The sequence below is a fragment of the Saccoglossus kowalevskii genome, chromosome 14, assembly GCF_978046115.1.
Source record: "Saccoglossus kowalevskii chromosome 14, keSacKowa6.1, whole genome shotgun sequence".
Lineage (NCBI taxonomy): Eukaryota > Metazoa > Hemichordata > Enteropneusta > Harrimaniidae > Saccoglossus > Saccoglossus kowalevskii.
This window is the reverse complement of record NC_140654.1, coordinates 7,613,412-7,715,979: the sequence shown is the minus strand read 5'-3', so window position 1 is coordinate 7,715,979 and position 102,568 is coordinate 7,613,412. Positions and strand designations below refer to the sequence as shown.

Sequence of the window (102,568 nt, the reverse complement as noted above, 5' to 3'; positions counted from 1 at the left end):
GTCGAACGGACATCCGCTATACGTCAGTCGATACTTCCGTACTGTCTTCGTGAATACTTTGTGGTTTCTTCGTGATATTAAACTCATATTACACGCGTTTATTTTCTGGTGGGTTTAACGTACCAACTCTCAACATGATACAAATTCAAAACTGATGTGACGTATTATTGGATACAACGTGGCAAGTCTGTATTGGACGCGTGTTAAAAATGAAACTCACATGATGTTGTCGCATTATTCTGGCGTTGTGCTATTGTGTATGCCCAGGCAACAATGTTCACATTACTGCTGTTTTAATAACGTGTACTGTAGCCATAACATTAATATCACACACAATGGTTTGAAATCGAATTGCGTGTTCTTTCAGTGACCATGTAACTAATGTGTTTCGTACTTTTCACACCCCAGGGATATTAATAGGTTACATAAACATGAATTGTCAGAGTCGATGCATTACACAATCAATAACTTGAAATGAATATAAGACATAAATAATATTAAAGCATATCTATAAAACTGGTAATTAGAGCGCCAACATGTGCGCGCGAAATGAATGATTTATAGAAAGGATAACATTGTATAGTTATACAGATACTCATCTGGCAGTATTATAGTATGTACTAATTCGAAAAAAGGCAAAAATAGCGGTAGCTATAGCATTCGTTGTCAAGCAATGGAAAATTACAAACAATAACACATACTGTGAAACACATTCTTCAAAAATGGATAATCAATAATTAAACAAAACAAAAAAGACAATCGAATATTAGTACTCAGACAATCAATATTCATATATATTGCACCGTCAATCTGCCTTGTTAGGAATAGCTCATATTATGTAATACTTCAAAGAGTTATAATGGATAAGAAACAAGAAATTAAACGAATACGACGCACACGTAAATCCATTACTACTAAGAATGCCTAATATGAGATTCCTTTTAGTGAGATATATATTGGAACACACAAAGCATCTTCGTTGGGAAAACGGTGCCAAACTATGTGAGAATAATTGGCTTCTGTGTCGCGGAGATATTCACAATTTTAAGAGAGCCAGGGAATAAAAGTGTTATTTGATAACATTTGTATAATGGCAAAGTTAGAGAAATGCGATTAAATTGCACTGTTTTGAAAACAGTAGCCATGATATACACCCAAAAGCGGCATTGTGCATCAGAACATAATCCCGTCAATTTATTTGATGTTTGTATAGTATTCCGCCAGATACCTTCACTCATGCCCCTAAAATGCTTCATAATGGATATCATCTGGAAACCGTCAAACTAAAAGTTTGCGAAAGCTATGACATACATCTACTATCTTGTATTTTTACATCTATGAAACTATGTGTGACTTTTATGATTTAATCAATGTATGCTTTCATCGATTTTACATGAACGCAGATAAGACAGATAAGATATAAAAGATCTATGTCGCTCGTTTCTCACAGGGAAATGTATTGCAGTTCGTACAAAACATGCCGGCATGTAATCTACTTGGTTATTATTTGCAAAACCAATTCAATAATCTAATGTAAGTCAGATACATACTTCTAGGAAATATTATTAATTTCACACGTGAGCGATTTCATTTATAATGTTAGTTGACATTATTAAAATTACGAGGAATATCGAACATTACTTCATGAAGGAAGTTTTTCGTTTGTTTGTTTATTTAGCTCAAGAAGACAATAATTTGTGAAATGTTTGCATCAAATGCAAGCATAAAAGTCAATGTTATAAAAAGTGTGGAACCGAGAAATCTATAGCCAGATATGGTGGTTGGAAAACTAGCCGAAGCATCTCGAATTCCATGTGAAGTATTTGACGCAAAGTCTCGTACAGTGTAATCAAAATCGTCCTAAATTTCTTCTAGTATTTGTTATGACAACCGTATCCCCAAAGTGTGTGTGATTTACTGTAAAACTGTAAAACATTTTTTTTGACGCAGCTTGTCGGGAAACTTCTGTGATTTCGATTTTCCCGGAATATGAAGGGTAACAATTCGACTTGTGCATCACTATTTAGGCCGTGTTTATTGCACGTTTATTACATTTTCTGCTATCTTTTTGTAATGGTAAAAAAGGCTAACAATACGTAAAGTGGTTCCGAAACGTGTCTGTAATTTATATTAAATTAAAACGTGTAAGGTCACTGTATTTGCTAGCAGCCCGCGTACTTAAATATCAGTTTTATATTTTCGAATTAATTGTGCAGCCGCTAACTCTATGAAAAATAAGTAAAGTTATAAAGATGTTTGATATAAAATAATAACAAACAATTAAAAAACACACATAGAAAACACTATGAATATGCTTTATATATGAGTAGCCTTGGTCAGATTGTTGATAAATTCCATGTTCTCCCCATAATTCTGAATATCTGTGAAATAAGTGTTCGACAAAAACACTCAAATGTATCTCTGATACATAAATATGAAAAATACATTGTTTGTTTATGTGGTAACAGTGATTTGGATACATCGTAACTGATTTGGGTACATCGTAACTGATTTGGGTACATCGTAACTGATTTGGGTACATCGTAACTGATTTGGGACACGTGTAAACATTGATGTTGGGTACGCTGTAAGCGTGATTTAGGGTAAGTGGTAGCAGTGATTCCAGAAATCGTTCCAGAAATATTCGCCATTGCTTATACAACTGATTAGAATTGAAGACTAATCAGGCAGTAACTGTCCAATGTTTCTTTATTCTCAGAGCACCCTATGCTCCCGACAATAAACGTCGATTTATTAGTAGAAATCTATTAATTCCGATATGCTACATTAATTTTCAAGCTGCGTCTGGCGATAAAGATATTTGATTTACAATACTTGTGTCTAAACGTAATATATTAAGAAGAATCGTAATATTATCGATCCCTTATGTCTAGTATTCAATATATCATACTCAGATAACAAGTCAGACTAAAATCATTGTTACCACGAACCCTCATCATTATCCAAATCACTATTACCACATACCCAAATAACTTTTACTACATACCCAAGTTTTAGCTACCACGAACATAAATCACTGTTACCACGTACCTAAATTACTTACCACATATACAAAATCACTGTTTCCACGTATCCAAAATCACTGTTACCACGTACTCAAATCAGTTACGATGTACCGAAATAACTGTTACCGAATACCCGAATCATTGTTACCATGTACTCAAATCAGTTACGATGTACCTAAATAACTGTTGCCGAATACCCAAATCATTGTTACCACGTACTCAAATCACTGTTACCACGTACCCAAATCAGTTACGATGTACCTAAATAACTGTTACCAAATACCCAAATCATTGTTACCATGTACTCAAATCACTGTTACCACATACCCAAAACACAGTTACAGAATACCCAAATTATTGTTACATTTACATATGATGTAACCAAATCACTGCTACCACGTAACCAAAATCACTGTCACAGCGTACCCAAAATCAATGTTACCACTTACCCAAATCACTGTTACCGCGTACTCAAATCTTGGCTACCAGTAATAAATTCTTTACCACCTACCCAAATTACTTACCACGTATCCGAATCACTGTTATCACGTAACCAAAATCACTGTTATCACGTACACAAAACAGTTACGATGTAACGAAAGCCCTGTTACCACTAACCCAAATCCGTGTTACCATGTAACTAAATAACTGTTAACAAATACCAAAATCACTATTACCACATACCAAAATCACTGTTACAACGTACCCAAGTTTTAGCTACCATGAACGTAAACCACTGTTACTACGTACCTAAATCACTTACCACATATACACAACCACTGTTTCCACGTATCCAAAATCACTGTTACCACGTACCAAAAACACTGTTACAGAATACCCAAATCATTGTTACTGCGTACTCAAATCTTGGCTACCAGGAACATAAATCATTCAACAACTACCCAAATCATTTACCACGTATCCAAAATCACTGTTACCATATACACAAATCTATGTTATCACGTAACCAAATCAGTAATGATGTAATCAAATCAATGCCACCACGTAACCAAAATCACGGTTACAGCGTACCCAAAGTCAATGTTACCACGTACCCAAATCAGTTACGATGTACCCAAATCACTGTCACCACACACACACAAATCATTGTTACCATGTACCAAGCCATTGCTACGACGTACCGAAATCGTTGTCACCACATACCCTAATAACTTACCACGTATCCAAATCACTTTTACCACGTACCCAAATCATTGCTACCACGTAGACAAATTTGCCACGTCCCCATTTTTGTTACCACGTACACACATCAGTTTCCACGTACTAAAATTAGTAAACCTGAGCCAAAATCACAGTTACCACGTACCCGTATCATTACTACTTACCGTTACCATATATCTAAATTACTGTTACGCATAACCAATTTTTACTACGAGCCTAATTCATAGTTACAAAGAACCAAAATCACAGATACCATATGCCTAAATTACAATATACACTAACCAAAATTACAGTTACCACGTTCTCAAATATCAGCTACCACCTACCCAAATCACAGTTAAATAGTCAATCGATGTGCGAAATTAAAATATGTCACGTGTCTAGCAATTACATGAACGTAAAAGAGCTTTACAGTGAACTGCGAATCTTCAAAAATGTTTTGCCTTGTGATGTTCAAAAGCATTGTTCATAACTTTGTTTCTTCACGTCCGTTATTATAAAGTTGTCTGTGTAGAAAATGTCGCAGATATTGCAATTACCGCAATTATTACACCTCGGTCATAACATTGTTTATTTTACTAATAAGTTCGTGTAGTTACTATAGGGTTTGGTGATAGGAGACGATATATTCTTATTTGTCGATTCTTTTGTTTTTGTTTATAGTGTTTGACAATTATTATGAGGTTATTGCGAAGATACTGCAAACTATGCACGAAGACAGTACAGCGGAAGTATCGACCGACGCGCAGCCTACAGTCCGAGTGCATACGTTGCAGTATCCTCGCAATAACCTTATTATTATTATACATCTTTTCCTCCCAGGAATACATCATTGGAATGTCGAAATCCAAAACGTTTAGAACTGATTTAGCGAACTTCCTTGTGTGGGGTCCGCTCAAACCCTGGAGAAGCAATTTTTTTTATTAGAGAACGCGTAATCGTTCATACACGCGTAATCGTTCATATTTGGAATTCGCGTTTCCTAATATGGCAAGACGAAAATACCCCGTACAATACCGCAAAATTACGCCACGCTGTAACTTATGGCGTTACGGTGATAGATGTATAATAGTACATAGTATTTGATGGATATACTAATACAATACGTCGCTAAATGAGAGTAGAAATCGTTTAATGATATATTGACTATTGCGTAGTGATTTCCGATAAAGTTAAACTATACTGTTTGAAGAATAGTGTACCACAAATAATATGATAGAGTTATTTTTATTGCATGTATAATCTATGGATATACTACTTCGATAATCAAGTTTTAGTCAGAAAATGTGGCGTCTCATTAACAATATATAGAATTTAATTCCAAACAAATCACGTGACATAAGTTGAAACACTGCTAATTGCAAGTGTATGACCATTAACGTATTTCTCAATACAAATTAATAATGTTTAATTCGGATAAGCAACAATTCAATTCAATTTATTTTGACACATTTGTTTTATATATATATATATATATATATATATATATTGTATTATTGTATTAGTATATATATATATATCTATATATATATATATATATATATATATATATATATATATATATATATATATATATATATATATGATATATAAACGTGACTGGACAGATATGTTTCAAACAACCTTAATTGAAAAATATAATAAAACTCGTCATTAATTTGTGGATGCATATTTACCGATCCATCATGTATGTTATTGTATGTTATTGATTATTCTCATGGTGAGATCATTCACTGTAGTGATCTTTAGTGTGACATATCACTGCCGACACACTACCATGTTATGTGTCTTTCTATGGTATGCGGAGAAAAAACAAACCCCGCGCCTGGTACTTTTTTGCATCACACATGTTAATTTCAGTCCAGACATGACTTTATTTCGAGTGAGAAAGAAAATTGAAATCGGTCTCTGTTGCAAACGTTACTGCGCGGGGTCAGGCGCGTTTAAATCTTATACATATTTATTATAAATTAGCATATGATTCGTAAGAAGATTGTTACAATTGGAGTAGATCACATGATAAAAGATAATCATCCTGTATGATTTATCCACAGTAGAGCCAGCTCGTATTGACCATTTCACATAGGATTCCTAACATTACACGTCGTGCTTGCGATGAGCCGCTCACTTGTGATGCCGTTAGCAAGGCACTGCACCGGCTTACACAATTTAATTATACCACAGATGACACAGTCGCTCAAAGCTCCTTGTCAAATATCATAAATGTATAAACTGGATAAACACCATCTTACAATCCAATATAACCTTATCACGTCAGTAAAGACTACCTCTATACAACAGCCCTATTACGTCAAACTCGGCTTTGCCATGGAAGGTCCCGCCACCCTATTTATAAAACACAGGTTAATTGCCAGTTGCCTGAGGGGAGGAGGGTGATTCTTATAAAATGTGACAACTATACAGAGCTACTAATGAATAAATGATGATTTGAAACAAGGAAATAGGCTTAGCAGTTCCGAATAGGTTCACAGCGTACAGAGTTGACTATATTAGCCATTAATCCTACATTTGCATATTAGAGATGCGGTTAATCTCAAAAAGGGGTCTGTAAATATTGATTACCACTCCCTTGGTATAACTAAGCACAAGTATGGAAAAAATAACCCGTTTTACATGTATTTACAGCCGAGTTTCCATGACAACCCACATAAACAATCCAAATAATCACTCTGATTGGATGTTGATATCTTGGTAAATTCTGAAAAATAAAATTCATGATTTCAGTCGTGAATAAATGATATCGGCAGTCTATATCATCGTAATTAATAAAATATTGTAATTAGCTAATTTGCATAATTTTCAAATAATTGAGTTGTGTTCTGTAACTTAAATATCCTAAGTTTGTAATTATTCTGAAAAAGTATGTGGTCTACGTATGGTTAAATTATATGTATGTATTGTGTTGTATTATGTATCTACATGTTAGTAACATGACACGGCTGGCTGTTTTGTATCTAGATAAAACACAGTTTCCATAGCAACATCACTGAAAATAGTCCTCGATTAGTCTGATAGGCACATCCCAAGTATTGCCACAATGTAAAAAAAATGTCTTGCAGGTTAATTCGATTTGGTTTTGTGTTTCTAATTTTAAAACCCACAAGTCTTTGACCCGTATACGGCATAGTTTATTAACATAATATAGTATGTCACATATTATATACTGAACACTTTAATCTAAAGATAATCACTTCAAATGTGAAAGCAAAATTAAATCTGTACATGTCTAATTCATAATGTGTTTCAATTGTTACTCATATAACACATTCTTCATGAATTACGCATCTGTATTTGATAAAAAAGTTATGTGATATTTGTTGAAAAATCCCATGTATAAAATTATTCGAGATTATATCGTCACCGACTGATCATTTCCAAGGATGGGTATGCCTCAAATAACAAATGACAGCTGTTTATAAATATGTACGCTTTTTATAATATCTACATAACACTCAAATACTGTGGTTCGGCAAACTATTAATTTCCAGGGGGTATCGACCCGAGCAAAAAACACAAAAAAAGTATGAGAAAGTCTTCCGTTCCTAATAAACAGCCGAAACAATCTAAGCTTGCTGTTGTCATGGTTATGCAAATTAACTGTGATTTGAGTCAATGTAACAGTTTCTGTGACAGGACATGGGACCTCTTATAAGCGGATTCGAGTACAGCGGCGTTTTTTTTATCTATTTGACACACGGAAACACGTATGCCTGAGATCCAAATCACCACAGCCTATTCAACCGAGTGAGATTATTTTATATGGGAAACTACAAAAAAAATGGTCCTTTCTTTCTTCTAAAAGACAGGCTTGCGTTGAATTGAATTACTAAACCCGTCCACCTTTCTCACTACTGTACACTTTTAAAAAATCTTGCGAAATTAGCTTTTAACACACAACCCAATACAAAAATTACATTTCTACTTTTAATTAAATTAAGTTCCTTCATCCATTGACGGGATCGGCTCAGAGACTTCCTTTTTATTAGGTAATCAATTGGCGGCAAATCGAATTATTTTGTTAAGCACATTTATCACGTTATGTAGTTGTGTGACCTTTTACACTCATGAACAGTTTTGGTTAAATGTTAGCTTACGTTTAGTAGTGTTATGTTAGACTATCTGCAACACTGTGAAAAGCTATTACTGTAAACTACTTTATTTTAGGTGAAGTTAATTTTCGCTAAAAAGACATTTTGGGTGCTTTGTATGGAATTTATTTTCACACTGATTTTTGACAAGTTGAATGTAAAATACAAAAAAAGGTATATTCGCTGGATTTTACTTTCACTGAATCATTCCTTCATCGAAAATAGCGAAAATTAATTCCAAGGGAAAATAAAGTATTTTACAGCAGGTAACCTCAGTGCAAACATTCTGCACTGAAGAATCACTTACATGTGAGATGATAAAATACATAAATTATTTCATTGGTGGAATTTACAATACTATTATTCAATAATAAGTTATTATCCAATACTAAGTTCGATGGGAAAATAACTTTATCTTAACGGATACCTCTCCAACGCCTGTCAATACAGGCTTGGTTACAGCTTGGGATGCATCCGTTGCCCGTATATGCTTAAATCATGAATATTAATTAGTTTGCACGCACGTAGTGAATACCGCAATCTAATAGTGTACTAGCAGGATGTAAAGTGTGTCACTGATTTTAGAACCCGTCTTTAAATTTATTGAATTTACAAGTATTTTCTCGAAATAATTAAACTTGTTTTGTTAAAAGCAAACTGAAGATGAAATTGGTTAGATTCATATTCGCGCATCAACGATTTCTAAACGCCTCATCGCGTACATCTACCCATGTACGTTGAGAGAATTAATAACCGCTAGTCTTTATAAGCAAAACTACGTCTTCGACGCTTTTATGCAATCTACAAATCTATGGTCAAAACAATGTAGAACTCCTGTTGATAAAATCGACATCTAGTCACATTGTGCGACGATTTTCACCGTTAACGCCGAAAACAACGTGTGATATTTCAAGAAGCGGTACAGGTATTTTTTGTTGAGCGCGTAATATCGATTCACATTCTAGATAAAATAATACGATATCGCTGTGTTCAAATTGTACTTTCGGTTACTTGCAATAACGTGGTTACATGAATTCCACTAATGGCTTGATGGAAAGAACTACTTCGTACCAGATGTTTCAAATTGATGAATATTTAATACGGACTACATCACATGTTTTTGAGAAAGCTGTTTTACAAAACAATGGGTTATTTTGGGTAATTCTGAAAATAGTTTGATTTCTGCTTTCTTAACAACATTTTAGTCAAAATCAATAAAGTAATCTGTGTCGAAGCTACTTTCAATTGAACCAAGAAATAAATGACATATTTGCTAATTTGCATAATGATGCTTAGTCAGCAATTATATATTATTAGAGTATATATGAAGGCATTTATCATATCAATTGATACTTGTTATTCCTATGACATACACGTGAAACTACACAAACAGAAACTTTAGCTCTTTTTTATGACGCTAACATAACGGAGTTCACACGTTCTCAGAAAATAGAATTAATGTCTCCAAAACTCACCTTAAGTACTAGTACGTACAAGTCAGGAGCTGGGAACATAGATGCAATCAACGAACAATAATAATATTGTAATGATTATTTACGGTCTCATTGTATTTAACAAATGTTGGTGATTTACTATAGATCCCTAGTATGTATTGTAAATGCAAATTGTTTTTATATTAATTTGCATCTACTCAATAATTCAAAGAGAAGTAAGAGTAAGACCATCCCTGTCTGTATTTGATACTGCCTAAAATATCAAATATTTCCAATTTTTCAGAAATGATATTTGTAAAATATTAATATGGACATTCATCATTTTTTTAGTAGCGTATAATGATAGATACATTGGACTGTGCTATATCATCAACTGAAAACACATGCCAGTATTGATAAGCCACTGTGATAGTACACAATATAATTCGTGCAATAAAACAATGACATTCTATAGTACGCATGTGCACTGGCTGTGTCGTACGTACAATAGTAATTACTGCACATGCGTATTAGTGGTTTTGATTTTTCATCTGGCATATAATGTTGTGTGTCAAGAAAATGCAACATTTATAGTTTATGATAATTCATGATACGTACTCGTCTATACCGCATCTTTAACTATTTAATTATAATTATGGTACTAATCTGATTTAGAAATTAATCATTAAATAATATATATATATACTATGAGGTTATTACGAGGATACCTCAAACCTCAAAGTACAGTACAGCTGGAGTATTGACCGACGCGCGTCCTTGGAGATGTGGAATCATATTGCCATAACGGTGAAACAGTTCAATAAGATGAACAAAACATGGGTCAGTTTACATTTATATTCATATGGCTTCACCTATACCACTGTATTATGCGAGGCAATGAGGAAATTATGATGTTTCCCCCACGAACAATGGATAACGATTCTATCCTATATACACAAACTGTACGAAAGAGGTATGAAGTTTAACTTCTAAGCACCTCTACCATGGATTTATGACACACTATTTGATAAGCACTGTTTATAACCTTCTAAGATTTCGCAAACTTGAAAAATCACGTTCACCAGATCCCTCAAAGGAGTTCAAGTCATTGTCCATTGCTTACTAATGCATGATTGCTAGACAAAGCGTCAAACGCGTGGAACCTGAACTGACTCCTCAATCCTGTACTCTCGAAATTACTTTTTCACACTCCGATGGTCGGGATTATATTGTGCGTTATAAACCAGCCTTTCAGGGTCAGAGCTATTTAAACTCTTTCATTGCACAGAAGGCACGTAACATTTGATCGATCCTGCATTTATTTCAACATTTAAGCATGTATTATGCTCATAGTATCACAATAAGAGTGGAGTGAAATAATGTACACGGAAAACACATTAACTTGTGTGAAATCACGAGAAATACACGGTAGACTACTCCATTTCAGCTCGGAAAAATAAACACTATATGCAATCATGTGATAAGAATGGCATTATATGAAGCAAGGCCTATTTGGTTATTTTTGTAACATGGATTATTCGAAACTAGCATACAAGGCTTATAATATACCTCGGAACGGGAATTTGTTTATAATATCTAAATAAATGTTAATTTACTTATAATACTATGCGAATATATAAAAACAAAACAAAAGAACGTGTTTATGGAATATTGGCTGTAAATCGTATAATGTTGCATTATTCAGTGCAAACATGTAGTCAACGAACTCGGCAATTAAATGCTTTGGTATGGTCTTGCACTAATGGGTATGAGAATGAATACTAATTTTACAGTTAGTCGTTGTCGTGAGTGATCAATGCAATGTACGCTAATCACGAACACGATTAGCCATGACGCATACTAATACATGCAATTGCATAAATGTCAATATAAACATAAATATAAGTTGAAATTCATAACAAATTGAGTTTAGCGTTTGTTAATAATCGAAGTCATATTGATAAAGGTTACATATATAGAGAAATGTTCAAATATTATATATTTATTCTAATTTATTAGTGTGAAAATAAAAATAGGATAACATTAATAAAACGTTGGAGATTTGTTCGTACCATGTGTGTGTCGTATTTCACGTAATCCACAGTTTAATTTAATAATTGATGTTAATGGGGGCAATAGTGAGTGTGTTTCACGTGGTTCGTCTAATTCTATAATTGGTTATTAGAATGAGAGTGACACTGGGGTTGCATATTTTGAACATTTAACATCGTGGTGTCTACTACATGTCTTGTATATTAACATGAAACATATCATTTGTCAATGAATATTGTTAACACAAAAATAGAATAGCTTGTTTGTTCGAAACATCTAATGGCGCAGGGTTTAAAGTTGTGATTTTTAAAATTAGCATATGAAGTATAATGAGCCATGCAACAAAATCAGTAGTTACGACGTTCATGAGTCACGCGTGTCAAGACCTGAATGATTTATGTTTTAACTGAACAATCTAAAATTCTGTTATGCAACGAGGTTTCGAGTTTAGCTTTGGAACACACTCAACATAGCTAACTTAGGAAGTGCAATATATTTCATGATCGACGATCGCTTGAACGCAGCGACAACAAATGAGTTAAGAGTCTTCATATAATCATAAAAAGTGAAGAGCCTGAAGGCATAGGAACAGGGTTACGCATGAGACAGGTGTCCCTCGCAGACTATGGGTATGAGTCACATTCAATTTCGAATAATTAAGAAACCTTATTCGAATCGGCAATCAAAAAATCTACGTGCCATTCAATGGCTAAGATGCTGTTACCAACCAAATCTACAGAAATATTCAGTTGTTTTCAGCTATTTGAAAACAAATACTCCTGACCCTGATATTTTGCAAATATTGTAATTATTGCAGTTGACATGTGGCACATATGACGTCACACGTCAAATAATAAAAACAAAATATATGCGATAAACTGTAATATTAACTTAATACAAATACGATTTCCATATTGTTACGAATTTCTGAATTGTATGCAAATGAATTATAGTTCACATACATGAATATTAATTGAATTTTTCTGATGTTCTGAGGCCTACGAACTACGACCACAACACTTCGGGATTGAAGGTTAAAAAAAATCTTACAAATCACTTTACCGATCATTTACATTGATGGTACATAAGGATACGTAAGGACAACATCAAACCTTGTATAACAAATATGTAGAAGAAATGCAAAAGTAGCACTTGTGATTACATATCATCAATCAAACATATAAGTTAATGATCGTTAGCGGATAAGAGATCCGAATCCAATGACGTCATGTTTGAACTATGATATATCACATGGGAACACCTTTCGGTGTTGAGTTTCACTCCGCATTCCCGCTAATGTCTATTCCCTGTGTAATGTACATATTTTAGTAACGTGTCTAGTAGAATCGTGTACACCATTATTCAGTAATAGTCTACGGACATCTAAATAGGTCTTCGATTATCTCCCATAGTGTTCTAGTCTAATTAGTTACAAACCCCGCCTTTCATCCATAACCTTGCTACGACCTAGTGCTCTGTCAGTGTCATTGACCGTGCTACGCACAAAACTACCCAGGTCACAGTTTGGTCATGGATTCAACTAAAACTATATGAGCCTACGGTACGATTCGAACTGCGACATCTGACTAACCATCCGAACATACCAATTATTTGCATTTCACAAGTCACAAGCGTGGTCGTTATCTACCCATTCAAATGTAAATGCAAACTCCAGTATTAACGTCTGCCAATGGATTGAACGGACGTGCCAAGAATACTGGTAGTTTTCTCTTGTTAAAAGTGTGTACTGGCATCTATGATGTGTGCCGTTACTTTTATTTTTTTTTGAATTTATCACGAGTGTAGTTACACATACATATGACTGGTATGTTGTATTAGCTATAACATAGGTCAGTTAATACACACACATATTGCTTATGTCTATGAATGCGTATAACAGGGTTTATGTACACGTTAACGCGAACTGTCTACAGAGAAGAACACGTAACGCAGTGTTCGACTTACCATGACAAGTCGCACGTAATGGTTTCAAATCAAACGTTTTAACGGGAAAAACGTGTAAGCCATCCAGAACTCTTTCTCTCCATGGAAAGAAATTATTGCCTTCTGCGGTGAACAGAAAACCAATTAAGACAGTAATAATTATGTTTCATGTATTTTATACGAAAATATAATAAACACACTATGAAGAGAGCATTCTGTGATTGATTTGATGTCAGAAATAATGACAGCTGCATTAATGTAATAACAAATAACGTCAAATCTGCTCAGACTCCGATTATAGACATTGGTTGAATACAAATATTTACTTTCAATTTGAACAAAACCAAATAATTGTCATTCTTTACTCAAACACGTCTGTCGCAGCCCTTATAGAAAATCAGATTGTGAAAGTAGTAGTTGGTAATTGCAGTCCATTGTTTTTATTCAGAATAAAATTTCGGACAGTGCTTCAGAACCTTCATCCTTCAACAAATTGGCAGTAAAACATCGATTAATGGAATATTTCCGTATGCTTAAATATTACCGGAATTTACTGGATTGTGATTGTTAACTACCACTTTCAATACGACATATTTACCATTTGTCACTGTGTATTTATAACAATGGTTATAATTTTTCCTGGAAATCTGTACCAGCAAAGCAACAACAAGAAAAATCATCATTCATGGAAAATGTTACTGAACGACAATTTCATATATAGGAAAAAATCATGAAGTTCAGAATGATGTAATTTATTTATTTATTTATTTATTTATTTATTTATTTATTTATTTATTTATTTATTTATTTATTTATTTATTCCGTTTGCATTGCCGCAGTAACATTTCACTAGGTAAAACGTCATAAGGTTTTTTTTCGGACTACAACAGTATTTACATAATAATTTGAAAAATGTGCACTTTTATAATTATTACAATGTGAAGGCTTTGCGACTACAAAATCCACGACAGGAATTTAAAAAAATGAGGGGGCAAGGGGTAGCTAGTACGGTTTTTTTACAATTGACAAGGAAAAAAAACGTTTTTACAGTTTACAGTGAAAATTGAATGTTTACAGAGAAAATAAAGGTTATTTTACATTTTACGGAAAATTAAAAAAGAAAACTAAGAAAATTTATGTACGTACCGAAAAAAATGACACATTTTTACAGTGTACGAAAAAAAATATTTGATTGATTACGTTGTACGTCTAGCCTGTGATTACAGAATTACGGAATTTATTTTTTCAATTTACGTTGTACGAACAACAAAATATTCCAATTGACTTATTAATGGTTTTAAGGCTATTCGAAGCAGACGATGTTTTAGTCCACGAATCAAAATAGGCTGACTGATGCAGAATGGTGATGCTTGAGAAGATGAATTTCAAAGAATAATTAAACGCTTATGGTACAGTGCCTGGCATGACAATACGTATGTATATAATAAATGATCCATGTACGATGATGTAGCCTCAATAGTCCACCGTATATATTGTGTCAAACGCAGCGTATTGTACACATGCGCAGACACGCCTATAGCTACGTGTACTTGTTTCTTCATCGTTCATTACTCCCAGCAGCTGAGTAATTCGTTGAATTACACCTTCAAAATCTGCGCAGCAAGATTAATGGTAAATTAATCATTTAAATCCATCAGGACTAGTCACAGCACCAATCACATACCATAATTACCGTGATTTGGCTCCGAGCATTAATCGAAATCTCAAACATCAATACAGAAAGGATAGTTGGTCAAATGTCGACAATCAATGCCAACCCCTCTCACAGATAGCAAAGCTCAGAAACACGTTCTATGTTAAGGGTTAATATAAAGCACGATTGATTCGCTGCACTACGCGGTGATTCGTTGAATTTTACTCTCAGATTAATGTAATTATGGCTTTTGTAGTTATTATTGTAAAGAATATTATATCTACCTGCCCGTCTCTAACTTTCCAAACAGTTAATGAATGCGCCACATACTGCGTGTTTTGCTTGCAGTATTGTTACTGGCACAGCGGAATGAAATTGATTCACATGGCTGTGAATGAATTAGTGCCTTAAATTAGATTCGACTTAGTTGAGGAAAGCAGTATTAAATCAATATTTGGGCTCATTTGCACATGACAGTTTGGATGACTGGAAGACCCAGACGACTGGCGTCAAACCGATTTTCGATCATTTTTTCTGTCATTCATTCATTCATTCATTCATTCATTCATTCATTCATTCATTCATTCATTCATTCATTCATTCATTCACACATGTTGCTGAGGTCACAGCTTCAAACTACATAGAAATAACGCTAAATAAGTCATCGTGATATAAACCCAAACGTTGACGGGGCATAAACATCAATTGTTATTTTTTCTTTGGCTCGACTTAATGATAATTTAAATTGAATGTTCTTTATTCAGTCTCACAATAAATAGCAAGTCTAGTATAGACCAATGAGTTGGAAATCACGTATGCATCACACATGCAGCAAGTCAAACAGCAGAGTACACGGGTATTTACTTTAGACTTTAGACCACAAAACCAAGGAAGTCTTGATAATTGTCAATACAAACCCTTTTAACAAATATTGCGTAAAGTCATAGTAACACATTAGTCGCAATGTTACATTTCGAATACAAATCGGCGTGATGATGAACAAGAGGAAGTTGTGACAGCCTCCGCTAGACCAACTATGATGTCTTTAAAAAAACATCACATTAGTAGAAATATTTTGTTAAACTTTCTCGGAATAATTTTACTTGTGCTGGTTAATGCGTTCGATCTGTTACTAGGCAACACAATCTTAGATGCCACCTTAAGTTGTAATCTGTCCAGGAACGATGAAGTGATACCATCTGAACGAGTCTGTGTCAGTATGCAAACACACGGCCCACTGTGTTGTTATTTCATCAATATGCGATACAATCTACTAACAAGTACAAGTGATAATGAGGTCGATGAATGTAATCCGGACTACTAATCTGTCTGTATCTGTCAAAATTAGAATGTATGGACGAACCAATCTGTCTTGTTCCTATCAAAAGCATAATATATTTGAGAATTGCAAATACTGACCACATATAATTTTACAGTGTGTGTGTGGGGGGGTCACTTTCATTTTTTATTATTCCAAATGATGTAAATTACATCTAATCAGTGTCTTCACTAATGTATATACGCGTGTTCATTTAATCATGGTCGCCTACCAGGCATGCCACAGACGACACTTCAAAGGCAACAACTTCCATACGTCCATAGAAATACCCAAGTGGGTGTTCACTTATGCGTTATTACATTGTGTGGGATCCCCTAGAGTCAACTATCTAGGTACAACTCAACCTTTATTCTACATTATTTACAAGTTTATTTGGTACTTCAAATCAAATAATTAGCCCTTGTGTTATTGCTTCCACGGATTACGATACCCCTATAACTGTACACCAAACCTTGATAGTCTGTCTAAATTCACAATTTTTTGAAAGGGAGGTATCGTTAAAATTTACGTATTCCCCATGCCAATGCCAGACACTTCTCTCGATTACAAATTTTGTTTCACAGGGAATGTAACGTCGTCATCATACTGGACTTAGACAGCACAGCGCTTGAAGCATCAGTTATTACTACCAAGATTACGTGCGGATTTAGGAGGAGGCGCGCCAGGCGTTCCCGTCCCCCAGCCCGCAAAAAAAGACAAATCAATGGACAAATCCAGCCCACCGGAGGTGCACGGACGCGTGGGTTATATAACCTGGCTTTATATCGCTGATACATATTTACCATAAAGTTTTGAATCAGTACAATTTTTAACAATCCATCAAGAAATATGACTGTTATTGCACGATGTGAACATACTATTATGTCAAAGCTTTTTTGCACATAGAAATCATGATGTATGGATTTAAACATAGTTTACATTAACACGTCGAAGATATCTCATGAGTGACCCTACGATACCACATTTATTAAACTAGTTATGAATTTAATTTGTTTTTTCACAAAGCGTGTTCAAATTCGTAGAGCATTCTGACTCACTTACATAACCACACGCCGTGCACGATCTAGAAAATATAGATATTTTGTGAGTTATAACTTTATTTTTCATTTGGGGAGGAAGCATAATTACTAATTTTAAAGAAAAGTCAAATGTGGATGTTTCACAATCCGCGACGAATCATCACTAGACATTGCTAGAGTTGATACGACACACGCCAACATCTAAAAAATCAGGAATATCAGCATTGACAATGTGTAAAACCACAAACATCTCGGAATATTAGCTTACTTTGCGATAGACAGCTAATTCAAAATGTTAATCGGCATGGACCTATCAGAGTGCCAGGATTTTAGTAACGTACTATGGACACATAATTATTACACTGGGTTTCAACATTTATTTATTATATTGCTTTATTACACAGAATAGCCATAGTGTATGGGAGTTACAGCGTGCCATAATTTTGCGGTATTTTATGGTATATTAAGGAAATGCGAATTCCACACAAAGTTCGCTAATTCTGTTCTAAACATTTGGGATTTCGGCATTCCTCTGAAGGAAAAGCTGTATAATAATAACGTTACTACGAAGATACCGCGAAGTATGCATTCAGACAGTACGCCGTCGTTGCGCGTCGGTCGATACTGCCGCTGTACTGCCTTTGTGCACACGTTTCGGAATTCTCGTAATAACCTCATACTGTTATACATCTGTCACCGTAACAACATAAGTTACAGCGTGGCGTAATTTTGCGGTATTTTACGGGGTTTTCATCCTACCATATTAGGAAATGCGAATTCCAAATATGGAATGATTACGCGCGTAAGCGTCCTCGAAACAAACAAGGCTGCCACCAGGGTTTGACCGAACTCCACACAAAGAAGTTATAGCTAATTCTGTTCTAAAAAATTTGGATTTCAGAATTCCGATGGTGTATCCTCAGAAAGTACACAGTCGCATTGATCTCCGCTGCGCGTCGGTCGATATTCCCGTTGTACTGTCTTCGTGCATACTTTGAGGTATCCTCGTAATAACCTCATATTATCACATCGTCTTATTACACGGGACGCTACGATATATGATTATGAATAACTACGATCGACACTAGGTACGGATGGAACACATTTGATGCTGGAAGGATTTAAAATGAATACGCGGTTACAGCATTCACTCGTTATTTGAAACTACCAAAGTATATTGTGTACAACCAACAATATAACGAACTATTAGATACTTTTGAAATAGTCAGCTATGATAGAAGATTATTACAATGAACTGTTGTAATATATAAGATAAAGTGATATTTCACACGGGAAGAGCCATGGTATATGAAACAGCTTTGTGAACTCAAAGCCACCAAATGTTCTGCACAGGGATAAATATGGGAAACATGAATCGGTCGCCTGCCATGTAAATACAGTTACTGAGAGTAGACGATGTTTCTGATTGTCTGTTCTATTCAAAATGTCAGAAACACGTGACACGTTTTTCTAACTTTAACATATTAACATATCTAATGAGAATTTTACAACTTTGACACTAATTTGGGAAACGCGTCTGGTTAAGTTGGTAGAATTAGAAAGTCCATGCATGCCACTGCTATATTAAAGCGCCCCTTGGTCATTGTCTGAAATTACCGGTATATAGCGCAAACATTAATATTTGCTATATTTGTTGTTTAAAAACTAAAAGTCGTCAAATGGCTCCATATTTTCAATTTGCGTGAAGAAATCAATCATATTACCAATAGGGCGTTATATATCAGATATATCTGTCTCTTTGCTCTTTACCAGTCTGTTCGTCTGCCTGCATGTCAGTCTACAACAATACCTGTCTAGATGATGGTCTACAGATACGGACGAGGAATACAGCTTTCTTTCTGGCTTAACGCTACCTATACAGACTAGTTCTAGACATGTACAGGAAAGACGTTGTACAAACATAAACTGATTAAAGGAATCTACAAATCAATGACAATCTCCAATTACCATGGATAGTCTGGATTACAAATTCACTGAAGAAATGTGGTGCATGTACTGTTTTTTTGTGGAGATAGCATTTCAATTCAACTGAAAAGCCATTTTCCAATTTGAAAAAGCAAAATTGATTTTATTGAGAATGTCTTGTCTCTATCGGTACAGATCGTCGTCGCAGACAATACAAATCATGGCTAGACGTCAGCCTGAGAACGACATATTTGCTATTCTAGCATGTTGACAGATGTTTTACCACTTTCTAAATTAACCCGTACATACTGGCATTTCTTATATACCGTTGTATTATTTTCTAGCGATACGGGCTTTCTGTGGCGTAAATGACTGTAAATTGTTCATAGCGTTAATCTGTCGTCGTTCGCCATTAAAACAAACAATGCCGTAATGCAAATAACGACCGATAATTCAGAGTTTCCTTATTTGAACGACACTGCTAGCGTCACTGTGACGTCAAATACTGATGTATCGCCAGAGAGCGCGACTTAATCCAGAAGTTTATTGTTGACACTTCTCACGTAATAACGTTCTTTGTCTGCTTGTTTTCATGGACAATATTCTCGTATTTTAATATATATACAATGTCAAATCCAAGTAAAATTACAGAAAACGTTTAGACAAACATTTTGGCGGGAAAATGGAGATAGGTGTGTTAAACGAACGACCTATGCCGAGATGAAAAACAGTTAAAGAATTTAAAATCATTTTTGTGATGAACGTTAGTGTATTATTTTTGTGAATTCACCGATGGGCAATTTCTAAATTACACTTGACTATAAATAGCGCGGGACATGTTTACATAAACAGACTTGACACCATGGCCCACCTACGCTGTGTGTCAGTGTATAATATCACAATAACCTTGCGATGTCGTTGACGCTAATTTCAGGACATTTATGGCGCTCGACCGTTTCTTAGAATTGAGACAATGGCCGATTTTCAAAATATATATTAAATAAAATACCCAACACATCGTTACTTTCAACAATGAAAAAATATGGTCATATGTTCAAAATGTGTTTCAGCCTATTCCTATCCAGCCTTTCCTGCAATTGCTTGAGAGTATGTATGGTGTTATATTCTGTTGATATTTCTTGGTGTTATATTCTGTTGATATTTCTTGGTGTTATATTCTGTTGATATTTCTTGGTGTTATATTCTGTTGATATTTCTTGGTGTTATATTCTGTTGATATTTCTTGGTGTTATATTCTGTTGATATTTCTTGATGTTATATTCTGTTGATATTTCTTGGTGTTATATTCTGTTGATATTTCTTGGTGTTATATTCTGTTGATATTTCTTGATGTTATATTCTGTTGATATTTCTTGGTGTTATATTATGTTGATATTTCTTGGTGTTATATTCTGTTGATATTTTTTGATGTTATATTCTGTTGATATTTCTTGGTGTTATATTCTGTTGATATTTCTTGATGTTATATTCTGTTGATATTTCTTGGTATTATATTCTGTTGATATTTCTTGATGTTATATTCTGTTGATATTTCTTGATGTTATATTCTGTTGATATTTCTTGGTGTTATATTATGTTGATATTTCTTGGTGTTATATTATGTTGATATTTCTTGGTGTTATATTATGTTGATATTTCTTGGTGTTATATTATGTTGATATTTCTTGGTGTTATATTATGTTGGTATTTGTTGGTGTTATATTCTGTTGATAATTGTTGGTGTTATATTCTGTTGATATTTCTTGATGTTATATTCTGTCGATATTTCTTGATGTTATATTCTGTTGATATTTCTTGATGTTATATTCTGTTGATATTTCTTGGTTTTATGTTCTGTTGACATTTTTTATGTTATATTCTGTTGATATTTCTTGATGTTATATTCTGTTGATATCTTTTATCTTATATTCTGTTGATATTTTTTGATGTTATATTCTGTTGATATTTTTTGATGTTATATTCTGTTGATATTTCTTGAAGTTATATTCTGTTGATATTTCTTGGTGTTATATTATGTTGATATTTCTTGTTTCTTATTCAAAATAACATCTTCAATTCGTTAACAACCCGTAGAAACAACAATTTTCAAGATTTTCCTTTGTCTACTCTTTTTATCTAACGAAACAATGTTGATACAGATATGCCGAAATAAATAGCTCGCTATAATATGTCGAAGATAAGCAGTTTTGATTGTTCCATGTATTGTACATGCACGAGTGGAACCGTGAACTATCAATGAATTGAACCGCAAAGTGCGTTGGTTTTATCTTGATTACAACTAACGCATTTTCAAATCTTATTTGGCCAATTCTAACCGCAATCATGTTGTTGAAAAGACACTAAAATCACTAGTTCCTTGTAGAAATTCATCCATCTGTTTTGTTCACAACAAATAAAGCATATTTAAAGCGTTAATAACTCTTCTGCAAAATATTGTCATCATTTTTCGATAGTCTCTGACCAACGGTACATTATTGATTTTTTTAAAACACCATACTAATTAATATTAATGCTTAAAGGGCGGTGGCCGTCGCGCCGCGCCCTGTTTGATATGGGACTCATAGCGACGTATACAACGCGTGTAAAATACATTGTTTGTTCACATACAAATCGAACACGCGCTACGCGACGAATACCGCCCTTTAATGTTGAAATACGTAAAATGACGAGAATCAAGATTTGTGAATCAAGTGTTTGACGGCGTGTAAAAATAACTATGATACATTTTTCTTTTAGTATTTTCTTGTAATATTAGTAGACGTCAACATAATAATATAATTGGAGTGCAGAGGGGGCACAGATGTATAAACACTCGTAATATAGGTTTAAGAAAAACAATTGTCAGCACCAATTATCAGCAGCGCGCATGCGTAGTAGCTATTCGCAAACACAGTTCAGATAAGCCAGGATCATAGCGACGGGTTAGATTATTTTCCTCAGTCGTTCTAAACTAGGTTGCGTATCATAGCAACGCCAAAGACTGGCCAAGCTTTCAGATCATTTCGTGTGCCTTATTCTACTCCGTATGGAGCAGCACTGTGGACATCCTCTTCTCGTCGTCTTAAGAGAGGTAGCTGCGATAACATAACAATTGTTAATCCTCGCAAGTAATCGATTGAGTTGGAGCACAATTTTGCCATTACTAGTATGTAATATTTAATAAAACACTCGTACAAATACTGAGATTAACGTTATATTTTATAGACGTGTTGCACTTTTGTCGGCGGTACATTTTTATTAACCGTAAGTTGAACTCAATAATTTATTGTACTTAGGTATATTTAAAATTTCGTTAATGTATTTGTCATATGGTTTTACATCATACCCGTGGTAACCTAACAGACGTTTTTGTGGTTGTTCGATTTCCATCAGTTGTTCGGCTTTCTTCAGCAGTTCGGTAACTTGTGTTCGAAGACAGCCTCGTTTTTTGGTAGCATCTTGTACCGCTTCTCTGTTAACGGTTGGCACGGCTTCGTTATCAGGCATGATGAGTCGATATTAAGTAGTTATAGGTTTTAGTGCTATAACGTTTACAGTTGCAGATCCTGGTCTCGGCACCAGAAATATGAGTGATAGTAGAGAAGTCAGTCAAGACGATATTTACGCTTCTGAGGCTAGTGAACAACTAACTTTATTTCAGATACTACACACTTAAATACAATAAAAACAGATGTCAAAGTCAGTACTGTAAACTTGAAAGGGTGCCGCTAATGGACACTAAAACAGTAGTTGGTCCAACCCGTAGTTGGTCCGGAAGGCAATCAAGCAATGTAAATAACCTTGCATGTTACGTAACGTGATAACAGACATTGTGTCTGTCTATTCCCGACAGTTTTAATTGCCTGGATTTATACCACCCGTTGGGTGTTCTCATGACATCGTTATTTTCTTACTGAGATGTCACTTCATATTACTATTTGTATATAGTTCCCGGCTAATATTCTGACGGGAACATGCCATTAATTAGTTTTGGACAATACTATGACGACTACAAACCCTTTCTCTTACTTTTTATGAATATTTAAAAATGGCGGTTAAATACAACCACCCAATCAATGAGTGCAGTGTGCAATGGAGTTTTTTTCAATGATAACCTGTTAGAAATGAACCAATCCAATGAATGGTTTTAGGTCACGTGGACATCAAGAAAAGTTTTATTTCATCGGCCAATAGAAACCTTTCGTTTCGGTTTGAATAGAAAATTTATAAAAATTACAAAACAAGGAAATGTTTTTTTTGGGGGGGGATAACATATAGTGAATAGAATGATCTGGCGTTGAGCAGCCGCAGCAGTAATGTATTTTTTTTTTTTGAATTCACATTCAAACGTTGCCGCGATGAGTCGTGTTGAATATGGGCATGGGACGTACACAACAAATACAAATAACGTTTATTTGCATAAAATTCAAACACGCACTACGCGACTTTGACATGATGACGTTTTTGATGTTCATATCAGCTCAGTATTATTTTTTGTAAGAAATCAAAATCCCCCATAGTAAAATAAAAATATTTGTGTAGTATGAATCATACTAATACAACTTTCTAAAATTACATATTAACTCGGCATAAACCTCATAAATCAGACAGTCGTAATTCTGCGTTACTGCTAGTCGTGATGCAATATATTCAGCCAGGCTATTCATGGCATCAGTCTGAAATCACTGCATCGCATGAGTGATATATAGACAAGTGCCACGTGGTTGACATGGAGGTTAACCGTTTAAGGCAGTTCGAGTCGAATTAAATAGTTGCAATACTATGGGGGGGTAATCTCCCTTTGAATATAATGAAAAGCTACTACCCTGGAAACTCACTAAGTTACGTGTCATTTATTTTTGAATGTTTTCACAATATTATGGTTCATGTAAATATTATATGACTTTTTAATCCCCTTGTCACCGAGCAACATTTTGGGATATGAAAGAAATAGAAACCAGTCTAACAATGTCGGTTTATACATTTTTTCATGACATTTTAGACATTTGTTTCTCGCAAAAATCTTCAACTCGGCTCGAACCTTCTTAAGAAATAAATAAAGAAGTGAGAGCAAAATCCATTACTTAAGTGGTGTTCGATTTGCATGCTGGGATTGAGTTACAACTACAAACATTAAGAACAGCCACTATAATGTATGGTCCGAAAAACTACTAATGATGACCATATGCTCGCGCAATTTAAGTTTGTGCTACGTAACAGAAAATCAATGCGCATGTTCAGTTGCCTAGTAATGTATGTAATTACTAGTTTGAATATGGCAGAATATCTAATATGTAAAGAATATATAAACAAGCATGTAGATGGTTCCGTCTTGGAAGAGAACTAAGAAAAAAATGTGTGTTTAAAATTAATTCCCACAAAGTAAGTAATAATAATGTGCAGTCTATGTGACAAGGCTGTACGCAACGTTGTATATCATTCATATGAATATATGTATTGTCATAAATTAAAAACAAAACTCCTGATTTTGTATTATACCCAACAGTATAACGTCTTTGATTCATCATTCTTCACATTGTCTTTTTTCAATTAAAGCTTGTCTGGCAAATGTGAATGCCGTATACGACACACTCTTCACTTCTTTATAACCCAGTTAAATCCGATTTTAAACAAGGCACTCAAATTATCCATTAAATGTTTGTGGCGCGAGATATGCGTAAAAAATATTAAAATACAGTTTCATTGATTGCAATCTGAGTATAACAAACATCACGTCCATATTAAAAACGTTGGTTTCCAAGTAACTACTTGCACGATAACAATGTCCCTTTATAACTCATACTTGATGTATGTGTCTCTCGATGTATTTTGTAACTGACCGGGATAGGGGAGGGAGCAACACATCTCCTTATCTCGAAAGTGTCAGGACCTGTGGGACAGCGTGTACGTGACAGGGTCGTTACTCGATTTTAAAGACGTCCATTAACTTACAAAATTTATTACCCGGAAATGAGAGCAAGAACAGTTTGCCTTTTTCATCATTTCCCTGGCGACAGGCGGCTTGGTAGTAATGAGATCAATATAACACAAATGTATCAATCACTCTGTGTTGTCAAACCAAAATACAAGTTGATACGTCACAAAAGCCATGCCATCAGTAAGCGAAGACGACTACTTGTCACGGCAAATCAAATAAAAAATAACATGCGCTGAAAATAAAAGTACAGGGTCACCCAGAGTAGAAAAACATTAACTCCAACTGATATTGTTATAGTCGCTGTAGATAATAATAATTAGGTTTGTTATCTCTCGTTTTTTTCGATTACCGACTGGATGAGTGACGGACACGTGAGTTTAAATTGTTCACGTTGCCAATCTGATTGGACGAGGGGTCGTCACGTGGGGAGACAAATAACTTTGCTATTCTGATTCAAGGTTCAATGAGACATGTCACGACTTGATGGTCGGTGCGATAAAGGAATGAAATGAGGCGTAAAGATGAAAAGAGCAAACTGTCGATTACTTAATTAACGCGTTTAAAGTTCCTATTGTACGTGAACCCCGGAAAGCCTTCCGGTTTAAAAATCCGATTAGAGCTTTTTGCTGTCACATTATTTGAACTAATTTTGAATTATGGCCTGATATAGTTTGCTATTTGGGGCTCGCGCCAGCAGGCTTTTAACAAGTTCGCCTCCAATGAACCTTCGGGATGAAACTCCGATAGAGTTGGGCCCGACATGGCTCAGATCGTGTATACATACCGAGGCCCAACTATCAGGCCTAAATCTCGCCCTAAATCGTCTTCTTCAATTATGGCGGAGACAACATCGTTTGTAATTTCGCGTATTTGTTTGGCTTGGCCAAGAGGTACGTGCCCTAATATCTATTTGGCAGAGTAAAGAAATACTGCTATAGACTGATAGGTCAACGGAAAACAGAAAAATGGCGTTAGAAATTATGCGACAAAAACTTGAAAGGACGACTGAGCAGATCCGATGGAAATTAGAGAAACTTGTTAAAGACACCGAAGATAAAAATTGTAGAAGCGGTCGCGGTACAGCGACGTGTTCCTACTAGGTACACATATCACAACAGTTGAACAATTACAAGATGGTAATTTTGCAAGAAAATAACACGCGAATAGACTGTAATACATTTAGCTGCCCTGTATACTGAAATACCTGAATCATAACACCATAGAAAAACATCAACGCACGCACGACATTAAAATAGTTTTCCGCCATGTTGTTTTCATACTAATATAAGAGGGCGCTGTTCCGTCCGGTTCTGATCGAACTGAATTTAACTCGGGCCTCATTCGGCCCGACCGTGTAAACGCATTGGAGATATTCGCCTGTTAATCGGTGGGAGGAGCAGCAGTTCGGCTACGGTAGATGCTGCCGAGTAAAGTGAAGTTATGTAATTGGTAAAGACATTGGTGTTTGACATTAATTATTGAACTAGATATCGTACGTAGAGGTTTATTTCAAGCCACGAGTGATAAAGTTATGTTTTGTTGGCGATTAATTTGTCTTCACAATTATACTTTGACTTATTACATTGGGGGAAGATTTATTTTTTATTTTAACTGTTATTTTAATTTTATATGCGGTTTATTAATGTTCGTGTTACAGAAAAATCGCATTCGTTCTCATTTGTTTAATAAGTCACGCTGTAACCTTTAAGTTTTACAACTGTTAGCCAATGTATTAGGCACTCAGGGATAGAAACAGCTGTTGGTCAGTTGTCGGTTTTAATTAGCGTAGAAACACGGGCGGCCTCTTTGTTATTTTGTTTTTCTTTTCGCCGGGTTTCTATCCTATACCTAGAGTAATTAAAAATTACAATAAAATGTGTGTTTAATTTGATGGTTAAACCCATGGCATTTGTCACGGTGTCGGCTACCTTCAGTAATCAAATATTTCAAGGTGTGTTGCCATACCAACAGATTTTATCTTTTTTATCACGGTGATCATTATAATCAGTTGAACGGGTTCTGTAGTAATACAAAGTGAAAATGCAACTGCAATGAAGAATAATATTTGGATTAGTAGTAATTATTTAGACATATTATTGTTTCTTGTTTTATTTTTATATGATGTTATGGCTCTGTCAATCATATGATTTTTGCTTCTAATACGAAAATACGATACGATTGTAGCAATCAAATAGACTCCCTGTCATCAAGTATTGCCAATTTTCATTATAGTCGGCATGCATTTCGTCAACGGTATTAGAATGTTTTGTATAAATTGTATGTCCCTAATCACGACTAATAACAGGAACTAGTGACCTGTAAAATTTCTGTTTTCTTTCAAATTAGAGGTTGTATAGACTGTATTGCACTCAATGATGAGGACTTCAATGAATATTGTGACTACATTGTACGGAGGATCACAGATGATGAATAAAGTTATAAGTAGACGCAGTATTATAAGATCTAAACACTTCTCAATCAGGTTTCTTTAATACTAGAGCGAATACAGAATTTAGGTCGTCACTGTGTTGATTTCGTCACAATTCCATTCCTAATGTTATTTAAGTTACTGTAGTTAAGGTCATAGACACAATTTTAAAACTTTCGCCAGTAGATATACTATTCAATACAAAAGAAACTCACATTTTTTTCCGATTCCCGCATAATTCTGTCAATAAATTGTCCACACTTGTTTAATGAGTTCAACGTGTAGGACATTAACGGCTAATTAACTGATTCTTATATACACTCTAGTCCGACTAGTTTTAATTTAATTGAAAATTCAATTAAAACTTCCACTCCACAGTCGGACTAGAGTGTATATAAGAATAATGGAATTTTCAATTAAAAGGAAAGTATAAGGTCGATATTTCGAAGTGCTAAACTCATTGGGTACACTAATCGCACACGAGACAGGAACTGAACAGCTTACTGCGAGGTGACATCGTGTATAATCTGAATGCTCGGGGAAAAAAACTTAGGCAATTTATAACTACTTATCCGGGTAGGTGACCTATGGTCATTGGACACGTATTCACACTCACTTAGCTATAGACACGGACAAAAGATTCGTATTTCATACATTTTACTCCATTGTTCCGTATCTATAATCCACCACAGATATGCGAAAACTTGAAGGAACATCCTAAGAATGCATCCGGATTTCGCTAGACGGACTGATCATTTCTTACTCTTAAGAGGTCCCGATCTCATGGGACGGATTACATCTAGTTTACCCATGATACATCACGATTTCTAGGAGTATATTAACTGACGATCTTTCGGAAAGGTTATAGTTTATACATTACACACTTGAATCAAACCTCCAATGGAAGCACATGTAACTCGGCTTGCAAAAAAAAAAATGTCAAAATTGGGACATACGATACTCCTGAGGATTTCTGACGTCACAGAGACTCACTACGTCAATAGTCACAAATGTCAATTTCACCAAAGCAGTTACATAATATTAGTCAGTTATGAAAGCATTACTAGGAGGACGCACTTTACTCTCCGGAGCAGCGTTTGTTATTCGTCTATCTATTCAAGGCCACAAGGAAAAAAAATATTGCTATCCATGGTATTAATTTGCAAATAAAATAGAATCGGCGCTTTTTAAAAACGCGTAAGAATACAAGTTTGATTACAGGTGTGAAACTTTTAGTTCTAATACAACGCAATCGAATGTCACCTTGGTTACCTGCAATAAATTCACACGCACACACGATTGAATGACGAACGTTGACTCACAATAAAGTGACAACTGTGACAACTACGTTTAATACTCGTTATTTAGAGTCCTGTTAAAATACAGTCACGCAATCCTGCTTAGTTAGCGCCCTCATATCCCGGATGCATCGAACCTCCAAGTAAGTATTTTCAGATTAAAAAATGATTAACACATTGCCTTTCCCAATCAGCAATCAACACATTATATACTGCCAGAGGTACATTACTTGGGGTTTGCAACTCGCATAGTACTGTATGGTGACATCATGTCAAGATCCCATTGAAGTCTCATCTCGTAGATAGCGAGACTGAGGCTACGACCTTCTGACATGATATATATCAATGTTCAAGGTTTGTAATGAAAAAATAAAACTTTTCTTGCCACTATCGTAGTGAAAAAAGTAATACATCGAAAATGTACAGAAAATATAGTTCTCGTAATCCGTCATATCGTGGGCAGCTATTTTGATCCACCTGGACATCCCAGTATCCTAGTTACCTCGGGCATGCGCATTCGCATTTTTCTGAATTGGAACTCTTATGCGAGAGCGAGATTGTAACGGGATCTTGGTATCATGTCACCGTAGTTGCAAACCCCAAGTAATGTACCTCTGATACTGCTCAATAATCACCTCGAGCATATGTGTGTATTTCACAATGAGATACGATCTGAAACTTCATATAGTGACTTGAATTTAATACGAAAACTAATTGCGTTTTCCTGGTATGGTCTAATCCTTCCTTATTCTGAAGATAAACTTGGCATTAGTTTAATTGCTTTTGACACTGTCATAAGTGGCCGTGACAATGAACGTTTTACCAGTACCAATCTGATTAAAATCTGATGTAGTGTACAGGCTTTAATTATTTTGGCTATAAACTTATTTTAATTTTATTTTTTATTACTTTTGTTATTAATGCCCTTTTATTTTATTATTTTACTTTGATTTTGTGATTTTTTTTTAATTCTGCCCTACCTACATCTGATCCGACGCCTATGTAAGTCCCGTTCAAATCTCGCGTAAGTAACAGCCAATCACAGCCCCCCTTTTATACAGGCTGTCGGTTGCTTACTTTTCAGTGTAGCGATACTCTACGGGCAATCTTTCTGTACATTATATTTTGCCCATTTGAATAAACCATTAATAGAAAATTGCTAGTATATTTTTATTTGCAAAAGAAATTCCTCAGCATTTTACAATTTTTGTCATTACATTGAATATTTTTTTCACTTCCAACAAATGTGTACACTTCCAGATACATCTTCGCCAGCCAAGGTTCGTTCCTTCAGTCATCGCTTCAATTTTACATCACTGAGCATAATTATCTAGAATGGAAGCAAAAAATAAGTAAATCGTAATGATTAGAACACTGTAAACAGCTATAGTAAACAATGCAAACTGATTTTAAATTGTATAACGGTCACCGGCCCACGGCATCGACGCAGACAATTGGAGCAAACAAATATTTCCTGATCAATTGCGATGTGTTCCAAATAAAAAATATTTTATTCCAGTCCAAATCAGCTCAATTACTTTAATAAAGAGTTATTGTATAATGTACAAAATGTTGATACAATTTGATGAATATTTACAGCTACGGCTTCAATACCGTAGACGATGTTGGCCCGATCTTCAACAAAACATCACCCGTCTCCAGGGCAGGCGACTGGAAAAAGACACTGGTGTTCGGTCGAAACGGTGGAAACAAAATCGTCACTCCCAGAATAACTATGCAAAATAATGATCTAAAGTCGAACCATTCGAGCCACAATATTAACATAAAAATTACTTTAGTTGCATTTGACAATAATAAACTTACCGTAAAGCCGTGTTATTCTCAATCGCTAACGTCGGTATAATCCGCCATTTTATTTGAGTGTTTGCCACCCGACTCCGCCCGGTGACGTCATCATGTGAGCTATAGAAGGAGGTCTGTGATTCGTTGACTAAAATCGTCGATAGTGGGTCTCGTTGAAATCTCGTTACATAGGCATCGGCTCAGATGTAGGTAGGGCGGAATTAAAAAACTCACAAAATCAAAATCAAAGTAAAATAATAAAATAAAATAAAATAAAATAAAAGGGCATTAATAACAAAAGTAATAAAAAATAAAATTAAAATAAGTTTATAGCCAAAATAATTAAAGCCCGTACACTACATCAGATTTTAATCAGATTGTACCAGTACTAGTTTGGTCGAAGTTTGGTTTAATCGACAGAGGGCGCACTGTGTACACGTCATTGGCATATGTGGTAATAGATAGATAGCGCCTGGTGATACAGTGGCCCCTCGCTAAGTCGCAGGTGTCGGGATCCAAGCAAAAACCGCGACTTATCGAGGGCCGCGACTTACCGAGGGACCTCGTGAAAGAGGGGGTCATGCATTGAAAACATATAAACCCTTAGTTTAGTTAATTGAAAGATTAGAAACATATTTACAAATTGTATGATGTATCATCATATGTGTCAGGCAGTATTCGAATAAGATCATGATCATGTTTGCTGTAAACATTGCAGTGATGCGTTGTTTATTTTGTTTGCGTCCGATATTATGTGGGTCGTTTGCTGTTGCTTGCGACTTCGACGGTAACAGCTTCCAAAATAAAGCAGTTTCATCGCAATTATAAACTTGTTCGTCGGAATAACCACCTTCATATATTCATATGGGAACCTAATTAGCTCGGAGCATATAATCAGATGTATGTGACGTGCGAATCGTGAACGCGTTCCTAGCGTTTCTCTACACTGGAGTATAGAAGATGGCATATATTACAGAAAAATCATGTTGTTCAGGTGATGTTCACTTTAAGGGTACGTCGGTACACGCGATGCGTTTTATTCTATTGTTTATGTGGTGTACAATATTTTTTGTTTTTACACATTTGGAAAGAATATTTACACATTTATGAATGTAGCTTATGTAGTTTATTGAAACAAATAAAGTAATGCAAAACAATGTATCCCACAATGGCATTCATAAAATCAATAGCACCATGCGAATTCCATAGGTTCGACGCATTGCATTATGGGTCTGATGATTTCTGGTGAAATTTTTAATCCAGCAAATTTTTATCGGATGTGATGAGATGTGTTAACTCTGGATGGCGCTATAATGAGATATGAAGTTACGTTGGATTAGTGATCGTAGAACGCTCACGCTTCTCTAATTAGCGCCCTCACATTTCGATTCGCAACCATTTGTAGAAGTTTTCTCGCGGTATTGAAGCCGACAAATGTCGTTATACTGTCGAGTTTTTGTAAACAATTACAGTACAGGTTATGCTAAAAATGGTTTGTCCGTGCAGACGATCGTTCTGCTGGTGATCCACTTCCCGCCAAAGTCCGAAATTTCATTTATAGCCTTGTGGTTGCTGGGTGACCATGACGTTGACTGACTGACTGATTGATATAACATGATGCTAATCTGAATACATGTATGCGAATTTTTCGGAATCAGGGTGACAGTTACACGATAATTTGCATACCGACTGAAGAACTTGTTATATTATTTTACTCATTATTTATTCATTACATTACATTACATTATATTGCATTACATTACATTACATTTGCAATACATTTACATAGTTAATGCGCAAGAGATGAATAATACAAATTGAATGAACAAAATTCAGTTTTATTATCCGTTTCAAGCCTCGCTTTCGCATCTATGGAATGTATCGGCTGGCGGCGAATCGTATGTATCGTATCGTCGCACAAGGCCCAAAAGCTAGGCCAGGAACGCAACGTAGACAGCAATGGCCGCTGCATGATAAAAGTAACTTGAAATTAATCGCGTTTGATAGATTCAGTTGTCATATGATTGCTATATATGCTATGTGAAGGAATTCATAGGCGCAGTGGGTATTCCACCCATGTGATTGGTTAGTTGTAGCATTCATTAAGTGGTGTGATACCATACTAATACGGCATTTATTATATTTATATCATGTATTACGTACTCTCAAATGAGATAGATAAGCCAGGCTATTGTGGAGTATGGGTAAACCGCAAAAATATTCTAGATCGTCAGCCAGGTTAGTATGATAACAACTTTGTTCCACTAAGTTTGGTCTGTTCTTTGTATTGTCAATTTGTTGTTTCTTGTGGCATTATAGAAAAATACAATAGCCTCGTTAAGTGGCCCAAGTGACGTCGTATGTTTTTGTACACATACTAGTACAGTTGTATTCCAATTTATGAACACTGCCCTCAACGGTGTTATGTAATTGTTACTTCCCTTCCATCACGAACAGAACAATTACAATGAATGTAAACACATTTCTGTGTGCAATAATTTTTATTTTATTAAACAATTAATGAATTCGTTTTTAGAACTCCCTTACAGGTGGTAATTTGTAGCTGTAACGATCTAGCGTCTAAATAAATAAATAAATAAATAAATAAATAAATTTTAGTTATTGGTGGAGAATTAGTCACGTAAAAGGTGAGTCACGTGCCACAGATGCAGGTAGAATAGAAGTTAGAATCAATTCTACTGAGAAACATTAAAATGAGAAAGCAAATTCAGTGTCCCTTGATTATGATTCAAGGCCATTTTGTGAGTTTGTAATACAGATTAAAAAAACATTCGAATTTATTTACATTCGAGTTTGAAGCCACTAAAAAAAACATAATATGATTTGAGGATATAAACTTAGCAGTGGAAATCCTTTAATCTTATCGTACTTTTTGCAGCTAACCTGGGTTTGTTTATTTATTCTCAGCATTTTTGTTACTCTCCGTGTTAGTATGTTTTAGTACATGCGTCAATTTCGCAATTCTGTGCAAATTTCATGAAATTTAGGAAAGTTATGTTTAAGTTCTTTTTTCTGAACTACTGCCACTTGCAATGTGCCCCTTATAAGGAGTAACACCTATTTCTGTGCGTGCTGTTAAACGATGTTTTTGTAAATAGAATAAAGGGTATAGAACTAGAACCTGCGCTGTACAAAGCATATACTAGGACACATTTGCATTGTCCTGGATACTGTGTGCATAACAAAAGAAGCGTTCAATGGATTTACAAACAGAGTAACAACACAACGGACTAGATTGTCGCGAGTCCAACCAGAAGCCGATGCGGTGACCGAACAGACACGAAGTAACGTGACCAAATAACACATTCAGACGTCACGCCCGATGTGTCAGTGTGTTCCAATTGTAATGTGGAGGTTTTCTAATTTATGGATTACAAAAGACAACTACCATTGCAATGCATTGGATGCCAAAGTCACTTTAAATCAGTCAGGCAGAAAATGAGATCATTAATGTCCTTGGAGTAGTTGGCTGTAGTGGTCTGTGTACAAGACTCGCACGCATACAGCGATGCATTCCTGTGAGGGGAGAGGTTGTTGCTTAGCGGACGTATGACATGGTCCCAGGCCGGGTGTTGATGTAAACACGCATAGCCGTGTTTTTTTCTGAAACATGAATCAGGGATTACTGAGAATGTGAAACGAATACACGTATGCAAGCAGTTAATCGCTAAGATTCCTCTGTATCAAGAAATCATATTTAAGATAGAAGTTATGATTACAAAATGTGTCCATTTGAATAAATAAGCCAGACACTTCGCTGAATAGAAATTGATATCGAGAAATATTTCTTTTTTAATTAGGTGAATCATATTTTAAATCAATAACTCAGCCATCTCTATGGTTATTGTGGAGAATTATAATAATCATAAAATTATAATAACATAATATTAGTTGTAAATTTTCCTAAAACCAAACGGGATGTGGCGTTGACATAAGTGGAAAATAACCAGCGAGTTAGGGTACCCAACGGAAGTAGTCCTTTTAAGCAATTGTACTTGTTCTTATATGCGTGTGCGAGTATTGCCAACAGTTATTATTAAACTGGCAAATCACACCGCCTGAAATGAGAGAACATGAACTGGCTAGCTGCCTCCTCATTTGTGTTTTCCAGACCACAACACGTCGCCATGTATTATGTATCTTACGTACACGTCGTGTAACTCTCCACGATTAATATTACAGATATCTGGAAGAAATCAGCGTTATTTCGACACGGTTGCCAAGCGTCTAACACATGCTGAACCGGTGAAGCATACATATTTATACAGGTGAGTTTAGACGCATATTTGTTAACAATTTATTGTGCATACATGCTTTGAAAGTCAACCACACCCTAGGGTCATGCGTTTTAGATCTTGTTTTTTTTTTCTCGTTATGTAAATATCCAATCCGCATCTGTGCTCTTGTTCTAATTCATATTCTATCCAAGGGTGGCGCAATTTCGTGCGTTGGCTATTGCGTTGATTACATAATTGACGTGCCCGTGCGTAGAACGGTGATTCTGTTAATGATCATGTTATGTTTTAACGATTTGTGATGTATACATTGTTAGCTGCACGAGTGCCTGGAATTTGGCAACGTTTTGATGCATATAAAACCGGAGTTGATACATTGATTTAAAAGCTTTCGCTGAGCTACGGATATGGGGAGTCTAGACTACAATCGATAGCAACCATACTGATTTCTGAGCAGACATCATTCTTATATTGCTCTTCCAGCAGCATTTATCGCCTCATCAGGTGACTATGGATACGCAGGCTGAATTTGAATGCGGATATTGTTAATTTGCGATCAGGCGTAATACTATCCTGTTTCTTCATCAACTTGTAGCTTGATGTCGCCTAGTAACAGACTAGAGATTCGTTTCAAAAAAAATGCAACAATGCAAACAAACACACCGTTGGTGTATGATACTTATATTTTCAGCTGGATGTGTATCAACTACATTGGGAAACGTGTCGTTTTCTTACTGAAACAGGAAATATAGCCACATCTCTTAAATTCGGTGATATGTTGTAACGTAGTCCTAGGCTACAATTAATTTAATTTGTAACGTACATATTGTCATTACGTCAAATCCAAAAATACAACAAACCATCTATAACAATGATCTCACGCAACAGTAAAATTGTAAATGTAAACTTAGTTACATTATTTTACTAAATATATACAAAATCAATATCAAGGTTCTTACGCTAGGGATATGAATCCCAATCGCACAGATTCGCAATCTCGGTGTCCCCCTCTCGAAGTGGCCACGGTGAGGCGAGGGCGGAAAGTGGACATGAGCGAAAACTGAGCAGAGAAAGCGTTTTCTAAAAGTTGCTGAGACCTATATACAATATTTCTATTTGGGAATAACCCCGCTCCTCGAACCTGATAATTTGAACAGAATTGTTTGACACTATGATTATATTACCAATGCGCACCTTACGCACTTATTCAGGACTTGCAAATGTGTACACAATGTGTTTGTGAACGGATCCGACATCTGCTGCCAACTATGTCATATTTGGTTTTAAATCGACGACTTCCCGTCGGCAAACGTCATTTCAAACACCCTGTGTGCGTTAATTAGGTATTTCTTTTTTTATTAAAAGCGCTTTCAGTTAGAATGAAAATTAAAGTCACCTTCAATAAACACAAGTACTTTCTAGTTTAGTTGATTTTATCGCTCATAGTGATGACTGATAGTGCATAAAATTCACTAACACGACAGTAACATGGACCATTGTTGGCCATACTGTCCACACATCACGGCTACTTATAATTAGAAAATTTGACAAATCTCGGTCAACAAGGTAAACAAGAGGCTGAACTATTTGTAAGTGGCATGTTGGTAGCGAGATTAATACGTAGGTTACACGCCGCGTCACTCTACGAGGACCCGTTACCCTGTTCCCAACGACTCGTGGTCGACGTGGGTTGTGTGTGGTGTCGTGGCGGCCATCGCCGAACGGTACATCGTCAGGCAAAATCTACATGACCAAACTGTTGTTACGTGCAAATTAGAATTTTTTTGATCGTCGAATTGATCTTTTGTCAGTAGGTTGGTAGTTGTACGGAACGGAGGAAAGGTCGATTCAACGAATACATACACATGTTAAACTACCAAGAGATCAGTCGCCATGGTTACTATGACAACATCGTTCGTGTAAGCGACACGACGTCATACGTTTGTTCAATATTCATCATCCTCGGTTCAAAATCACTGTATACTGTAATTCAAGCAAGCAGATACATATTGTATTCAACCTGCATGGTTTATTGTGAAATAGAAGAACATTTGTGTCAGACAATCGTATCCCTGAATACAGGCGTCAATATAGACACGATGACGTGGATTTATTGAAGTACAAAAGATATGTCATGTGACAGACATGGTTCTGCGTTAATATGCCATATATATTAGTCTTTCAGTATATGTCATGAAAACATATTTACTGACATTAATAGGCTTGTAGATGACATATTTAATGATATGTATATATCGTAGAAATTATTTAATTATACATATATCAAGTATATATAGGTCATAGACCTTGTTTATCTACATAGATATTCCGTACAGGTAGATTACCTGGATTTTATTTAAAAAAACACGGATTTACTGGAATAGTTGTGTCATACTCGTTGTCCCGCGAAGACACATTCCCAAATTTTATATTAAAATTGGGGAAATAAATAAATAAATTCAGAAAATGTAGAGGTTGGTAATTCCAAAAAATAATCACAATGACAACGATACCTCTTGCCAATTACATCTTAAAATCAAACCGTGAATAATCTCAAGCTTAAAACGAGATTTATGAATATCCCTCCTGTGGCGCTTCTTACATTGGCCACATATAAAGATAATTTACATATTTGTGAAACCCCGCCATGTTGTGATTGTAAGCAGAAATATTTATTTGAAATCTCAGCAGTCGAATGTCGCTAACTCTTTTGAGTGATTTTCGATTAAAAAGCCGAACAACCATTGAAACACTAATTTGAATATTGACTTCAAGTATGGTGTGTTTTCCTGTTTTGATGTGAATATACTATACAACTTAATATTATAAATCTGTAATCGCGGCAAGTGCATAAGTGTTACCGACTTGGAGTTGTATGCAAAATTTGCGTGTAGCTCAACAAAATAAAACAAGAACAAAATGAAATTTACATGTTTACTGGCAAATCCAATTAGTGCGAAATGTGAAGCGGACTATAATGATAAGATGTCCATGAATAAGGATAGAAATGAGGTGTTGATTAATTTCATGACATATATTAGTCGATCTCTCATCCGTTTCATCTCTGGCTTACATATACAGATGCAGTATTTACCACATATGGAAATGACCCTAACATCTCAACATGCCTTTATAATAGATGGTTCTTGAACGTCGATGTTGGAAGCAACATAACATGCATTGCTTCTTTGGGTCGTTATATCATTAACTTCAAACTAAAAAAAATGTACAGTATATTTAATTCACGTGGATGAAAAAGGTGATCCCACAAATCATTCTCATTCTCGGGCCACTGTAAATTGTGTATGAACTTTGACATTTCCATGATAACACAACACTAAAGTTATCCAAAATTTGAAATAATAATGCATGATGCGCTCTAATACTTTGTTGTTTAAACTGAGCACTATAACGGGAATTAGGTCACTACGTCGAATAGTGTTCCTTTAGCCATGATGGCTTCTCCAGGAGTGAATGTATAGATGTTCCCATGGGAACGGGCTATGTTGCCGATTGTGTGTACTTAATTTGAGTCACAGCATGCGCTCTCCAATTTATTAGGCCGTTCTTTTTTGAATAATTTGAAAAGCAATGTCAGAGTCCCTCAGAAATGACTACCTGCATTAATGTGAACTATAGATATTCTAATGATGTTGTTCGTATTCAGACCACACATCGCGATCATCATTCTCATTTAATTAAAAATATGTTACCTCCACCATTTTAACTGGTATAAGTCTAGACGCAAATTAACGTGTAGATGAGGGGTATTAAATATAACTATGATTTAACATATCTAATTTGCATACGACAATAACGTGACACTGGCATTCAGTGAGTCCCACCTTTTCGTAATCGCCCTGTGTGTTTCATTGAGATGTTGAAGGGTACTCGAATCTCTATGGTTACGTAATTATTTAGTGCTCGTTGCACATTACTATATTTGTGGAAATGATGTTTTTAATCTTAAAACGTAATGCAAATATTTGACTACGGTCTCATATAGACTTTTTTTCAATATATATCACACTTCAAAACCTACAGTTAAAGTGTTCGAACTTCAATTTATGTCGTGATTTGTAACAATGTTTTTCACAACTTAAACATTTTTCATTTTAAAGTCCTTCATATAACTGAGTATTGTTGCTAAGTGCGAATGAGTCGTGGTGTGATGTTTGCATAATTATATATAGAGGAATACACCGGAATGGAACACTCTTTGAGTGGCAAAAGCAAATCACGTGACTTGTTGCTCTCAAAATGGTCTCGGCGACCATTTGTGTCTATTAATGTAATAAGAAATAATACCAGTGTGAAAAAAAAGATAAGTAGTTGTTTTTGAAGGTGTTGTTAAATCTATTGTTATAGTAAGTTTGTCGACTCCTCTAATGATGATTCAGTCTATAATTAAAGTGCGGTAGTCGTCGCGCTGCGCATGTGCGACATTTGTGTTGATAAACATTGATTTCCCACAATTCAATGCGTTTTTCAAATGGAAATCACAAATATGAGGTTTGACCTAGGCGCGACTTGCACTGATTACCGACGGTGACTCTTTCGATACCTTCCAATCACATGAAAATTGCCTAATTAAAGCTTGGAAACGTCTCAGTTCGAACTCGTTGATCTGCGCAACAGTCAAAGTCGCCATCTTTGTTTATATGAGACCTATATATCTCGCACATGCGCAGCGCGACGACTACCGCGCTTTAATAATAGGAGGTTATTACGAGAATGCGCGGCGTACTGGCTGAGTGCATACTTTGAGGTATCCTCGTAATAACCTTATTAGTATACATCTTTTCTTTCCAAGGATACATCACGGGAATGCCGAAATTCAAAAAGTTTAGAACAGAATCAGCAAACATCTTTGTGTGGAGACCGGGCCATGTTTGTTTTTATTATTAGAGGACGCTTACGCGCGTAATCATTCCATATTTGGAATTCGCATTTCCTTATATGGTAGAATGAAAATACCTCGTAAGATACCGCAAAATTACGACACGCTGTAACTTATAGCGTTACGGAGACAGATGTATAATAATAGAATATACATCAACTTGTCAATTCTGATAATCGGGAGATACCAATAGATAGCGACATTACTAGAGTAAAGGGCAGGTATGGAAATACCGTTTGTTTCTGTCATTCATATGAGTCTATAATTGACCATTAACAATGCAAAACGGGTGTCTTATAACAATAAAACAAATTGTATTGTGGGCAAGGAAAGAATGATTTGTTCGAAAACGTCACCGCGGAACGCTACTTTACCCTCTATAGAGAAACCCTCTAAATAGGTACTGTTTCAGAGCTATATCCGGGCGTGCTGAACCGGAGGTTCCAATATATCATCGAGCGAATGTCGGTATGTCCCTCAAAAATTTTATTTCATTATAAATCATAACAAATATTTTTTTTATCAAGAATCAACACCAAAAATTACCCAAACATGTATGTTTAATGAGTAGTAGATATATTTTAATATAAAAATATATCGTGTGCTTGTTTTTTCACACTACAAAAATATACATGAACCCTAAATGATGTTTTTGAATTTATTTTATCTTGTTCACTTGCTTCAACAATATTTACAATACACCAATTAATTAAATTATCTTGGAAGGCTATCTTTTAATGTACACTGTACGAATTCCGACGTTGCTCAGATCTCAGATATGTGAGGATAAGTGAGTGTTTCAACAAACAGGGGAGAGAACATGGGAGTGCCGCCGGAATAAAACATTGGATATTGTGATAAAATACCTCGATTTGAGGCGCGATATTTGTGCCGTTCGATTGGAACAAATTTGTTGGAGCAAGCATCGACAACGGGAGTAAAATTAAGCGTAGTGCGTCAATAAAATCATCGTCTTTATGTGTGTTAATTTACATTTGATTTGTCATCAACGCTGCTGGCGGCATACATGCTCCGAAGAATCAATTCGCGTAGAAGAAATTCAACAGGTGTTCCCGGTATTCTCGAGCCAATTTTACAAGCAGCAATGCGAGTACGGAAGGCAAGTTGGGTTGCACCGGTCGTGGTACGCTATGTTATGTTATCGCAAGAATTTGGCAAAGTATATTTGGTTTGAAAATCCTTCACAAATATAATTATCAGTGCCATTCCTACACGAGGCGATGAGTCGAATAACATGAGCTAATTGGTGTTGCCGCCACACGCATTTCATTCACTGCGATTTACACTTATGTTGAAAAAAAGTGTTCGCTCAAAGTTTGACCACTGTACAAAACACCGACAGTGGCAGCAAATGCGATAACAGTCTGCGATCACAAAGAAACAACTTTTCAAGTGTCATGTAGAATGGCGGAATAGTTTTCCCAGGGTAAAGGTCATGGACGGGTCGTGTGGCTATAAAACATGAGTTGTTTACTGTAATCTGTTGTTGGTCTTTTATTTATTCTTTATTGTAACTGACATGGTGATTGGATTTTACATAACAACTATTGATAAAATCCGTCTTGAACTAAATTCCGACATTTTATTGAGGGCATGGCGACCGTTTATATATGTGCGTGAGTTGTTCTTGTATTGTTACTGTACGTCACACGCAACAACTGTTTAACTTGTATAGACGCACATTTTAATTAGGCGCCACACATTCAACACACGATGGCAGTAAAGTGACAACAGTTTATCCCTAGGTGATTTGTGTTTGAATGATGGTACGTACTACCGGTATCTGTTTCTTAATCAAGTATGACATCATGGGATGTTTACTTTACCAGCTCTGGTGATAAAGCTAATGGAACAGCTGTATGACTGGAAATAAATGACCCGAACTGATGTATATGTCATGCAGTAAGCCATATCAAGACATCTAAAACAAAAAACAAAAAAACGTTGTTCCAGTCTTGCACACAATAGTTTAGAGAAAGCAAGGAATTACGCATGCGCTTACAATTATTCATACGTACAACTAATTCAACGAGTACGTGCATTTGCGTAGTTTTATGATGAATGAAATCTTACGTGTTTCAAAATCACAGTGATTTTAATTTAAGATCAATTGTAATTGATATAAAAGAGCGATAGCAAATCTCCATATTTCAAACGTAAGTTATTCAACATTGCACATCATACGACTATGGTCACAATGGGCGCCAATAACACTATCTAGTAACAAAGTGTACATTTTGAAAGTGCTAAAATTTTGTTATATTCGAAGTTACTAAGTGGAACGTTACATCAAATATATGGAAAGCAGCATACAAAATATGAGGGGACCCACATTTGTTTCCGTGAAGCTGTGCTAATTCTCTACATAATTTAGTTGCCATTTTGAATTGAAAATTCGTAATAATAGTTATAGGATTTTTATGGACGCAAGAGCAAGCCGGATTAATTGAGCAAAAGTTCGAAAAATCTGTCAAAAGCGCATTAGACGCACCCACACTTAAAATCAAAAATGCATTAAAGTGCTGAATAACATTCAATAATTGAAATTATAGCTTGATACCGTGGAGTCAGCAAGTTACTTTCTACCCACAATTCACTGCGGCGCCTTGCAGAAAAACTTCATATACTATTATAAGCAGACTCATAACTCATAACCAGACGATCCTTTTACTTTCAAACTCCGGTTTTAAATTAACAAATGCCATTGAAACAGTCACACGTTTTACCAGATTAACATAATACCCAATCTAAGCCCCAAATGTATTCAAACTCACGCGAGTATATTGATAGGAACCAAATAGAGTCCCAGTGTTAGCTACGATCGAATCAATCTTCCGCTGACTATAACTCTAGCAGTGATTACAAGACGCATAGATTAGTACAACAATAGTACAACTCGTTAAAAGAAACGCGGATTAGTTTTATTGGAATCTGTTGTGACCTGGGGTGGTGCATGTGCATGTACCCCGCATAAATAAGGGCGGTATCAAACACACCGCAGTCCGAACACTTATAATTCACAGGTATGAACGCGAACGATAGTTTGTCTGATTACTTTCTCCTGGGAGGCACAAACAATTGCATAGTGCTTGTTTGTTAATAGTTTTATTGCGTTATTCGTTCATACGTAAGATGTGAATTCTTATTCACAGGGTTGGGTCAATAATTGAGTAGTTGGGATTGTTCGCATTCCTGTACCCAAATACTTTCATCGCGGCGATGCGGCGTATTACTGCGTTCGCAAGATGTGGTGCTCGTCACGGTGCGTCCACGGAGAACTAGTTTTTTCTATATTGTTAACTTTATACAAAGGTCAATGGTATTTTGGACCACCAGTTCGGTATAATAATTTTAATTATGATCTGCCAAAAAGCTCACGATAACACAACTCCCGAGTCCGTATGTGAATGTAATATAAATTGATTTCCAGACGAGTTGTAATATTGGATTGCTCTGAGGTTTATATAAGCTTTATATGAGTTTATAAAATGAAACCAACAATGCAATTAAATCATGCTTACAAATAAGCAAAATCACTTGCCAATATGTGCATGCCGCTCATAATTCATGCCATGATTGGTCACTTTTGATTAAAATATCAGATATGTGGTGTTACACAAATAATGAATGAGAGGCGGAATGTATTAAGGAAACACATTTTTGTTGAAATAAAGTGAAATATAAAAACTCAGAATACATCTTTAACTTGAGAATTGGTGTTTTAGGTAATTTCTTGGCCTATTTATCAGACCGTTGAAATGGATAATGTTTGCACACTCGTCCCGCTCGATACAATGATATCTGTGCACGCAGCAATGCAATCCGATCACTAGCCACTATTGCTAGTCATATACCACGTCTCTAGCACTGTCTGCTTTGTGTCTATATTCTATTCAGATATGCGACCTTCGTGAGCCCTAGCAATCACAATAACACTCTTAACAATACAACTCGAAGAATAACTATAGGTACTTATGACAACGCATAAATGATTAGTTTAGTCTGGATACTGCTATACATATATAATATATACATCACATGTAACACCTTAATTTATTACTGCCACGTTTTACTGCCGCGATTCACCATGGCAACGAAATATTACAGGGGTGCATATAGTCGTAAGCAACAAAGTATGTCAAGTAAATACAGAAATTCAAGTCAGCGGTAAAATAGAATTCGATCGGACAGATTACGTAATAATACTTCAAGAAATGACTACGGTACAGTGCCACACACTAGCCAGAATTTAACAGCATCAACGTGTCAATGAACCAAAATAAATGAATTAAATATTTGGCTTAAATTATGTCATGAGTAAATTACTGACAGTATTCATGATATATTCACGCACACATGCCATAGAAACATCGCACTTGCCTGTATCTGTATAAGGTATATAATTTGACACCGTACTTTCTATTATCAAATTAAGATAAAACGTGTCATGATATATTACATTCATAATACGATGGTGCATTAAATTCACACTAAATAATTCGGAAAAACCGCTGACTTTCAACAAAGTGATTAAATATGACTTCCCATCGGTATCTGGGATGAATTTAGGAAAGGTGAGGGACGTTTTATGATTTATATAACTGTAGGTAGTCACTGACACGATGTATGCACGTGTTTGCAAGGTAATCCATGTAAATATTTCATCGCATTGTCTAAATCCTTCTCTTAACACTAAATCCACAAGTGCATAAAGAAACGTCGACCCAGTTATATAAAATACCGGATGTCTTTTAAACGACATATCTCTGTCTCCGTGGCGTTTCAAATAGATTGTAAAATAATTGATAATATTTACCACCCACAGGGCGCATGCACGTTTCCTGAACTGTCATATTTTTGGAGAAGACGCGGGCAGCGTTATTTTGTCCGCATTTTCTCCCCTCAAATAAAATGTTATATTGTACTTCAAATAAGTATGACATATGCTAGTAAACGGTCACGCTGAGTGTATTCTCACACTTTTCTGACATCAGTAGATTCATATACTGGTGGACGGAAGAATTTACAATATCTGTCACATGAAAACCTACCCACGAGTCAACTCAGTTCAAGTTCAGCAGGCGTGATTGGAGGGGAGGGGTACCCCACATTGTACGATGCCGTATCTATTGGATTTAACTGATTAAATATCAGGTAACGTTAAAATAGCAGTCACCAAACAGATTACTCGACGCCTCAGCAAATATATGCATTGCAAATGCCACAAAAACGATTGGTAACTTATTATTAAAATAGAAAACGCCCCCTGCCTCGATATAACTTAGATATGACAAAGTTAACGCGAAAATAAAACAAAAACTCTCTAAGGTCGAATTTTTGTTACTCAATTTACAAAAAAAACGACTGTTAAACAGATATATTTTAAGAAAATTGCATAAGTCGCATGGGACCTACACAGAACCACCTGCGGAACTTTAATTGCCAATGCTTAGAACAACTGACACTGGATATATTTATTCCGGAAATACAACTTTTTCCTTCAAGTCCAATACCGTGACGAGGAAGTTTGCTTTCATTGAAATAATAACTCCGCGATTGTCTGAGTGTTACCAATCCTCACATTTACGTTTCAAGTTTTCTAGCATGACGTCATAAAAAATACATTTATTTGCCTTAGCGGGTAACGACCATTGCTGTTTGTCTATTTTTTTCTTTGAAAACAATAGCCCTGAGTCTAAACTGTTTTGTATGTCTTGAGCATGAGCAAAAACTAACATATTATTTTCAGAATCGTGAAAAGACTGTAAGAGCCAAGAATAATGCATGTGTTTTCATTAGTGTGAACTGTTACACTTAATGAGTCAAACACTTTTTACAGTGTGCAGTTAACTTTGATTGTATTTTGGCTTTAATGACGGGATGTGGTTTCATTTCGGAAACTAGTTACAAGAGTGTGACTAGCATGTCCTTGGGGAGAAGTTGTTCTGGCGTAGATTGAATGTATACACTCACCTTTAATTGGAGTAGTTGACATAGAGCAAAGTTAAATGTCCAGTTAATAATTTTGCAAACTACATCGTGATGAAAGTCACCGTGGGTGAATGACATCGTAACCACTGGTAAGTTTTTAAATAAGTTTTGAATAACTTGTCAGTCATCACCAAGCAACATTCGCAAATCTAATTTTATTACGTATAAATATAAAATAACACCCTCAGCTTAAAGGTGCAATAATCTGACATGACAGACTATCAGTAGTGGACACACTGGGCTACTATGGGGATTCCACTTCAGCCTTATAAACTACGCTACTGAGGGCGATATATGTTCACCGTACCTATATACATATATTGAAATTAAATTCCACTATGATGTGTCTACACGGGAATAACCAATGCAGGGGAAAATGCCAGTTTCCAGTCGAGGCGAGAAAAGCTCAGGGAAAAGAGGAAGTGGTAGTCAATGGTTACTGACTCGTTAAAAAATTGGCATCGTTGCTAAACATTGACCTAAATCACACTTATGTTTACGGGCCGCGTTAGTCATTATCAATCATTTCGACATGTTTTTGCTTCTCTCACGTGGTTATGGATTCGGTTTATATCACGGTGCAATGTCAATCTTTTAACAAGGGAAGCAGTTGTTCGTGTTCGAATAAGAAAAGATTAGCCAGTACAGTACAGCTAGCACAGAGCGTGATTTGAATGTTCTAATTGTATATGATTTGCTCAAGCAGTATTAGTATTTCCACTGGCAGTTTTAAGACTACCGAAGCTCGACCAGCTCTTTATTCGACCTCAGTCAATACAACATATCCTCCAGCGTTCCGAGTCTGTCGCAATTTCTACTTACTCTATAAGGAAACAAAGAACGCCTGGAATATTATTTTGATCGTCTCTATTCAGTCCACCTACCATCGATCGTGGTGTATTCAACATAAATATTGGTATTCATAATACTTTTAATACGCGGCGTTTCCCCAATTACTGAAACTGACTCCCCAGTTTACTGATAATAAACGCCACATACAGAATTTCGTGTCAGGGCTTTAACATCCATTTATATAGTCTAAGGCAGGTTTGCTTCGATCCGAAGTCAGTTCTATAGTCTATAGCTATTGTCTGGCTAGACTCGTCATTCGTCAAGGGCACTGGTTAATTATTTACATTTCAGTATTCAAGTTGTTGATGATGACAGCATCGATCATGTTTATGAAACGTCTTTAAACTTCATCATCATCTTGTAATGGACCTTGTTTTTTTAAACCCCAAGGTAGTATGTTTCAGATGTTTGAATGTAAGAGGATAAGGTAGGCTATACTAAAGGATTATACGAACAGAGGTTAAATTCTAGTACTGTATATTCCCGAACACCGCAATTTTGTTTATATTGTTCTCAATACACGCATCCCTAAATTGACTGTTGATTTCCCTTAAAATCAGACTAACTTGAAAACATACAAGTTAAATTGGAGCACGTTTATAATCTTCATTTTAAAGAATGATATTAGGTAATCCACCGGGGGATGATTCTGATAATATCTTATATGAATATTTCATCTTACAGTTTATAAGAATAAATAAAAAAACTATCACCGTTTATTAGTTTGGGATTGAATGTGAGAGAACTGGGAGCGTGGCAACGGGTTTCTTTATATTTTACACTCGAGTTAGCCAGGCAGAATTCGTATTGAGCATGCGCAGATGTGTGATACAAAAGGTAGGGTTTCTACTCGTGACTGGCACTCACTGGAAACTACTACGATACATTTTACATGATGGTAGCACAACGACTGTGTCACGGAACACTGATTTTACTGACATCCATCTGACGATAAAAACATACGACGGTAAGTAAACGTATATGTTCGGTCATAGACCTTTTGTTAATAACAACTCGAGTTAGTTGTTGACACATGTACAGTCGCTTTAAGTCGGAACAACTACTGTTGAGCGATGAGGTACACGTTAGATGAATAACTATCCACTGCACAAACTAAAGGCTTTGCTCTTTAATGGAAACCGAGCACAGTAGTTGTCGTTATGTTTATATACCTAGGTCATATCGGATATCTACACAAATGTTCATTTCCGTTTATATACTACACTCAAACAATTGCCAAATTTTAGAATTATCAAACCAAGTACATTCAACATGTTTTAAAATAAGTTAAAACAAAAAAGGTAATACTTATTTTTTTTAATTTATAAACAACAACAACAACTACTACAGCATGACGCACGAGAACAAAAAAGCTAGACAGCTTGGCTACTTTTTCTCTCTCACAGTCTTAAAGAGTGAGATAGCAGAAGTACGATGACATAAGCCTCGCGCAACACGGTGATAAATTTCCCACAAGTGTCAATCCACTGTAGCATTTTGTGTTTGTCTTCTGGCTTTTCGTTGCCGGGCTCACATGCTTCACTTATCTCCAAGTACCAATCGTTCAGTCATCCGATCAGTACTTCATCGTGCCCTTTGAATGCTATCTCCATATTTGTGACTCTAGGCTGCGAAGAATTCCTCAAGTTTTAACGTACACACGAATATATGTTGTTTTCAAATATTATGTACGTTTTAAGTAGTTTCTCCTGATTCAATTTGTTGAATCTATTTTTTTTCACTATTTGAGGGAAAAGATATACTTGAATATATACTGGCTAGTGTGGCATGATGATATCTTCGGAAAATACTGTGATTTAAACCTCGAATCTAATAAGTACTACTTTGAAATCTGTTGTCCTGCAAAACAACTATGACACAGAGACTTGAAGAACCTTGGCACATTGAATAATTGTTGTTTTTTTCCTTTGTGCGTAAGTTGACTTGTGGCTTAAGCTCTTAAACAAACAGTGATACCACGTATTTTATCTCAGGTCCTGTATTGCATTCAACGCCAGATATTTTAGAAGACAATGCATGGATACATACAACTGACAGATATTTTCTACGGGGTAAGGGGGTGTTAAGTTTTAAAGCCTAAGGCCATGTACGACAATATGTGCATGTGTTAACATTTGTATCATGTAATTGCCTAACTGCGCTTGGGATTGTCATCAGTCTGCATCTGTCGCGATTCAATACGCTTAAACTTCAGACAACTAATATTAGTTGTCCGAGCCTAAACCGATTCATTTATTTTAACTAACTACTATCCTACGTGGACGTAGTATCGAAGCTACTAGGTGGTATTCAGATGTACAGACAATGTCAATAAAGACGGTGAACTACGTACGATTAATGATAAGCTATTCGGGACATTGATGATAGAGGGTTTATATCATCATGCTCACTGACGGGAATGGAATTTGGCCATTGTGTGACGTCACTGTCACAATATTCTTGATCACATGATGATTTTTTAGAAAGCGCTCATGTTTAATTATCAAATAAAAAAATACAGGTACATAACGAGCACGCGAACACACAGCGCGAGATTCAAGCTCAATGACTGAGGCAAGGAGCTTCGGCACTCTAAGCAGACGCGCACCTCAATGCGACAGACAAATCATTCAAAAGACGGTTCAGTAACGTGACAAATGACTAGACGAACACGTGCGAGTTAGATCTCTGACGTCACAAGCAGCGAAATGCATATAAGGCCAAGTATTCATGGTCTGTGTTGACAGTTCAGGTTCAGTTACAAACGGGGTAAAGTTCAATGCCATTTCTACCAGCACTGACAACACATTAAAGGAACGGAAATAATTACAGTTATATTACGAATAGAAATGAAAGAATGAAATATGAATTATTAGTATCTTACTTCATTGTGTATTTGCCGTATACTCGTACATCGCATTTACAGATCTAACTATTTACTGATTTTTATGTTAGCATTTTTTACAAAATCATTGTGGCTTTGAATCGATACATATAATTGCTTGTATTCGCTCTTTAATAGTTGTATGATATTCCGTGCTGATATGTCAATAAGGTCAAATGCATTCTATATTCACAGTGAGTTGATGTTGTTGCCAACCCAGCCTATTAACGTTTTGCGCCCGCGAAAAAAAATTGTGCCATTTCAAGCTTGTTGTGCCTTCGTTGCTATGGTTTTCCAAACGTCCATCCACGGTTGAATATAAAAACTAGTTTTCTCCTGTAAAGTATTGCGACGATGTTAGAGGTGGTGGTTGTAACGCCGCGTCTTGTTCGAAATGGGACTCATAGCGACGAATACAACGCGTGTAAAATAAATTATTTGTTTAGTACATGCGCATGCGCTACGCGACGACCACCGCCCTTTAATTGTCCACGAAAAGGATTGGTAGAGCAACTGTTTTCAGAGTGGTCCATACAGATTTTGTCAACTATTTAGTAACCGCGTTTATCTTAGGGGTCTCTCGGCGACAATTCGCTCTGCATTCGGGTCGCAGACATGTTCAAATAAAGTTTTGACATAAAGTCCTTGGGAAAAACAGAATAACCATATTGTAACGCATCTGATGCCACTAAGGCGTACTGAATCTAAGCTAGTCGTGTTTGATTTATTTCGATCGGTTGATGACACCTTTGATTATAAAGTTTTGCCTGGAACATTTAAACTTAGATTTATGCTCAAAATTAGTTCTTCGATATCATATCTATGCGATCTTTAAAAAATGTACAAACAAACATCGACAGAGTGTGTCCCTGACTCAGTGTCATGTTATATTTTAACCCCCACACACGAGAAGATTGTAGATAGTGGACGGCAAGTTTTAGACTAATTTTATTCAACATATTTACTAAAATATGACGTACTCACAGAATTATATTTGGAACTGAGTAATGAATATATATATTTGATCATCCATAATAATAATAATAATAATTTATTTACTTACATTGCGCTATTTACAGTAATAACTGATCAACAGCGCATGACATAAAACTACAAACTATACCAAAGAAAGAATAATTACAAATTATATGCTTTCTTCATCAATTTGTTTTTTATTTATTTTCTTAAATTCGTAGTTTCATTTTATTCCATTTATAGCGAAGCTTACTGAAAGATGCGCGTTGATACTATCAGATGACTGCGATTTAACGACAACATTTACGCCCAGACCAATTTATGCTTTCACATGTTGTCACGTACGTGATATGACATCAGATATTTAAAATATAACCTGCTCACGAATCTGGTGCACTCATATATTCACAAACAAGAATGAGCAAAATATAACCGATCAGCGGGAAAATGGTAAAATACTACAAGAGATAAAAAAGACAGACGTTTCGAGTTAAACTCTTCGTCACAATCAAGGCTGTATATTGAGGGTCGGATAGTGGAGTTTGTGACAAAGCTGAGAACACCGGACTGAGAGTCGCATTTGTCTTACATTATACTATGGACCTCGATCAAAACTCATCAAACTCGATGAAGTGGGCTGGTTCACCAAGATTGAAATGTTTGTCCACAGCCTGAGAACAAGAGGTCATGGCCTCATAGAGCTCGTTCAACAAACGCCGGCCATATCGACTATATCTGGTAACTAGGGGTGATTACATACCTAACAACGGTGGATCGTGTTGTCAACTCTCGTTCCTTGTGTTTGAACAGTTATCATATGTAATGTTACCTGACATGTTTTGTCCGATCGTCAGCTCAAACGCGATTTATTGAGCTCAAAAAACAAACGTGAGCCCAAAGTACCCGATTTCTTCGTTAGTAAATCTCACAGTACATGGAAACAGAGACACGTACAATGCACAACCGCTATTATACGCAACAAAGAGCCATTGCACAAAAAATAGTCTTAGGTTCTTGACAGTTTGTCCTGTATGAATTTTAATGCTTGATTATAATAATAATAATAATATTTATTGCATCTTTAGAAATACAGTATGTCTATCAGTACAGTAGCAATAAAAGTATAATAATAATGAAATAATAAAGAAAGAGAAAATATTATAATGTTAAGTATAAAAGTAAAATGTAATTTGTACGATTCTGATTAGTCGGACTCTTTTCCTGAGACTGGACGTGAAGAATTTCAGCCTATATCTCGCCAGTCCGGCTCATGTGGCGAATACAACTAGAAACAACGGCCAATCGTTTTACATCAATTTACAGGGCTGCATTTCACTGAAATATTGAGCAAAGCTTTATCTAGTTATTGCGTAAAACTCGATAACGTGCTCTGTGATTACTCAATATGTCCTTTTTATACAGCGCCCTCTTTCGGCAAACAATTCAAATATTCATGTTTCAGTTTACGTTTCAACTTTCCACTTTCAAGTATCTTATATGGCATTGCTTAATTCCACTGATAATATTTCACAACATATATTTTCCATAATTACTAACATTTATGTCTCTTTCCTCAACACCTAGCAACAATAATTTTAAATGGCGGCAGTCGCCGTTCGTGCCGCGTCCTGGTCGATATCGGACTCATAGCGACGTATACAATGCGTGTAAAATACATTGTTTATTTACATGAAATTCGAACACGCGCTGCGCGACGACCACCGCCCAATTTTTTAAAGAAATTTTTAACAGGCTTTAAACAATAAAAATCTACTTTCTAGTTTTGGTCACGAAGCCCATTGAAAGCAATAGCGCCCACGTCAAGCATCAAAACTGAACTGGAGAGTATTTGCTGGTTGTAATTTATCCACCACTTCTATCTAACGCTGACAAATTATTAATAACAAATTATTAATTATTGCCAGAAAACTCTATCATCTCTACAGAACAAATGAACTCAAATCCGGAACATTTTGCCATATTTATAACGTTGAGGGCGCGCTTACAATGATTTCACTGATTGGCGCGACTCAAACGTGACCTGTCAACAATAACTGGTTTTAGCCCTCCCTATAATGAACGAATAAAACAAGCTTTTACTCACGCTATTTCATTAAGTGACCTAATTATTTATCAATGCGCAATTCTGTTGTTCTTTCATTTTTCAGATTCCACATTTGGCAGGACCTCTTTGTGGATGACTTCAACAACGAATAACAATACCAGTGTTTAATACGTTCTACTTTATTGTCCACATCGACTTGGACAATTTCATAGAAATTTGTTTTCACTGATGTGCAGTTCTCATTTTGATTCGTCCGAATGGCTATTACTTCCGTGCGGGTGTTGAATACGATGTCATCGCCATCTGACTGGGCTAGGTCCTGGGCCAAAGCCAATGCCCAAGTTAAAAAAGTCAAAACACAATCAGACTTTCTCAATGACGTCCAGGAACGACTGTATCTGCCGCAGATTCAGGAATCGCCCAATGTTCACTTGTATAGCAAGACTTATCGATTGGCAGCCGCCAGGCGTCGACACGGGACCAAGCGTAAGCGATTACAGCGGGAAAACGTGAAAGACTCTCTTCCTAAATTACCAGACATTCGACAAACTTGGTCAATGTTTGAAGAAGTGAACGAAAACACAGAGAACGAAAGGCCCCGTTCTCGGAGCAACAGTGATTCTCACTTGCCACCCATCAATGACACTAAGCAACAAATACATCAGAAAAGGAAACCGTATCGTTACCATGACCACAATAATAATTATAGCAATTATAACAAGGAAACCAACTCACTGTCAGTTTCGTTAGTTGTCGATTACACAAACCAGGATTCGCTCAACCATCGAGCTGAGCAAACCACAAACCCACCTTTTCCACCTATCCCATCATACCCTGTGCGCAGGTCCTGGAAGAAGAACTCCCTCTATAGGCGCACTTTAGAGCCAATTGAAAGACGCGAGCACGACAAGAAGAAAAGGGAAAAACAAATTGTGCCAAAAATAATAAACAAAGAAAGTCTTGCGAGACTTCCGCAAATAAAGAAACATAATTCTGTAGTGTCCGATGCAAAACAAGTGGAAACCGTGGATAATTACCGATTAAAACTCACGGAGCAGAATATAGACGAATATCGGAAACAACAAGAGAGAAAGGCGTCTGCTGGCAGGCGAATGCTAGCGCCGCCGAATAGCGCGAAATCGGCAAAAAAAATGCGCCGAAAAAGTAAACTACAAAGCGACTCCTTGCGAAGAAAATCGAAAGAAGATCGAACAACAACGAAAATCAACGACGACTCAGGATTCTCCTGTAAGACGGTTACAGACATCAAACGAAAGAACTCGTACTTAGAACAGTGTGCGGACAACGAACAAGTTTATTCCGGGGAAGCAACAAATCAGAATATATATGAGCATGCGCTCTACACTCTATCAGAAGATAAACGACAAGAAATTGAAAACTGGCTTGATGAATGCGAAAGGGCCAAACCCAACTGGTTGCCGGTACCTGGGGATCCCAATGAAGAGGAATCGCAGCGATTGGACTCAGGATCACCGGAAGTGGACGGAGAAGTGGAAGAAGTGAAGATGCCATTTGACGATACCGCCAAAATAAGAAACTTAGTTTTTCAGGTTGAGGAAGAGTAACTCACAATTGAAGTTTTTTCCCAAACTTTGATCCACATTGGATTGTGAAAAAAAGAATAGTTAAGTTACTCTGTGTAGCTGCATGAAGGCGCCCGATATTCTGGTGAATAAATAATGCAAACCCGGGCGTTTTACATGGGGTAATTGCTTTCAAAATAATGCGTATTGAAATTTACAAAAGTGTTAAAAATCGAGTACAGTTGAAGTAGTTGTTAGGCATTGCTTTGTGAAGGTAGGTACGCTGTGTTGCCTTTCGTTAAAAAGTTAATCTTTTCGAGAAAAAAGCTGTTTCCATGTCATTCAGTATGGTTTATTTGATTTTAAATAATAATATAATGCTTCTAGCATTAAAGCGGGAGGGTCGCCACCTGCGTACGCTGGTGAGTCCCTAGCGACGATAACAACACACGCTAAAAACGACACGCGATAGCCGTCTGACGCATGCGCAGGTAACGACATCCCCGCTTTAATTGATATCAATATTTTGCATGTGCTAAATAAAATCATTCGAAAAGCAAAACAATCACCACCGAGTTTGGCACTAAGTGGTGTGCTGGCTATCAGTCTGCAACGTGTGGTACGCTCACGTCTCAGCACCGAGTGGTGTGCTGGCTTCCTTTCGGCGCTAAGCGATGATCTGGATCCTCGGCACCAAGTGGTGTGCTGGATCATTGGCTCAAAACGTGGCGTGCTGACCTCTCGGTACTGAGTGGTGTGCTGGCTTCCTTTCGGCACTAAGTGATGAGCTGGATCCTCAGCACCTAGTGGTGTGCTGGATCATTGGCCCAGAACGTGGCGTGCTGACCTCTCGGCACTGAGTGGTGTGCTGGCTTCCTTTCGGCGCTAAACGATGAGCTGGATCCTCGGCACCAAGTGGTGTGCTGGATCATTGGCCCAGAACGTGGCGTGCTGACCTCTCGGCACTGAGTGGTGTGCTGGCTTCCTTTCGGCGCTAAACGATGAGCTGGATCCTCGGCACCAAGTGATGTGCTGGATCATTGGCTTAAAACGTGGCGTGCTGACCTCTCGGCACTGAGTGGTGTGCTGGCTTCCTTTCGGCACTAAGCGATGAGCTGGATCCTCGGCACCAAGTGGTGTGCTGGATCATTGGCCCAGAACGTGGCGTGCTGACCTCTCGGCACTGAGTGGTGTGCTGGCTTCCTTTCGGCGCTAAGCGATGAGCTGGATCCTCGGCACCAAGAGGTGTGCTGAATCATTGGCTCAAAACGTGGCGTGCTGACCTCTCGGTACTGAGTGGTGTGCTGGCTTCCTTTCGGCACTAAGCGATGAGCTGGATCCTCGGCACCTAGTGGTGTGCTGGATCATTGGCCCAGAACGTGGCGTACAGACCTCTCGGCACTGAGTGGTGTGCTGGCTTCCTTTCGACACTAAGCGATGAGCCGTTTTCTGGGTGCCATGTGGTGTACTGTGCAGGCTCTCTGTGTAGCATATTAAAACGTGGTTGTTCTGGAATCAACCGATACACTTATATTTGTGTTGTGTACTGTTTTCAGGTATGTACTGCCCTATATTGCATTCTTAAAATGTGTGTATATTTTTACAGCATTTACAAAATGTCAAGATTACTGTTGCAAACACTCGATATAAATGAATGTTGTGTACCTCAGAGCTCAGTTCTGAATTTTACTGTTTCAAAATGGTCGAAATATTTTTTCATTTTTGACTACAACTTGTGTGTGGTGATGTATGGCGGATTTAATTCATTTCTAAGTGAAGTGAACTTACATACTGACGCTCTCATTATATATTTGAATATTCTCGACACCGGACTTCTTTACTTTGTTTTGAAACTAGCGTGAACGGGCGTGTATTCATCCGCCGCTACGTTGAGGTAATGAATGGTATACGCTTAGCTCATATGTCAAGCCTGAACGCTGGAGACAAAAGTCCTATACATTGATAAACTGGGTTTATTTTAGATACATTCAGAAATACGTGCAATTGTTTTTCAATGTAAAGACATTTTGTGTAATTATAATAATTTATCTCGATTTAAAAGTTAATTGCAAATTGGAACTCAGTTTCTACACAGGTTTATGGTACTACTTTTGTTAAAACACAGATTTATGGAAATCTATAAATATGAACACGTATTTACCAAATTATTGCAGTTTGCACACTTTTTAAAATTATCGATCTATAGTTTTCTAATAATTGAATGACTTTGTTTTATTTTACAAACAAGTTCGATATAGATCAAGTTGTGTTTTCCAACATAAGTGAATGTGAATTAAAATACATAGAGCAAAAGTCAACATACATGAATATATGGTTACATTTAATTGCCAGAGTTTGAATATACATGAACGAGAATAGTATTCCAGATGTTTTGTCACGAGAAACTTGTAAACGTTTCTTGTTAATAGTTTGTAACATCCAGATACTTATTTCGTAACATCCAGATGCACAAAAAGTTGTATTCTGATAATTTCCAGAATTACGTGAAAGCGGACTAACTGTCTCAGATATATTGTCTGCATTCGTTTTCCAAATTAAAACGCCGAACGACGATCCGAGCGTGGCCTTTAACATTTTATTTTGTTCGGTACGGAATCAAAAGCAAGTACTACGTTTATCCGGGATACCATTTATTCATTTGTCAACCATCCTATATAAAAATGTCAGCAAGCTTCAGTGAGAACACATCATATATCAAAGCAAAACAATTCGTTTTTGTTGTCTTTTTTAAGTGATTCTCACAGAATTGTTAAAGCTATTCTTGTTACAGGTAGGGAGGAGCATGATACAAAAAACTGATTTTAAAGCCTTCCATTGTCGCTGCATTTAGTATGTTCACACAATGTATTGTTCTTCTTATATGGCGGATTTTGTAATGATGTATATATCGACTGGTGCCGTTTACAACGTCTATCATTTATAATTGCAGAATGCAGTTTTGAATTAATTTGAATCATACATGCCGTCCATGATAATAAAAAAACATTATATAAAAAAATGATAAAGATTATTTATATCATATATACTTATGTAAAGTTGCATATTCTATTATTAGTTTGGAAATAAAAAGGTGAAATGAAACCAGTTATATGACTACGACTACGTTTTTAATTTTTTTTTCGATATTTTTTTTCGACAATACGCTATTATGTCTTCTCACTAGTCATTTAGATATAGCCCCCACCAACATGCATCAAGTTATGTTAACATTGACGCAACAAATCTTTCAAAACGAGTTCCAAACCGTCATTCCCCTTGTGTTGATTGGCCGAATGTTTCAACATTATTTATAAAACTTGATAAACGCATGAAATTGAGGCTGAAAAAACAAACAAATTAGTAATAACTTCACTGTATAGGGGTACTGTGCAATTGAAATTTCGGTTACGTCATGATATGTCAATATAAACATCATTACTGTAGCATGTTTCTAGGTCTTCATAATCTGCGATTGAACACTTCATATTCTAAGAAAGTATGATGTCTTCCAGCAAGAGTTCGAGATTCTCTCTATGTGAAAGCATCTTAATAATGGAAAAGATAAGCATGTTTGATCTGTAAGTTGAGTTGGGTGAATCTGACCCCTAGAGGTTATAAAAGTGGCCTATTGTTTGCTTACACCGTTTCTTAGAGGGCGCTCTCTCGGGGCAAACTGCTCCATGATTGAACTTCTTATATCAATTCGATAGCGTTTGAATAGCGGTGGTTATTAAGCGGGCTTGTCGGGAGTTTATAATGTAATTCAGTGAGAAGCTTGAAACAATACGCGACCGGACCGGATACTGAATATCCGGGTAGGTGGATTTCTGGCGACCTCTCCCTCTGACAGTAGGGCCTTGAAATTAAAGTATTGTACCTTCATAACGAATATAATCGTTGTATTTTTATTATATTTGTATGTTATTTTTACATATGTCATCGTTACCAGCATGTATGTAGCATTTTAACAATTTTTGATTTATTTTAATTGATATACATATTATATCGAGAGACGTATCGCGAACTGACAACACCGGGGCCTATGGGCACGTATCCGATTGTATGTAAACGGCAATTAAGCGAATGATCCACCCTGTGTAAACTTACTCACGTGTTACGACTTGAACAATTAATACAGGTTATATTGATTTACAGATTCAAGAAGATGACCTTCCGGGGATGCCGTAGATATATTTACCAGTGCTGTTAATTCTTTAACCACCACGCTTGTTTGTCATGTCTGTTCGGCATTTCAGGCGATGACAGCGTAATATGCTAATAATTAGGTTAACGTAAGTGTCTATGATTGGCTAAATGTTCATGTCTTCTACTATGTGATTGGCTAAGTGTAATCTTATATGGCGTTGGTTTGTATCAGCGGCCCGTTGAAAATATGTTTACCATATTTAAACTTATGTACTGTGGGGGTGAAATAAAGGCCACTCTCAGCTGAGAGAGCGACGGAGACACGAACTGTTCCTCGTGTGTGTAATACTCAGTGTACAAGTCTGAAATAAGTATACAATTCCGATCTCGTGCGTCCCGAGTGACAACAGAACGGCAATTTAATTGTCACATACCCTACAACACTGAGCCATAAGACAACATGACCTGGAAGGATTGTAAGGTAAATATTTTCATACTGATATTTCGTACCTGTGTATGCTTGCTGACACACATATGTGGACAAATTGGCAATGTATATCTAATGGTCAGCCGCCCCTTATACACACAATGATAAAATAACGATTGCAAAGTAAATACTAGTTTAATATAACAACGAGCACAGTGACTGGTCCGAAAATAAATATTGATGTCAATGATACACGAATTAATTAGAAGAAAACATACAATATATTCGTTCAATTAAGTTGTAGACATATTTTAAAGCATAGTAAAATTTCTATTCCTATCCTAGTTTTATGTATTAAACGAAGTAAAATTTAACTCGTAGGCTAATGTGTTATGAGAAAAAAGTTGTTGCACCATTGTAGCATATACTTCCTCGGAAATTAAAACCAAATTTGAAATGCCGAATAATGGATTCATTTCTCATTTTATCGAGATGTGTCTGAAAGTAAAAAAAAAAATAAACAACTAAAGCAGGCCTTATCGTGGCTGGTGTAGGATTCTACTATTCTATAAAGGGTTCATACCACTAATTGAATTTCCATAGACGACAATGTTAACATATGACGAGATTGATATATGAAAATGATGAAGAAAGTTGAAAACATGGCTCAAAAATGGGAAATCAACATGCCAGTAATCAACCATATGAAAAAACTAACATGTTGGCCAGCTCAAACTCTTGCAAATCTCAGGTAAACAAGACACACCTACTGTATTTGGATTGCACCAAGAAAAATCACTGGAAAAACACCAAGATTAGAACATCCAAATACACACAGAATAAACCCACAGGTACACAGCCGCTAAGTAGTAAACAGAAGACCACATGTTGGTCTCACTTCTGACCCAGGTGATTACGCCCTCAAAAAGAGAGCACCTGAGAAAAAAAAATATTTAAAAAATTTCATTGGTTCTTGCTAGGCATTTAAATTGCCATTGAATGATTAGTGGCATGAGACCTAAAGTAATTCATGCCTAAATATTTATTCGTTTGCCGCTGTTAAATATTTCATGTAACACAATATCTGAAGGCAGAAACTTGCCAAATTTGGAGTTTTGGGTTAAATCTAACACGCTCAAGGTTTTAAATTTGATTATCATGAACCAGTGTTCACATACACTGTATACGTTGCATGGAACCCATATCATAGTCGTCGCAGTGTGACGTATTCCACCATTTAATGTATGTATAAATTCAATAAATCCGACCTCGTGGATCAGCGACAGAGTTTACTAGCGTTAATCAATATCGAGTAAAGGTGCTCATATTTGTGTATACAATTTTGTGGAATTGGTGGGAAACCAAAGATGTTAAAAATATGTTGATCTGCTTATATAAATCACTCTTAGTTTTTATTTGAAAATATATAAAAATAGGTATTTTTTTTTCTTTTTGCCGATAATAACAATTAAGTTATAAAAATAATAAGTGTTCTTTCCAAGCATAAGTTGTCGTACTTGAAAACTAAAAAATATAAATTTACCAAGGTTTAATTGTATATATGGGGTTTGATTCTGAAATAATGAAATAAACTTTATCTCTGTAGGTGGGGAGTAGTAATACTGTGCAATAAACTTTAACCTTAGGGAGTTATTTTTGGGACAAACTAATGTAAAGTGGTATTCGTCCTCAATTACACTACAGCCAGAAGGACACAACCTCTGGTTACGTGGAGTACCACTGGCCCTACCCTTTTCAATTTGTAGTGCATGGAACGAGATCCTTAATCTACATAACGCATTTCTGTATATTGCAGAAGACTGACCAATATTTGTGAGATATTTCTCACATGGTAATTCATGTTTCACCTTACAATAAGTTACAAGTTTGGGACTTCTATTAATTTCACAGAGCTCCAATCCTGTCTGGAAATATCAAAGCACCTCTGTTTAAACAGTTCCAAGAATGCAATAGAATTACTTACATATTGGTCAATCCAAATATGTCCAAAACCATATTTATAGAGAAGATTTTAACTGTCAAAACCCAGCAGATAGTACCTGCTCCTGCCATATTAATTTTACATTTATACGATTCTTTTAAAATATGTGGAGAAACATCACTTGTTAATTTTAACCAAAAACGAATAATTTCAACATTTACATACACTCTAAGATAGTGCCGTCCCAATTCTCCCCTAACAGCGGAATTAGTGGCAACAAAACTAACACTTAGTAAATATTTACACAATTTATTGTGTACTCTCTCCACATCATTATAATATCAGAATGTGTGCCCCAAATAGCACTACCGTAGAGGAGAATTAGGAGGATTTTACAATCAAATATACGAAATGCAACATCAGGTGGCACACCACCCAGATTCTGAAACTTTGATTCCAAACAGAAAAGTGCTTTACTAGCCTGTTGAGAAACATATTTTTGTGCCTGTTACCACTTTCCAGAACTGGAAAGTATAACCCCCAAATAATTATATTTTGAAACAATTGCAATGCTTTTACCCTTCCAAAACCATTTTTTACTGTTTTTTAAACGACCCCCTTTCCGAAAAACAATAATTTTAGTTTTCTTAAGGTTCACTGTAAGTCTCCACCTTGAACAATAGTCTACCAAATTATCCAATAATCGTTGTAAACGAATAGGTGTACTACTAAACAGAGCCAGGTCATATGCATACAATAGGTAACACGATTTCAGAGCACACAGGTAAACTACAGTTTCATGACCTTGTCGAAAAGCTATATGAAGATCATTAATGTAGAAACAAAATAAAAGAGGTGAAATCACAGAGCCCTGTTGCAAACCCATACGAATATTTAAGTAAATAGTTACCCCTAGGGAGTTTCCACAGATGCCATTACATGCTGGTACATTGAATATAAGGAATTAAATAATTTGCCTTTGAGACCGGTTTTGGATAATTTGATTTACCCTATCGAAGGCCTACTCATAGTCTACAAATGCACAATAGAAACGACCTTTTAACCGAAAGACATATTTTTTCACAAGAGTACGTATAATGAAAACATTATCCAATGTGCTTCTATGTTTCTGGAAACCACTTTGTTCTACAATTTCATTATAATGTTTTAACCAGGTATTTAACCTATTACTTAATATACTTGTATAAATTTTACTTATGACGTTTAATAACATAATACTCCTTTAATTACCGGGTTCATCCTTGTTTCCCTTCTTGTATACAGGCAATATTAATCCCCTACCCCATTCATTATGAAAAATTTCCTGGTCGAATACCTTGTTGTATAAAACAAATAACATTTCATGGATTTCTATGGGAGAATTTTTCCAAAATTCTGTGGGTATGCCATCTGGTCCTGGGGCTTTATTTGTCTTTGATTTACTTCGATTGTCCCTAATTTCATTCAAAGAAATAGGCCTATCAAATTTAGAAACATTAAATTCGTTATTTAACACCACATTATTTTCTAAATCATCCATGTAGTTTTTGATTGATGGGAAAAACTCTTTTTGATTTTCGTTTTCCATCACAGTTAGTGGGTTAAATAAATCATTAAAATAGTTAAACCATTCAACCTCTGATATACTGTCTGGCACATTGGGCCTATTAGATTTCAAACTCTTTCAAAATTGTTGTGAATTAGGTTGTATCGCCATTTTAAAACAATCAACACGTTTTTTCTTTGATAATTAGTTTTTTTTATCACGAACTAGTTGCCTGTATGAGTATTTAGACTGCAAATAATAGTCTAGGGTAGCCTGACTTCTACAATTTCTGAAACGATTCAATGCTTGATTTACTTCTCTTTTAGTAGTACAACATTCCTTGTCAAACCAGGAGTTAAAATATGACCTGCCAACATATTTAGGTTTGTGCATCATATGTGTATTACAAGCATATATAATATCAACTAAATTATTATAATACTTTGGTTTTCCCTTGGTGTCCCACCTTAGTTTAGTAGTAGAATAATTGACACTATGCTGGAAGTCATTGACATTCGTAGAATTGGAAACATAAGCGAGTGATATAGCAAATTCAAGTGGCATATGATCAGAATCAACCGGAGCTCCGACTGTAAATACATTGAACAATGGAAACGCATTTGGAAATGACAAAACATAGTCAACAACACTTGTCCTAACCTCTGAAATAAAAGTAAAATTTCCACTACCAGTGTTTTTAAAAACCCTACCATTCACAATTCTAAGGCCAGTGCTAATGCAAAAAAACAGAAGTTTACTACCATATTTATTGACCTCATTATCCATCTACTCCCTTAAAGGTATATCATTACTTTGCTCTAAATCATCTATTGGCAAATGCACTTTAGATCAACACTGTCACCATAGTTACCAGTTCTACTATTTGGGTCGCCTACAGGTAAAATTATTGTTAGTTACCGATTGTAAAACTGCGATAAATTTAGCATGGCGATATTTTCATGGTAGGGATACACCATTCATTTCTTGCAAGTTGTTATACGCCCATATTTTATGAACGGAATACACGCGCCTATATTCTACCAAACCATGCCATAACACAATATGAACTGGAAGGATTGTAAGGTAAATTAGCTTATATATACATATATTACATAGTTGTATATGCTTGCTTGTTTTACATGCGTAATACGCGATCTCACATGAATCAAGGATCGTTGAAGCTGCATTTATGTTTACAGCCAGCGTGGATATACTCTAGACCGCTCACAGTGTATTTGCGGAAATGTTGTACACAGATACATATTTTCATATTACAGCATTTAGCTGGCAAGTGGTCTTCTAGGGAAAAATAAACATTGTAGGATGGGTACCAAGCCTGCACAACCCAGGTTAACATGGCATAGTTCACAACTATATTACTGGCACGTTTTACAAATTAATATTACTAATATTTTCATACGACTCAACGCTGGACCAAGCGGGCATTTGTTAAGTAAAAGTTGACAGTTTATTTAGGAGTTCAAACGTTTAAACTCAATAATTGAAATAATTAATTGGATTGTATTTTCGACGGAAATAAATAAAGAGCCTCTCAGTAATGATACGCATTATTCTATATTAAACATCCCTGACACAAATACACAGAAATTTAAAAGTTGAGACTCAGGTTCGTGGCATATTTTTTATAAAGTGTTTGTGTGTGCATATTTCAAGTGAAACTAGTGAAACAAAATATTTAATTTTGTGCTTAGAAAAGTGCTAAATATTAATAAAAATGCGATGCATGTCATTGTTTTTCAATGGGCTTAACGACTAGACTAACTACATAGATTGACAAAGGATTATACAAATCTCTGCCTCCTCGTAAATAAGTTCTGCACATGCTCCACTCAGTCATAACATCAACAACATGACTGCCGCTTGTGATAACACAAGATCGCAAGTTTCGAATAAAAAGAGAAAAGCTGGTCCACCGAAAAGTTATGACTCAGATTCAGGCTATTGAACACGATAACGTTTTGGACGAAGCAGCATGTCGTCAAAGAAAATTAATATTAATGGATTCGACGTCTTTTTCGGAAAAAAATCATTTTGCGTAATAAATTATTTTCGTCGATTGGCATTTCAACGATACGAGTATTACTATCCAAGCAAATTACTGTGAAAGAAAATAATTGTTTCAAATAAATTTCCAGGCGAGTAGGAAGACGAGAAATTACTTTTTTGCAAATTTGCCGTTTTCGAGCATTTCGCACTGTACAATCATGACACGGTCTGATTGTCAGTTTGTTGATAAAACGTCTGTAACAATACAAGTTAACAATTGTGTAATTCCTTACAATGTATAAAAATCTGTGACTAGCAATTTCTAACAATAATGTACTAACAGTAATGCCACAGTTACAATGCACTAAACGTACCCTAACAACGTATTAATGTACATTAATCTCTATAATTAAGGATAAATGCACCGTAGCCGCTTAACAGTAATCTTTAACCGTTATGCATCAATGAATCACATACCGTAATGTACACTAATCTATAACACTAATCTGACTGTAATGCAACAATAATTCATTGGAAAAGTTATCAGTTACTTCCGTTAATGTAATTTCGTTTTACATACCCGTAAATCGAAAATGCCAATAATTCACTGACAGTATTGTACACTTATCTTTAACACTAATCTGACTGTAATGCAACAATAATTCACTGACAGTAATGTACACTAATATTTAACACTAAACTGACTGTAATGCAACAATGATTCACTGACAGTAATGTATACTTATCTTAACACTAATCTGACTGTAATGCAACAATAATTCACTGACAGTAATGTACACAAATATTTAACACTAATCTGACTGTAATGTAACAATAATTCACTGACAGTAATGTGCACTTATCTTTAACAGTAATCTGACTGTAATGTAACAATGATTCACTGACAGTAATGTACCCTTATTTTTAACACTAATCTGACTGCAATGCAACAATGATTCATTGACAGTAATGTACACTTATCTTTAACACTAATCTGACTGTAATGCAGCAATGATTCACTGACAGTAGTGTACATTTATCTTTAACACTAATCTGACTGTAATGCAACAATAATTCACTGACAGTATTGTACACTTATCTTTAACACTAATCTGACTGTAATGCAACAATAATTCACTGACAGTAATGTACACTTATCTTTAACACTAATCTGACTGTAATGCAACAATAATTTACTGACAGTAATGTACACTTATCTTTAACACTAATCTGACTGTAATGCAACAATAATTCACTGACAGTAATGTACACTAATATTTAACACTAAACTGACTGTAATGCAACAATAATTCACTGAGAGTAATGTGCACTTATCTTTAACACTAATCTGACTGTAATGTAACAATAATTCACTGAGAGTAATGTACATTTATCTTTAACACTAATCTGACTGTAATGCAACAATAATTCACTGACAGTAATGTACACTAATATTTAACACTAATCTGACTGTAATGCAACAATAATTCACTGACAGTAATGTACACTAATATTTAACACTAATCTGACTGTAGTGCAACAATAATTCACTGACAGTAATGTACACTAATATTTAACACTAAACTGACTGCAATGCAACAATAATTCACTGACAGTAATGTACACTAATATTTAACACTAAACTGACTGTAATGCAACAATGATTCACTGACAGTAATGTGCACTTATCTTTAACACTAATCTGACTGTAATGTAACAATAATTCACTGACAGTAATGTACACTAATATTTAACACTAAACTGACTGTAATGCAACAATGATTCACTGACAGTAATGTACACTTATCTTTAACACTAATCTGACTGTAATGCAACAATGATTCACTGACAGTAATGTACACTTATTTTAACACTAATCTGACTGTAATGCAACAACAATTTACTGACAGTAATGTATACTTATCTCTAACACTAATCTGACTGTTGTGGTATGTCTTCGAGGCGCCGCAATTTTCGTGTTATTAAAAAAACATCTGAGGTACCAAAGTTCGGGGAGTTCGCCACCTTTTCACTGAACAAAGCACACGGAGAATCGAATCGTGTCACATCTCATCTCAGCGCCACGGGGGAACTGCCTGAGATTCCTTTATTTGTCCTTTCAAATCATCGCAACTTACATGGAATTCCAAGGGATCGAGACGTGGTCTTCACACATATAGCCGATCGCACAATGTATTTAACACGCTATAATATATCTGATTAATTGCCCCCTATGTTGGGAAATACCTTAGTTTATACTCATCGGCGTCACAAGTATTAAAACAACATTCCATAGCTGACATTTATATCTGCCAGTTGTTCCACCCACTAATCCCACTAACATGCGTATGAACCTGTTATGAGCAGGTACTTTGCTTCTGGTGTGCTTTATAAAACCGTCCACTTCGTCTGGTACTTCATTTTCTGGTGCTGGTCCAAGAATTTTATCAAGTTGACCTATCGACCGCAACCACTGCATAATATCCATTTCGTCTTCTGCAGCCGTTATCGTCTGCAGGTTGCCAAGGGAGCCGGTTAACATGATACGTAAACATATCCATCCGCACTGCCAAACATTGTTACTGCTTATGAAAAATGTACCCTTTTCACCAATAAGAATTACCTTTAAACATTAAGATATAAACCCTGTATTATATATGTTACGGCATGTAATAAAAATCTTACAGTTATATTTAATATTTGATAGTGTAAATTTCATTAGCGTATCAATATATGTGCCATTGTAGCACATACTTAAAATTAAAACCAAATTGCCGATTTATTCTTCATTTTATTGAGTTGTCAAAAAGTAAGCAAAATATTTTCGGAGTAAACAACCAAACCAGGCATCAGCGTTGCTGGTGTAGGATCCTTCTATTCTATAAAGCATTCATACCTAAATTTTTATTTGTTTGCGCTGTTGATTAATTTGGCAATTTTTTTATGTAATCACAATATCTGAAGGCAGAAAATTGGAGTTTTGGGTCATATCTAACACGCTTAAGGACTTGAATTTGATTATCATGAACCAGTGTTCACATACACTGTATACGTTGCATTTAACCCATATTATAGTCGTCACAGTGTGACGTATTCCACCATGTAATGTATATATAAATTCAATAAATCCGACCTCGTGGATCAGCGACAAAATTGACTAGCATTAAACAATATCGAGTAAACGTGCTCATATTTTTATCCAATTTTGTGGAATCGGTGGGAAACCAACCAGCTTATGCACTCCTGTTTTTAATTTATGAATATGTAAAAATACGTAACGTTATTATTAGTTACAAATTGTAAAACCCGGACAAATTTAGCATTACGCTATTTTCATGGTAGGGATACATAAATCATTCCTTGTAAATTGTTATACGCCTATATTTTATGAACGGAATACACGCACCTACATTCTACCAAATCATGTCATACTAGTAAGACATTATGAACTGGAAGGATTGTAAGGTAAATTAGCTTATATATACATATATTACATAGTTGTATATGCTTGCTTGGTATACATGCGTAATACACGATTTCACATGGATCAAGGATCGTTGAAGCTGCATTTATGTTCGCAGCCAGTGCGTACACACTCTAGACCGCTCACAGTGTATTTGCAGAAATTATGAATAGTTCACAACCTTATTACTGGCACGTTTTACGAATTCATATTCACACATACCAATCTGTATAATTGACGCGCGTTTGAGTTACTAATATGTTCATTCGAGTCAACGCTGGACCAAACGGGCATTTGTTTTGCATTGGTTAAAGGTCTTGAACAACATTTTGGAAAACAAATTACGTCGGCTTATTAAGTGAAAGGTGATTTGAGGGTTCAGGGGTTTAAACTTAATAATTGAATAATTAATTGGATTGTATTTTCGACGGAAATAAATAAAGATATCCTTAGTTATGATACGCATCACTCCATATTAAAGCGCTTGTTGACATCGCTGACACAAATGGGGGAGAGCGTTCGTTCCGGAAAAGAAAATAACCGTAAACACGGAAATTTAAAACTGTGAATTGTCTGTACGTTCTTTTCATTTGGCGGCGGGTGACCGGTTCTAATATTTTATATTAACATCTTTTTACAAGTAGCTAGTCACAACATGATACTCGCAATACGCATTTAATTTAAATTACTTGTTGTTTCTATATATATTAACGGTTGAGGATGTCAATTAGAAGGAAAAGGAACACTTTTTAAACAAATAAATGTGATCCCAAATAGAGCATTAAATAAACGACAAAGAATCGCGATTACAGAATTTGTACTACCACGAAAACTGGAAAAATTTGGAAAACGCATTATTTACTCGCGAGTTCACTATATTCACTGACTGATCAAAACGTTATTACGTCAAATCCAATTGAGAAGCGATTGGAATTGGACCATGAACAAACATTTCCAGAGACAGGAAAAGTTGAATTTTTGTTCTGGCTACCAGGGTTTATTTTGGTGGTACTTAGGTTGTGGTTTATAGACTCTGACGCATTGACGTGTCTGTGGTTTATATTACAATACACAAGGTAGTGATCGACAACACAGGCAATAGGTCCACCAGCCGTACAATCGGACAGGTAAACATCGTACTGACCGACCGCATGTCTGTGGCTAGCAGCCATTCACGTACAGGCTGCGATGATTATTAGATTTATCATATTTCAGAATACTTCAGAACAGGAGATCAATGACACAATGTGCAACAATAAGCATTAGTTAACACAGTGAACGGAGGCGGAATTGAAATTATCCATGAGCACTTGGTGCTATCCTTTTGATTAAGCGGTTTCCCTTTAATGATAATAAATAATTAAATGAATAAATGTAAAATAATGAATATCTAATGATATAAATAACACGTTTATTATAAAAATAAAATGATATATATAACAAAAATAATAATATCAGGCTAGTTTCAGTATTAAAGCAATCGAATCACATCTTAGCTAAACATATGGCAAAATATCATGTTGGTGGTTATTGTTTGGTACATTATATCACTTGATTTGTTTTTCAAATTATATTAATTAAGTAACTCAGGTAGATGGTGGTGATGTGTGTTATGATTTTATTGTACTACATTTGCATAGATTATCATCATGTGTCAAGCTTGTTATAAAAAGACAAAAACCGACGGCGCCATTTTTTTATTAACATACATTTAGCATAATATAAAGTTATTACAAGGATACTACATAGTATGCACGAAAAAAGTACAACGGCATTATCGACCGACGCGCAGCGGATGTCGATGCGATCGCGTACTGTCTGAGTGTATACTTTGCAGTATCCTCATAATAACCTTATTATTATACATCTCTTCCTCCCAGGAATACATCATGGTAATGCAGAACTATAAAACGTTTAGAACAGATTTAGCAAACTTCTTTGTGTGCGGTCCGGTCAAACCCTGGAGGCAGCCATGTTTGATTTTTATTATTAGAGAACGCTTACACGTGTAATCGTTCTATATTTGGAATTCGCGTTTCTTTATATGATAGAATGAAAATACCCAGTGCAATACGTCAAAATTACGACACGCTGTAAATTATGGCGTTACGGTGACAGATGTATAATAATTTATTTTACTTGACGGTGGTTTGGATAGAATTGTCCAGTATTTTTTGGTGGTAATACAGCATTAATGGTGGGAAAAATACATTAATGAACATGGACGCATATATTCAATCTTGTATGTTGTTTCAGGAATGGGCAAATGTGGGACTTCGTTTGTCAACTACCAGCAATGAAGCTGCAAAAATGTATGACGCCGCTGTGACACAGGTAAGTTAAAATGTATGACGCCACTGTAACACAGGTAGGCTAAAATATATGATGCCGTTGCTAAAATATATGATGCCGTTGCCACACAGATATGATACAATTGTATGACACCGTTGTGACACAGGTAGGATAAAATGTATAATGCTGTTGTGACACAGGTAGGCTAAAATGTCGATTAATAAAATTCCAATGAAAGATAATTATTTATTATATGTGATGACTAAGATACTTTTCTAGATTCATTATTTTGTTCATTGTGACGTTCATAAAGAGATGCGACACTTCGAGAGTATTGTAATTCACTTTGTCACATTCTAGTCCTTCCAATTATGTATGGTTTGCATTTAGTACGTAAGTGGGTTTTCAGAAGACAGTGTTGGTGGAATGGCTGGTGCCGTGGATAAAATGAGAGCGGCTGACCCTAATTTCGGTGAGGACATATATGTATGGAATCGAAATATATTGCGTAATGACAATAAGATGTAGTATATCATCTATAATTAATAATGAAGTTATTTTTTTTTAATTATATTCAGATTAAATGTTTTAGTCAAACATATTCATATTGGAAAAATTACGATTGATTTGTTTTGACTAATATATTTATACCCTAATTTACACTTTCAGTTCTCGGATTAGCTGTGTCAAATGGACTTAAATTACTTGGTACGATGACATCAACCTGGAATAACGCTGAGCTAAAACACGACATTGAATCAATGGTACAAATAGCAAAGAACAATAATATTCTGACATGGAAAGAAAAGTTACACGTTAACGCAGTTAAACTGTTTTCGGAAGGGTTAGTAAGTTCAAACTTAATTGTTATATTGAATAAACTAATTTATTGAAGTTGTTCGTACTTATTTTTACTTTGCATGGGCACTATGCCACATTAGTAAACTTGTTACATGTTTCGTAGCTATCTCAGAGAGGCAATCAACACGTGGGAAGATATTTTACTACGTCACCCGACCGATGCCCTGGCTTTGCGATTTGCTGTTGATAGTTATTTCTTCTGTGGCAAAATGACACAATACAGAGACTGCATTGCGCGTGTTAAACCATATTGGGAATCGAAAAAGGTCTCTCAAAGTATGTATGGGTAAGTTCAGAACAAGTTCTTAATAATTGTAATTTCATGTGCTTCCAATAATCATGAGCACTTGACTATACTGTTATTTTCACAATAACTATTTTGCACATCGTACGTGTAAGCTATAACATTCGTTGGTCTGTCACAAAGCGTCGGTAAACAAAGCCACGACAGAATACCATATTTTTGTGTAATATATTATAATGCAATACGTGAGAGGAACATCTTCGGAAATTGATGCTAGTAATCCGAAGAGACTTATTTTTTATTCTTATTGGGCCGAAAATTGAAGTGAGGTTCTTTTATCTAAATTCAAAAAATGCGAGGGGGAATTTTTGGAGCTACTCCATATTTAAGAGCTCGTAGATTATCTTCAATACAGGTCTAATAATAGACGTCTCTGGTACTATAACGTGCTTATCTTATAAGTCTTCTCCATTTAGCTCGTCTACTGTCACGAGGTGGGGGATCGTTAGATGGAAGTCTCTCATCACAACTGAGGCAGTACAGGGGGAAAATATAGCGATAACGAGTACAATAAATAACAACAACACAATATATGAGGTTTCTGTCTCTTTAATAAACAAGTAAATTGTTGGATCTTGATCTGTATTTTTATATGGTAGGGTTGCCAACAGCATAAAGAAATCTATAAAAAGATAATTCAGATAGGGATTTCACACTGAAACACATTTCAGCAAAAAGTGATATAACATGGTAACATTTAGATATGTTCCCTAGATTCATGGGGTAGTATAATTGGATATTTACAGTATCTTGCTTGCACTCGCCACCTCCAGCAACATTTACAGTACCTTGCTGGCACTCACCACCTCCAACGGTATTGACAGTATCTTGCTAGCACTCACCATCTTGAGCAACATGTACGGCACCCTTCTGGCACTCTCCATCTCCGGTATCTTGCTGACCATTCAAACTTCTGTGACATAATAATGAATGTTCCAATAGATGCTTAAAATCATTTTATTGAGAATTGTTTTATTATATGCAATGCTAAAGAAGTGAAGATGCTATACAAAATATATTTCACATAACACTATATTGTATTGCACACATAACAAATGTCCTGCCAATAAATGAGTTGTCTCAGTTACAGTGCATACGTTCCTGGCTAATATACACCATTGTATTCAGTTGGACATGATTGGTTTTAGCTTTTTAATTTTACAGCTGTCGTACGTCTGAATGTCCTCGAGTCCAATTTAAGTTTTTTTGGGTTCTAGGCTTTGGGAGTTCTTCCATCATGTCAGAATCAGTCTGCCAATCATAACTATTTCTTTTGACATCATGGAGTAAGTGCTTCTCATCTGCACGAAGAATATATTCACATGGTGTTAGAATAATAACTACTGAGTTTTAATTTTTGTGACTGCAATATCCAACAATTGTCTTGAACATCTATACCAGAATACGCTCAGTCATATTCCGCAAATAAAGGCTTGTGAGCTGGTAATGTCAGGTAAGACTTGATATGAAGCACAAGCTCCAACAACACGGTTTGGCAAATGTATTATTATTTGCTGATATATGACATGACATATGACAACCTAATAATATCACATCATCAAACTTGGTAAGATGGAATATATTAGACATTCTTACCTTTCTCATTTCAATCCAGAACTGATTAGACAACAATCACAGCTGGAAGCATACACTCTCAGGCTTTGTAATTAGCTTCATAATCTAAAACATTTATCCCAATTAAATGCCATATCATCAAAGTTTAGCAAAGAGCATTGTTACAATACAAGTACAAGTGTCATTTTTTAATTGGCATTATGCCAAAAGTATATTGTTAGGGTCATGTCACAAATGTTTTACTAGAATCAACAAAATGAAGATTTTTTTGCACATTCCTTATTTAGAAATCAAGCTAGTCAATTGAATCAGCAAGGAATGGCGATACACAGTAAACAAATAAAATCCTAGACTTGATCTATGTTGCTAGGAACACTCCACTCTCAATGAACGCAAATGTACAATGTTGCGTTCCTTCGTTTTTGGCACACTGTCCAAGCAGCTCCATTACAATTGAAACTCGTGCTCTGTGTCCAGGGAGTATAAGCAACTGCACTGCTATCAGCTGCTACTGTGTATTTCAGGAACTGAGCTTCAGCGGTTCCTGTTGATTGGCAGGGATTACTGCAGAACACGTCTGCATATGTACCCCTGTATAGGGTAACCTCACTGGGCCAGGAATCAGCGTTACAGGATATTACAGGATTAAGTCAGATCACCTTCCTGACTAAAGGTTTTCACACATGTTTCAACCTAAATACTACAATTATGGCCATGCAAACAATAAAATGTTCTCGAGATATCAGACAAATCAGTTTATAGGTGATGCCAACCACCTTTATCCAATCTCCACCAATGTAAATTAGGAAACTCAGGTTAATGATGTAATATCTATTTTCATTGCCAACAGCACTGGGTTTAGCACATTCCAATGTATTTCACAATCACCATGCAACTGCTTGAGACATACCATTACGCCACGGGTAGACGGGATGCATGTATCCCAAATCATGTGCAATGGGTTGTTGTCATAACATTTGTGCTTTTCATTTACACATCACTTAAAATTATCACAGTATATATAAGCTTGATTTCTATATGAATATATTATCTGTGAGTTCGTTTACTGTCAGGTATTTGAAAAGTACATACGCTTTTGGATTAGAAGAAACATATCTTTTCAATGAAGCAGAAACAGAGGCCCGCCAGGTATGTATTGCTAAAATGATTGCGTTTTAAACTATAATAACATGTGCATTCGTTTTTTTATTTGAAGATGATATTGAACAATATTCAATCTGTACATGTTGTTTTTTTTCTTCCCTTAGGCATTGGAGTTGAACGCGTGTGATGGTTGGGCAACCCATGTAATAGCACATGTAATGGAAATGCAGTGTAGATATGATGAAGGTATACACTATTTGAAAACATCAGTTAATCAATATCAGGTATTTGGATTTATTTACAATATCCCTACAAATTTGTTTGAAATAGTTTGGTCATAAAACATAGAATTGCTCATATTGTGTATATAGTAAAATCTAGTGGAATTATGGGCCAAGTGAACATATTACACCAATATGTTATGCTTTTACAAACGATTATCCGGAAGTTTTGCTGAAATTGTATAGATAATACTATCAACATAATAATCTTTGACAATCGCATCTTCACTATCTTGGTTACATTGTTTTTTATGAGCTAGTTTTTCGTCCAAATCAATTTAGGCATAAACGCAGGATAACATGGCCAGTGTGGTGCAACACCATGTTTAGGAGTCTATCACAAGTGAAATATACTGAAAGTACAAACAGCATCTCGCGAATAAAGTGCCAACATTTCAAACCTAGAGCACCATAACTCCTAGAGCTAATTAAAGGACGAACTAAATATGCGACACACAAATACTACCCGTTGTAAAACATATACAAATGTGTATATTTCATTGATCTTACATCTTATATACATTTGTAATATAACTTGTACAGAACTGTCAACAGTATGAAGTGAGGCTAATAATTTTGAATATGAAAAAAACAAAAACAGAAGTGGCCATACTTTCACCACGTTGTTGTTGTTTTTTTACAGAAACATTGCTACCATGGTCACATCTATTGGCACTTGAGCCTTTATTACATTGAAAAAGTAAGATGTGAATAACAATATTTAACATCCGTCATGAAAAAAATATATACGCACAAAATTGAATCCAACGCCTTAACCAATGCTTAATGTTCATGCATTTTGTTTATTTTCTACAGGGTGATTATGCATCTGCATTGGACTTGTATGACGAGATCGTAAGTGCGAATAACATGCCTCCGTTCTCACATCGACATTTTTTTCCTTGCAAATATACTTATTCCATAGAAATAAATCAAGATACAAAGTATATTTCTAACTAACATTTGTAACATTTTGTAACATCCCTATATATTCGCAAATGGAAGGCGACTTGTCGATTAGGCTCTGGTACAAGATTTGACATCTTGGATCTAGTGATGCTTCTTCAACGACTAGAGTTCGAAGGTGCATTTTACTTATACAGTTTTTATGTATCGACGCATTTGATGTATTTATCGTACGGAAATAATCTTCCCCCTGAGTTATCTCATAGCTGTAGTTACATAGCTTCAATTTCTATAGTATTTTTGGGAACTCTAGCTTTTGTTTTCTACATTATTCATCTGGTAATTTTGCTACATTGAACTAGGTGTTGATGTCGGAAATAGATGGAAGAAAGTCTATAGTTTATGTCAACCTCATTTCAACGACCATGCGCTAGTGTACAATGACGTATTGTATATGATGGTTGCCCTGGGAGCAAAACAAGATGAAGCCGCTGCCAATTTTCTTCAATCAATAAAGCATTTTGTAAGGTATTATTACATATTACATACGCGTATTACCCTGGTGATTTTAAGACACACATATACATTCACATACTGTATAGCACATACTTGTATTCATCTGTAATTGTAATACCTTACGTGAGAAGATTGGGAACAACATAGTACTAATCCGAAGATTGTGCATTCACATTTGTACTCAACAAGTGTGCATTCATATATAAATTTTCCATAAACTAACCATTTTCATGTATTGATATTTTATGAACCACACACTTACCACATCTATAAGGACATTGTAAACCACGACTTGTATTTATATGGAGATTGTAAACTACACACTTGTATATATATGTTGATTGTAAAATACACAATTGTATGTATATTGAGATTGTAAAATACACACTTGTATTTATATTGTGATTGTGAAATACACACTTGTATTTATATGGAGATTGCAAACCACACTTGTATTTATATAGAGATTGCAAACCACACACACTTGTATCTATATGGAGATTCTAAAATACACACTTGAATGTATATATGGAGATTGCAAACCACACACTTGTATATATATATCTGACATCTGCATCTGACAATCAAATATTGCTCATGACTATTTTAATCCACCAGTCTAATCGCTTAATTATTCTACACCACTGTTAATCATATTCAGATTGCAAGGCAAATACTATTCATTGTAGTGAATTTACATTATTAAGTAATACATTTGTATTCATATGAAGATTGTCAATCACTCACGTATGTATATGGAGATTATAAATCTTAATTTTCCTTCATGATTGTAAATATAAAATTGTTTTTGTTATTATTGAAGCCTGTATACTGGAAAACGGTGTTCATTCAAACACATAGTTTATATAGGGTAATATGGCTGGTGATATTTTGAGTTACTCAAAAGCAAAAGACAAAGTATACATTATAACTATTTGTTTTTTTGTCGTTTACCAAAATCCTAAACAGTATGGCCAATATCGTGTGTGTGTTAAGGTATAGGTCAATAAAATTTAATTTTAAACATTTTTTTTTCAGGAGTAAGAGAGAAGATCATACGATAGCGAAAGCTTTCTCAGACGTTGGGATATCTATTTGTGAATCGTTGACTGCGTACCATCATGGTGATTTTGCTGACGTTGTAGATATTCTTAACCCCGTAAGATATAATATACACAATATTTCTGGAAGTAACCCACAGGTACTAATGTTTAATCGCACGCCATTTATGAACATTGTCGCTTACCAGAAAACAAGTCAAACACAAATATCATAAGTTTTTAATACATTATAAATAATGCGAAGTGTTGTACACAGCAACAAGGAGAACAAAAGGGTTAAACCGACTGCGATATGTTACCTGGTCCGAAAAGATAATCATTTTTATATAGCACATTGGATTATCCTGTTAATCCTTAACAGTTAGGTCAGTGTTTAGCCCTGGGTTCGGCATTGCACTATTGAAACGGAACTCGTATACTTCAGATTAGATGATAATATTTTAGTTACCACTGCGCTGATCATTGCGTATGATGTCAATCTTTTGTGAATTATACATACTAATTCGTGTCAATATGAATCATATATTTGTTCGAGTTATTTGTGAATCACAGAAAACAAATTTATTGCAGTTTTTTATATTCAGATAAACAATCTTGTTTTTTATTTATTCCCAGAGAGACATCTTCAGTATATTATTAATTCAGTCTGCAATAAAATCAACGCGCAGAGACCACCAACGTTTTGCTAGGTATGAGAACATGTGTGTTAATTTCCTTATTGTAGAGATGCGTTTTGATCACCAATTAACATAGAGAATATAACATATTTGTTTATAAATATAGAACTATTACATCTTTGTTCCTGAACAGGCGTTATACGCTGATAGACGCCAAGATATTGTGAGAACAAGACAACCACACGTTTGCTCCTTAAATGTATCCCAGTTTTCATTATCCCTTTTGATTGATCGCTTTCATTGAGCTATGTTATAGTGACATTTGGCTTGTACGTGTTGATCGGGTTGATCGGGAAAATGGAAAACTCTAAGCATAAGAACAAGTCCCGTGGCTACCTTGCTCCTAGCATATATTGAAGTATTGATTTCTGCAAATTATAGAAGTCTTCTAAATGAACGGAATGCAATGAAGACGGGCTCACCAATGACGGACAGGCTATTGGAAAAATTGAATACAATGGTACTTGCAGAATAGTCATATGGTGTCACATGTTGACAGTATAAAGACAGCCGAAAGAACAGCGCACTCAATACAACAGCGGGATATTTGGTTAACTCACAAATGATGGTTATATAATGTTATAAGTTTTACTATTATATTGTATCATTACAATTCTGTTTTTATCTTTGGCAGTCATGCGAGACCTAGGTTCTGGGAAATGGCCCCTTGTGCTTTCATCATATCTTGACCAAATTTGTTAAAGTTGATATAAAGACAGAAGATAAAGATATACATATGCTCATCATTGTTTTTTTTGCTTTATTTTGTTTAGTTTGACTGACTGGCAGCCATTTTGTCCTCTAACCGTTTGTCACACAGTTAAAATTTTGTATGACAGGCGACTGATGCGAGTAATATTGGTTTGCAATTGGATATAAATTGGCGGCCGTGGTTTTTTTTTATTTATTTCTTTTAAATATGTTGTTCACTGATGCTCAAACCTAATAAAAGGGAAAGAGGTAATGTCGTCTTTTGTTTTTGCTTTTGAATGTTGCTGTCTATTTTCTGACACATTCCCAGTTTTGTTTAAATGTGATACTAAGGCAAAACACAGTGGCTTGCATATTCCCTATACTCGTTTTGGGTTTCGGTGAAATTTAACTGGTAGCAATTTTGTTTTGTTTTTCAGTCCTATCTCCGACACACGTGTCTAATTTTGTCTAAATTTGGTACAAATGCGACACATTATGGGTTGCATATGCATCTCAATTTGACATTCTCCATTTCTCTTTCTCATAAATGTCATAGTACGTTTTAAAAGACTTAGTCTATTTTATAATAATAATATTATTTATATACCTGTCCACTATGTAATACACACAATATCATCAGACAAAGACCATTAACAAAGAGTGATCACATAATATATAACGGTTTATTGATGTTCTCTGGAAATCTAATCGCAGCAATAGTCTTGTTTAGCAATCTGAAACAAAACATTACATATATGTACATGAATTTTGTCAATCAATTTATTGTTTTACAAATATAACAGTCGTTTTTGTTCAAAGTCAATGTGGAAAAGTTGAGAGAAGGTCTGCTAACAGTGGTAAGGTGTTGGCAAGTCCGGAGCCTGTTTGTGTGTTCTAATTTATATGTTTGTTAGCCTGTATCTAAACTTTGCTGACTTGCTGGGAATGGCACACCAGATTTAGGAAAGTTAGGCATTGCCATACTCATTACACAAAAACTGCAGCTACAAATGGTCTGAGTAACAAAAAATTAAATTTAAAAAATGGGATCACTAAAATGAACCAACATTGCTTGAGACATAACATATGCTATCACTTGTTATTTGAGATCTAAAAACACTGAGGTACCACAATTTTTATTTTCAAAATGGTAATTAACATTATGACCAATGTGTCCCTATTTAAAAGATTGTATTGCATTAGTAATCGAGGTGAAATGAAAGCACATTTTTCTTAAGAACAGTCCCTTATGCGAATTTGTTATTTAGGAAATCCAATGTTTTTACTACGGTATCAACACATTTTCACAAATTCCAAGAAGTCTTTGGGCAATATATTCTGGGATAGTGAGTTACTGTATTATTTAAATCTATACCTTGAAATTGAGAATATCCAAACTAAAACACGCACAGAACATATATCGCATTCACTCGAATGTGTTGAACCTGGTTAATGATAAAAATAGACACAGGACCTGATTAAACTGCATCTGTATATATGAAGGTTGATGACCGATAGATTGTGTGTACATACTCATATTATGCTGCATGGGCTCGTCATTATATTAATTGATCGTATTATTACACAAGTCTGACTTTCAATTTGACAGTTTGATTCATGTTGTGTCTACGCCCATGTGTCTGCCTGATACTGCCAATATATTGAAGAATATTGTACACCCCATCACAAAATCGCACATCATAATTTGAAAAATGTACACCATAACACAATTTTCGCACCAGATAACATGATTCTATACAAAACAATTTAATATATATAGTACATTTTTATGCATGATAATTAGTTAAACAAAACAAGTAATAGAATACATGTCAGTCTGCCTCATCGAAAAGTAAATAAAAATGTAGCCTATCAAAACGTGTTGAAAACACACGATAGTACGTACGTTTATGTAATATACACAATATCATAAAAAAAAAAACATTAACAAAGTGTGATCACATTTTATATAACGGTTTATTGATGGTGTCTGGAAAACTGATCAAAGCAATAGTCTTGCGTTTAGCAAGGGTCGAGGGTCAAGCATAGTATAAGAAATTTCATTCAGGACTCTCGGCAGTAGCTTTTTCCAAGAGCCTTGCAGTCATCGGCGATCCGGGTTTAAACGCGTCTCGTTCATACAGTAGGCTCCTATAAATTGAAAAGTACAATGATTAGGAAACACACAATTCACTTTAAACATTATTAACAGACCGACAAACTACTAAAATTACTTCAAATGGCAGTGCATCATCTGTAAACGCGTTTCCTTGGCGTAGATTAATACACGTGAATCATGATTGGCGTTGCGAATCTAGTCGCGTTTTGGGCGTAAAATGTGGTAAGTCTCCCAACACACTGACGGCATATAATAAAGTAAAATAATTGAATTCTCCACACCACTATATTCAATTTAGAGTTGATTGTTAGTTAAGTCGACAGCAGAATTCTAAGCGTCAAACTTTCAATTTTCAAGCTGCCTCTGATTGGACGTTAGGTGTTAGGTTTCGGTAGCCAATCGGACAAATATATGTATACTAAGTAGCTTCGCACTGACGTCCCATTGGATACTCGGTTAGTACGACTTCACATCATTTTACATAGCATCGACAATTCGTCCAATGACATGGGTCTTTCATCATTGTTATTACCGATCTATATGTCACATGATGAGGGGAGGATCACGTCAATAATATAATTTTGTAAAGATAAAAAAAAATAGAGCAAGTACCTTGCAAGTAGTTTATGATCCATTTCTGGCGACTTCAATGCGGAATGAATAAGCAGCAAGTTAAAAACATCTCTCTGAGTAAAGAAAACGTACCTTAACATCAAATAGACAATCTTTGGTGTCAATGTGAGAAGTATTCAATAATATTAAACACTATGCTAATTTAATAAATGGATGAGAAAATTGCAAAATCTACCACGCCAAATAAATCGAATTAAATTCACTATCACAGACAGTGTTTGAGTAATTATATTGATATATTTTGTGGCATCTATGTAACGTTGATCAATATAGTAACCTCTCTTAACACAGTGAAATAACCATTACACTACTCGGAATATAATTATTGGAATACATTGTACCTGTGCGTCACTTCCAGTAATTTGTCGTGTATTGTATCTCACTGGATTATACGTGTTAACCACCTTAGCAAAATCACCACAGTGATAGGCATTTAGTGATTCACAAATCGGTATTCCTACTTCCTCGAATGTTTTGGCGACGGTGTGGTCACTACTCGAGCTCCTAAGAAACAACAAAATCATTCCTTTTAAACAATGTTGGGCATCTACCTATATGGTGCATCATACCCGAAAAGTAGAAAATAGTATACTCGTTAACACCAGAATATAGTCATTTATTCAAGAAATGAGAACAAGCGTAGATGACTGGGCTCTAAAAGTATGATTTCCCCAAAATAAGCAATGGTGTAACTAGTTGTTTAAGTAAGTACATGATTCATATCAACATTGACACACGTGTTCGACATTCGTTATATCATATTACTTTAAACTTAATATTACGGATTTTCACCTCACAAAATTCCGTATTGATTCAAATAGCTCATTTGCAATCCTTTGTTGTTTTGCTCCCAGTGCGGCCATCATGAAGTGAAGATCATTGAAGACCAAAGCTTGATCATCCACGTGAGTCTTACTAAAATTAAACACTTTCATCCATCTTGGCCCGACATTGACACCTTAAGTAGAATATTAACTTTCAGTTATGAAATATATCATATTGAATAAAATAACACTGCACAATATTTACAAATTTAGAGATAAAAACGATAGTCTATAAAATGTTATTGATCTAGAATTGATAAATTCACGAACACAGAAATTATAAGTATATAGACTCTTAATTAATTAATTTAATAAATTATACTTTCATTGGCAGGCTCAACAGTTTCATGCGTGTATAGATTCAGTCACTGTGTACTCTGCAACTGTGTATGTACTAACCTTCATATTCTAAGCGTTGGAGGAAAGAGGCTGCATCTGAGATATCTAACATAACCCCACTGTCTACCTTAGAGCCAACCTTTTACAAGAAGATAAATATGACACTAATTATACGCCAACAGCTGAGGCGTGTTGCTGTCGCGTATTCACGGTGGCCCATTATTTCCACCATAGTTTGAATGGAGGAATCTTGATGAAACATGACCGTCAATAGATTAGTTTGATAGACGATTGCATTGTTGAACAGTTTAATATAAGTATTTATTTATTTATTTAGCAACTAGTTTTGGATTGAAGATGCATATTACAAATTCATACTATCATTGCCTGTCAACTGGCTGAAGCCCAATTACTAACACGGAAATGATGGACAAAACAGAACAACTCAAGTATTCACAAGTAATGATAGAAATACGTCAGTTATTCCGCGGGAACCTCTGCACTTTGCCACAAGTACAGCGTGCACTGAGGAGAGGGACAGCACACGGAACCGAAGATTTACGTCCCATTAAAGCCATTCTCTCGGTTACGAATGCCGTGGTTATGGTAAGAGGCTAGAATATCCTTGTTTGCACCCAGCCATGGGAGTCGAACACATAATCCCTGATGATAATGGTGAGACTGAATATTGTGCCGTATAGGTACTACGTATCAGTTTACCATTGATCGGGTGCGGTGAAGGTCGGGGTGGTGGTTCCGGTTACAAACAATTTAAGCAATTTAGTGGCTACTGTGATCTTCTACATATGGAATACCTTGTGTCAGAATAATTACTTACATATTCATCATACAGACTCAAAGCAGCTTCGTAATCACCCTATATGCAAGAAAGACAAAGTAACACAACATTTCATAGATTGAAACCTAGTATCGTAATTAATGTTTACTTGTATTGGTACACGCTACATGCGTCTATCAACACATGCGTGGCGAGATATGTATAAACTATTACAATAATGACCTGGATTGAAGTATGAAGTTATAAAATACTGTGCAACCTGTATATTTGGTGTAATGTTACATTACTTACAAATTGTGTTTTATTGCTGGCTCGAATTTCTTTTTGAGCCATAGCTTTTCGGAAAAAGTAAAAAAAGGCACTAGGTAGCTTCTGGGTAGATTTTGACAATATGGTATAGTAATTTGAAATTACAGAAATCAATAAAATCAGTAGAACATATTCAAACACATAATAACCATTTTAAACTTTTAACATAATATTTAAAATTGCTGCCATGGAACGATTTGTGGTGGTTGGTTATATCCAACAGGTCGTGCATTTCCAAACGCAGGAAGCCCTTCAGAAGCTGATGGCTTCTAGAACCTCATGTGAAAATGTGGAGCAGCTAACATGGGTGCCATGTTGCACTTTGCATTGGATATTAGTACCCCCTCCCATACACACTACATAGTTCGATAACATAAGGCTCTATTCCTTAGCTGATGAGGTCAACATGTTGACCTTATACTAGTAATGCTAAAGGGGTTTCCAGCTCATTCGACCATTTGATTCTTAGCCCTAAAGAGATTAGGCCAAAGGTCACCCCAAGTCACTCTGTGCAGCCAGATTGATCTCTGTTAAAGGGAATCACACATCAAGTGTCTGTTTGAAAAACAAGTGCCGCTCTAAGCATGAGGTTAGCCTGCGTGAAGTGTGAAGATGGAACTACTCCAATGAATATGACATCAGGTCCGGGTGATTGAACGAAGCATATTGGTGGTAAATTAGCAGAGACAACAGAAGTGGGGGTTCACATTCAGTGTCATTGTATAAGGTAAGGGATGTAATCATTATATTTTGTACCAATCTGCAACAAATTGACAAAGCTCAAACAACACAGTGGTGATTTTGGCCTGAGAGTCAGCAACGATGTCGTGTACTCCCCTGATGTGACCGCACAACACTGCTGGATGGGAGAAATTTGGTCAATGCAAGCTGCACTTCCAATTTCCCTGCCAATGGAGGCAAAGACTCCAAATATTTGGTATATAAAAAAATCATAGTTTGAGTTTCGAATCCGATGATAAACTCAATTTATAAGTTTGTGAACATACAGTAATATGTTATAAACTGTTAAGATCAGAATTTTGGTAAATATGCTTCAGGCGGTTATTGGAATTCATTAGAATAATCAGTTTCATACCTTTTCAATATAATACAGGCCCAAATGCCAATATATGTGACCCTCAAAAAAGTGTTTCTGAAAATGAAATAGATAATATCAATTGTTACTAGGCAACATTCTAATTATGGAAAAAATGCTTACAATTTAATGAATATCAGAGTACACATACATATTATACCAAATGATTCTGGTGAATACAATTAATTTCATTTATAAATACAAATTCAGCAACATTTAAGTTAATTACCTGACCATTATGAGCTGTGTCATTAAGATAGCGTATACCTTCATCGTATCTACATTGCATCTCCATTACATGTGCTATTGTATGGGTAGCCCAGCCATCACGAGAATTCAGTTCTAATGACTGCAAAAAAAAACACTAAATCGTGAGTTAAATCAGCAGTGACTGATTTGAATAGCTAATGTGGCATATTCGTTTTGTTTTGTCATTGTAAGTTGTGTATGATCGTGGTGTAACGTGTTAATTATGTGTCAGTCATTTGTTTTATGTTCTTTGACTTGAAAATTCTATCTAAATATTATTTGGATACATTCTTATTGTATGGCTAGCCAATTTATAGCGGGAATATGAAATGCATGAAGATAATACGGCTATTTCACAAGCTTTCAATAAAATTCTAGCTTATATATATATATATATATATATATATATATGGTGAAATTGTACCTGTAGAGATTCTTTTTCCGCCTCATCGAAGAAGTTAGTCTCTTCTAATCCAAAAGCATACAAGCTCTTCAAATACCTGGCATAAAATAAAAAAGCATCTAGTTTAGGATGATCCTTTCAAAAATGTACAAACAGTCAAAATATCTATTGAAATTTGCAGAATATGAATGCAATACAATAACTGATGATATCATGAAGTGAAAAAATGTACGTATCAAGAAAGAAAGTGCTGTAGCTTCGAAATCACTTGCACGTTAGTTCACATATATACAATATAACAAATAATTTGACAATATGGGCTATGGCTATATTGACGGAGAGATGGACATATCAGATTAAATCAAAGATCAACAAAATATTTTAAGGTAGTCAAAATTCATATCAATGACTAAAGAGATTAGTCGAATTGCAAACGTGTACTAAAGGACAAATAGTACGAATACTTGCATTTGGGTTAGCGTTTTTTCACTATAAATGGATACCGCACAGTCCCGTAAATCCGTTTAGCGTTATGTATAATTATTATTTGAATGAAACTGGACCAAAGGTGTGAATCGCCTCTAATGTCGAATATAAAAAGCCATGCGTTTGTTGATTTCCAAGAGGAAGCATCTGAAAGTACACTTCAAGTGCATTGTGTTTTACACTTACCCGTACATGCTTTGCGATACTTTCCCTGACTTCCAGTAGGGCATGACACGTGCAGCACAATCTCTGTACTGTGCCATTTCACCTCGATAGAAATAACAGTCCAGAGCAAACCGAAAAGCCAATGCATCAGTTGGATGTTGCAGCAATATCTCTTCAAATGTATCACTTGCCCCTGTAAAGTCCCTATAATATGATGAATATTGTAACAGGATCAACGATTATTTCTGTATCAACTAACTTAAAGATGTAATACAACACATAATTGCATATCAATCGCATTCTATGGCAAATCCGTCTTGCCATGGTGTCACACACTTTTACAATATATATTTTAAGCATTATCTCAAAAATTGTGACTTAATAACCTTGGCATTGTATTGCACAAGCTGATCAATATAAGTCTTGGAAGGCAAAGTTGACTGGACTGGTCACAGCCGCCTTGAATACTGTATGTTTTAAAAAAAATCACAATAAATGTTCGCTATTTTATCTCATTACAATTTCCGAGTAAATAATTTTGTTGTATGTGGGTGTCGCATACGACTTATGTACCACTTCCGTGTCACTGAGATGTTCTAGAACCGTACTGTGTCTGGGTGGAATATTCTAGATTTTGTTTAGAAACTGGTTGAATAGGTAATAGAACACTGTAGGAGGCAATAGAAGGTAATGGAACATTCTAGAAATTGGTAGTAAGTTCCAGACTCATTATGTATGCTGATGTAATGGTCTATTTATAGACAGTGTGGGTATATACAGGGGAGTTGTTCAGCACTGATTTCAGATCGGAGATCTCGTTGAATTGTATTGGAGTTTAAGTATCTAATTATTGGAGTAGTGGAGTTTTACCGCGTTATTGTACTTGATGTTTGCAGAGTATAATAATAATACCAGTACCAGTTGAAACCTCATCTGTTGGCTCCGTGTTCGTATTTTATCATCGCCGCCAGGGAAGTCTTTCTGTTAATGTTGCCATTTTGGTATTTGAACCATCACACCTGTACTATACCAATTACGGTAATATTACGTTGCGTGTGACATCTGGGGGCTCGTCCGGGATCAGTGAAGACATATAGAAGACAACATGGCCAGCGAAATGAAAGATATGTCGAAACAAGTGTTGATGGAATGGGCGGATGAACTGGGAATGACTGGAGAAGACAAAAGGAAATTTATTTTGGAGCAATTGAGTTCTCAGCGGGCTGACAGACAAGCGGCAAGGGACGAGAGAAAGGCAAAAATGGAAATAGAAGTAGAGGTGAGGAAAATGGAGATTGAGGAAAGAAAGGAAAAGTTACGACTGGAAGCGGAAGCAGAACAGCGAGAAAAGGAAAGGGAAGCAGAGGTAAGGAAAATGGAGATTGAGGAAAGAAAGGAAAAGTTACGACTGGAAGCGGAAGCAGAACAGCGAGAAAAGGAAAGAGAATTTGAGTCGACGAGATTAGAGCTTCAAGCAGCAATGCCGGGGTTCCAACAGGCTGATTTTGGCGGTCAACGAAATGTGGTCAGTGATGCACAGTCACCAAAGTTGCCTGCATTTGTTGATGGTAAGGACGAACTTGATAGTTATTTATTGCGGTTTGAGAGGTTTGCAACGAATGCGAGTTGGCATAGAGATGGATGGGCCACAAAATTGAGTGCGCTGTTGACTGGTAGAGCACTGGAAGTATATTCCAGGATGTCCGACATTGATGCAGTTGACTATGATCGTGTGAAGGTGGCGCTATTGACAAGATACGATTTCACAGAGGATGGGTACTTGAAGCGATTCCGTGAAATTAAACCTGAAAGTTCCGAGAGTCCTGACCAGTTAATTGTGCGGCTTAAGAATTATTTTGCTAAATGGGTTGAGTTGTCAGGCACTGCAGCAACATATGATGGTGTTACCGACTTGATGGTGAAGGAGCAGTTTATTGGTGCCTGTACAAGAGATCTTGCAGTTTATCTTAAAGAAAGAGCACCCAAAGATTTAGATGAGTTGGCAGTAATAGCAAAGCAGTACCTAGTGGCACATGGTCGACAGTTATCCACGAAGGACCAGGTGAAGCGTAACGCTAATAAGACTGCCATTAGAAATACTGATGTGAGACAGGGTAGTAGTATCCGGTGTTATGTATATCAGGGTGTTGGTCATCGAGCAGCACAATGTCCATTCCGCGTTACTGATGACAACCATGACAAAGGTAAGCAGTGCCCTCAGTGTGGTGACATAGGACATGTGGCTAAGTTCTGCCGTAGTGGACAACACAGGGGTCAAGAAAGAAAGAGTGTCAAACCCAGCACTACTACTGGTGCAGCTGCAGTGGTTAAAGAGGAGTCTAATATCAGTGCTAGCTGTGCTGTTCAAATTGACAGTGATGTGCCTAAAACGATTGAGAAGGACCATTTGTTGTTAGCGTCGGGGGAGCAGTTAAAGGTTGTGAACGGTGCATGTATGGAACGGAGTGGCGTTGTGGAGGACAGGACTTTGCCTGTGGGTCAAGGGAAGGTTGGTGACACAGTTGTGACCATGTTGAGAGACACTGGGTGTAATGGCATTATACTCAAGAAAAGCTTGGTACCAGATGACCAGTATACAAAAAAGATGGGTCATATATTGATGGTTGATCGTACTGTAAGAAGAGTTCCAGTCGCCATGGTGGAAATTGATACGCCATATTTGAGAGGCATGGTTGAAGCATTATGTGTGCAGGACCCAATCTATGAGTTAATTGTTGGGAATGTGCCCGGAGCAAGACCACCAGATGACCCGGATCCAGTGTGGAATGCGAGTGGAGCAGTAACAACCAGAGCGCAAGTCATCATCGCCGCCATGAAGTCTTTCTGTTACTGTTGCCATTTTGGTATTTGAACCATCACACCTGTACTATACCAATTACGGTAATATTACGTTGCGTGTGACAGTGGGTGTATGCGACAATAGACAATTGCATTACGCATGACCATTTAATTACTGTGAAAACACTTTCAGTACTTAGCGCCGTCTTTATTGGAAATGTTACTGTGCTGTGGTAACCGTGGCGAGGCGATTTGCCGTGGTCGTGGGCTTGATTACCATGTTGCGTGTTTATCACATGTCTGTAATATGTGTATAATTTGTATCTGTACTCACCCTTCTGAAAACAACTTAATAGCTTTAATGTGTAACTTTTCTCTCCATGTGAGCGTATCATTATCTGCGCTTTGTACCATTTTTTCTATATTGCTTTTTAGTTCAGGGTTGTTCCAAGTGGATGTTGCCATGCTAAACAATGTGAGACCATTTGATATAATTGGACCCATAACTACAAAAAGACAAAAATCGACTTTACTCTAAACTTATACGAATCAAATTATTTATGGGTATTGTGTAATTACATACATATTTGTAAAAAAACACTCCATGCAGAAACCAGGTGAAAGGCGGAGACAAATTTATTGAAAAATCAGTATCACTAGCTCATAGACGCTAACAACTACTACAAAACTAATAAAATTACAGATTGAATTGAATAAAATACAAAATTAGGCAAGAAACCCACTTTTACCCACACGGACTGGTAGGGAAAAAATAGCGGAAGAAGGTTATGGCGGTAAAATAACGAGCGAAGGAAAAACAATGCTCAAAAAAGAATACAAAAGAGGTATGGACGTTATAGTCCGTGAGCAGAGGTGGGCTATGATTGGCTGGCGACAAGAAGCTGATTGGTTGAAAACGATGCTAGCTTACTGATGGAAATAAACTATTGGAAAATATAGCAGCGATTATTTTAGTGTGTAGTGCAACGCACCCCCTGGTATAAATACAAGCCTGCGTACTTGCTAATATCTTTTCGAATATTGCATAATTTGAAATGAAACCCCTACACTACTGAATGATCAACATGAAAACAAAGTATCATTTTAAGCACGCTATTCTAAATCTGTCAATCAACATTTGTCATCTTAGTTAATAACAGAAATGTCTCACCAAAATTGGGGTCGGCGTCTGTCATTTTCTTGATAGCACCGCCTATCCCATCAACACTGTCATCAGAGAAACCACTCATGTACTGGAAACGGAAATAGATACACGAAAATATAAACTTCAGAAAAGCATCTGTAACTGGTCTTATGTGATTGGGTAAGAGGTTGAAGGTCGTATCCGAAATCAACAAGCTTTAATTTTGATTTCAAACAAGATATGTTAATAAAAATATATACCTGTGTGACTATTGCATCATACATTTTAGCAGCTTCATTGCTCGTAGTTGACAATGGGAGACCTATATTTTCCCATTCCTGAAAATAGATAGTAAACGTATGTAAGACTATAATGTTTGGTGTATATGGGACCATTTTTTTAACATACTCAGGACAACAATTAATACATTTCATCAATATAATCAATATATGTTATATTATAGTAATTTTCTACGATCAGATGTTAATTGATATATATAAAACACAAGTAAACAAATAAATCACCAGATTCCTTGACATTACTCTAGATACAAATGTGCCACGTTCACGTTACTTGATATCGGTACGTACCAAAATGTTTAATCCTTTGTGTTTGCAGAGGGATTACAGCAGTTACGTTCACGTTAGTCGGAACCCACTTGGGACTGACTCGGCTCGTGCTGAAATCACGCCCTCATTCGTAGATATGTTATTTGACCCAAACATGGGAAACAATACGCATAGGATGGTAATAATCATTGCTATACTGAAATTATATCAATTTGTTGTTATGGTATTTATTATGAGTCATCGTGCACATGAACGGCAAAGAAGATTCGAAAACCAATTACTTGTTTCCGTCAATATAGCATTGCAATACCGGTTGCATCAGCACATAAATACGCCTCGCTGAAGACGATTTCACTCATTACAACAGCATCCAACCATATATATCTGCATTTCCCTTCATCGTCAAGTCATACTAGTATAAATCAGCATATGTTCTCTTAAATTTACCACGGAGGGCGTGATTTCGACTCGTGCCGATCGTTCACACAGCAAATCTCGGCAGGTGCGGAGTTTCAGTCCCAAACATCTATCGGGACCGTGATCCATTTTTTTCGACACGTGCCGACTCCGGTTCAGAGTCTCGGCACGTGCCGAGATCTCTAACGTGAACACCACTATTAACTTTATACTGGCAGATTTATGTACAACATTAACATATTACCTTGAAAGATTACGGACAATTGACATATAGCTTTAATGCAAATAAATTACAATAATTAGCCGGTAGCATGTATCACTTAAGTATACTTAACGCATATAACAGCTATGCACCGGTACTGTGTGGATAACTTGACATCACCAAATTCACATGTTCCAAATAACAGAACAGTACAATTATCTCAGAATTGACATTGAGAAAAGTTAACAGAAATAAGTAGTCACTGTATACAATCACAAAAATACATATTTATATCTCATTGAACTCAGGCAAAAACAAAATACAGGACTGATTAGGATTATACTAAAGCCCTGAACATTATAGAATGGGATTTGACCGAAAATTATTAATACAAGTTCTTGCCTGCATGCTGGCATGCATGAAAACAAGAATGGCTTGGAAATTTTGTGTAAGCTGGCACTCTTCCAGTCAAAACTAATTATTGGGATCAACAATACATTATATATATATATATATTTATATATATGTTGTCTTTCAAGGTAATCTTTCAATATATTTAAACATCATACTATTTTGGATGAAATTATTTAATTATTGCGCACGTATTTATGAATGGAACATTAGAAACATGAAAGATATAGACTATTATTTCGGTAGGCAAAAATGTTGATGACGTGCAAACAATCATATGTGAGTATGGTAACGTTATAATGTGGGAGCTTCAATTAAGGAATATCGTGTACTATTTATTTATTTATTTATTTATTTATTTATTGCTTCCCTTTTGTAACAGGGGCTCATTATGTAAACTAGGAGCTGCACCAAATAAGAAAAACATTTCACTCAAAGACTTATGGATAAAAAAAAAAAACTTTTGATAGACAAAAAGAAATTAAGTTACATGAACTAAGATAACAAAATTTAACAACAACAAAAGACATCTAAAAGTAGCAACAAAAAAAAAAATAAGAAAACTAAAATATAAGAAGTACACTGGAAAAATATTAAATATTATCTGTATACCTCTTTCTACTGTCCATGGCATCAACTAAGAATTTTTTTGTAAAAGTATCAATTTCGTCACACAGGACTGAATCATACTGCCTTGTACTGTCACCCAGGATTAAACATAGCACTTCTTTGTTTGCTATGAAGTTTTTATGTAAATTTATTTCATTTTTGTTACATAGGAGCATTTCAATCCCTTCCATTAGAGTTTTTCTCTGTGCTGAAAAACATTCACAATGTAATATGAAATGCTCCAGTGTTTCAGGTTCCTTTTTGCAACATGGACAGATACAATCATTATTATCCAAGTTTTCCCATTTCCTTTTCTCATATGCCAAACCAAGAGTGCAGGATCTTGCCTTGAATTTTAATTGGGTGCCCTTGAAGTTGGATAAAGAATTTAAATATTTCTCACAATATTTTAAATTTGTTTTAAATTTTCTATAATGAACGAGACATGATTTCTCCGCCATTTTTTGTTTCCATTGAATCTCGTCACTTTTTACAATCACATTTTTAATATTTCTTTCAGACAGATTAGTGAATTGACTTTTGTTTATCTTTATATTTCTTTCTATATCTTCAATGCTATTTAGCCATGGCCAGGTCTTAATCAGATTATTCTCTTTAACTGCTGTTAGTTTATTAAAAATAGGTGCATTATTGTCTACTATCACATAACCCTATATCAGATTCGTGCATTCGGCGATCGATATATTTGCATATTAATTCTCAGCAGTCAAAGACGTCATGTTAGGTTTCTGCGCCCGTGCAACTCAAGACGTCATGATAGATCTTACAAATCGGTAATCGGTACAATGTCGATGTTCTAGATACTAAGAATGAAAACAGGGGATTAAATCCTACATGACGGGCGACGTGGTCAGCTACACCCCGCCCTTCTATCGTGTCCTGTCGTGCTTTATATTTAAGAAATAAATTCACATAGTGTGCTATAAAACTATGCTAAATGGTTCACTGACTCGAGGTTGTCATTACAATAAATAATCGTTGGTTGTTTTAACAAAAGTAGAAGTCGTATTTTTGTTCAAGATTTGACAAGTCATTTTGTCGATTGTTGGCAGCCATTCGTTTTGTGTTCTTGGTCTCGTAGCCATTCCTATACAAGTTTATTTTAACCCTTATTCTACTAGCCCAAGGTACATGTTTACATTTCCTGAACCGGAAGAAGGCGACGTACGTGTAGGTCACATGGCCTGGATCAAAAGTTTGTTAACTGGAAGTATTATTCGAATCTAAAATAAAACACTCATTACCATCCACTCAAATCGCCGTATTATCCTCATACCTGAGCAAGTACACACTTTTTGAAGCGCACAGTAAACGGCTGAGATCGGACCGCAACATTCAATGATAACATGAGTACTTGTACTGTGGCGGCGAAGCCTCGCGACACAGACCAGATAGGGCGCGACAGGGCGATCGAATTCGATGTTTACTCAAACACAGTTGACCAGAAGACATACCTAGTAGCTCGCGAGTTATTACGTCACAGTATTATAAACGTAAACTAACTAAATTACCTTACAATCCTTCCAGCTCATAGCGTCATGTGAATGTATCGCAGCTGACCAAGATGTCAAATTACGCATGCGCATATAATTAACAGCTGGTGTACGCTAGTCTATGCCGTAGCCCACTACGCAGTATAGTAGTAGTACAAAACAACTTCAATTTCCTGGGACAAAACGACAATTTCCGAGGACTAAACATTACTTTCCCAAGACGTGCTAAAACGATAAATTCGCGGGAGAAATTATATTTTTCGAATGAAGTTTATTTTACATTTGTAGAACAAAACATTCAATAGATTCGCAAAACAAAATTCCTCTTCGCAGAATTTTTTATATCATGTCGTTTGTCGTAATCCCCTGAATATTCTGGCGCTGTTCAATCGAACACGAATGAAATTATGCGTACTCGTACTCGACCTTGACCTATAAAAAAGGCAGCGATCATTCAATCGCGCAAAAATGATAGATTGTGGAATGCTCAAATCATGAATCGCGAAAAATCACATTACAAAATTATTCATTCATTTATTGCTTTATTTATTAATCAAATGCAAGTTATACTAAGTCTACAAACAAGTTTCGGTTGGCATTATTCTCCATATCTCTCAGTTTTATTTTTCTTCTTTGTCTTTCTGATTTGTTTGTAACTTTACATTTTATTTTTTGATACATTTGACATTACATGTAACTATGTAACTGAAAATCTGACAAAATTATTTTTTTTGCTTGATATCAAAAACCTAACAATCAACAAAACTTATTTCCGGTCGACAAACCAGTATATCGACCCTGGCCCAGGTATATAATGGTATATAATATACTGGTACGTGACAGTACATTAACAAGTGACTGGCACCTGAAAGTTTCTCTAAAAAAGTTGGTGAGAAGTACAATACTAAAGTACAACATTGAAAGCTAAAAAATCTTTACAAACATATACAAATATACAATTCATATAAAACCATACAAATCTGGCAACAATAATAATTCACTTCTCTCAAACGTACATTTAAACAAATACATTCAAAAAAGTGTCACTGGACGTAGATGGCGCTGTGACAACAACATGAACCGCTATATATTGGAATTGATTTGCTTCCATGTTGAGTATAGATTTTAAAGCGCCTTTGTCGGATGATGATATCAAAAAAAATACATGTACGCATAAACATAATTCATATACCGACACAAGATCAAAATCAGATAACGGTACCGTCTCCATTGGCACAGACATGTAGATATCTCGTAAGTAAAAGAATGACCCGACCTGTGTTTGGACAGCCGATTGTTGGACCTGTTTAACAAGGGGCCCGGGACTTGAATAAATTAGTTGTGCGATACACCATCTTTTTGCCAGTTGCGGTATTGTTTTTATATTACCTATAATCTGTATTACTGAATTGACATAATGACTTGTGTTCTTGATATATAACTGCAAACGTATCCTAAATATCTTGTATATACGTTTCTAGATTTGATAGCACAACTTTTGATATGCTATCTTAGAATTACCATGTGTATGCCATGTGCTCTGTAACATATATTCATGTAACGTATGTAATAGAAAATCACTGTTACTGAAAACATGTGCAAGATGATTCTAAAGCAAAACCTTTAAAGGGGATGGTTCTCTCGTGTAAACCACGTTACTACTTGATCTATTCTCACAGTGTTCAACTAATGTTATACAACAACACGTGATAGTATCGTGACGTATCCTTCACCAAAGGCATTTTGTCATGCAACTCTTTCCAGCTGTTTGACTCTTACAGCAAGTTTTTAACCAGATTGTATTACACAATTACACCATGATTAATGTCAACACTTTTACATCCATGTTACTTGCACCTTAAAATGGCTGTCTTTTCCATCAAAGGACAACTAGCATTAACATTTCGTTGTTTAATGCAATAACACTGTTAAGAGTGATGTCAGATAGCATTAAAGCGCGGTAGTCGTCGCGCTGCGCATGTGCGAGGTATATGGGTCTCATATAAACAAAGATGGCGACTTTGACTGTTGCGCAGATCAACGAGTGCGAACGAACTGGGATGTTACCAAGTTTTAATTAAGTAATTTTCATGTTATTGGAAGGTATTGAAGGAGTCACCGGTGGTAATCAGTGCAAGTCGCGCCCAGGTCAAACCTCATACTTGTGATTTCCATTTGAAAAGCGCATTGGATTGTGAGAAAATCAATGTTTATCAACACAAATGTCGCACATGCGCAGCGCGACGACTGCCGCGTTTTAATATAATTTGTCTGACGTAGACATAAATTCATATCGGAACCATTAGACTATGACAATATTTCATGTTCCATAAATAGTAAAGTAGTTGTTTATTATAATTTTGTTGTCGATTGTTGTCAGTCTTTTGTTCTTTGACTTGTGAATTTCTATATATAATTTATGCACAATGGTCTATGTTTAGATGTGTTTGCCACCATTCCACTCATACACCAATATCAAATAGGCTAGCAAATATACATTATATAATAATACATAATATCTATTTGTGTGTACTTATCTCGCCATGCGTTTTAGTTGAAACATCAATTGCATTTTATAATACAAACTCTGATTTTCGCTGTTACGGACAGGAAACATAATCATTTTTATGACAAAAAATGGTTTGCATTGTTACAAATAACCAGCATTGGGTTATGATTCGACCTATTTTGTTAAAAACGTGGCTGATACAGTTGAAATTGTCAGTATGTTAGAATTTCTAATTAACAGAATATTTGTTGAATTTAGAATACATTTTCTTCAGCAATATATCTGCATCAAAATGAAAACGAATTGTATCTTTGCTATTTGATTATAAAGCAAAGTTTTTACACAAATGAGGTGAAATTTGAAACAAAAAAAAAGCAAAATTCTTTACCCTCACATTGTGATCGATTTTAAGTTGAAATACAATATCACTCTGACTCTCTCTACTTGTTTACATTAAAAAAAAAACTTGTGTTATTTATATGTATGTACAAAAAAATCAAACACATACTTTAGAATTGGAACATCTGGAGATTTTTGCGGTCCAGTGAGCCATGTACGGACCGTCGTCAATAGCAACAGAGAGGTCTAATGATCAAATAAATTCTCGAAACTACTCGATCATTTAGACTTGTGGAGTATTTCTTATCGCAAAATAGCACTCTAAACTACACTTCATGTTGATGAGTGAAGCTAGCTCATATTCATCTCCGTCCTTCTTCTTTATGCTGCTGAAAAATTTGCCCGGAAGGTCATTCAACTCGACCGGTGGTATGTATGTCTTCGAGGCGTCGCAATTCTCCGGTGTTCTGAGTTAGCCACTCGGTACAGCGACGGACATCACGTTCGGTGGTTTTAACGGTACTTTGCGTCTGGTGTGCTTTTATTAAACCGTCCACTTCGTCTGGTACTTAATTTTCGGGTGCTGGTCCAAGAATTTCATCAAGTTGGCCCTGTCCTATCTAGTCTGCTGCAGCCATTATCGTCAGCAGGTTGTCAAGGGAGCCAGTTAACATGATGCGTAAACATATCCATCCGCAGTGCCAAACTTACCGATTGACGCGATTGCATGCAAAACTTTGTTACTGCTTATGACAAATGTACCTTTTTACCAATAAGAATTACCTTTAAAGATTAAGATAAAAACCCTGTATTCTTTATGTTATTAAAGACATGTAATAAAAATATTACAGCCCGAATATGGGCGTTAGTGCCCTCGCGCAAGGAGATCATCCCCCCCCAACATCGGCAAATGATCACCTGCGCCCGGGCACAAACACCCATATACGGGCAGTAATATATAATATAACTATAAATGGAATAAATTTAGTTGAATATAATATAACACTGGTCTGGTGAACACGTCGCTCTCAACGCTCCATGTGTTTTCGTTCGGTATTGGTTGTTTGCTACTGTTCGAACAATATTTGCTTAACTCTGTTAGCTGAGCTTTTCTGGTTATTCGTGAATAATTTATTATTGTTTCTATTTTGTTTTGGTGGGTGTTTCCGGGGTTTCGTGCCACATGCTTGGCAAGGAGGTCGGCAACCAAAATGGCTGTCGCTCACACAAGGCCACCGTCAAGACCAACACGTCACCTTGCGGTACGGTGTGAAAACATTGATGGTATTCCGGTAGAAACTTATGTGGAGTCGGTTGCGGATTTAGTCGGGCCAGTAATATTGATGCAGCATCTCGAATGAACCGATCGGTTATTGCCTTTTAAAATAAGGTTACATTGGGTCGACATGGTTTCTGCCAATCCAATCACGTGCTACTGTCAAACTACTTCCCCATGGGCGTACACTAAACGGATTCTGTCAAACGTTCTGGCATATGATTCATTGGAGGTGACCTGTGCGATGTATTTTCTGCTGTCACAAACGAAAATGTGCTCTCTCTATCGTGCACAAGAGCCGTTGTCACCCTTCACCCTAAAAAAGTAACGTTACCGACGTAAAACACTGGCGACCTGGGAGTCTGTTATGTAGCGATTACAACATTTTCACTAAATCGCTTGCATAGCGTTTGCGCGGTGTCTTAGGCAGCATTATTCGTCCAGACCAAACTTAACAACATAAATCTTCTTCGTGACAGTATTGACTATGCCAACTTAACTAACTCACCCCTGGCTATGGTTGCCATTGACCAGGAAAAGACATTTGATAGGATACATCACGGATACCTCTTTAATACAATTCGTGCCTATTGGTTTTAATTGACCGTTTCCTTTTCTTACACTCGCCTCATGTATACCAATGTCCAGTCCCTTGCCCGCGTTAATTGCGCCTTCACTATATCTATCACAGTAGCCCAGTGTATTAGGCAAGGGTGATTAATGTCCGCTGCCCTCTACGTCATTGTCATTGAACCACTAGTTCATAAAACGAGGAATGATAAAAATATTGAAGGTCTGGTTATACTTCAAAGCAAAAATCAACATTCTAAACTCACTGTTTACGCTGACGACGTAGAATTTGTTCATAACTCGCAAGCAGGATTTCAATTTACTTAGTCACTGGTTACATGTCTATGAGCTTGTGTCATGAATTTGTTTTTGCGTATCTGTTGACCGACTTAATTAGCTGATTATTAGCTGAATTGCTGTGTTATGTCTGTCATCGTTTAGGCCTATTTGAAGTTTTGGACGGAACTTGGCTCAGTGATTTGGAACTAATTACCAGATAACCGCCTCTATTTAGACTACTCATTTTGACAGTTGGTTTCCATAGTTATTAATGTAGTGAACGATTAATCAAAAGATATGACATATTCAGTGATTAGTGTGATTGGCTTTATGATTGAAGGTTACGCCCTAGAATCTTTTACTGTTTTGTAATTGGTTAGAGTTTTGAAAATGAATAAAGAGAGTTTGAGTTGGTCTTGGCAAGTACTCCACGATAGACGCAGTCCTGGGCAGTCCTGGAGAGACTTGGGGCGAGCCTGGACGCAGTCTAAGAGAGTCTTGGTTCAGGCTTGCGATAGTCTTAGGGATTATTCCCCAGGGCGCTGTGTCTTATAGAGTGCTCGATTGACCGACTAAGACGAGAGCTGAAACGTATTTCGTTGTGTGTGTCTTATTTGACTGTAAAGCATAAGTGACTTTCCCGATCCCGTACCTCAAGGGGACGAGATATAGAGACGAGACGAGTTTCCCCCCTGACAAGTGTGGAGAACCCAGAGAGAGAAGATTTACCCCTGATACTTGCATCAAACTCTAAAATCGATCTCTAACAATTGAAAATGGGTAGGTATCTGGCGCAAAATAACATACTCTCCTCTCAATATCAAATGCAACAGCGTGGGGTTGAAACTGTTGGGTGTTTATCTTGGGAATAATCTAACTTATACGAATCAGAACTGGGCTGAACTTGTTGCAAAAGTAAATAATAAGATCAACTTCTGGAATCATTTTGTTTACAGCATGTCTTACAGAACGCGCGCTCTTATCATTAATAATCTGATTTCATCGCAGTTAATGTATCGCTTTAATAGCCTTGTGCCGCCATCGGACGTAGTTCTGAAGGTACAGAAAATGCTGCTCGACTTCTTTTGGCAAGGGCGACATTGGGTATCTGCCGCAACACTGTACCTCCCCTTGGAAAGAGGTGGACAAAATGTTACACATCTTCCAACACGCATAAGTACTATGCGACTTTCCTATATTCAAAGATATCTATATAATAATCATGACCACCCCTGTTTTAAGTTCACAGACTACTTTTTTATGCAAGCGAGTAATATGTCATATGCAAGTCAACCTCTATGCACCACTATCAAAGCACCTTTACAAAGATTGCCATTATTTTATTGTGAGCTACTCCAGTGTTGGAAATCTGTAGAGAAAGTGCGTAAGTTCAATGATAATAACGTAACTGATATTCTTAATGAGCCACTGTTTAACAACCCACTCATCATACATCCCATACGAAATGAGCCTTTTGCGCTCAGACATTTTGTTGACGCGGGAATAACCAAAGTATGTGATTTGGTATCAGAAACGAATAAAACTTGGTTGGAGGCCGCTGATATGTCGGATAAAATTAAAATCCGTTCCGAGCGTAATCTCCATCTCAGTATCAAGGTCATTTACGATTCTATTCCTACCAAATAGAAAGATACTATCAACACCTACTTCAAAGGGAACGGGAAGTGTAATCAACCTCTTTCACATCATAGCTTTGAACTGCACTTTTCTGCTGAACTAAATTTGCCACTATATAAGTTTGTAAAAGGCGCAATCTATAAATATCTAATACGTGTCCAGTCAATAACACAACACTTACAAAAACTTGACACTGTTTGGCGGGACATCCTTAGTCTGCCTGAAAGTGCTAAACCCAACTTTAAGGATTGCTATGAAACACCAGTCATTAACAAATATGGGGATCTGCAGTGGCGTATTGTCCATGGTGCCTTTCCAACGGGGAGATTTCTGTTCAAAGCTCGTTTGAACAATTCAGATAAATGTTCCTTTTGTGATGAAGTTGACACACTTCAACACATTTTTTATGATTGTCCATCAAATAGCGCCTTACTCCATTATTTTAATAACATCGCGTCGCGACTGCTTCAACCAGATTTTCGCATTCCGATTTGGTGGTTCACTATTTTACCACCCCATCGCTCAAAACACTTTATGTCGAGCAAGGCACAAGGTTTATTTTGTTTCTTAGCATGCATGGCTAAGGTTGCAATTCATGTCAGCCGTCGTAATAAAAGGCAAAACAAAGGATCGAGTGAGCCTCTTGACATTTTTATTCAAAGTATTAAGTCGAGGCTTGAAACAGAATATGAATGTTTCCGGATCATGAACCAACTGCCTGAATTTGAGATTATGTGGACGGTAGAGGATGCACTATGCAAAATCGAGGATAACACACTTCGCATTCTACTGTAAACATGGCAGGTACGATCTATTTAAAGCAGGAAGTTGCTTTGTCTTGTTATTAAACATCGATACAAACGAACATCATTGTATTTACAAACTTAGCACACGCACAGGAGCCAAGAGTTTTGTCCTCTTGGTGGGCTATCATTGCACACACTTACAGCAGCGCATATATGTTTTATGTTACTTGTTCTGTGTTTTAAATGTTTTGATTTTCCCTTGGAATTTGGCAGGGGGGTTGGTACCCCCTTAAGTGCGAACCGGTGTCACTGGCCTGCCTACGGGGTTCCAAGGTGTTTTTGTACTGTTACGTGATCGTCTTTTATTTTATTTTACCCGTGAACCAAAAAGCATAATATAATATAATATAATACAATCGGGTGAACGCGGTGCTTTTCAGCGCTCCCCGATTTTTTGTCTGTTTTGCGTTTTTGCGCTCGTTGTGCGCCCGTGTTTCTACACAGCTGTATATATAGTGTGTCTACCCTTTACGTGAGTAATTTATAGTTGTTGTTTTCGTTATTATTGTGGGTTTTGGAGTGTTTTTGCCTTTGCCTTGGCAAGGTGGTCGGCAACCAAGATGGCTGCCGCTCACACAAGGCCATCGTCAACACCAACAGGTCACCTTACTAGAAACCATGCGGTACGGTGTGAAAACATTGATGGCATTCCTGTTGAAACTTATGTGGAGTCGGTTGCAGATTTAGTCGGGGCCAGCAATATTGTGGCTGCATCCCGTATGAACCGATCGGTTGTTGTCTTTTTAAATAAGGTTACATGGGTCGACATGGTTTCTGCCGCTGGCCTTGACATTGGAGACCTCCATGTTTCTGTTGAACCTCTTGTCCGCCCCTCTACAAAAATTGTGCTATCAAATGTTCCCCCTTTTTTACCTGACAATTTTATTACAGATGCCTTAGCTAAATACGGGCGTGTCATGAGCGCGGTGCGAGCGATCCCACTCGGGTGCAAAAGACCAGCACTGAAACATGTAAAGTCTTTTCGCCGCCAAGTTTATGTATATTTAAAAGATCTCAATATCAACGGTTTATTGCCTATTACTTTTCAAGGTCAGACATATAATATTTACGTTTTGTCTGACGAATTGACGTGCTTTTCATGTAACATGAAGGGACATACACGTAAAACTTGCCCAAACTCTCAAACAACGAATATGCAAATGATGAATGATGAAAACAATAGTGCTCAAAATAGCACTCAAACAGACTCTCAACAGGTGAATGTAGCAACTAATTTAAATTCCCCTGACACATTGCACGACAAAGACGATGACATAACTGATATAATTAACACCCAAGCACCAGATACTGAGAAAAACAATCATGAGACCGATGGTACAACAGATAACATTGAAATTGAAACTGAAATGAATACAGATTCATCCAAATATATGAGCAAAAAGCGCACGCGCTCTAGATCACCAGTTCATAGAGAAGAACAAAACAATGACCAGTTAAATGACGAAAATAAATGTGAACCCAGTTCTAAAAAGCGTAACGATGAAAATGCAATCGAAATTGTTGAACAAAATTGTCCGATTGATGAAGAGAGGGTACGAACCCCTCCTTCCCCTTCCATTGCACCATCATCGCCTCCCCCCCCTCCACCCCACAAACCCTTTCC

At 36.1% G+C, this 102,568-nt stretch overlaps 4 protein-coding genes and 1 long non-coding RNA gene across 6 annotated transcripts; 3 read left to right on the top strand and 2 right to left on the bottom strand.

Moving 5' to 3' along the window:
- Positions 1-30,504: 30,504 nt before the first annotated feature.
- On the bottom strand, positions 30,505-31,317 carry LOC146734423 (uncharacterized). Its single transcript, XR_014931500.1, has 2 exons — positions 31,173-31,317; positions 30,505-30,678 (listed from the first exon to the last, which is right to left on the bottom strand). It is a non-coding gene; the product is annotated as an uncharacterized LOC146734423 (long non-coding RNA).
- Positions 31,318-35,224: 3,907 nt separating this feature from the next.
- LOC144345064 (uncharacterized) lies at positions 35,225-56,967 on the top strand. The gene is made up of 2 exons (XM_085507849.1): positions 35,225-35,440; positions 53,199-56,967. Exon 2 carries the CDS (start codon positions 53,353-53,355, stop codon positions 54,679-54,681), a length of 1,329 nt encoding a protein of 442 aa, XP_085363975.1. The 5' UTR covers positions 35,225-35,440; positions 53,199-53,352; the 3' UTR covers positions 54,682-56,967.
- An 11,184-nt stretch (positions 56,968-68,151) lies between these two features.
- LOC100370538 (tetratricopeptide repeat protein 38-like) lies at positions 68,152-75,927 on the top strand. Its single transcript, XM_085507452.1, has 9 exons — positions 68,152-68,172; positions 70,427-70,504; positions 70,853-70,934; positions 71,132-71,306; positions 71,427-71,609; positions 74,276-74,351; positions 74,471-74,590; positions 75,404-75,442; positions 75,856-75,927. The coding sequence occupies exons 1-9, from the start codon at positions 68,152-68,154 to the stop codon at positions 75,925-75,927; spliced, it is 846 nt and encodes a 281-aa protein (XP_085363578.1).
- Positions 75,917-78,378, top strand: LOC146734422 (tetratricopeptide repeat protein 38-like). The gene is made up of 4 exons (XM_085507630.1): positions 75,917-76,021; positions 77,048-77,210; positions 77,686-77,759; positions 78,129-78,378. The coding sequence occupies exons 1-4, from the start codon at positions 75,948-75,950 to the stop codon at positions 78,220-78,222; spliced, it is 405 nt and encodes a 134-aa protein (XP_085363756.1). The 5' UTR covers positions 75,917-75,947; the 3' UTR covers positions 78,223-78,378.
- A 1,813-nt stretch (positions 78,379-80,191) lies between these two features.
- Positions 80,192-93,604, bottom strand: LOC102807946 (tetratricopeptide repeat protein 38-like). Of its 2 annotated transcripts, XM_078006730.1 has the most exons (14): positions 93,546-93,604; positions 90,066-90,143; positions 89,833-89,914; positions 88,996-89,167; positions 85,884-86,066; positions 85,233-85,308; positions 84,789-84,908; positions 84,560-84,616; positions 83,194-83,232; positions 82,416-82,494; positions 81,985-82,150; positions 81,534-81,696; positions 81,172-81,245; positions 80,192-80,591 (listed from the first exon to the last, which is right to left on the bottom strand). In XM_078006730.1, exons 1-14 carry the CDS (start codon positions 93,564-93,566, stop codon positions 80,501-80,503), a joined length of 1,401 nt encoding a protein of 466 aa, XP_077862856.1. In that variant the 5' UTR covers positions 93,567-93,604; the 3' UTR covers positions 80,192-80,500. The 2 variants fall into 2 exon arrangements, with proteins under 2 accessions (XP_077862856.1, XP_085363976.1); XM_085507850.1 differs by lacking the exon at positions 83,194-83,232.
- Between the last annotated feature and the right edge of the window lie 8,964 nt (positions 93,605-102,568).

What these genes read in the sequence shown, in the direction of transcription:
- LOC100370538 (XM_085507452.1), top strand. Translation starts at nt 68,152, where the DNA reads ATGAACTGGAAGGATTGTAAG. An exon ending in TGAACTGGAAGGATTGTAAG is followed by an intron (nt 68,173 to 70,426) that starts GTAAATTAGCTT and finishes ATGTTGTTTCAG; the next exon opens with GAATGGGCAAATGTGGGACT. An exon ending in GTTAAACTGTTTTCGGAAGG is followed by an intron (nt 71,307 to 71,426) that starts GTTAGTAAGTTC and finishes CATGTTTCGTAG; the next exon opens with CTATCTCAGAGAGGCAATCA.
- LOC102807946 (XM_078006730.1), bottom strand. Translation starts at nt 93,566, where the DNA reads ATGAGCTGGAAGGATTGTAAG. An exon ending in ATGATGCAATAGTCACACAG is followed by an intron (nt 89,915 to 90,065) that starts GTATATATTTTT and finishes TTCCGTTTCCAG; the next exon opens with TACATGAGTGGTTTCTCTGA. An exon ending in CCAACGCTTAGAATATGAAG is followed by an intron (nt 82,151 to 82,415) that starts GTTAGTACATAC and finishes ATTCTACTTAAG; the next exon opens with GTGTCAATGTCGGGCCAAGA.
- LOC144345064 (XM_085507849.1), top strand. Translation starts at nt 53,353, where the DNA reads ATGGCTATTACTTCCGTGCGGGTGTTGAATACGATGTCATCGCCATCT.
- LOC146734422 (XM_085507630.1), top strand. Translation starts at nt 75,948, where the DNA reads ATGATGGTTGCCCTGGGAGCAAAACAAGATGAAGCCGCTGCCAATTTT. An exon ending in TCAATAAAGCATTTTGTAAG is followed by an intron (nt 76,022 to 77,047) that starts GTATTATTACAT and finishes TTTTTTTTTCAG; the next exon opens with GAGTAAGAGAGAAGATCATA. An exon ending in TTTCTGGAAGTAACCCACAG is followed by an intron (nt 77,211 to 77,685) that starts GTACTAATGTTT and finishes ATTTATTCCCAG; the next exon opens with AGAGACATCTTCAGTATATT.